Source organism: Pinus tabuliformis, chromosome 1_2 (assembly GCF_031772625.1).
Source record: "Pinus tabuliformis cultivar Carrire ecotype Pingquan chromosome 1_2, CPIR1, whole genome shotgun sequence".
NCBI classification, from domain to species: Eukaryota; Viridiplantae; Streptophyta; class Pinopsida; order Pinales; family Pinaceae; genus Pinus; species Pinus tabuliformis.
In genome coordinates, this window is record NC_142298.1 from 141,583,260 (window position 1) to 141,727,438 (window position 144,179).

Genomic DNA, 144,179 nt, shown 5'->3' on the forward strand with positions numbered 1-144,179 from the left:
CATGAACCAAATGAACACTGCATATTCCAAATTCCGAGAGCCTCCATTCATAAACCGAGTTATCATATTGTACTGGGTGGGCAGGTGTCGTCCCGCCTCGCGCCACCCCTGTCCCATCCGAATTGAAACCTGTTTAAACACCCGCATCCGAGGTATATGTTTTTATTGGTTATTTAATGATATAATGTCAATTAAGCATTTGAAAATATTCTTTGTAATGAGGGGAGATGATAACATAATTATAGTTTTGTCTTGTTAATCTTATATCTATTGAATAACAAATTGTTGTGTCAATGTTGAAAAGGCTGTTGAGGGAAATGAAATGCTTTGGTTGCGATACTATGGTGGATAATGAACAACACATTAAATAGTTTGTGTGTAATTTCCCTTCCTAAATTATTTTGGAACAATATTTATTTCTACATTTTGGGGGCCAATTTTGGTGAAGACAGGGCCCATTTAATTTTTGATAGAAGACTTAGGAGTTAGAGGCAATTTAATTTAATTTTATTTACAGAGGTAAAGAAGTAAATGTAGTGGTGAAGAAATGATAGCAGATATTTTCAGCAATCTTGACTAGGAAGTTAACTGGCGTGGGATAGTTGGAGAAGAAGTTGTTAGAGAATATCTAAATTGTTTTCCAATGTGGAGGATAACTGGAAGGGAGGAGAAGTAGGCCGAGGAGGAATGAGAAGCTATGAAGGACCAATAAGAGGACTTGTCGAAAACAATTTGAGGGTTTGCTAGAGAAGAAGGAAGAGAAGTCGAGACTGTGCCTTTTATTATAGTAGTAAGCATTTTAGATGTTAGGTGTGTGTGTCTGTAGCTATTGTGCAACCTGTGTGTAGAGAAAATAATCTATAGTAGAGTCGATGATATGTTTGCTTGTATTAGTTATTGTATTATGTTATGAGAAAGTCCTATAAGGCTGATGAGTTTGATGTTAGTGATTCCTATTGCAGAGCCAACTTGCATAATTTTGTTTGATGTTGAAGTAATGAGTAGAATAGTGGATTTCCCCCTATATTCTTGGTGTATAGATTCAATTTTTTGTTATTACTGTATGTTTTTATTGGCTATTTAATGATATAATTTCAATTAATCATTTCATAATATTCTTTGTAATGAGGGGAGTTGATAACATAATTATAGTTTTATCTTGCTAATCTTATACCTATTGAATAACAAATTGTTATGTCAATGCCAAAAAGGCCGTTGAGGGAAATAAAATGCTTTGGTTGTGATATTATGGTTGATAATGAACAACACGTGAAACAGTTTGTGTGTAATTTCCCTTCCTAAATTATTTTGGAATAAGATTTATTTCGACATTTTGGGGACCAATTTTGGTGAAGACAAGGCCCATTTGATTTTTTATAGAAGACTTAGGAGTTATAGGCAACTTAATTTAATTTTGTTTTGTTTTGTTAATGTTATGTGGGGACCAAACACATAATAAATACGCACTCCCTAAGCCAATGATTCAAAATGCATCAGAGGGAAGAAAATGCGGGAAGAAAGGGTCCATAAAAGTTATAAAAGGAAGGCAACACACTTCATTTGGCATTCTTGGATTATCGGATTTGATTATGTTGCTCGAGTTGTTTAGCTGGGTCACTTTATATTTAGAAAGAGTTTTCCCAACGAAGAACTCACCCTTTCTTAGGGGGACTTCGAGTGCCACCCTACAGAGGTTCATCCATTATCATCCAGAGGATATTTGTAGAGAGATTTCTAGCATTTGTATTCAGTTCACCCCAGTAGTGCATATTTTTGGAGGACGTAGTAGTGGATCTAGTGTGGCCATTGCAACATTCTTCTGGAGGGTTATTACCTGGAGAAATTAGGAGAAGAAGGCTCAATAGATTTTTTGGATATTGGGTGAGTTTAAGGTCTGGAAGTGGCAACAATATTCATGAGTCATTTTGCAGACTCTGTGGTTAGTGCAGAAGAGAGAAACTGGGCATACATGGGAGATAGAGTTTCAGACATTGGGGCTATTGATTTCCAGGAGAAATAAGGGAAGTATTGGTGGTGTTGATTTCTCTATTTCAAGAGTGTTTGGGGAGGATTTTTCTAGTGGTTTGACAGACAACGTGCTTCAACAACTATTGGAAAGCGTAGGGCTTTTGGGGGTCAATTTTGGAAGGTCAAAACCAGGCCAAACCATTTCTAGGTTTTTTTGGGTTTTTGAGAAGGACCTCATAAATAATTTTGCATAATTTTCTAAGCACCAGGGGTGGGGTTTTCAGCCATATATTTGCAGCAGACAATGTATAATTGCTAGGGACTGTGCAGTGCCTTTGGGGGTTGGTTTTTGGAGGTCAAAATCAAGCCAAACCAATTTTGGGTTTTTGTGAGTTTTGGTTGAGGAGCCTAGATATAAATTTGTAGAATTTTCTGAGTACCAGAGGTGGGGTTTCCAACCATATATGTGTAGAAGACAGTGCATAATTGTTGGGGACTGCACAGTGCAGCAGTTGGTCAGTTGATTGTAGCTCCGGGTTGTCATTGGTTCACCCGGGCTTTGCTCCGCTTGCCTTTGAGGCAAGCCGAGGTGCATTCCTTCCATATTTTGTACTTTTGCACCAGTTTATAATGAAATGGCTCAGCTACTTCCATATTTCTGATTGTTCTGGGTGTTTACTAAATTGTTTTGAAAATTCTGTGGTGAAAATTGTTATTTTCTTGCATATCATTGTTTTTCCTATTTTGGAACATTAAATTGTGTAAGAAACCGTGAAGTGTCACATAACACATAGTCTCAAAATGACTATTAGGTGTCTAGACCCTCACATGGTAATATGTGGTCCTAGTGTCACTTAGACACATTAATATCATCTAACTGTGGAAATCTAGATCTAGAAGTCCCGAATAGCACCTCGAGTGAGACTTCATCCAATTTGTGGGTGATGTGGAATGCGTTGATGTTGAGCAGGCTTGTTGGCTGAACTACAAAACAAATTTTGGGTCTGTTAGAATCCCATGTGTCAACAATGAATTCCTATTGTTTTGAAGTTCAAGTATTTTTCTACCTTATGCATCTAATCATGTCTTAATGTGGGATTCTTAGGGAAAAGGTATTCAAAGGATAGTTGACAATTTTCTATGATTACCCTCTCTAATATCTTTATCTATGCTAAAAGTCATAGTTCTCTAAGTGCCTCCCCAACAACAACACAAAAAATGAGAATATGTTTATATGGTTTCCTACATATAGGATTGAATGATAGAAACATGATCATTTTTTCAACACAACGTTTGATAGGGAATTGTGAGGCTCTAGGTGCAGTAAAATAGAGATAAGAAATTTATTGCATGCTCTAAATTATTCTAAACATCATATTGAAAAGGATAATTTCAAACTGTATTGCATTAAAATGTAAACTTGTAAGAAAATAATTAATATCATTCCAAATCTATAACTTTCTTAGTGGCATCTAATATGTCATAGTCCATGAAAATTCTATTCATAACTTAACATGTAACTTTGTATATTGAGCATCGATTAAGAATAATTGAATTCATTAACACACCAGTACTTCAACATATTAAATCTATGAAAACCAATTCTACAATTCATTTTATAGCATATCAACAAAGAAAAATAAAACCTTAAAGCCAATGTACAAGAGAGTATATAAAATGTACAAAACAGTGAAGTAAAACCAAAATAATTAACTAAGCAAAAATAACTATTATATATAGTGTCGTGGGAGAATCTACCAGTAAAACCCATGATTGACCTTCTTAGGTGAACAAATTTACCAGAGAAAGTTGGTAACAAGATGTAATTGTAAATTTAATGGAGTAACAATATGTCACTATCAAGGTCAAAATAGTGAGAAAGATAGGAATAAATGATGCAAATAGAGTGAAATTTTCATGTCCCAACATCTCCCCCCAGCTGAAGCAAATTCATGTCCTCATGCAGACCTCTTCAGTCAGACTCTAATATGTATTGTGAATGCAGTTTAGAAAAATTATAAGCCATTGCTATATTATCTGTGGGAGTTATATGTCTGCGGGAGGTGATCAAGTATAGCCACCACATTTTTTTGTTTGTTAACCTTAATTGATATGAATGTTGAAAATTGAATACAAGGATCCAAACCAATGGGAATTTGAATTTGAGCCTGAGCTAGTTGGGTCCACATCTCCTGATATAGTCTAAATACTTAGGGACCCTATAAAGTTCATGCATAATGTTTTGAAAGAAATAGGGGTCCTTGTTTCTTATCCTTTCATCACATGCTTCCCACCTTAGTATAATCCTATATAATGCATCCTATTTCATCAATTAAATACTTCTAGAACAATTTTCAAGGAACTTATTCCTAATCTCCATCACCCGATCACTTGCCTCTGAAAATTGCAAAAATATGTTATATACTCTTAATACCTCATTAGCAAATCTTGGATCATTTCAAACATATAATGTCATGGATTTTAAGGTTGTTTCCGTATCATGAGCTTCTTTCTAGCTAATTTATTCTTCACAAAATAGGTGAAATCCATTAACTAAGTTTCTCCTTCATAAGATGAAAAGTTAAAACTTTTCTCTCCAATAAAAACATGCTCATGTAGGTACAACTCACACAATGAGTGTTGTTCCATGAAATTGTCTTGTTGAAATGTCTTTAGGAATGTTTTGAAATAAGTCATGTTATATGGTCTTTGTTCCTTTGCTATTGTTAATGTCAATATTAAGAGGTTTTCTTGTAAGAACAAAGGATATGAAGGAGAGGTCTCCTACAACTAAATGCACTATGTGTTAGGTCATACATTTATTCTTTATCTTCCTGTAACAAATGAACTTTCACCTATAACTCCTTAATTTTCATTTCTTCCTTCTTCCTCTCCTCTTCGATCTTATCCCACTCTAATCTTTGAAGCATTATCTCTTCAGCCAAATCCCTTTTAATATTGTGGACAATTTTCTCGTGCTCACTCAAAGGGATCACTTCTTCTTACAACGAGACCGCCAATTGTTTCCATTTACTTATTTCATCAAATACAAATATTGAATTCACATGCTCTTATGACCTAGGTTATGCTACCTCCATTGCTATTACTATTTCTACTACTCTTATAGTAGTGATTTCAACACATTCCTTCAATTCTTCTCCTTTTTCCTCTAGCAGAACTACCTCAACTACTAGTTCTTGCGTAGTAGCAGTATCATTAGTAGGTTCTTATGTATCAACACTATTATTCTCCTAAGGATACAATGCTTTGACTGCTGGTTATTTTGTAATAATAAATTCATTAGTAGGTTTGTGTGGTGTAGCCCAAAAATCTTTAGGGCGCTCTATTTCAATTAATGGTTCTTGTGTGACAACAATATCGTCAACAAATTCTTGTGGTGCAACCCAAAATTTTACACTTTCCACTTCAACTTCTACTCGTACTCCCACTGAAATAGTTACCAGTTTCTGAATATTTTTCTTTACATAACCAACTTATATAAGAAGCTCCCCAACACTTTTCCTAATGGATTCCTAGTTTTATTGATCTCAAAGGGTGTACGTATAATTTTCACTGCATCAACTAAGGTTTCTAACCCTAATTGTTTCTTAAATTAGACTTCATCCTTAAGCATATCAAGTTGATTTCTTCAATTTTCATTTTCTTTTCTTAAATACTTAATTTGATGAGATAGAGCATCAAACTTAGACTTAACATGTGGGGGGTCATCACCTTGGTTTTGCTTTAATTCCTCTTCTGTATCTTTGTTGGCCCACTCCTCTAACATTTTCATTTCTTTAGTAACAACGAGGTCCCAGATGATGAAGCATATGGCGATGTAATAATAAATTCAACCCTTTTTCTTGGGAATCTATCTCCCATAAGCTTCTTTATTGGTATTTTATTACCCTATTTTGTGAGGGATGTTCTACCTTATTAGGGCATGCTCCATATTTAGAACCTTTAGACTTTCCACTGGAAACATCTATTAGTATTGTTTTACATGCATTCCTTTTTTAGTTTAAGAGTCTTTGGCAAGTGTATCAATAGGAGAAGTTTCTAAAGAGACTTCCTCCTGAGGGCTTCAAAAATGCGTCTCAAAAGAAGAAACAACCCTTCTACTAGGTTTTTCATTCTCTATTTCAATGCCTTCATCTTGCTCTTCTGGCTAATTTTCTTCTTGCTCTTCTTGAGTCGGTACTCTTTCATTGTCCAAGGAACTTGCCCATGTACTCCCTTGCTAATCCGCTTATTCAACTCAAGATTGGTCACACATGTTTCTGGTTGTTTGGGATGTCGAACATAATCAACCATGTGTTTTAATGATTTCAAAATATAATAGGGAGTGTTTATTAATTTCCTATTATGCAAGTGTGCCAATAACTGGAAATAGTAATTTAAAAAAACCCCAAAGCACCCTTCACATGTTATAAAATTTCGAGTGAAGTAAGATACATCTTCTCAGGGATGCAGAAGGGAATTTATATCCAATCCTATCCCTTTCTACCTTATCTTCTCACCTCCTGGTAAAAACTTAGCTTTGTCCATTGGAACTACAGTTTTCCTGCTAAAACAATGCAATCGTGTCTAAGGTAGGTTTGTTACTCTGAAAATAACATCCTTTGTCACAACAATTTGTACTCACCTTATGACTGAACCCTGTGCATTCAAATTTTGTGTAAATCCTAAAGAAAATTGCTCATTAAACACTTGGAAATTGTTAAAATATGCCAAATATCCTTTGACCCAGAATATAGCATGAGCTCTTGGATAATATGTTAAGGCATCAGTAGAGTTTGGTTCATGTTGGACTGCTACTCCATCCATGGTTTTTAACTTTCAAGGAGAATGTTATAGGTGTAACACTTGTTCATGCAAATTCATGTTGAAAGGAGAATGTTGAGTTCATTAGAATTTTCAAGTTTTAGTTATGGCAGGGTATAAGTTGATTTTTTATGTCACAATTGGAAAGTGTTATGAATGATTCAAAGGGATTTAAAAATAGTCATAACAAATTTCATTTGAGTAACGGTGATAGGATGATAAATGACATTATGAGTACAAGATTTGATTATCACATGAAAAAATAGGGAAGTGTTGGTGCATCGTAAAATAGTGCGATACAAATCCACTATCCCCCCCTCCTCAGTCCTGCAATGCTTTCCCTCCAGTTTTGCTTGTTCAGCCTGCCCGTCGATTTGCCTATTCAGTCTTCTCGCTAGTCCGTCAACCCAAAGAAACCCCAAATACTTCGTTGGGTCTAACTTCATCCCTCGCCCAATGCTCTTTCGCCTGCTTCTTGCGCCTTGTTCGTTCAACTCCTTGCTTGTTTGCTTGATTTCTTGCTTGGTTGCCACAGAATGATCCACACACTCCTTATACTTATACCCATGCTAAATTGTCATCTTGGCCAAGAGTCATGTCTCTTCACCCACATGTGGGTTGGCCTCAACATAAACTTAAGTCAGCCCAACCACTCCAACATGTCGGCGTGTCCAATTTTATCAAAGTCATCCTCCTCATTGTCGCACGCCCTGCCAGTCGTATAAACTCAGCCTCTTGTCGCACTTTCTCCTTCTGCGGGTCGCACAAGTCACTTGTGTCACCCTCCATTGTTAGACGTCCTCACCGGGCACTCGCTGGTCTCGCCTGCTGCAATGGGTGTGCACCTTCCGTCGCCTTTAACTGACCTGCTCTCGTCTCACGTCCACCCAAGTCAAGTAGCATGGGCACCAGTCGCACATAGGTGCGCCCGACTTAAATCGGTCGCGTTTAACCGAAGTTGTCCCATCGTCGCATATAACCGAGTTCGAGCACTTGTCACACATGTGGGCACACCCAACTCATCTCGTGGGCCTGATATCCTCCACCACTCTAAAAATGTTTTTTTCCTCGACAACACCATCCTAGCAACATCCATCACCAAGACATATCCATAAGTATGGCCACCTAGATATCTCCACCTATTACTTGCTCCATGTTACCAATCTGCCAAACTCTGCAATAAAATTAAGTGTTGGATTCCCCTATGATGGTTATTAGTTGGGTAACTAATCCAGTCGTAACAATGCCTCCACAAGAACGCGTGATCCGTACGTCATCATGACCAATCTTCGCATCTTATTGTCAATCGTGTCCATCTCACCCCAAGTTTGTGCTGATAAGTATAGAGGAATCACTGCCATGAGAAGCTAAAAATGAGCCTCATATTCATGTCAGTCTAAGAAGAGAGGGAGGAAGGGGAGGCCAAAAGATCTCCCTCATCCTTAGCTAATATCTCAATCCACCTGTCTAGATCTTCCTTCTCCAATACCTACATGTATGCTTTCTTACTCTTCTCTTGACTCTGGGGTCTAGCATCTCCATTCCCTTCCACTGCCTCTAGCCTACCTATCAAGTCCAAGATACTATCGGACAATGCTCTAATAACCTGTATCTACTCTGTAATTTTTGACTCTGCAGAAGACAACCTCTTATAAAGTTCTTCATCCCGCTTGATGTCCTCCACATTCATTTTTGTCAACCTACACCTAACTTTCATAGCTTCCATGGTTGATACCCCTATAGGATCATCATCTCATCCATCGTAAATGTGCAAATTCATGTGGCATCATCATAGACTCATACTGCTTCATAAATTCCATACCCAATACTACTTCATAATCATCCAGTTGCATAATCGTGAAGTTGATCTTCCTAGACCACTCACTAGTGTTCACATCCACATTCTCTACCACATCAATAACTGAATTTGGCGGGGAATTCAACACTTTAAGTCGAGCTTGAGTTGGTGAAAACTTCATCCCAATATTCCTTGTATCTTCCTCTCTAATGAAGTTATGAGTCGCACCACTGTCCACCATTGTGAGTAAAGTTCCTTGCCCAATATTCATATCCACATACTCCAATTTGTTCCTCTGAAGGTCCCGTCATGGGACAACTTTCGTAGCTACTGTAGCTCCCAGAATCTGCATCACCCCAATGGATGGTTCTTCTTTCTTCTTCTTCACATCAGCTTGTGTTGATGTAGCAACCATCTGTCTTGAAGGACAATTCTTCACCGTGTGGTTCTCTCCACACAACCAAAATTTCAGAGGCTTCTTCGTCTTCGACTTGTCATTCGATTTCAAATGCTCCTCATTGTAGACTTCTCCTTTGGTTGATTAGACTTCTTCTTTCTCTCTTTTTTCCCTTCATCATAATGTTCTACCAAGAGATCAACTGCAGCAAATGCTTCTTCTAGTGTCTTGATCTTCTTCCTCTTCACCTCATTGCGTGCCCAAGGTTTTAATCCTATGATGAAATTGAACACTTTGTCCTTTTCCGCCATATCAGGTAGCTCCAAGATCACACTCGAGAATTCTTGTTGATATGCGTGTAGACTTCCTATTTTCTTAATGTACTTAATATTTGTCCTTGGATCCCAAGTCTCATCTTGTGGGCTAAAATGAGCCTGCAAATCCTTCTTCATATCATCCCAAGTAGAGATGTCATCAACATCACCATTGGAAATCTGATCCAACTTCTGTCTCCACCACATCTTAACATCCTTTGTGAGGAATTGAGAAGCTACTTTAACCTTGGCTTCATCATTAGGTAAGCCCAAGTGCTCCAAGTATTGCTCCATATCCCATAATAAATTTTGAAGTTATTTGGCACTCCTCATCGCATCATAAGAATCAGGTTCCTTCACTTTCACATGATCAACTCCTCCAATTGGTCCCTACCCAACTGCTTTCTTCAAAACAACTATCTCATTCCGAGCATCGTCAAGATATTTCTGCAACTTCAAGATTTCCTCCCAACCTTGGTCTCTTGAAACACCAATGTTCTTGACTTCCTTTTCTATTTGTGTATACATCCATTATGTATACTCATACGAAATTTGAGGTTCTCATGCTCCTCTTTCATCTTCATGAACTCATCTTGAATTTCAACATTCTCAGTCTCCAACGAAGCCACCTTTGAAGAAAACTCCTCCATCTTGTCCAATACTTTTTCCATGAAAACTGTCCCGTCATCCTTGTTGGAGTCATCCATCACCTGAGGTTCTTCCACCTAGTCAGCCCTCAGTTTTTCTTGTGATCTTGTAAAGACCATACACTACTTCGTTCAACTTCGACCTTGTAACCTGTCCATGTCGAACTTCTTCAACAAATACCAATTGTCACGAAGTGGTAGTTGTAGCTCTGCTTCACTTCAATCAGTTTGAATCGCCTTGAATCAAGGGAATTTATACCCAGTCTTGTCTCTTTATACCTTATCTTCTCACCTTCATGTAAAAACTTAGCTTTGTGCATTGGAACTACACTTTTCCTGCTAAACCAACACAATCATGTATGAGGTAGGTTTGTTACTCTAGAAATAACATCCTTTGTAACAAAAATTTGTGCTCACCTTACTACTGAACCCTATGCATTCACATTTTGTGCAAATCCTAAAGCAAATTTCTCATTAAACAATTGGAAATTGTTAAAATATACTAGATATCCCGTGACCGGGAATATAGCATGAGGTATTTTATAATACATTAAGGCATCAATAGACTTTGGTTCATGTTGGACTACTACTCCATCCATGGATTTTAACTTTCAAGGATAATGTTACATGTGCAACACTTGTTCATGCAAATTCATGTTGAAAGGAGTGTTGGGATGGGGTCCTTGGGGTCAATTTTTGTCAGTTAAGTCAATTTTTGTAATAGTTTTTGTTAAAGAATGTAAAGTCTCCATGAAATGTGGAAGCAGAGCGCAAACCTAAGTAAGAGTCAAAGGGGCTTTAGTCCCTTAGGTGGGTAGGTTATAGAGTTGTTTTGAGTCATGCCCATGGTCTGCAGACCATGGTATTGTAAAACAAATGCTATAAGTAGTTGAGTCATATCGAGTCTTAAAAAATAATTTTTTTGTGAAGAATCATTGTAAGGGAAAGGTGCTAAGGAAGGAAAAGTATGTTTCACGTACTTAGGTGAAAGGGGAAGGCTCCTGCAGCTGAGTGCGTGAAGACCTTGGTATGTCCGCAAGCTAAGTGCGTGGGCCCCTACAACTGAGTGCATGGGGAGGAGAAGTCTCTAATTGAATGCTTATTCATAATAAAGATTGTTTGGGAAGAAATTATGTACATCTCTACCTTGTTTATTGTTTTAGTTAAGTTTGTATATCTCTACAATCTGTTATGACTTATGTGAATTAATGTTTGTTTATTACACGAAAGTAGTGGATATGTATCTTTCATGCATGTTAATAACAATTTAAGACTTCGCAAAGATCAGGAAGTCGTTAGATATATTTGATGTAGTTATATGTTTGAAAAGGGTAGATCTACGCAGAAGTAGGTCTAGGCCAGAAGGGCTATAGAATACACATTTATTGCATGAAACTGGTAGATCTGTAATCTTTCTGTGTGATAAGTACAATTAAGTACCTTCGCGAAGATCTGAAGTTCATTTTGATAGAGTTGCAGTAGTTGACATTCGAAAGGAATAGATCTACCCGAAGGTAGATCTAAGCTATCAAAACCTTAGGAAACCATCACATAGGCCTCTGGATGTAGAAACTTGGTTCTAACATGCCCCAATACTGCTTTGGGTGAGACTGCACCGTGCACTACCCAGCAGTTAGGTTTTTGTTGGTTGGTGCGAATAACTCTGAACCTAGGTCAGGCCCCCTTAAGCCAACAAATGGTTCCATTGCCGGGACCCGAACTTGGGTCTCTCGGGTGCGAGCCGAGTATCCTAACTAGCTAGACTACAATGGAACCTGTTAGGGCCTAAATCTACCTCAGGCTGAGAAAGGCAGGTCTAGGGTAACATCAAACCACGCTTAACCTGGTAGCTAGCCCTACCAGGTCGGGAGAGGGCTCTCTCCTTGTCAATTTCAGGAAAATATAGCAAATGAGGATTGAGATGACTGATGTAAAGACTAATTTTAGGCTAGATATATGCTCAAAGGAGTTTGATTGAGTTTTATGGTTGATTGCTGGATCAAATGTGAAAGGCAGTTTTGGGTTCGGGGAATGGACTCCGTCTTGCAGAGGTTTCTGTGGGGCGAGGTAGGAAAATGCTTTAGTACTTTGAATTAAGTGAAATGGAGAGTCTTAAGAATGGTGAGGAGTTGGAGAGGGCATGGAAGTGTCATGAGTCCTCTTCAAACAATAGAAAACATGTAAAACTAAACAAACCCTAGGTAGAGCACTGCAACATCAATGATTTCTACCTTTATCCTTGATTCATTTAGTTTAGCAGAAAAGAGAGAGATGATGGCACACATAAAAATGTGTAAACTTGAATCATGGAAGGAAAAACAATACTAAATCACCTTGCCACAAGAATCCCACAAAATGTTGCAAACCCTGGTCTATTTCCTTGCCAAACTGCATAGATGAATGTACAATAATGCTCAAAGCATTCAAAAGAGTCCAACCTTCTGGAAAAGTCCAACCCCTACACTATGAAATTCATAAAATATATACATTTTCTTATCCTTGTACTAAGAGAATTGAACTCAACCATTTTCTTCAAAATAGAATCAGTTACATTAAACTTGGACCGAATTTATGAAAATAGGTGTTGAAGATGAGCTCATATCTTCTAAACCATAGCACCTGTTACAAAAATGAAAGAGGTTTTTGTAGATAAGGTTATGTTGGAGAATAAACTCTCTCAAATGTTTGAAATTCGTTTCCAGTTCCTCGTAATCTGTGCCACAAAATCATCTCTAAAACAAAAAATCATTAACAATTTAAATCTGTGAAAATGAGTTGTAAATATCTAGTCACATATCCCAATTCATGAAACCTGTGAATAAAATGAAAGATATTTTTGTTATATGGCTCGTTATTAACAAAAACCTCCTTGGGTTTTGCAAAATTACTTTCCATCTGTTGTAAAATGGCACCGCACTAAAATGACTAAAACAGTAAAAAATATGAAAAATTTGCTTTGTTTTAATGTAGGTTCCAAATATCACTATATATCTCCCACATAGTAGCACCTGTGCATAAACTGAAGGAGGTTTTTTTTATTTGGTATGTGATGAACAAAAACCTCTTTCACTTTTGAAAAATTCCTTACCATTATTTCAGAAACTGATTTTTTACTAAACTTGTCATTGTGTGCAGCAACTGACCTCAAAACATACATAACCAAGAATCACTCATTCATTTCAATCATATCTTCTAATCCAGGAGCCAGTTACGGGAGTGTGATATACCGTTGGAAATATTTTTCCGATATTATTCTGATGGACACACTTGTGACATGTTTTGTGCTGAACATCATGTGCAAAACATCTAACAAAACTAGACATAGCAATAGCTCATGTTGATCCCTGGTGACAGGCTGCAAAGACTGGAACTAACAGAACCATTTGTTGGCATGCGACATAAAACTGTCATTTACTACATAAATTTATAAACACACCCTAGCAATTGTTTTGAAATTTTTGCAAATCTATCGTTCATGATGAGCGCCATTGTTGAAGTTATGAATTAATGATGGATATAGCCTATACCTATTGAATGAAGAAAGAAACTCGGCCTTAGGATTAGGGCGTGGGTGTAGTGCGTAGAGGATTCCAAGGCCATGGAAGAGGAGGAGGAAGGAGGTGGTGGCGAGGAGCAGAGAACCCCCTTCAAATTGTAGAAGTAGACTAAGGAGATGACTTATGGACCCAGGAAGAAGCAAAAATCGGACAAACAGGCACATGCGGATCCAATGGTACTCACTGAGGGGGACTTGGATGAGATCAGGGGTAATGTCCAAGACACAATGACAAAGTTGTGGACTCAATTTGAGCAGCAGTACATGCAGACGTTGGGGAGCATGTAGAAGGATTTGCGCGAGTTGCAGATTCAAACAAGAAGAATTCAGGTGAGCATGGGACAAGCGAACAGGGTTCAAATGAGCCTGCAGCAAGCGAGCGAGAGCTTAATGGAAACATAACAGAATCTGGACCTCAGAGTCATTCCCTTGGTGGAAGGAACATTACGCATAGAGTCAAAGGAAGATAACGCCCAGCTCGGAAAGAGCAAAGGCACGGGTGTGAGTTTAACCGCGCTGCCACTTCAAACCCTCCACGCGCTTCATCAGGGGGTCTCAAATGAGCTTTGGATTAGAGAGAAGCACATGCTATCAGTAATTAGTGAAGTCAAAATGAACAATGAGCAGATCTTTGTTGAAAAGGCTTAGGCTCTTAAGGAAAACTAAGAGCTAACAATGTGAAGCTAGAGCCTCAAAGCAACAATTACACAAGTGTGTAATTTAGTACCCGAACTACACATTCCAGAGGATGCGGAAACTTCAAAAAATATTCAAAAATTGGATGTTGTAGTGCGACATTCTAAGGATGAGTTAGGCTGAGTTACTTTTGACTTTCAGATGAAGATGTCAGAACTTCAATTGAAACTGCAGTTGACTACTCCGCCAGAGGACAAGGAGCAGTGCGGCGCAATCATCAGAGAACACATGTCTACTTTGGATAATGCAGTATCAAGCTACAATGATCTTTTTGAAAACACAATGGAGTTGTGGACCACTTTGCATGAGAACTTAAACCTTCTGTTAGAGTCGGTCTAGTAGCCCTCCATCAGAAATCAAAGCTCTTTGCATTTGCATAAGTAGGTGTCTCATCAGTATCATCTTATTGCATTCCATTAGGCATGCCATAACCCTGATGGAGGAGCTTGTGTCATTTATTCCCCTCTTGGCATTGCTGGATCAAGTTTGTTTCAGTCAATAAATTCCTTACAGGGTCATTGGTCTTGTCTTGAAATCAAGGTCCCAGGTCTAGGGTTTAGTCCAATTTTGTCTTTTGAGGTCATGTCCTTTGAGGTCAATAAATGCCCAGCAGGCCAGAGGGATGTTCATCAAAGCATCATTTCAAAGGATTTCATATTGTATAGCTAATTTCTACCTTGAGTTCAAAAACCCTGTTTTTGAAGGCAAGGTCATTTTCTCATTTTTGTAAAAATTTGTAAAAAATTCAAATTCATCAGAAGTCGGCATGCGGCCTTGGTCTCCTTTGCCAAGACTCCTCAGAAGCTATTCCTGCAAAAATTTTCAAGAAAAAGCATCATTTCAACCAATTTCATGACAAAAGGAAACCACAAGTCAGCAACAATTAGTTTTAAAAAGTGTCATTGCATAAACATTATAAAGTGGGTTTGAGGGGAAATAAATTTAAATCAAGCTTATAAAAGCCCCTCTCTCCTCATTTTGTAATTCTTTTGCCTCCAAGACTCCAAGAGCAAGTGTGAAAGGCGATTTAGTGTGAAACTGGGCGAATTTGGTGACTGCACCTGCACGCTACGCATCAGGGCCTGCGCGCTATGCGTTGGGCGCGCGCTACGCGTCAGGGCAGTCTCTGCAATGCAAAAATTGGTCGGGCGCTACGCGTTGGGTGCGCGCTACGCTCCAGAGCCCGCACGCTACGCGTTGGGTTTCCACCTTCAGAAATTTGCCAGTGAGCCACAGTTCGACTTCTTCCTCCTCAGTTTCTTCAGGTAGGCCTCAAATCATTGAAGTTCTTGCTTTGTAAAGATAACATGAGCGTGAAAATGTGTCAAATGCCATCAAGTTGAAATGGAAAATTCATATGTATTATGTTTTAAAAAAAATTCGAATGCATGTGAGCTAGGGTTTTACATTTGCTGCCCAAGGTCATCCTTTTTCACTCCCTCATTTCCCCACATTCCCATTATCCCCTCCCTTGTCATTTTCACCTAATCTCCCTAACAAAAAAAAAATATCAAAAGCCCTAATACCCTACCTCTATCCCTAAAATTCAATAAAATCTCCCTAAATCCTACCTCCTATCAAACCCCTACAAATTATGATTATGTGATGATGTATGTGTCGTAATTCCTTCCCTAAATTCCCTTTTTTATATATTTTCCCTAAATCCCCTCAAAAGTCCCCCTCCCTAACATCTCCCTTGTGTTTTTTGTCCCCTTGGAGCAGCATTCAAACAGTCAAAACAACAGGTCATTTGTGCAGAAGTAGCAGTACATTTCAGCCATTTTGCTCTTGAAACCATGTCAGAAACCGAAACAGATTATGAGCAAAGTGATGACCGTGAGTCAACACCGGAGGTTGAGGTGCCAAGGAGGCCTCACAGGGGTGGTAAGGGTGGTCAGCATGTGAGAGAGGAGCCCACCTCTTTGGCCTATTTGCAAGCTTGTCCACTTGCAGTCACATGTTTCCATCATCAATCATGCTATGGATATTGCGAGAGGATTTCCCAAATTCAACACCACAGGGAATTGGTCCGCTTGTTTGTTTTTCATTTGCACAACGGGCATGTGAATCTTGCAGGGGTGGATTTTACATTGTCACCTGAGTTTGTTGCTCAAGCAACAGGGATACCTAATGTTGGAGAAGAGTGGAACAAGCGCCAACTGTTGGACAAATTCCAGTATGAGCCCTACATTAAACCTGTATATATAAGGCACCTAACTGGTGTGTTTCCTTTCAGATTCTTGAGGGATGAGTATGCGCCCTTGATGAGGCTCATCATTCGCTATTTCACCTGTGAGGGCAGATTTTCACGTTTGTATTCGTATCATATCCGCTTGTTGATGCATTTCACACGGGTACGGATAATGAACATTCCTTTCTTCATGTGCCGGAATATTGAGAGGATGGTGCCCTTGGTGCAGAGAAAGAGCCCAGCACAGCAACACAAGAGCATCTACCATTATGCTTTGATCAAGATTGTGGTCATGCATCAGTTGGCCCAACAAGGTATTCCATGGGAGGATTTCATCTCTCGAGATTTCTTCACAGCGCCACCACCACCCCCTGAGGTTGTTCATGAGGAGGGAGGACCTTCACAGCAGTATGACATCCCTGAGCCCAGACATGTCAGCTCCCCTTCATTGATCACATATCAGAGAGGCCATAGGGCCTTATTTGCATCAGCTCGACGAGTATTTTCTCCACACCAGGTGGAAGGGGTCTCGCCTTCTTCATCAGCACCGCGAGTGTTATCTCCACACCAGGTGGAAGGGGCCTCGTTTCCAACAGTAGCATAGGTATCAGAGAGGGGCAAGCAGCCCATGATTGAGGAGGGATTGTCAGGTGATCCAGATATTGACATCATTGATCTTGACACCCATTCTCCTAGCTCGGAGCTTAAGAAGATCATTCAGCAACGGGAGGCTGAAAATGACTTGTTGCAGCAAAAATTGGAGATGGCAAATTGGACAATCACATATTTAGAGTAGCGCAACAAGCAATTAGAGGATGAGCACACTCTCGATGAGTTGCGGAGGATCCATGAAGACCGCAACTTGGCTCGCAAGAGACCCGGTGATTTGGTACCCATTGAGCGAGAGGCTATGCTTCTCCGGGTCAATGCTCATTTGGAGAGGTTGTTGTCCAAGGCTAACAAAGATAAGGACATGCTCCGGAACATGAAGAATCATTATTGGGCTCGGATGCACGTATGTAAAGCAAAAATGAAGGTGCTCAAAGGACGGTTGGCCAAGGCACTAAAACGAAGAAAAAGGCCCGATCCCCTCAAAATCTTGGCTGAGGCTTCCTTGAAGGAGCATGGTGCTAAATGAATTACCTCCAGCACAAATTTCAAAAAAATTTGAGCATTTTTTGTCATTTGTGATTTTTTTTTTGGGCAAAAAACAGGTTTTCCTCCCCAACGCGTAGAGCGCCGCGCACTACCCTGAAGATGGGCAACTCCATTTCATGAAAACTCAGCATTTTTGGATTTTTCATGCAAAAATACACTTGCTCAGCAATTTCCAAGAGATTCCATCAAGTTTTGAGCCTCCAGAAGATCAAAAAACAAGCAAAAAATGATTTTCTGCCACCTTTTTGACACACAGGAAGCAGTCTTGGGAGATTGAAATTTTGGAGGGGCACATGGTTACCAAATTCAGAAATTCCACTTGGGTTGGAAAGTAGACATCTAGACCTTTCCAAGAAGCCCACTTGTGCCTCATTTGGACTCTGGGAAGTGCCTCAAAATCAGGCCCAAAGGCGCGTAACGCGTTGAGATTTAGAGCGCTACGCATCAGGCTATTTTCACAGAAATGCACCTACAGCTTAGCAAAACGCAGTTTTGACTAGGTTTGAATTTTTGGAGTGGATTTTGATCCTCCTTGATGTAAATGATGTAATTTTATGATAATTTGACACTTATTTATCTCTTCTAGAAGATTCATTCATGAAATAGGCAAAAGTTTAATGAATGAATTGGTTTCCTAGCTTATAGAGGCAAGTTGTTTTGACTGCCTAGATTTTAGTGCTCAGTTTGGAATTGGTTGAAACAGCTCCTAGGATAGTGAGCTCGACCCCTAGAGGCAAGGAAAGATGTTAGATTTCCTATATTATGTACTTTCTTGGTCATTTTCATGGTTGGACTCTTGAGGGAGAAAGCTTTCTATTGTATTACTCATTGTATCTCTGCAATTTTGGCAAAGGAAGAAAGACCAGGGTTTTGCAGTCCTTTTTTGGGATTCCTGTGGTTACATGTATTGATGGTGTGTTTCTCTTTGTACTTGTAAGTTTGTTATGTGAATCATCTTCTTACTTTTCCTTCTGAAAATTAGGCAAATGAAGTGTTAAAGTAGAATTCATGATTACCATGCTCTGCTTTTAAGTTTTCTTAATATCAATGTTTTCATCTGTTTAAGGGGAATTCAAGGTGATTGCTTGCTCTCCTTAGCTCCTCACCAGTCATTCTCATCCATCCAACTCTTTCAAAGGCATCAACACAGTCTCCTATCTTGCCCCAAAGAGCTCCCTGCGAAATCTGTGTCCAATCCCCGCACCCAAAATTGCCTTTCCCCGATTTTCCACCAAAATCCTAAAAATCTCAAAACAAACCTTTTATCATTTTACTAGCCTAAAATCAGTGTTCTTTATTGGTTATCTCCGCCCTTTGAAGATCTTTGCCGAGATATACCGGAGAGAGCCCTCTCCTGCCCCGTAGGGCTAGCTACGAGGCTAAGTGGTTTGATGTTGCCTTGGAGTTTGCCTTTCTCAGCCTGAGGTGAAATTTCATGCGCTAACATACTGGCGACCATACTGGGGAGAAAAAATTGTTTGCTGATTGATGTGTTTATTTCATAAGGCTTAGACGGAGTCTGAAGATACGCCAGGTAGCCTTCGAAAACGCTCTTGCTTTGCATCAGCGCAAGTAGATAAACGCTGCTTCAGTCGACCTCCGTGAGCTTGTGAATGTAACACTTCATTTGCATTTCACCCCAGTATATTTTCAAACTCTGAACTTTTGGATGATTAGTTAAAAGTTTTCACAGGCTGATTGGCTATTTGTTCCTTGATATCCAAACTGGCTTCAGATTCAGGTCATATATTCAAATCTCATTCATGTCCAGCTATTTTTGAGTATCTTGAAGACATTGATTTTGACGAGAGTTTTGAGTTGTCCTTGTTCAAAACCAAATCTGAAAGTGCACTTGATTCTCTAGTTACCAACCCTGATTTTGCTGCTGCCCTTGAAATTGAGAGACACAATAAATTGGTTGACAATTTCATCCTAAGATCTCTTCAGTCAGATATTCACGCTACCAATCTTGCTGAGTTCGTTGAAACTATATCTGTTCATATTGGATCCACTATCACGGCGCATGAGCAGACCAATCCTCCTTTTATTTCTGTTTCTCCTATAATCACTTATCCAGAATCTACAGTTGGTTCGCCCTCTACATCCCATACCACTTCTCCTCCTCATACTCCTCATACTACAGCTACACCTACTCCACCTGCTACTCCTAGACCCAATCTACCTAAAGCAATGGCTGCCCGGTTTGCTCCACTTGCTCTTCCTCAAAATCTGCATGATATGCCAGCTGATTATTAGAATAAAATTTCCATGTTTGATGGCACTCCTCAGGGTGTTTCTGCTCAGCGGCATATAGACAAGATGACAACTTTCTTTGATCTATATGAGATAGATGAAGAGGATGTAACTATGCGTTTGTTTGTACAAACATTTGATGGAGAAGTAAGAAAATGGTTCAGAGGTTTGACAGCTAGAAGCATACCCACACTGGAAGAACTTCAAAAGCAGTTTCTAGATCGATGGGAAATCAGAAAGGATCCACTTTAGATCAATGCTGAGTACAAAAATCTCAAACGTAATCATGGTGAGTCGGTCCAAGATTACATTATTAGATTTAACACAGTTTACAATGCTATTCCAGATTATTTAAGGCCATCTAGAAAATCAGCACTTCTCAAATTCCCGGATGGTTTTGATTCGGAGATGGCTTATTCATTGCGAGATAGAGATCCGCCTACCTTGGAGGATATGCAGAAAATCACTGTTAGTGTTGAAGCGAATTTGAATGATAAGAGAGCAAGGATGAAAGCCGAAAAGCGAGTGACAATCAAAGAAGAAGCTTCTACATCAGATCAACTCCTTCGCAAGGTAGTTACGTTGCTTGAAAATACTCATCTCAGCAAGCCGGAACCGCAGATCCGTAATCCTAATTTCCGAGGTCCACAGCAGCCACAATACAGAATCAAGCAGCGTGAAACAAGGGCACAAGAAACAACAGTTCAGCAGCAAGTAAAACCTCCGCTTCAGCAGAATTTTGTTAGCCAAGAATCCGAGGATGAAGGTGATACTATAGGAGAGGAAAATCACTTTTTCACTCCTGATGATCTGCCTACCTATATTACAGAAGAAGAAGAAATTGTGAGAAATTCCGTCATACATCAGGATGAGAACTATATCTTATCAAATGAGGCAGTACTTGAGGAAGAATCAGAGGAATACCAAAGAGGATATCTCAATGCTTTGTCCGCTCAGCAGAGACAATTAAGAAACCGAGCTGTTCCCATAAATCCCATTCAGAAAAGGAAAGATACTTCGGAAAAAAATGATTCAGCTTCCCCACAGACAAAAGGAAAAGACATAATTGATCCCTTAGCAGGTTAATCATCATCAGCAAGCAAGATAGATCAGCCATCAAGTACACCGAGAAATAAAGTTGAAAAAAGAGAAGTTCCAGCCAAAGAAGGTGAGAAGGTTTCAGCTTTCAGTTTGGAGAATGAAATTTCAAAGTTGAAAGTGTCCATTCCTTTGACGGAAATCATGAAGAACAGCACTTACCGAGGCCAAATCTCCAAGATGCTGAATTTTGATCCAATGCTAGACACGGTGAATGTAGAAGATGATCAGCCGGAATTGATTTTTGGTCCCGCTTTAAATGTTGAGTCTCCCGAAAGTGATGTTCCTCCATTCTATATCAGTTTGCGATTGCATGAGTATGTTTTACATAATGCTATGTTTGACTCGGGAGCTTCGCATAATTTGATGCCGAAAGCAATCATGGAAAGGCTGGGATTGGATATCACAAGAAAATATCATGATCTGTATTCATTTGATTCCAGCCGGGTAAAATGTATCGGTTTGATCAAGGACTTGGTGGTAAACCTAGATCAAATTCCAGCTAAGAATGTTTTGATGGATGTGGTGGTGGCGGATATTCCTCCGCGATTCGGAATGTTTCTTTCGAGATCTTGGGGAGCTAAGCTCAAAGGTACACTTCAGCTCGATTTTTCTTATGCTACAATCCCGGTTTTCGGTCAGATGAGGAAATTATATCGGGAACAAAAAATGAAATACATGATCACTAGTAAGGAAAAGCCAGTTAATCATCCTGTAAATTATGTACATACAGATTTAGAGTCATTTGTTTTGTTTGCGGATAATTTTAATGAGATAGATAGTCAGTTAGTTCAAGCAGAAGATATATCAGACATTACAGAAAATTTTAGAGAAATTTTGAGAAAGGAAAGTGAAGAAAGGTCCGCTGTCATAGAGTCAACAGCTGAAACCAATAGGCAGCAAACAGAAAATGCAGAGACAATACCTTTTCAGCACTTAGAGGACGATGAGGATGGTCTTTGGACCATGGATTTTGATGGCGCTGTGGGCAGCGATGGTGCTGGTATAGGTGTGTGGATTCAAAGTCCGTTTTCTTTCCAAAACAAATTCCCAAGCAAGGTACGAGTATGTTCTTACAAATTGGCATTCGATTCTTCAAACAATGAGGCGGAATATGAGGCTCTCATTGCTGGCCTGAAAATCCTTCGGAAGCTGAAGGCAAAGAAGATAACAGTATATGGCGACTCCGAGTTGGTTATAAAGCAAGTGAAAGGTGAGTTCCAGGCCAAGCATCCTCGTATGCGAGCATATCGAAATGCTGTCCTAGATATCTTGAAGCTGTTTTCTAAACATACTTTGACATGTGTGCCCCGTATCCAAAATGGTGTTGCGGATGCATTGTCTAAGGCAGCAAGCAATCTAAAAATCCCCATGAATTCGAGCAATAAGTTTAAGATTTATGTGAAACACCGTCCTACAGTTCCAGAAAATCAAAGATGTTGGAAAGTTTTCCAAGATGATGAAGCAATCAAGGATTTTCTGCAAGTTGAAGGTGAGTTCAAAGACATCTCCATAGACATAGAACCTGAGGAAGTAAATCAAATGGATGTATTGCAACTTAAAGATAATTTCATTCCTAAAGGATTAATTCCTTTGGAGGAGCTGTTCGATCAAGATGACGTGGCCCGCAAACCAACTTTGAGGCCAACGGAAGAAGGTGTTGAAGAAGTAAATGTCAGAACAGCTGAAAATCCAAAGATGGTGAAACTATCGAAGGCATTGTCGCCAAAGGTAAAGAAAGAATATATCAGATTGTTGTCTTCGTTTTCTAATGTTTTTGCATGGGATTATTCAGATTTGAAAACTTATGACACAAGTATCATTCAACATACCATTCCCATAAAGCCAAATCAAAAGCCTTTTCGACAAAAGTTGAGAAGAATTAATCCTAAGTTGTTGCCTTTGATTGAGAAAGAAGTTAACATGTTGTACAAGTCTGGAATTATAGTGCCAATCAGATTTTCCGACTGGATTTCCAACTTGGTGCCCGTGAGAAAGAAGACCGGTGAGATCCACTTGTGTATAGACTTCAGAAATCTGAATAAGGTGTCGCTAAAGGACAATTATTCGCTGCCCAAGATGGATCATATATTGCAGCGGGTAGTTGGGGCATCAAGGATGTCGCTACTTGATGGTTATTCCGGGTACAATCAGATTTTGGTGCATGAGGATGACCGCGACAAGACTGCATTCACTACTCCATGGGGGACATTTCATTATGCCAAGATGCCGTTTGGATTGAAAAATGCAGGTGCTACCTTTCAGCGGGCGATGGACATGGCCTTTGCTAATGAGAAGGATGTCTTTTTGGTCGTTTATCTTGATGATTTAACTGTGTTTTCTAAATCTGATGAAGAACATTTGTATCATTTAACAATGGTGTTTCAAAAGTGCAGAAAATATGGTATCTCATTGAATCCAAAGAAGAGCCTTTTCGCCATGAGTGAAGGCAAGATGTTGGGTCACATCATTTCCAAAGATGGCATTCGTATAGATCCTGCACGTGTGGAAGCTATTCAGCAATTAGAGCAGCCCCGAAACAAGAAGGCGATTCAGTCCTTTAATGGCAAGTTGAATTTTCTGCGTCGCTTTATTCCGAATCTTGCTGAACACCTCAGAGAAATCACTAGCATGCTAAAAAAGGACAGCCAGCTCAAATGGACTGAAGAGGCGGTAAAATCTTTCAATTTGGTAAAGTTAATTTTATCTTCAGCCCCAACTCTAATCAGCCCGGATTATACACAAGATTTTATTTTATTTTTATTTGCTTCTGAGCATACATTGGCAGTTGTGCTGATGCAAAAGTGAGATGGAGTTGAGAAGCCCATTGCTTTTTTCAGTCGTATTATAAGGGACGGAGCGCTGAAGTATAATATCATTGAAAAACAAGCATTGGCACGGGTAAAAGCCTTGAAAGATTTCCGTGTGTACATACTGAATTCCCACATTGTGGCATATGTTCCTAACGCGGCTGTTAAAGATGTTTTGGTACAAGCGGAACCAGAAGGAAGGCGGGGTAAGTGGATTGCTGCGCTATTAGAATATGATGTGGAAATTAAGCCTACCAAGCTGATCAAGGGTCAAGGTCTCGCTAAATTGATGGCTGAAACAAATCTCCATGTCCTAGACATTAATTTGATTGCTGCCCTATCCGATGAAGACGAGGAGAATTCAACACTACAGGTATCTGACATCTTTGTTTCTTCTCCTTGGTATGTTGATATTGTATATGTGCTTCAAAATTTGTCTTCACCTCTCGGGATGCCTCGAAACAAAGCTAGGACATTGAAATTAAAGGCTACCAAATTTTGCATCATCAAATCTGCACTATATTGGAAAGACCCCGGTGGCATATTTCTAAATTGTTTGGTCGAGGAGGAAGCTAAGAGAGCTATAGAGGATTTTCACAAAGGTGACTGTGGGGGCCACTTGTTTTGGAAGACCACGGCAAACAAGATCCTAAGAGCAGGTTTTTATTGGCCTTCATTGTTTTCAGATGTATATAAAGCAGTCAAGAGTTGTCATGAATGTCAAATTTTTCAAGGAAAGCAGAAATTACAGCCATTGCCTCTTAAGCCCATTGAAGTCAGCGCACCATTTCAGCAGTGGGGCTTGGATTTCATCGGCGAAATTCATCCAGCATCTTCCGGACAGCATCGATGGATATTGACAGCCACCGATTACTTCACGAAATGGATTGAAGCCATTCCCACCCGGCAGGCCATGGACTTGGTAATTATTTCTTTCCTTGAAAATAACATATTGTCATGTTTCGACTGTCCACATAAGCTGATTACAGATAATGCACCAGCGTTTAAATCAAAGAATATGGTTGATTTTTGCTACAAATATAATATCAGTTTGGGGCATTCGACCGCCTATCATCCGCAAGGAAATGGGCTGGCTGAATCTTCGAATAAATCCTTGGTAAACATCATAAAGAAATCGCTGGAAATCAATAAGAAGAGCTGGAACAAAAAGTTAGTAAATGCATTATGGGCTGATCGTGTAAGTCAGAAAAAGTCAATTGGTATGTCACCTTTTGAACTGGTTTACGGGACAGATGCAGTGTTTCCTACTTCACTTAGTATTCCGGTAGCAAAGTTGCTTCAAGAAGCTGGTGGTGAGAAGGATCCCATGCAAAGGCAGATTGGTCAAATGATTCATTTACAGCAGAAACGGGAGGAGGTTCTTCACAATACTCTCAAGTTGCAAGAGCGTATAAAGAAAATCTATGACAAGAAATCAAAACCGGATGATTTCCAAATAGATGATGTTGTTTTGAGGTGGGATGCCCGAAATGAAGACAAAGGGAAACATGGAAAGTTTGACAACTTATGGAAAGGTCCCTACAAAATTGCAGCATATCGTGGTCCAAATGCCTTTCTTCTCAAAGAAATGAATGGTGATGATTGTCTCGGAGGGTCGGTCAATGGTCGACTGCTTAAAAGGTACCATGTTTGAGAATTTGCTGCTCTAGTCATTATCATTGTAATTACCATTTTACTTTGATTCCACTGCAAGTGTGAACTGATCTTTCATCTTTAGTCTGGGGCCCGCGGTGAAGGCTATAATTCTGAAGATGAAGATTAGTTGGTGTGAGTTTGTCATGTTTTTTGTATCAATTCATTTTCTGTTTAAAGTTGAAGTCAGTTTGAGTCAAAATTGGTCCAATTTTCAGTCAGTTGTCAAGTCAATAAAGTTGTTCCAGTTTGGGTCAAATATGTAAATAATGACTCCATTGCCGAATGATTGAAAGGCACTGGTCTGCTCTCCCAGAGGTCTAAGGTTCTTGGCACCTCCAAGGAGCTACCATCCCCATTGGAGCCAATGTTAGAGTCGGTCTAGTAGCCCTCCATCAGCGATCAAAGCTCTTTGCATTTGCATAAGTAGGTGTCTCATCAGTCTCATCTTATTGCATTCCATTAGGCATGCCATAACTCTGATGGAGGAGCTTGTGTCATTTATTCCCCTCTTGGCATTGCTGGATCAAGTTTGTTTCAGTCAATAAATTCCTTACAGGGTCATTGGTCTTGTCTTGAAATCAAGGTCCTAGGTCTAGGGTTTAGTCCAATTTTTTCTTTTGAGGTCATGTCTTTTGAGGTCAATAAATGCCCAGCAGGCCAGAGGGATGTTCATCAAAGCATCATTTCAAAGGATTTCATATTGTATAGCTAATTTCTACCTTGAGTTCAAAAACCCTGTTTTTGAAGGCAAGGTCATTTTCTCATTTTTGTAAAAATTTGTAAAAAATTCAAATTCTTCAGAAGTCGGCATGCGGCCTTGGTCTCCTTTTCCAAGACTCCTCAGAAGCTGTTCCTGCAAAAATTTTCAAGAAAAAGCATCATTTCAACCAATTTCATGACAAAAGGAAACCACAAGTCAGTAGCAATTAGTTTTAAAAAGTGTCATTGCATAAACATTATAAAGTGGGTTTGAGGGGAAATAAATTTAAATCAAGCTTATAAAAGCCCCTCTCTCCTCATTTTGTAATTATTTTGCCTCCAAGACTCCAAGAGAAAGTGTGAAAGGCGATTTAGTGTGAAACTGGGCGAATTTGGTGACTGCACCTACGCGGTACGCATCAGGGCCTGCGCGCTACGCGTTGGGCGCGCGCTACGCGTCAGGGCAGTCTCTGCAGTGTAAAAATTGGCCGGGTGCTACGCGTTGGGTGCGCGCTACGCTCCAAATCCCGCGCGCTACGCGTTGGGTTTCCACCTTGTTGATGCCTCGAAAATCACTGCAACAACATTAGGGATAACCACCCGGTCCGGACCTTAGTACAACTCCTTTTCTGTTTGGAATAGTGGCTCCGACTGGGGATAATGGGACCAGTTTCCCAAAAGTGGATAAACGGGGTGAATGGATGATTTATTAACTAAGCTAGTGATGGGCGAATAACTAAATCTATTAACAAGAATACAAGAATTATGACCTATCCCTGGAACCTATTGAGCTTTAAAGTGTAGCGCTTGATGGTCTGTGTCTATAGACAGGCATATAGATGACTCCATCTAACAGACATGGATATTATTTCATTCAAGATTACTGTGCCTAAATAGTTAAGCAAAGCGATTAAAGCGATATTACTACACTCATCATTTATATCATCGACACATACATGGTTAAAAGAAAAGCATACCATAAAACATCCAATAGTGGAAGGAATATAGAACTGCTGTTAAAGCACATGCATATAATCAATAATAGCAAGGATAATCAAATAACAATTCACATGAAAGGAATGAATTCAGACATAGATAGAAATACCATATGAGCTGCTTTGACACTCCCAATATCAATCGCTACTTGTAATTCTTTCTTCAACGCAGAAACATTTTCCATACAAAGACAATAGTGCACAATTGCATAAAAAGCTTCCTTATCGAATTAAGAACAACTGGTCCAGTTTCATAAAAGAATATGACTGAAGCACAATAGTGCAACTTCAGCCTTTAAGTCAGGTACAAAACTTTACGACCCTTTCCAAAACAATGAAAGGGTCTATAAATACTTAATTAATCTATCTATCTATAAAACAGAAATCCTACTTAATTGGTATCAATAAATCTTGATCCTATTTTTCTTCAGCGATCTGGTAGTCGGTGACATGATTCATCAAGTAGGTTGCTTGCCTTTCAATTTGAGCTGACTTATCGCAAGCATTGGCTCTACTTCAGGTGGTTTGTTGAGGCGCGAGCTGAGCTGGGCGGCATAGGTGGCATCCTGAATATCAGGAATAATATACCCGATTGCATCTGTTAGGCACTTGAGGGCGGCTCTCTGTGTGTGCGGCTTTACCAGGAAGAACCAATATGTGTCCCAAGTTAAACTGTTAATCCCAGCGATTAACCTCCCCTTTTCTTCTAGATCTGGATAACATGATTGCTCCAACGTTTTCATTGTTGTCAACTTTCCTGGTGTGCATTGGGAAATCATGTTTGATAAGTAGAGAGTGTTATTGACCAATTCAACTAAATTGCTAGAAGTTGATTTACATCTTGAAACTGCTCTCTCTGCTTTCATTAACTGGGACTGCCATTCAGTGAAGAGTATATCTTTGTGTGATTGTAAGATCCTGGGTAAATTGGCCGCTTGTCCTTGGTCAGAATCTTGCCAGTCGAGAAATGCAGCTATCGTTTCTTCAACTTGATCCGATTCAGTCCTGGCCTTGTTTACTTGCTTACTTATAGATGCCGTTAATTCACATAGTGGCTCTGCCTGGGCTATTTGTTGACACAGAAGCTTAATTTGGGATATTAATGCAGTATTTATTTGTAATGCTTCTGCTCTAAATTCAGCCACTTGTGGAACGCCCTTTGTTTTCTCGAGCTGTGATGATAATTGAGCAATTTGCTCATCTTTTGTTTTCATCATTTGTTCGTTCGCTGCCTTCAATTGTGCCAATGCTTCTTATAATTCTCTCTGTTTCTGGATTGCGCTTTGGTCAATCCTTTGTTTTTCTGCCTGCAATTGTTGTGTTAGTTGACTGTTCGCTTGCTGCTATGTCAACAATTGCTGCTCTGCCTGCTCCGCTTTCTGCTTTGCTTCAGTTAACTGTGCCTGTAATGAGAAAATCTCCTGATCCTTTGTTTTCAGTAAAAGGCTTACCTTCGATGCCTTGTCTATTGTCGCTGCCGAATAAGCTCCTGCATACTGTGACAGTTTTGTCAGGTCATCGGAGGGGTCAAATTCCTCCTTCCAAACTACATTGCCCGTGACAGTTTGCTCTGGGAAAAGGGAAGGTTGATCAGTCCTTCTTCTTTTTCTTTGTTGTTTAACCACCGCTTTATGCCTTGGGCTGTAGAAAACATCCAGGGGAGGAATATCTTCTACCTGCAGAATGATTTGGTCAGAGGGGTCCTTTGGTATTCCCTCTACCTCTTTAGAAATGGGTGGGCCGCTGGTTCCACTTAGAACCTGTGGTGAAGTGATATCCTGTGTATCCGTTACCTTTGAAGTGTCTATGTCCTTTGAGCATTCCAAACCACTGATAATGGAATCAAATTGTTTCCATTCCTGGAGAAATTTAGGGTCAATATGAGTATCTATATTGACATCAATGGTGGTTTGTTTTTCCTTTTCAGCTTGGGTCTCCTTCCGCACTTTTTCTTGTTCTTTCTTCTGATTTTCCTCCTGCTCTCTCTTCTGCTTTTCCTCATATTCTTTCTTCTGCTTTTCCTCTTGTTCTTTCTTCTGCTTTTCCTCTTTCTCTCTTCTCTGCTTTTCCTCTTGCTCTTTCTTCCAATTTTCCTCCTGTGGCTTCTCTTGTTCTTTCGTTATAACTGGAGGTTCCTTTGACTGTTGCCGATCAGGCTCGCTTGACGATGTCGCTGGGGTTGTTGCTAATAAATCTAGAGGCAGAGTTTGCAACCTCTGTTCTCTAAGTTTATTAAATTCAGTCAACCCTTCATCATTATATTTCACTTTGGCGAATGCTTTAACCTGATTTATTGTCTCAGCTGAAGAGAACAGGTCGTCAAACATATCTTCTTTATGATCAAATTGGGTCAATTTGGCCTGTTCTAGTGCAGTATAGGCAACTTTGTTTGGATCAAACTGCCTATTTGGGAGAGTCGCCAGAGTTAATGATTTAATATTCGTGGCTTCTTTTTCTGCATGTTTGAGATCATGCAGAGTATAGACACCACATCTCAAGGGAAAAGAGGGCCAGCCCTGCTTCTTATTTTTCTTGAGTGTCTGTGTAACACTCTCAGCCATAATCTGGTAAGAGATTTCTCTTGCCAACAGTTTATCTGGTATGTATAAAGGGAGAACATGAGGTTCGGCTTGGCTACCAAAAACTCTTATATAAGTGAATTTCTCCTCCCCGAACCATCTACCTATTGAGGTTAAATAAATTCCGACTTGATAAGAAATCTTTGGAGCTGGTTTATCAAAAATAGAATAATAAACAGGTAACATAAATCCATTGCAGACTTGGTACAAATGGTGCTTATAAGAGGATTTCCATAACTTCTGATGGTATATGTGAATAGGCATGGGGTCTTGTGGTTTCCACCTCCAGCCGAGCACGGGAAATTCAGGATTGAAACACAATGTATCTAAAATGTATGCACTGTAATAGAATGGGGGGATTATCCTTTCGGAGATGCGAGTCTTACTCCTAAAGTCAAGAAGAGCTGTGGCTAGTTTATCTGAGAGAATAGTGGCCCAATCCATTATTACACTGTTGCATGCTGCTTCCATTAGGGGAACCATTTCTATAGTGAAATTAGCAGAGTCGTGCAATCCCCATAATCTACACATCATTATTCCAGCGTAGCAATAAGGAGAAGCTAGGGAATCAACCGAGTACTTACCGGAAGATTCATGTTTGTTCTTTGCCGAATTTTGTCTCCAATCCCGGATGGGTTCGGATTCAACTTCATTCTCGTTTGAGAATTTTTCCAGGAACGCCTTATTGTATATCTTCTCTGGCTCAGGCAAATGATACATTTGCCTTAGATCATCCGCCCTGAATGACCCGAAAATTCTCCCGTCTCTGGTGCTGAAGGTTCTATCCAGGACTGGGATTTCCTCAATTGCCCACTGCACTACATCAGTATATGGGAGAATTTGTTCCCTAGCTGCTATCCGATGAAGGAAAGAGTCAGCTAAGTCCTTTAGAGTACCCTCTGATTTCCGAGTTAAATCTACAGTGGCTTGTACTATTGTTGCTGCTGGTTCTTTGGCTTCAATCAGGTTGTAGGTACCTTGCCAAGTAGTTCTGATGAGACCCGAACATGTAGTATCAGATATCAATCCCTTCTTTTTGTCAGCGATAGCTTGTCCTGCAGCTGGTGCAGCGGTAGCGCCTGTGGTCTTCTTGGATTTCTTCCCCATTTTGCTTGAGCTTTCTCCTTTGGATGAATTCTGCATAGAGGCGAAAATAAACGTAACACAGAGAAATGGCAATGAAAACTTCAAAGAGATGAGATATATTGACTGATGCGTAATAAGGGATTAGCTTTTAAAATGGGCGCAGATACAATCCATGGGAGGATTTTAGGACTTACGATCACATTAAATGGCCGTTTAAAACCTGCCAATCTTAAATGCCCATTATATCATTAATCGGCCGAATGATTTATTTAAGCGTGCTGTGGATGTTTTGGCGGTTGCGCAGGTGAATTATTGTTGGACGGATCAAGCTTTTAATATGAAATAAATCGTGATATCCCTTTATTCCAACGGTTTTTTTGGAATCTGCGCTTTATCGCAATCGACGATCGGGGCAAACTTAAACCTTTTATATTGCCATCTTTTGGAAACCCCAATAGCCGATAGCGATATCGCATCGCATCAGGAGTATTGGCATCATATGAGATATGTATTGTATATCGCCGATCGCCGATCGCCGATATCGCATCGCATCGGGGGTATTGGCATGGGGGCGCTTTAAAATGTGCATCGAGTATTGCCGATTGTCGATTGTGATATCGCATCGGCGAAAACCAATATGTCACTTATTTGTATTCTCTATGTCATTGTGATATGCGATCTTGCGATCGCTTTATCGCAATGATAAAACATTGTTTTATTTGATCAAAATGGGTTTTTTTTAAAAGGTTTTTATATAATGTTTTCATTTGGTTATCAAACCTTTTTGAACAATACAATATTGATACCAATTAACTTCTAAAGGGACCCATTTCATATGATAATTTTGTAAATAGAGATGATATGAAATTGGGGGGGGGTTGTTGTAGAGCACAACAATTGGCGATTCGCTGGAAGAACCAGTTATCTCTGAAAAGCATAGAAATACTTAAACTTTTTCAAAATAGAGTTCTAATCAAAGGGGAAAATTCTAATATAACTAGGTATATATGCATTCCAAGTAAAATGAATCTATTTTTGCTAATTTCCTCTCTTTTTTTTTAAAGAAAATAGATACATTCTAAGTTTTAAATAGGCCTGTATTGGTTTATAATGATAAAATAGAAAACTTTTCCAAATCAGCTTTATAGTGAACTCTTCTGTCATAGGTAGAGCCTCTGCTGCCAGCAAACGTTTATAGTTTTGACAGGGATACCTTTTAACCATGTTATTGTCCATTGTTCCATCCAATTAAGAGTGTGATTAACAGAATGAATTCAAAACATGTTTTCATATTTTGTATTTCATTTCCTTTTTCTGTTATTGATAAGATAAAAAGCCATTGTCTTGGTTTGGTAGCCAGCTATTGACAATTCCATTCACTGGTAGTAATCTAACCGAACAAGCTGGCTCGTGATGAGACCCCTTGTCTTATAATTCCAAGCCATTACCCTGTTTTGGTATGCAGTATTGGTAATGTCGGTTAAACTATTTCCCTATGAACATGGTAAGCAGGCTTGTAATAAGACCTCTTATCTTTAATATCAGATATTTTAGAATTACACTCTGAGTAATCATAAACTTTAGTGAATGGGATGAACAATCTTCTCCTTAAGAGTAAATGGATGACAGGGTAAGAGTTGAAGATGCTGAAATTGGATTAGCTTCTATCTTGATATTGATAACCTTTTGAGACCAATTTGAAAACAGAAAATGATTTACAATACTTCTAAACTTTGAGAGGTGTTAACAAAACTTGAAATGTGGTTTCAGAATACAATGATACCTAATTTCCTAGAAATTATCTCTTTTGGTTGTGAGCTCTATTATTTAAAAGCAAATATCACACTACTTCTGTGGATCAAGTTTTTAATCACAGCAAAGGTCAATGGAAGATACCTTACAACATTATTTTCTACAAATCCTACAAACTACAAAACTCTATCAAACTGAAAGGAGAAGGGGTTACCTCCTCAATTAAAGAATTTCTTCAAGATAAGGCCATTAACAGGGAGAGAATCTCTCAAACCTGATAAATCTTGCAATATGAAGGTTGAATGGCCTATCTTCTCACAGATCTGAAATGGTCCAAGCCACATCTTTTGGAACTTGGTGTGTTTTCCCTTGTCCTCATGGGCTTTGTCCCATTTCAGAACTAAATCACCGACTTGAAATTGTTTTGAACCGAATGAGACCGAATCAAAAGCTGCCTTGATGACTTGTTGATGTTTGGCATGAATAACTCTGGCTTTTTCTCTTTCCTCTTCTAATTTTAGAATTTGATCATGTCTAAGTTGAATAGAAGAGGACGGACTTTCCTCAATGAACTGAACTAGGGCTAGAGAAGGAAGAACAAGATTTGTGGGCAGTACTGCTTCTTTTCCATACACAAGGTTGAATGGGGAAGATCCTATAGAAGCTTTATGTGTTATCCTATCAGCCCATAATGCAAACATTAAGGATTTGTGCCAGTTTTTATGATTCTGTTCGATAGTTCGCTTAATGATCTTGATCAGATTCTTATTAGTAGACTCTGCTAAACCATTACCCTGGGGATAGTAATTAGCAGAATATTTCAATTTAAATCCTCTTTTAATAGCGAAATCAAACATAGCATTGCCTGAGAAATAAGATGCATTATAAAAAACAAGAGCATTTGGAACACCAAACCTGGTAATGATGAATTGATCTATGAACTCAATGATTGCTTCAGAATTTGTTGTCCTTAAAGGAATTGCCTCAACCCACTTAGTAAAATAATCGGTAGCAGTAAGGATATACTTATGCTGTTTGGAAGATGGTGGAGTAATTTCCCCAATGATGTCCAATCCCCATTGCTCAAATGGTTGTTCAATGTTGACCGGTTGCAGAGGGAAAGCTGGTTTTCGTTGTCTTCCACTAGAAGTTTGACAATTAAGGCATTTCCTTACATACTCGTGGGCATCTCTAAACAGAGTGGGCCAATAGTATCCAGCATGAATAATTTTGTGAGCTGTTGCGTCAGCTCCAAAATGTCCTCCTGCTGGTCCATCATGTAACTCCTGCAAAACCTTTTGTGCTTCAGGTTTCTCAAGGCATCTTAATAAGATGAAATCATAATTCTGCTTAAAAAGCACATCATCAATAATTGTAAAATTCTTTGCTTTTAACCTAATGGCCCTTTTGTTTTTGTAAGACAGGTTAGGAGGTGCATAACCATTTTTCAAATAAAAGATTAAATCTACATATTGAGACTCAGAATCAGTAACACTTATCTGGTTGATTTCTTCAGTTTGATCTGTATCACCTGATTCTGGGATGTTGGATGCTCCTACCAATAACCTGCAAAAACCTTGGCCCCTAACAATCTTTGCTGGCCTAATTTCTAAGTCATATTCTTGAAGCGCTGTGACCCAATTTGCCCTTTTTTCACCCAGTTCTTTTTGGATTAATAGTTGCCTAACTGCAGGGAAAGGAACTATAACTTTTGTGTGGGTTTTCAAAAGGAAGGGTCTATAATGTTTGACTGCTTTAAATACAACAAAGGCTTGTTTTTCTACCTCGGAGTAATTCAATTCAGCACCCTGAAGATTTGAACTAAAAAATGAAATGGGTGCTTCCAGATTGTGATCATTTAGTTGCGTGAGTACTGCAACATAAGAGAAGTTGGATGCGATGGTATACAATGTAAAATGATTAGAAAAATTTGGAGTATTTAAGGCTGGGGCATTGATTATTGATTGCTTGATTAGATCAAAAGCTTCTTTTTCAGCTGATCCCCACTTAAAGACTGAATTTTTCTTAATCATTGTTTGAAGTGGCAAAATAATTTGAGAAAAATCTGGAACAAATCTTTTAACAAAATTGATCTGGCCATAAAATGACTGCATCGATTTTTTATTGTGTGGGAAAGGGATTTCAAAGATTTCTTTGATCCGATCAGGATCAATACAAATGCCATCTTTGGACACAATAAAACCCAAGAGCTTCCCTTGATCAAGAGCAAAGAAAGACTTTTTAGGGTTAAGAGAAATACCATATCTTTTGCAACGTTGAAAAATTTGATTTAGGTCATGCAAATGATTAGACCTCTCTTTAGAGAATACAGTAATATCGTCTAGATAGACGACCACTGTTCTATTAATCAACCCTTTAAAAGCTATATCCATAGCTCTTTGGAATGTCGCTCCTGCATTTATAAGTCCGAAAGGCATTTTCTGATATGCATATGTTCCCCATTTTGTTCTGAATGTGGTTTTAAGCTGGTCATCAGGATGAACCAGGACTTGGTTATATCCTGAGAAACCATCTAGAAAGGACATCAATTCAAACCCTGCTACTGATTGAAGTATTTGCTCCATAGTAGGTAATGGGAAATTATCTTTCAAGCTTGCTTTGTTCAAATTTCTGAAATGAATACAAATCCGAATGTCACCATTTTTCTTTCTGACTGGCACCATATTAGAGACCCAGTTTGAGTGTCGGACAGGAAAGATAATCTTGGCTTTCAAGAGTTTGTTAAGTTCCGATTTTATCTGGCTCTCTAAGTTTGGATGTATTTTTCTTAACTTTTGCTGAATCGGTTTCTGATCGGGAAGCATTGGAATGGTATGCTGGATAATGGATGTATCATATGTCTTCAAATCATCGTATTTCCAAGCAAAGACCTGTTTATTTTTCCTTAACAGTCTAATGAATGCCTCCTTCTCTTCCAAGGAAAGTCCTAGTCCTAAGTTAATGTTTTGAGGAGTTTGCTCGGTGCCAAGATTTATCAATTCAAACCTAAGGGTAGAACTTTGGAGCTTTGCATTAGTTACAGGTTTAAACCTGTCTTTGATATCATAAAGATCCTCGAGCTTTACCACTGGCTTAGGGATTGAATTTTCCTGAGGTGTTTCTTTCATTTGTAGGTCATGGTCATTTTCCTCAATAATTTGATCGTCATAGGACTTTTCAGAAGTTAGAAATTGTAAAATATCCTCGTCATGGTTGAATACTCTCCAATTAGTGACATTGTCAGGAATTGAGGGCCTAAAAAGCAATTCTACGGAAAATCTATCTGGGCTGTAGTCTTCAGAAGGTAGGAGCTTGGAAGCTACATTGGCTAGGAGATCGGCTGCCGAGTTTTGAGACCTAGGGATGGAGGAAATGTTGAATGCGGAAAAGTGCGAGGTAAGTTCTTGTACTAGCGATTGATAATGCTTGAGGTGATTTGAAAGACAATGGATTGCATTCCTCACCTGTTTAACAATAATTTCAGAATCGCCGAATACTTTTAGATATTGCACTTTAAGGCCGATTGCTTTATATAGTCCCTGGACTAAGGCTTCATATTCAACTGTATTGTTAGTGCATTCAAATTCTAGCCTACAGGACAGCATTGTCTTTTCTCCTTGTGGACTAACCAAAATACATCCTGCTCCTGAGCCCTCACTAGACTTGGACCCATCGAAATATAAAGACCAAAATAAAGAGGTATTAACAAATGTATTTACAGTTTTCTCAGCATCATTGAAACATCTAGACCTATCAGTTTGTGAAAAATTCTCAATCTGAGACGAAAAATGATTGACTGAGAAAGGGGATGACTGGGCAGTAAAGTTACCAAAGAATGACTCAGATGAATAATTCCCCAAAATATTGTTGTTGAATGCTACCGGCTGGTTTTCTTGTTCGAATTCTGTAACTGTATGGGTCATATGTTTTTCCCGATCGATCCTTATTTGATTTGGCTTACCCCTGTAGGGAAGCCACATATGTGACCAATCAGTGGAAATATACCCATGCAATTTCTCAGACCAATCCCTACTCAAAATTAAACCGTAAAATTCAGGTATATCGGCTATTAGGATGTCAATCCTTTGTACTACTCTGGGATCAGCAGACAACCTGATAGTTACGGAATTAATTTCTCCCACAACCTGCACTTTGGTCCTGTCCAACTGTACAATATGGATAGCAGACTTTTGGGGTTCAATGTTCAGTTTAGAACAAACTGAAGCTGGCATTATGTTAGAAGATGCCCCAGAGTCAATCAAACAGTTGTGTAGGTTTCTGTTATAGATCTCATAGGTTAGAAGGAAGGGTGGAGTATGAGAATTTGATCTATCTCCAATCAGAACTGAATCGGTAGCTTCAACCATACCGGGGGGAGGTTGGCCTAAATCATTAGCAGCTTTAGCACTGGGAAGAGGTGTAGAAGGAACAACATTCAATTCTTTAAGAAGTAATTTCTGCTGATGCTTCAATTTACTAAGTTCAAACATAGTAATGTTTGCTTTAGTTTTCTTCATGTCATCAACAATGTTATACTCCATTGAATCGGATACCACTAATGTTTTAGATGTTGAAGGAGTATTAGAAGTTGAAGGCTGGTTTTGGGGAACTACTACAGGTGATTTCTTTGCAGGTATTTTTTCTTTGGTTGTAGCAGCACCTGCACTCCTTTTCTTTGACGTTACCTGAACAGGTTCAGAAGTACTTTTGCTCCTAGTAGTGACCGGGAATGCTTCTTCTTCATTATCGGTATCGGAGTTGGGGAGTATAAAATCCCACATTCCATGACATTCTACTACTTCTTCTTCATCATCAGTTGGTGAGATTGTTTCCTCTTCCTCTTCTTCTTCTTGCTCTGAATCTGCATTAGATATGACATTTGGTGGTTTTGATTCATTTCTCTTATAAGTCCTAAAGGGTCTTTTGGTTGAGGATTCGGCTACCTGTTTTTTTATTTCAACCATTTCATTTGATAAAGTTTTTAGGACCTTTTGCAAACCTTCCATGTCATATGGGTCTTTTTGGGTTTTCTTTCTTGAGTCATCTTTGAAAGAGACTTTTTTGGATTTTCTGTCTTCCAGAGCAGCCTTCTTCTCTAGAGCATTAATGCGCTTTTCCACAGCAAGTGCTTCTCTCATGTTTTCAGCTAAGGTAGGTTTCCCAGCCCTATCTACAAAAATGGATATATTGGCAGGTAGGGCGGTTATATACCATTCGCTTCGAATCTGTTCACTTGGTTTGGAGGTCGTCGGGATTTTGTTTAGGAGTTTATTGAATCTAACATTAAATTCCTTAATTGGTTCCCGATGCTCTATCCTAAGATTGGAGAGATCATTTATTAGGGTAGCCAAAGACCTATCATCTCCATATTTACTAAGAAACTGCTCTTGGCAAGTGTTCCAACTGGTAATGGAACCAGAGGGTAAAGAAAAATACCAGGATCCTGCTGATCCTTGCAAGGTGTAAGGGAAGATTCTAACAACAACATCTTGTTCTGTTACTCCTTTCAAGTTGACTGCCAACATGAAATTATTAATGTGTTCCTCGGCCTGGGTCCCATCATCTGGATTAAATTTGGGTAGCCATTTCTCAGGAGCATCTGGTAATGGATGCAATGGTGCAGGCATATTGACTGCACCAGGTCTGGTCCATGGATCTGCCATTATAATAGCAGTAGTGTTTGATACTACCGCTGGAATTCCAGATGTCTGGGAAGGAAATAATATTGAGGAGTGAGTAGGTTGGGATGTTGAAGCTCCTAATCCCTGGTGAACAACGATATGTAATGGGGGAGTGGACGATTGACTTTGCAGGGGGGAAGATGTAATGGAGGATGTGGATGAAAGCCCTTCACTGTCAGATCCTTCAGTATATTTCTTCGCCTTTTTCCTTTTGGGTAAAGGGAACTCAATGGGTTCAATACCGAGCTTTTCGCTCTGAAGTCTGGTGAGAGGATGAGATAAATTGAACTGCGAAGTCGCACTGCTTTGTGATACCTCAGATTTCTGTGGTGAAATCGAGAAGCTCTGAAGTTTGTGGATAAGAGACTGGACTTCAGGCGATTCAAGACTTAATTGTTCTGGAGTATGATGGGTTTGAGCAGTGGTAGTTGATTCCTCTTCTTCTTGTTTGGATACTGGAGAACCAGTATGCAAATAGGAAGATCGAGGGGATACGGAGGGAGAATTACTCTTAGAATGGCTTATAGATTTTGGTTTATGTGCCATTCACAGTTGGGCCCTCCTTCTAGCGCCAAAAATGTTGATGCCTCGAAAATCGCTGCAACAACATTGGGGATAACCACCCGGTCCGGACCTTAGTACAGCTCCTTTTCCGTTTGGAATAGTGGCTCCGACTAGGGATAATGGGACCAGTTTCCCAAAAGTGGATAAACGGGGTGAATGGATGATTTATTAACTAAGCTAGTGATGGGCGAATAACTAAATCTATTAACAAGAATACAAGAATTATGACCTATCCCGGGAACCTATTGAGCTTTAAAGTGTAGCGCTTGATGGTCTGTGTCTATAGACAGGCATATAGATGACTCCATCTAACAGACATGGATATTATTTCATTCAAGATTACTGTGCCTAAATAGTTAAGCAAAGCGATTAAAGCGATATTACTACACTCATCATTTATATCATCGACACATACATGGTTAAAAGAAAAGCATACCATAAAACATCCAATAGTGGAAGGAATATAGAACTGCTGTTAAAGCACATGCATATAATCAATAATAGCAAGGATAATCAAATAACAATTCACATGAAAGGAATGAATTCAGTCATAGATAGAAATACCATATGAGCTGCTTTGACACTCCCAATATCAATCGCTACTTGTAATTCTTTCTTCAACGCAGAAACATTTCCCATACAAAGACAATAGTGCACAATTGCATAAAAAGCTTCGTTATCGAATTAAGAACAACTGGTCCAGTTTCATAAAAGAATATGACTGAAGCACAATAGTGCAACTTCAGCCTTTAAGTTAGGTAAAAAACTTTACGACCCTTTCCAAAACAATGAAAGGGTCTATAAATACTTAATTAATCTATCTATCTATAAAACAGAAATCCTACTTAATTGGTATCAATAAATCTTGATCCTATTTTTCTTCAGCGATCTGGCAGTCGATGACATGATTCATCAAGTAGGCTGCTTGCCTTTAAATCTGAGCTGACTTATCGCAAGCATTGGCTCTACTTCAGGTGGTTTGTTGAGGCACGAGCTGCGCTGGGCGACATAGGTGGCATCGTGAATATCGGGAATAATATACCCGATTGCATCTGTTAGGCACTTGAGGGCGGCTCTCTGTGTGTGCGGCTTTACCAGGAAGAACCAATATGTGTCCCAAGTTAAACTGTTAATCCCAGCGATTAACCTCCCCTTTTCTTCTAGATTTGGATAACATGATTGCTCCAACGTTTTCATTGTTGTCAACTTTCCTGGTGTGCATTGGGAAATCATGTTTGATAAGTAGAGAGTGTTATTGACCAATTCAACTAAATTGCTAGAAGTTGATTTACATCTTGAAACCGCCCTCTCTACTTTCATTAACTGGGACTGCCATTCAGTGAAGAGTATATCTTTGTGTGATTCTAAGATCCTTGGTAAATTGGCCGCTTGTCCTTGGTCAGAATCTTGCCAGTCGAGAAATGCAACTATCGTTTCTTCAGCTTGATCCAATTCAGTCCTGGCCTTGTCTACTTGCTTACTTATAGATGCCGTTAATTCACATAGTGGCTCTGCCTTGGCTATTTGTTGACACAGAAGCTTAATTTGGGATATTAATGCAGTATTTATTTGTAATGCTTCTGCTCTAAATTCAGCCACTTGTGGAACGCCCTTTGTTTTCTCGAGCTGTGATGATAATTGAGCAATTTGCTCATCTTTTGTTTTCATCATTTGTTCGTTCGCTGCCTTCAATTGTGCCAATGCTTCTGATAATTCTCTCTGTTTCTGGATTGCGCTTTGGTCAATCCTTTGTTTTTCTGCCTGTAATTGTTGTGTTAGTTGACTGTTCACTTGCTGCTGTGTCAACAATTGCTGCTCTGCCTGCTCCGCTTTCTGCTTTGCTTCAGTTAACTGTGCCTGTAATGAGAAAATCTCCTGATCCTTTGTTTTCAGTAAAAGGCTTACCTTCGATGCCTTGTCTATTGTCGCTACCGAATAAGCTCCTGCATACTATGACAGTTTTGTCAGGTCATCGGAGGGGTCAAATTCCTCCTTCCAAACTACATTGCCCGTGACAGTTTGCTCTAGGAAAAGGGAAGGTTGATCAGTCCTTCTTCTTTTCCTTTGTCGTTTAACCACCGCTTTATGCCTTGGGCTGTAGAAAACATCCAGGGGAGGAATATCTTCTACCTGCAGAATGATTTGGTCGGAGGGGTCCTTTGGTATTACCTCTACCTCTTTAGAAATGGGTGGGCCGCTGGTTCCACTTAGAACCTGTGGTGAAGTGATATCCTGTGTATCCGTTACCTTTGAAGTGTCTGTGTCCTTTGAGCATTCCAAACCACTGATAATGGAATCAAATTGTTTCCATTCCTGGAGCAATTTAGGGTCAATATGAGTATCTATATTGAAATCAATGGTGGTTTGTTTTTCCTTTTCAGCTTGGGTCTCCTTCCGCACTTTTTCTTGCTCTTTCTTCTAATTTTCCTCCTGCTCTCTCTTCTGCTTTTCCTCATATTCTTTCTTCTGCTTTTCCTCTTGTTCTTTCTTCTACTTTTCCTCTTTCTCTCTTCTCTACTTTTCCTCTTGCTCTTTCTTCCGATTTTCCTCCTGTGGCTTCTCTTGCATTTTCATTATAACTGGAGGTTCCTTTGACTGTTGCCGATCAGGCTCGCTTGACGATGTCGCTGGGGTTGTTGCTAATAAATCTAGAGGCAGAGTTTGCAACCTCTGTTCTGTAAGTTTATTAAATTCAATCAACCCTTCATCATTATTATTCACTTTGGCGAATGCTTTAACCTGATTTATTGTCTCAGCTGAAGAGAAAAGGTCGTCAAACATATCTTCTTTATGATCAAATTTTGTCAATTTGGCCTGTTCTAGTGCAGTATAGGCAACTTTGTTTGGATCAAACTGCCTATTTGGGAGAGTCGCCAGAGTTAATGATTTAATCTTCATGGCTTCCTTTTCTGCATGTTTGAGATCATGCAGAGTATAGACACCACATCTCAAGGGAAAAGAGGGCCAGCCCTGCTTCTTATTTTTCTTGAGAGTCTGTGTAACACTCTCAGCCATAATCTGGTAAGAGATTTCTCTTGCCAACAGTTTATCTGGTATGTATAAAGGGAGAACATGAGGTTCGGCTTGGCTACCGAAAACTCTTATATAAGTGAATTTCTCCTCCCCGAACCATCTACCTATTGAGGTTAAATCAATTCCGGCTTGATAAGAAATCTTTGGAGCGGGTTTATCAAAAATAGAATAATAAACAGGTAACATAAAGCCATTGCAGACTTGGTACAAATGGTGCTTATAAGAGGATTTCCATAACTTCTGATGGTATATGTGAATAGGCATGGGGTCTTGTGGTTTCCACCTCCAGCCGAGCACGGGAAATTCAGAATTGAAACACAATGTATCTAAAATATATGCACTGTAATAGAATGGGGGGATTATCCTTTCGGAGATGCGAGTCTTACTCCTAAAGTCAAGAAGAGTTGTGGCTAGTTTATCTGAGAGAATAGTGGCCCAATCCATTATTACACTGTTGCATGCTGCTTCCATTAGGGGAACCATTTCTATAGTGAAATTAGCAGAGTCGTGCAATCCCCATAATCTACACATCATTATTCCAGCGTAGCAATAAGGAGAAGCTAGGGAATCAACCGAGTACTTACCGGAAGATTCATGTTTGTGCTTTGCCGGATTTTGTCTCCAATCCCGGATGGGTTCGGATTCAACTTCGTTCTCGTTTGAGAATTTTTCCAGGAACGCCTTATTGTATATCTTCTCTGGCTCAGGCAAATGATACATTTGCCTTAGATCATCCGCCCTGAATGACTCGAAAATTCTCCCGTCTCTGGTGCTGAAGGTTCTATCCAGGACTGGGATTTCCTCAATTTCCCACCGCACTACATCAGTATATGGGAGAATTTGTTCCCTAGCTGCTATCCGATGAAGGAAAGAGTCAGCTAAGTCCTTTAGAGTACCCTCCGATTTCCGAGTTAAATCTACAGTGGCTTGTACTATTGTTGCTGCTGGTTCTTCGGCTTCAATCAGGTTGTAGGTACCTTGCCAAGTAGTTCTGACGAGACCCGAACATGTAGTATCAGATATCAATCCCTTCTTTTTGTCAGCGACAGCTTGTCCTGCAGCTGGCGCAGTGGTAGCACCTGTGGTCTTCTTGGATTTCTTCCCCATTTTGCTTGAGCTTTCTCCTTTGGATGAATTCTGCATAGAGGCGAAAATAAACGTAACACAGAGAAATGGCAATGAAAACTTCAAAGTGATGAGATATATTGACTGATGCGTAATAAGGGATTAGCTTTTAAAATGGGCGCAGATACAATCCATGGGAGGATTTTAGGACTTACGATCACATTAAATGGCCGTTTAAAACCTGCCAATCTTAAATGCCCATTATATCATTAATCGGCCGAATGATTCATTTAAGCGTGCTGTGGATGTTTTGGCAGTTACGCAGGTGAATCATTGTTGGACGGATCAAGCCTTTAATATGAAATAAATCGTGATATCCCTTTATTCCAACGGTTTTTTTGGAATCTGCGCTTTATCGCAATCGACGATCGGGGCAAACTTAAACCTTTTATATTGCCATCTTTTGGAAACCCCGATAGCTGATAGCGATATCGCATCGCATCGGGAGTATTGGCATCATATGAGATATGTATTGTATATCGCCGATCGCCGATCGCCGATATCGCATCGCATCGGGGGTATTGGCATGGGGGCGCTTTAAAATGTGCATCGAGTATTGCCGATTGCCGATTGCGATATCGCATCGGCGGAAACCAATATGTCACTTATTTGTGTTCTCTATGTCATTGCGATATGCGATCTTGCGATCGCTTTATCGCAATGATAAAAGATTGTTTTATTTGATCAAAATGGGTTTTTTAAAAGGTTTTTATATAATGTTTTCATTTGGTTATCGGACCTTTTTGAACAATACAATATTGATACCAATTAACTTCTAAAGGGACCCATTTCATATGATAATTTTGTAAATAGAGATGATATGAAATGGGGGGGGTTGTTGTAGAGCACAACACACCTTCAGAAATTTGCCAGTGAGCCACAAATCGACTTCTTCCTCCTTAGTTTCTTCAGGTAGGCCTCAAATCATTGAAGTTCTTGCTTTGTAAAGATAAAATGAGCGTGAAAATGTGTCAAATGCCATCAAGTTGAAATGGAAAATTCATATGTATTATGTTTTAAAAAAAATTCGAATGCATGTGAGCTAGGGTTTTACATTTGCTGCCCAAGGTCATCCTTTTTCACTCCCTCATTTCCCCACATTCCCATTATCCCCTCCCTTGTCATTTTCACCGAATCTCCCTAACAAAAAAAATAAATATCAAAAGCCCTAAAACCCTACCCCTATCCCTAAAATTCAATAAAATCTCCCTAAATCCTACCTCCTATCAAACCCCTACAAATTATGATTATGTCATGATGTATGTGTCGTAATTCCTTCCCTAAATTCCCTTTTTTATATATTTTCCCTAAATCCCCTCAAAAGTCCCGCTCCCTAACATCTCCCTTGTGTTTTTTGTCCCCTTGGAGCAGCATTCAAACAGTCAAAATAGCAGGTCATTTGTGCAGAAGCAGCAGTACATTTCAGCCATTTTGCTCTTGAAACCATGTCATAAACCGAAACAAATTGAGCAAAGTGATGACCGTGAGTCAACACCGGAGGTTGAGGTGCCAAGGAGGCCTCACATGGGTGGTAAGGGTGGTCAGCATGTGAGAGAGGAGCCCACCTCTTTGGCCTATTTGCAAGCTTGTCCACTTGTAGTCACATGTTTCCGTCATCAATCATGCTATGGATATTGCGAGAGAATTTCCCAAATTCAACACCACAGGGAATTGGTTCGCTTGTTTGTTTTGCATTTGCACAACGGGAATGTGAATCTTGCAGGGGTGGATTTTACATTGTCACCTGAGGTTGTTGCTCAAGCAACAGGGATACCCAATGTTGGAGAAGAGTGGAACAAGCGCCAACTGTTGGACAAATTCCAGTATGAGCCCTACATTAAACCTGTATATATAAGGCACCTAACTGGTGTGTTTCCTTTCAGATTCTTGAGGGATGAGTATGCACCCTTGATGAGGCTCATCATTCGCTATTTCACCTGTGAGGGCAGATTTTCACGTTTGTATTCGTATCATATCCGCTTGTTGATGCATTTCACACGGTTACGGATGATGAACATTCCTTTCTTCATGTTCCGAAATATTGAGAGGATGGTGCCCTTGGTGCAGAGAAATAGCCCAACACAGCAACACAAGAGCATCTACCATTATGCTTTGATCAAGATTGTGGTCATGCATCAGTTGGCCCAGCAAGGTATTCCATGGGAGGATTTCATCTCTCGAGATTTCTTCACAGCGCCACCACCACCCCCTGAGTTTGTTCATGAGGAGGGAGGACCTTCACAACAGTATGACATCCTTGAGCCCAGACATGTCAGCTACCCTTCATTGATCACATATCAGAGAGGCCACGGGGCCTTATTTGCATCAGCTCGGCGAGTATTTTCTCCACACCAGGTGGAAGCGGTCTCGCCTTCTTCATCAGCACCGCGAGTGTTATCTCCACACCAGGTGGAAGGGGCCTCATTTCCAACAACAGCACAGGTATCAGAGAGGGGCAAGCAACCCATGATTGAGGAGGGATTGTCAGGTGATCCAGATATTGACATCATTGATCTTGACACCCATTCTCCTAGCTCGGAGCTTAAGAAGATCATTCAGCAACGAGAGGCTGAAAATGACTTGTTGCAGCAAAAATTGGAGATGGAAAATTGGACAATCACATATTTAGAGCAGCGCAACAAGCAATTAGAGGATGAGCACACTCTCGATGAGTTGCGGAGGATCCATGAAGATCGCAACTTGGCTCGCAAGGGACCCGGTGATTTGGTACCCATTGAGCGAGAGGCTATGCTTCTCCGAGTCAATGCTCATTTGGAGAGGTTGTTGGCCAAGGCTAACAAAGATAAGGGCATGCTCCGGAACATGAAGAATCATTATTGGGCTCGGATGCACGTATGTAAAGCAAAAATGAAGGTGCTCAAAGGATGGTTGGCCAAGGCACTAAAACGAAGAAAAAGGCCCGATCCCCTCCACATCTTGGCTGAGGCTTCCTTGAAGGAGCATGGTGCTAAATGACTTACCTCCAGCACAAATTTCAAAAAAAATTGAGCATTTTTGGTCATTTGTGATTTTTTTTTGGGCAAAAAACAGGTTTTCCTCCCCAACGCGTAGCGCGCCGCGCGCTACCCTGAAGATGGGCAACTCCATTTCATGAAAACTCAACATTTTTGGATTTTTCATGCAAAAATGCACTTTATCAACAATTTCCAAGAGATTCCATCAAGTTTTGAGCCTCCAGAAGGTCAAAAAAAAGCAAAAAATGACTTTCTGCCACCTTTTCGAAACACAGGAAGCAGTATTGGGAGATTGCAATTTTGGAGGGGCAAATGGTTACCAAATTCAGAAATTCCACTTGGGTTGGAAAGTAGACATCCAAACCTTTCCAACAAGCCCACTTTTGCCTCATTTGGACTCCGGGAAGTGCCTAAAAATCAGGCCCAAAGGAGCGCTACGTGTTGAGATTCAGGGCGCTACGCATCAGGCTATTTTCACAGAAATGCACCTACAGCTCAGCAAAACGCAGTTTTGACTAGGTTTGACTTTTTGGAGTGGATTTTGATCCTCCTTGATGTAAATGATGTAATTTTATGATACTTTGACACTTATTTATCTCTTCTAGAAGATTCATTCATGAAATAGGCAAAAATTTAATGAATGAATTGGTTTCCTAGCTTATAGAGGCAAGTTGTTTTGACTGCCTAGATTTTAGTGCTCAGTTTGGAATTGGTTGAAACAGCTCCTAGGATAGTGAGCTCGACCCCTAGAGGCAAGGAAAGATGTTAGATTTCCTATATTATGTACTTTCTTGGTCATTTTCATGGTTGGACTCTTGAGGGAGAAAGCTTTCTATTGTATTACTCATTGTATCTCTGCAATTTTGGCAAAGGAAGAAAGACCAGGGTTTTGCAGTCCTTTTTTGGGATTCCTGTGGTTACATGTATTGATGGTGTGTTTCTCTTTGTACTTGTAAGTTTGTTATGTGAATCATCTTCTTAATTTTCCTTCTGCAAATTAGGCAAATGAAGTGTTAAAGTAGAATTCATGATTACCATGCTCTGCTTTTAAGTTTGCTTAATATCAATGTTTTCATCTGTTTAAGGGGAATTCAAGGTGATTGCTTGCTCTCCTTAGCTCCTCACCAATCATTCTCATCCATACAACTCTTTCAAAGGCATCAATACAGTCTCCTATCTTGCCCCAAAGAGCCCCCTGCGAAAACTGTGTCCAATCCCCGCACCCAAAATTGCCTTTCCCCGATTTTCCACCAAAATCCTAAAAATCTCAAAACAAACCTTTTATCAGTTTACTATCCTAAAATCAGTGTTATTTATTGGTTATCTCCGCCCTTTGAATATCTTTGCCGAGATATACCGGAGAGAGCCCTCTCCTGCCCCGTAGGGCTAGCTACGAGGCTAAGTGGTTTGATGTTGCCTTGGAGTTTGCCTTTCTCAGCCTGAGGTGAAATTTCAAGCGCTAACACCTTCAATGACTAGGTACAAATATTAGAGAGGCATGGCAGAAAGTTGATGATATTAGGGCGACTGTGCGCACTTTGGCTCTAGTCCAGCGCTTTGCGTGCTTACAAGAAGGGAAGCTTCTGTAGGGACAGGTTGACGAGTTGTAGCGCAAAGAAGCACTTTTGCAGGCTCAAATTCAACCATGGATAGAGGAAGCAAGCCATATTACTCTGGAAATCCAGGAAAAGTTGAAGACTTTCTAGCAGATAGAAAGGACCATGTGCCTCGCGATGGAGGGGCCAACTACAAAGAAGTTGGTCGAAGAAGTGCAGCAAGATGCAGTACAGAGCATAGTGGACCTTAAAGTATTGAAGCTGGAGTTTAGTGACCTCTGTAATAAAGTGGAGAAGCCAACTGAGTGACTTGAGGGAGAGTCACCATATTTTTGTTGGGGTCCTTGGGGTCAAGTTTTGTCAGTTAAATCAATTTTTGTAATAATTTTTGTTAAAGAATGTAAAGTCTCCGTAAAATGTGGAATTGGAGTGCGAAGCTAAGTAAGAGTCAAAGGGGCTTTAGTCCCTTAGGTGGGTAGGTGATAGAGTTGTTTTGAGACCCACACATGGTCCACGGACCATGGTATTATAAAGCAAATGCTATAAGTAGTTGAGTCATACCGAGTCTTAATAAAAGAAACTTTTTGTGAAGAACCATTGTACGGGCAAGGTACTAAGGCAGGAGAATTCTGTTTCCTGTACTTAGGAAAAATGGGAAGGCTCCTGCAACTGAGTGTGTGGGCCCCTACAGCTGAGTGTGCAGGGAGGAGAAATATGTAATAGAACACTTATTCATAATAAAGATTGTTTGGGAAGAAATTTTGTGCATATGTACCTTATTTATTGTTTCAGTTAAGTTTGTATATCTCCACGATCTGTTATGAATTATGTGAATTAATTCTTTTTTATTACACGAAAGTAGTGGATCTATATCTTTTATGCATGATAATAACAATTTAAGACCTTCACGAAGATCGAAAAGTCATTAGATAGATCTGTTGTAGTTAGTTGTTCAAAAAGGGTAGATCTGCTGATAGCACATCTTGGCAAGAAGGACTTCAAAATACATATTTACTGTGTGAAACTTGTATATCTGTAATCTTTCTGCGTGATAAGTACAATTAAGTACCTTCGCAAAGATTTGAAGGTCATTTTGATAGAGTTGCAGTGGCTGACAATTGAAAGGAATAGATCTGCATAAAGGCATATCTAAGCTATCAGAACCTTAGGAAACCATCACATATGCCTCTGGATGCAGAAACCTGGTTCTAGCATCCCCTAATACTACTTCGGGTGAGACTACATCCTGCACTACTTAGGTAGTTGCCAAAAGGGCCAAAAGTTAGGGTTTTGTTGGTTGGCGTGAATAACTCTGAACCTAGGTCAGGCCCCCTCAAGCCAACAAGGAGAATGTTGAGTTCATTGGAATTGGAAATTTTTAGTTATGGCAGGGTATAAGATGAATTTTTATGTCATAATTGGAATGTGGTATGAATGATTCAAAGGCATTTAAAAATATTCATATCAAATTTCATTTGAGTAATGGTGATAGGATGTAAATGACATTATGAATATAGGATTTGATTGTCACATGAAAAATCAAGGAAGTGGTAGTGTATCGTACAATAGTGCGATACAAATCCACCATCCCCCCCTCCACCCACAACCCCCCGCACCCCCACGGGGGCTTCACTCAATGAACCTCTAACATAGCAACATCGGTTAAAGGCCACGGGCAGGCATACACCCATAACAGTGGGTGAGACTAGCGAGCGCCCGATGAGGACGTGCAACGATGGAGGGAAACATGGGTGACTCGCGGAAGAGTGTGCAACAGTGTAGTGAAGTGCAGGGTGCAGGTGAACTGTTACGATGGGAAGAGGCACGAAAGTGCCGGGTAGACCAAAGTTGGGTGAACCGTGCACAACATATTTGGTAAACTGCAAACTCTTGTAAATTGAAGTATACTAACTGTGTTGGCGACACAATTGTTGTAAACATATTGTAAACTGAACTTGTATATTAATTGGGAAGACTTCAGTATTTGGAGTTTCCCATCCCATTGAGAATTGTGTATTTTATCCGTTGTGCATATATAATGATGAAATGGTGAAGTATGAATGAATGTTTTATTTCTGTTGTGATATAACACTTGAATAATTGGAAAATTAACTAAGTGTTGAAGAGTTAGGTTGAAAGACTACCACCAGGATAGGGGCGTGTCAGTTTCACATGAGCAGGTCCTCCAATCGGTCATTTCCCAACTGCTTTCTTCAAAAAACTATCTCATTCTGAGCATCGTCAAGAGATTTTTGCAACTCCAAGATTTCCTCCAAACCTTGGTCCCTTGCAGCACCAATGTTCTTGATTTTCTTCTCTATTTGTGTATACAACCATTTTGTATAATCGTATCGACATTTGAGGTTGTCATGCTCCTCTTTCATCTTTGTGAACTCGTCTCGAATTTCAACATTCTTGGTCTCCAACGAAGCCACCATCGAAGCAAACTCCTCCATCTTGTCCAATACTTTGTCCATGAAAACTGTCCCTCCCAAACTTCTTCAACAAATAACACTGTCACAAAGTGCATTAGTATCTCTACTTCTCAGGGAAGTGTCAAAAGAGCATGCAACCGTGTAGTGAAGTGCGAGAGCGGTTGAACTGTTACAACGGGAAGATGAACGACAATGCTAGGTAGACCGAAGTTGGGTGAGTCATGCACGACATATTTGGTAAACTGAAAACACTTGTAAATTGAAGTGTGCTGACCATGTTGGCAAAACGATTGTTGTAAACATATTGTAAACTGAACTTGTATATTATTTGGGCAGACTTCAGTATTGGGAGTTTCCCCTCCCATTGAATGTTGTGTATTTTATCTGCTGTGCATATATAATGATGAAGTATGAATGAATTTTTTATTTCTCTTGCGATATAACACTTGAATAATTGGAAAATTAACTAAGTGTTAAAGAGTTAGGCATATCCCGTACATTCAAGTATTGGTGAAAATAAAGAGTGTAGCCGTGCTGCACCCGACTATGTGTGGTTGAAAGACTACCACCGGGATAGGGGCGTGACAGATGGTATCAGAGCAAAAAACTAGCCCCTATCCCTGTGGTAGTATTTCAACCACACATAGGTGGGTGCGGCTCCGCTACACTCTTTCTTTTCACCAATACTTGAATGTACGGTCTACCCCTAACTCTTCAACACTTAGTTAATTTTCCATTTATTCAAGTGTTATATCACAACAGAAATAAAACATTCATTCGTACTTCATCATTATATATGCACAATGGATAAAATACACAACATTCAATGGGAGGGAAAATTCTCAATATTGAAGTCTGCCCAAATAATATACAAGTTCAATTTACAATATGTTTACAACAATCGTGCTGCCAACACGTTGACACACTTCAATTTACAAGTGTCTGTAGTTTACCAAATATGTCGTGAATGGTTCACCTAACTTTGGTCTATCTGGCACTGTCGTGCCTCTGCCCGTCATAACAGTTCACCTACGTCGTGCACTTCCTTTCATTGTTTCATGCTCTTCCGGCACTTCCACGTGCCCAAATTTTCAATTAGGGTCCTTATCCACATGTTGCAATTCATCCCACACCATTCAGCACTCGGGCCACCCTTCGTTCAACACTTTGGGTCGCCTTGCCACGCCCTCGAGTCAGGTTTCCTTGCCACACCCTCAGGTCATGTACCCCTACGGGGTGGGGTCACCCTGCCGCGCCCTTAGGTCAGTTCGCCTTGCCAGGTTAGGCCTGAACAATGCAGTTCACCCACAGTTCCGCGCCCGGTGATACTGCAACACTTTCCCATCGGTTATGCTCGTTCAGTCTACCCATCGGTTCACCTATTCAGTCTGCTCACCAGTCCGTCCACCCAAAGAAACCCCAAATCCTTCGCTGCGGCTAATTTCAGCCCTCGCCCAATGCTCTTACAGCTGCTGCATGCGCCTCGTTCATTCAACTCCTTTCTTGTTTGCTTGATTTATTGCTTGCTTTCCACCAAATACTCCACACTAACTTTCCATCGCATCGGTGCATTAGGGATATTAAAGGACCAATGCTATTATTTTAATAATGCACTAGGGTTGGAAATGATATTTTGTAGGACCGGGGTGTTAGTTGTATGAAATCAATGGCGTGTTAAGAATTACAATGCACTAGGGTGTTAATTGTAAATAATACCGGTGTTTGAAAAACTATACGCCCTAGTGCTGTCGTTTTCCAAAAAGGCACTGGTCATGCAAAAAAGATGTCATCATGGTTCTTTTATATAACATAACAAACCAGTGCGGTTTTATGTTATTGACGCACCGATTTTTGTATGAGATTTTCTCTTTTTTTAAAACATTGACATGTGATACTGCAATTATTGTAATTTTTTAAACATGTTATTCATCAAATCATCGACATATATCTTATAACAATATTCATATAAATTAAAATTTTAATAGTGCATTTGTATATGATGTTTGGATTAATTTGTTATACTATCAAATTTCATATCTCTTCATTATAATATTTAATCATCCATATATTTAATCAATGGTGTAACATTTCAAAACAACATTGGATAACATAATAGAATAAATTAAAATGTATTTTATTATATATCTTCTTTTTTTTTGTAAGTAAGCATTTGTATTAAAAGGAAAATATAGTACAAAACTTCTGCAGCTGCAGAAAACGGGCCGCTAAACAGCAGGCCTAGCTTCAGTAGACTAAAAAGAATAGACAACCCACCTCGCAGGGCGGCATAGAACCACTAGACTGAAAGGGCAGCCGGAAAGGATAAAATATCCACCTCGGCTCCCAAGAGAGGAAAAGACTAGAGCAGAGCTAAACAAACAGAAACCAGAAGAAGAAAGAAGACCGGCCAAAACCAAAGATTCTACACAACGAGGGTGGAATCATTTGGTCGTCCTTTTTTCCCTTTCTTTTTACCTACTTTGACCCAACCACTTGGACTCTGTTGGTTTGGTATGATCTGTAGACTGTGTTGGGCTGAGGGTGAAAGCTCCTTGTCTGAATCCGAAGGAGAAGCCTCATGAGTACGTTTCTGAGAAATAGGAGGGACTGTGGCTTCCTCATGACAAACCGATGATGAAACCTGTGCTGGCGTTTCGTCCATGATTTCCTCATCTATCTCCTCGTCCTCTTCATCTGAGCTGGAAAAGACATCCATTGGGGGAGGATCATGAGGTTTCCAGCTTTTGGATTTTGGCTTAGAGTTGGCCTTCTTTTTTTGGGGGGGCATTGAAGGACACGAATTTTGAAGGTGCCCTGTGAGATGGCAATTTCGGCAGCGAAAGGCTGTATTCTCGAAATCCAGGGATTGAGTCCAATGGAAGTCTCCTATTTTTAGAATGATTTGATCGGGTAGTCCTTTGCTTATGTCTATTTCTGCGCAGATTCTGGCGTAGGTGTAAATTCCTTTTTGCCCTCTTGAGGCGTCTGTGTTGAGGAAACGTCCTAAGGAATTACCGATTCCTTCAAAAACAGCAAAGTGCCATAGATGCGCTGGAAGGTTGGGAAGTCTAACCCAGATTGGCAGTTTGGTAATGACTGCTGTGGATGGATCGAAGTCTTGGAACCATGGAGTGAGGAATAATCCCGCAGAATTCCAAAACCATGGGCCTTCTGTTAGGACTCTTTGGTAGTCCTCACTGTCAACAAACAGGGTGATGAAAAATCCTTTTGAACAAAGAATGACCTTGCAATTCTTGGTCCAATTTGAGTGAATCCATTGATACAGATCTGTTGTGCGAGGCCAGAGACCATTGAACCTGCATATGATGCCTGACTCTGCAAACACCTGGTGACTCCTTTCCAGCGAAGGATCATTTATTTCAATGGATGGGGCTTCCTCCAGCTTGTCTACTAAGAATGGCTTAGGAGCTTGAGCTGGTGAGACTTTTTCCTTGGGCTTCTGAGCATGGACGGCATCCTTATAGGAAAATGTTGCAGCAGAGGAAGACTGTCCAACAGCTCCCCCTCTCAGTCGAAGGGATAATGTGATGGAAGCATTTCTCTGAATGTTATAACAGGAAAGGGGGCATGAGTCCTCCAATTGTTTTCCTTCGAGAAGGAGACGCTGAAGGGCAGTAGGAATCCCCTCTTTATCTTCCAATTTCTGCTTAAGGTCCTGCACTAGATCTGAAGGTTTCACCCACTGCAGCAAAGTTTTGCCGGAGAGGAGCACAATCAGAATCTGATAAGATGCTGAGTCATCTATTTTCTGCTTGCTGCTGTGCTTTCCAGCGCATTCCGTTTGAGCTGAAACAGAGAACAGGCCTCTGTTTGGGAGAAAATCTCGAAGGGGTGTTTTGTCAAACATATGCCCCGCATCCTCCTTGGTTCCGACAATACAGGGTGGCCGAAGCTGGTACTGGACGACCAAGCTCCTTAAAACCCTTAATCTCCATCTCCTTTCCCTTTGGACTCTGCTGGCTGCTGCAATAGGGACGCCAACAGTCAAATCTGAGCAGTCTCGTAGATTCAAACTTACCCTTCTGCTTGGGGTGATCCTTCCCACAGAGCCGCCTGCTTCTTCTTTTTCCAGACCCCACGAAGCTGAATCCATCAATGGCTTCCAGCTATGTTCAGTGGTGTCTATCTCTATGAGCCCCTTCGAACCTCCGTGATCCTCCGGGCCAAGAGCGTCGGCAGATATTAAAGAAACCTCCTGATACTTCCCAGCAGCACCTCTGAGCCTGCAGCGAGGGCCATTCGAACTGACAGCAGAACTGCGATGGCGGGGGGAGGGGCCATCAGGCTTTAGGGCGACGGAAGCTGGAACCATGGCCATAATCTCTGCACCTGGAAATTCCCACGCTCGGCTTCGCTCCGCTCCTCCTCCGTGACAACTAGACTTGGTGTGTATTTTATTATATATCAATAAGAGGCTCTTTGTCATAAAAAATGAGATTGTTATTGGTAACCCCTTGTCTTTCAATTGGGACACTATGTCCATTAAATTAAACAAAATGTTTGATTTTCATAGAAAAATATTTCAAAAAATACAAAATGTTGCGTTGATATCCAAATAGATAATCATTCTTCATTGGAATTTTTGTTAGTGCTTAAGCTACTTCCATGACTTGGGTTATTTGGAAGAATCCTTTGTTCATTGCATTGATTGTTTTCGTCATCTTGATCTGTTTCGATCTGTAAATATGAAAATAACGTGTAATGAGTGTATTTACATTGGTGAGAGTAATGAAAATTGAAATAAATAATATACATCAATGTAAATTTAATAGAAATGCACCATAGCAAGAAGCGACTCATAAACTGTGCACATGGTTTCAAAACCAAGTCTCATGCCTTGTTGCAACAACTTAGTCTTATGCTGGTGTAGTTCCATACTTTATTTCATGCATGTTTTAAACCCCATTATAAATCATAGATTTAATATAAAGGGTTTTTGTTTTGTTTTGTTTTGTTTTGTTTGTTTTTTTGTTTTTTTTTTGTAAATTATAAACCTAGAGAAGTAAAACAACATAGATAATTACAAATTCCATAATTAATTTTTGATATGCCAACATATACTTACAACCCATATTTAATCCAATGTCAATCAATTCTTCCAATGACTCTTCTTTGTATGTTAACACTTATTTGAAGACATTCAAGTATCATTGTTCTAAAACAATTTAAAATATACAAAAATGAAACCTTGAGTTGTTATAATGAAATATTAACAATTACTCACAAATTTTCATATCAACCATTTTCTTCCTTGTCGTCTTGTTTTATGTGCTGAATGAGTTCCATTTTGTTTTCTTTTTTGCAAGAAAATAATTGAAAAATAATATTTAATGATAAGTTATTTTTTTATATGTAAAAATTCAATCATGATTACATATATTTGAAGCACGTTGTTGTTGATATGGCTCCTCCTGTGATGTAATTATGTCCATTTCTTTGACCATCTCCTTGTACACTTTTTTGGGCATTCCTACTAGCATGTTTCGCATATCAACTCATTGATCATTTGGGATTTTCATAATATTCCCGATAAAATTAAGAAAATGAATGGTTTGTATTAATATATACATATAATTCTAGAAAAGCATTTTAATTAGGAATATTACCTTTTGAATGATTCTTTTTTGTTGTTGTATGTTTTTGCTATCGCAAGTATAACATGTCTCATTGACCATTGCTCTGGAAACACTTCTTGTAGTTTAGATATAATTTGGTTTTTAGAATCATTGGATTGATTTTTGTATTGTAAGTGGAAAGTACTTTTATACGTTCGTTCCACTAGATCCCTATAGTTTTGTAAAAAAATTCCCCCCTTTCAGTAATCTCCAGCACCACTCTAGATGAGCTAAGGACGAATTCATCATTATTTACATGTTCTATAAATTTTCTTTTCTTAGAACGATATTGATCTTTTCCTTCATTGTTGCTCCCTTTAGAACATTAAACATACATGAATTAATAGATTGTTTGAAACATGTTATCTATAATTCTTTAGTATATTTTAAAAAAAAAAAAAACTCATATTGAATAGTACTTTTTCATTCACTTGATTCATCTTTTTGCAATTTTTCTATTAGGATTTTACTCTCTTCTACACCTAGATTAGAAATAATCCTATCGACCTTCTTCATTTTGTGGCTCTGCATGACACACACTTACCAATACATATTATTTAAACTTACATATAGTTCAAACATATTAATTTTGTAAAGAATTTACAAAGAATTTGCCTTCTCTGCTTTTTTTGATGTGCTATCATTGTATCGATTAATATTTTTGTTACTTGACACCTTCTCAAACATTGTTTTATCAATATACAACTTGTACCATTCAATATAGAAGCCACCAAATATATTTTATACATAAATAAATAAATAAATCAAGAAAAAAGAGCTCTACTAACCGATGCATTTATTCCATCAAACATACCAGGCGTTTAATTATTTAGCAACGTTAGCAAAAACTAATTTTTTAAAATAATTTTAAATTATGACGGTGCGATTTGTAACGATAAATGCACTACAATGACTTAATAGTACTATTTGGCAGAGGCGCATCATTGAATTATATTACACCTGGAGAAACGATGAACATACTAGACAAACCGATAGTGTCATAATATACTAGTGCATTGTATTACACAGGGCACAATGGTGTGTTATATTACACAGGGTGCACCGTGGAACATATATTCGTTTTTTTTTTAAAGTGGGCAAGGTCAACAGGGTTTGAATCTAATTCAATAAGTGACCCCCCTACTTTACATGTCAAACACCTTATATATAGTAAATACACAAACCCATTAAATGTAAAATTTCTAAAATGAAAAACCCCAATTATGAAGTGGTAGAGGGAGTTAAACCATAAGGTGAAATTTTGCAAGTTTAAGGTAAGTATTGATTTTATTTTTTTCCCTGAATTTTAATTAAATTTAGGTAGGAACAGAGATCGTAAAATTTTTTACTAGTAAAATCAATTTAAATTTTTTATTAAACAATTTTTTTATTTTTATTTTTTTCATTATGAATAAATTTAACAGAAATTGTAAAAAAAATTAACAATAAAATTTAAAATTTTTTCTATCTAGGGTTTTGAGTGAATCATCATACCTTTCAAATTCTGATCTTTCTGCAGTTCCAAAATATTTTGTTGCTTCATAGTGCTCCCAGTATGTCTCTCTTGCAAATGATCTATCTTTTAATTAAACCCTAATAGATATTGTAAAAAAAATATTAGTAAAATAAACAATAAAATTTAAACTTTTATTGTGCAGGGTTTTGAGTGAATCACCATACCTTTCAACTTCTAATATTTTAAATAGTTCTACTGCTCCAAAGTATTATGTTTTTGCACAATGCTCCTGGTATGTCTCTCTTCCAAATCACTCCCTTGAAATTTTGGGGAAAATAGTGAAATAGTGAATAACTTTTTACTATTCAAAAGACTATGAAATTAGATTTCGAAAAATCAATTGCAACTCGTTTTTTAATTTAAAAAAAGAAAAGAAAAGAAAATATGCATTTTTTTTTTCACTTTATCTGAACATTGGTGCATTTGATAGAAAATAACATCAATGTGTATATAAGAAAAGTGCACCGACATTTTTGAGGCACCAAATTTTCTCAACACACCAACATGATACAAATTTTTTTTTTTTTTGAAGTCCTAAAACGGTGTGATTAATTTTTTAAACGAAACAATGTGGTTTGTATTTAAATGCATCAATGTTGTAATTGTTATAAGAGAACCAAGATGGTTGAATTCATTTTTATTTTCTAAATTCCAAAAATAGGTATGTACCAATGTTGTTTTTATTTAAACGCATCAGTGTGTTTTTGTACAAGAGCACCAATATGATAACATATTTTATATTTTCCAGAATGTCGGAAACTGATGCGGGTATTATTTGAATGCCCGAGTGCTATTATGATTTAAACGCATCAACACGATTTGTTCTAATAAGTGTACCCATATGGTTTAAAAGCTATTTGAAATTTCATTTTCACATAAAATGGCATATTAATCGCAAATTATCCTTTAGGACACATCCACATGAATTGCAATAGTTCATAGTATACAATTTTCGCTTAAAGTTTCCTTATTATTGAAAAATGGTTTGAAAACTATATCAAAATTTAGATTGTGGTTATATGGTTCTCGAAATTAATTTTAGATATGCACACAAAATTTTATTTCTGGTTTTTTCAAATGCAGGGACAAAATCTCAATAATATCAAATGGCCAATTCTTCAAATTCCAGCTCATTCCATATTGCTGATAAAAGTCCTTCATGGTGTTCTCCATTTCCATCTTCAGTAAGTTCATATTTTATTTATATTTTGATTATCTAATTTTTTTTTTTAAATCCATGTCAATTTGAATAAAAATGTATCCAAATTCAGAATCGATTTCAGATGCAAAAAAAATCCTCCATTTCAAAAACAGAGGAAGCTATTATCAGGAGCAGCATATCACAAGCAGCTGGTAGATAAAAATGGATAGCCTCTTCACCCTACCAATTGGAACATGGCATCTTCCAGCTGCAATCCTGGATCAACGATGGTAACAATTGTTTGATATAAAGTAATTTCAACAAACCAATTACATTGGCGTGCTTACTGATATTATTGATATTGTACTAATGATGTTCAATATTTTTTGAAATTAGGATTCTAGTGATGATGAGTGACCCATGTACCATCTTCTGATGCACCCCACTACAATGACAACTCGAGAGAAGGTTGCATTAAGAGAAAGAGTTCAAGAGAAAGTATACAAAGAATGATTGAATCAACCATCTATTCAATTCCCACTATGTGTAGATTCACCAATTAGGAATGATTATAGAAATAGTAGTTCTTCATCACAAGTTGGAAATGGAGGCAATCAAATAGAGGTTGATATGGATGATTACTTACAGGATACGACTGCTGTGGAGGCAATGTTGTTAGATGCATTCTAGAACGATGAGCTAAGGGATAATGTTCATATCACTGATACCTTATTTGAAAGCTTGAAATATGCTTCTACTACATGACCCTAAATCAAAACATCTAGATCCTAGATCAAGACACAACCCTAGCTCAAAACAAATTTTTGAGAACAACAATGTTATCATGCCAAGCAATGAAGAATATTAGGGTGATGACAATGAAGTGTGATATGTACGTGTGTTATTTCATCATTTATACTATTGTTGTATGCTTTTTTTTTCTTTATTTCACAAATTATATTGTTTTTTTATTCATCTTGTTGGCATTTTATATAATTGGTAAGGTTCACAGACATTTCTACACTTTTTTTTGTAGGGAACCATTTTTACACTTAAAACTAAGTATTTCCAATTGTGTACAATATCTATGATAATAAGGGTTCAAGGTCACAATCCTTCTCAAATAGGAAAATGAGAAGAATAAAACCAAAATGAGAAAAATTATAGTGAATTTAGAAACAAAAGTGAAGATTTAGTGTCGATTTATATACTTATTGGTTTATTAATCAGTTCACATGTTTTTTTCTTCTTATTTAGTTCAAAATCAATATAGATCATGTAGTGACACTACAAGGAAAATACCTTCTAGCGGTGGTTATAACAAAGGTTTTAGTGTTATAAAATTGGCAAAAATTGTCAAAAAAACATCTACTAAAACATTTGTTTGTGGGAACAAATGTTTTAGCGGAGCTTATAATGCAACTTCATCACACCTAAAAAAATCTAGGCGACTGAAGGTTTTAGCGGATTTTGATTTTTTTTTTTTTTTCCAGTACGTTTTATGGAACAAGCAGCCCCGATGCTCTACTTATAGAAACACATCGGGCTTCATACATGTTTAAAATCACTAAGGAGTTTAATTAAAAGAGCACAGGAACTTGAAATGTATACCACCCTAGTTCTAACAACAACAAAAATCCCTAGTGTGTTCAACTCAAAGAACACCGGTACTTGAAAAGTATACCGTGTCGTGCTTATATGAAAAATGCCCAGGTCATTGTTTGATGAAGGAACGGTTACAGGACATGCAAAACATAATTGTAGTTCTAGTGCTTTCTCTTAAACACACAACATTGACACGTCTTGTTTACATAAACACATCGATGTTTCTTATATAGAGGGTTTGGTGTTGTAATTTTAATAATGCACCAGGAATGGAAATAATATTTTGTAGAATGGGGGGGTGTTAGTTCTATGAAAGCACTGATGCGTTAAAAAGTTACAATGCATTGAGGTATTAGTTAAAAACAATACAGTGCTTGAATACCTGAAAGCCTTGGTGCTGTTGTTTTCTGAATAGCCATCGGTTATGCTAAAAGATGACGTCATTGTGCTTTTATTTAAAGTAAAGCACCAGTGCATTGTTATATTATGGATGCACCAGTGTTTTTGTATGAGATTTTCTCTTTCTTGGAGACATTGACTTGTGACAGTGCAATTATTGTAATTTTTAAAATCTTTTATTCAATGAGAAATTGACATATATCTTATAACAATATTTATATAAATTAATATTTGATTAGTGCATTTATATAGATGTTTGGATTAATTCGTTATATTATCAGATTTCACATCTCTTCATTATAATATTTAATCAACGGTGTAACATTTCACAGTGACATTGGATAACATAATAGAATAAATTAAAATGTATTTTATTATATATCAATAAGAGACTTCTTTTCATACACTATGTCCATGATTACATTAAACAAAATGTTTGATTTTCACAGACAATTATTTCAAAAAAATACAACAAGTTGCATTAATATCTAAATAGATCATCATTCTTCACTGGAATTACTATTAGTGCTCGAGCTACTTCCATGATTTGGGTTATTTGAAGAATGTTTTATTGATTGCATCGATGGTTTTCCTCTTCTTGATCTTGTTCCATCTGCAAACATAAAAATAAAGTGTACATTGGTGAGAATAATGAATGAAATAAATAATATATATCAATGTAAATAAATAAAAATCTACCATAGCAAGAAGTGACTCGTGAATTATAAACATTCTTTCAAAACCAAATCTCATGTCTTCTTTCAATAACTCTTCTGTTGGCGTAGTTCCATAGTTTGTTTCCTGCAATTTTTATACCCCATAATAAATCATATATTTAATATAAAGGATTTTTTTGTGTTATTAATTATAAACTTAGAGAAGTAAAACAACATAGATGCTTAAAAATTCCACAATTAATTTTTGATATGCCAACGTATACTGTTATTTAACCCAATGTCAATCAATTCTTCTGACAGTTCTTCTTTGTATGTTAGCACCTATTTGAGGTCATTCAAGGATGATAGTTGTAAAAAAACTTAAAATATACAAAAATGAAACCTTGAGTTGTTATAAGGAAATATTAATAATTACTCACACTCTTTGAAAGCAACCATTTTATTCCTTGTCATCTCGTTTTATGTGTTGAATGAGTTCCATCTTGTTTTCTTTTTTGCAAGAAAATACTTGAAAATTAATATTTAATGCTAAATTATTTTTTTATATGTACAAATTCAATCATGATTACATACATTTGAAGCACGTTGTTGTTGAGATGGATCCTCTTGTAAAGAAATTGTGTCCATTTCTTTGACCATCTCCTTATACACTTTTTTGGACATTCCTATTGGCATGTTTCATATATCAGCGCGTTGATCATTTGGGATTTTCATAACCTTCATGAAAAATGTAATAAACTATTTTTATAATGATATATCAAAACTAAATATAACAAAATTGATATTAATAAATTAATGGTTTGTAGTAATATATACATATAATTCTAGAAAATCATTTTATATAATTAGGAATATTACCTTTTGAATGATTATTTTTTGTTGTTGTGTCTTTTTTCTATTGCAAGTATGACACGTCTCATTGACCATTTCTCTAGAAATGCTTCCTATAGTTTAGATATAATTTCATTCTTAGAATCATTGCATTTATTTTTGTATTGTAATTGGAAAGAACATCTATACATTCGTTCCACTAGATCCCTCATAGTTCTGTAAAAAATTCCCCCCCTTTCATTAACCTCCAACACCACTCCAGATGAGCTAAGGACCAATTCATCGTCATTTACATGTTCCATAAATTTTATTTTCTTAGAACGACATTGATATTTTCCTTTGTTGTTGCTCCCTATAGAAAATTAAACATATATGAATTAATAGATTGTTTGATGTAGAAATTCCTTGTAGATTCAAACTGTAGATTGTAATATGATGAAACAATTGACTTGAATCTACTCTACTATTCAGTGGAAACAATAAATGATCAATGAAATCACGAAGCATAAAAGAGAAAGAATTCAATAAAAAATAACCAATAATTTTATGGGGAAATCCACAACTAAAAACCCCTGCTATCTATATATTTAATTAATTAAAAAAATGAGAAGATTACAATGCTTTTCTCAAACTCGAGCAACCTTTTCATTATCTCTATCTATCTCAATGCTTCCCAGACAAGCTTAAGCCAATACTTAGACGAATTCTTGCTTGCCCAAGTCCATATTTCCTTGTGCAGTTTCCTAGGGAATTAGCCTATATTTAATTGGGAAATTCCACAAATATGAATTGTGCAATCCTCATAGGACTTCCTCTGATTTCATGCACCACATATACAATTCAGATGATTATTCAACTGATAGTACATTGTACCTAAACTCCAATCTTAACTGGGTCTTTCTATGATCAGACATGCATGAGTTAATTATGAGTGAATATTCAGTTTACTGGTTGATCAGTGTTGGTTACACCCCACTAATAGATCTCCCACTAATCCCTCCAACATTTGGAACTAGTTTAACTAAATTTAACTCAGTTAAATTGAATGAAATAATTACAACTCAAAATAAACACAACCAAAGCTCCTGAAAAAGTAGGAGACACTCTACATGACTCTAGTTAGACCCTCAAATCGAATCAACTGAGCCAACTAAGTCAAATTCACTTAGTTAACTATTACAAGTTGTCATGAGATGTGGAATTACAATTTAATTCCTAATTTAATTCAAGGACAAAATTAAATAAGGATTTTCTTGTTGCATTTTCAACACTCCCTCTCAACAAGAAAGGGATTATTTTCTACGATGATCTTGCCTCTGTGAAACTCGAATTTACATCTTGAAAATGCCTTTATCAAAATATATGCATCCTTCTCCTTTGTAGGAATGTATTCCAACAACATGATTCTCCTCTGCAAACAATCTCATAGATGGTGATACCAAATGCCGATATCCTTGGACTGATCATGAAAAATTGGATTCTTAGAGAGTTTAATACAACTCTGATTGTCACAGTAAATCACTGCAGGATCCATCTATTGACCAAATAACCCAACAAGGATTTTCCTCATCCAGATAGCCTCACAAGTTGCTTGACTAGCAGCCATGTACTTTGCTTCTTCTGAACTGAGTGCAACTAATCTATGGTTCATGTTGTACCAAGAGACTATTGTTGACCCAATACTAAAGATTCCCCTTGATGTGCTCTTCTTGTTGGATGGACTCCCTACCCAATCTACATTTGTGAAGCCTTGAAGCTTCACTTCCTCTATCCATCAATACCAAAGACCAAACTAAGTGGTACCTCTGAGGCATCTCAACACATGTTTGGTTGCCTTCCAATAGAGTTTGGTTGGATTAACCATGGCTTGACTAAGTTGGTTAGCTACAAAACACATGTTTATTTGCGTGTTCACCAAACATATAAGTGAACCCACAAGTTGTCTATAAATAGTAGCCTCCATTACTTCACTTGAAGTAGCATCCTCCTTCCTCCTGTTACTAGCTAGACGAGTCTCCGTGGGTTTGCTTCTATTCATGTGGAACTTCTTCAGTATATCGTTAGCATACTTTCCCTGAGAGACAAACAGTTCCTCATCTCCTTACCATACTTCCATACCAAGAAAGTAATGCATGAGCCCGAAGTTCATCTCGAATTATCCCGCAAGATCCTCTTTGCAATATTTTATCAATTTCTCATCACATGTTAGAAAAAAATCATCAACATATAATACTATAATCAACAATTTACCTTCAACCACAATATGGTAAAGTTTTTCATTTGCTTCAATTTTGGTGAAGCCCAACCCGGTGAAATAGTTGTCAAATATGGTGTACCAAGCATGGGGTTCTTGTTTTAGTCCATACATCACTTGCTTGAGTATGAACACATGTGACTCTTTGTTGAAGGTCTCAAAACCTTCTGGATTCTCAATATATACCTCTTACTCAATCATACCGCTGAGGAATGCTTTCTTCACATCCATATGATGTATCCTCCATCCCATCTGCGCTAACAATGATAGAATAGATTCGATTGAAGAGTACCTTGCCACTGAGAAAAGGTATCCTCATAATCAATTCCCTCCACATGAGAGAACCCTCTAGAAAAAAATATGTCCTTTTGTTTCTCCACACTCCCATCTGTTGCTTTCTTTACCTTGTAAAGCCATACAAAACTCACCACTGGCTTGTCTTTTGGGAATGGTATAACTTCCCAAACATTTTTTCTGATAATGGAGTCATACTCCTCAACCATGACATCAACCCATACTGGTTGCTACATTTCTTCCTCAAATGAGGATGGCTCAACCTCTACACTCTCGCTCATTAGAGCCATGTAGCTAGTGTACCGATATGGTGACCTCCTTTGCTTGCACTGTGTTGTGGGTTCTCCCACATTCTCTCTAGAATCATGCATCAATCCATCGACCTCTCTGGTGCACTTCCTTCCATCTTTGGAAGTCTCTACAAGAGTGGGTACTTCCACTCTCTTATCCTCTACATGTGGCTTGTACACATCATCCTGAGGTTCCTCCTTTGGAGATAAAAGCACCTCATATTCATGTAACTAAAGCTCTGTTGGGAAAATTATAGACTTATAATTTGAAAGACATAAATTATCAACCATGGTTAGGTAAGCTTGTGAGATGTTACGCAAAATATATGCAGGCTAATACTCTAAGTGTTTGTTTAGATAAAATCACACACACACGCAACTTCAAGAACTCTTTTCCTCATCAACACTTAGCAGCAAAGGCTATGGAGTAGATAATTCATCTCTATACAACACCTATAATTGCTGATGTAGATCAAGAAAAGATACAAACCCAAAAAACAACAATTAACTCAATTCGCACTTTGCATAACAGAAATGAAATCCTATTCAACCATTCCAAATCATTCATCAAATAAGCTCACATTAAACCATCATTCACAAGTTGTTACGATTTAGAAAAGAGAAATGTAGACTGTGTGCTAATTCTATTAATGCATAAATAAAAAAATAAATAAAAAACAAATCTGTAGCTATAGGAGTTGTGAGTAAAGGGGGCCCTCCCTTACTCAAAACTCCTTTTAAATACAAAAGGAGTTACTCAATGAAATTTAGTAGAACATCAAGTATTATATTAATCTGGAAAATATATAGTAATACATGTCTGATATATTCAATTTGTCCTTCCTCTCTCCAGATCCTCTCTCCCCCCCTTTACAATAAACATAAAGGTCTTTTATACAAATACCTGGGCATAACTTATCTCGAATTAGAAAATCTAACACCCTACAACTGTTGACTAACAATAGTTGATAAAGATACCAAAAATAGGAATGATGAGTTCGATCCATGATTGAAAGCATGGATCGAACAGATTTCGTGAAGCAGTTGAAACTGCCGCTTAATACGGCCATCTGAAAAAGGTATGAAGGTCTGGGCAGTTTCAATGTCATTTTTGAGGCGACTAATAGGACAACATCCATATTAGTTACTTTCTCAACAAAACCCATGTCTTTGTTCTCCTCGAGGCTAACTGGAACATGCTCAACCATGGATATCTCTGAAAGAAATCGAGGAGGTTATAGGAAATCTCCACGTCTACAGGAAATCAGTGAACTTTGCAAGAAATTGTGGAGTAGATGCAGGAAATTGGGGTTGTTACAGGAAATCTCCACATCTACAAGAATTCGGTGAATTTGCAAGAAATTGCGGAGTAGCTGCAGGAATCTCAGAAACTCTTTAGAAAATGGTTGATATGCGCAAGATATGGTAAGCTCCTTTGATATTGTAGGTGATTCAATTAGATAATGTTTTAACTTTTTAAATACTTAGGAATTAAAGTAAAATGATACATTTTAAAATAATTTTCATTCTTTCAAGTTCACAACACCCTCTTGGTCAAAACACACAAAATATAGTAAAAGAGGGTTTTTAAGGATAAGAAGGGTTCAAAATAAGGGGGTTAAGGCCTCAAAAATATTATCAAAAATGAGAAAAATTGGGACTCAACAAGCTCCTTGTCAAGGGAACATCTCATGGCCTTCTCTTCATCGAACTTCACATCTCTACGAACCATTTTCATCCTGTTGGATGACAGGTACACCTGATACTTGTGAGGTGTATTTGTGTACCCTACAAATATGTCCAACTTAGTTGTTGGCTCTAGCTTTTTCTATGCATCCTTGGTAACATGACAGTAGACTGATGAACCAAAGATCTTGAAGTGTGCCACATATGGTTTCTTACCTAAAAAACTTCTTCTGGTGTAGTCATCCAGAGAATTCGATGAGGGCTTCTTTTCTGCAAATAAACAATTGTGTTGCACGCTTCATCCAACAAGTGCAACGATACGCCCTAATCATGTAACATTGCCCATGCATCTCCCATAATACTTTTGTTCATCCTTTTAGCCAACCCATTCGGTTGTGGGTTATGAGGTTTTATTAACTCCCATTGAATGCCTTCTGATGCACAAAAGTTCTTGAATTCATTCGACACATATTCTCCATTGTTATTGCTTCTGAGAGATTTAATATTCCTTCCAGTATATTTCTTGACAAGTGCTTTAAATCACAAAATTTAGTGAACGCTTGATCTTTCTTCTACATGAAGAAAGTACAATACTTATGAGAAAAATTGTCAAAAAATATTACATAATACTTGTGCTTGGTCATGGATGTTTTTGAGAACGGTCCACACACATCTGAGTGAACTCGATCAAGGATTTCTTGCGCTTGAATTTCTTTATCATGAAATGAATCTTTGGTGTACTTTCCTAATGTATACCCTTTGCATGTGTAACTATACTCTAATGTACCCTTGGGAACTCCTGTAGAAATTTCTTGCATGATCTTCAAATCTCGGTGGTGCAAGTGACCCAATATTTTATGCCACAACTCACTGATGTCTTGGCTCTACACCTTCTCTGCTTTAGTTCTCAAAGAAACATAGTCTTCTACGTTCAATTTGTAGATGTTCTTCACCTGAACCCTGATCCGTTTCACATGTCCTGAGGCTATGTGATGAAGGAAAGCCTTTCCCTTGCTAAATATCACATCATATCCACGGTCCTACAACATGGAAAATGAAACCAAATTCTTCTTCAAACCTAGAACATACATGAGATATTTTAATGTGAGGGGAGTACCAAACTCCCTCTGAAAGGCAACGGTGCCGATGTCGGTCGCACTATACATCCCATCATCTCCCATCTCGATGTGCATATGGAGATCCTTCTCCTCCAAGTCACTGAAGAACTCTTTGTTTCTGGTCATATGGAATGCGACTCCACTATCCAGGTACCACACACTACCCATCATTGATGTCACCATGCAGGAGATGAGGGTGAAATCTAGTTCGAATTGTGAAGCAAGAGATTCACCTATCGCTCCTCCTGAGGGCTTCTTACCGACCTTTTTGTGCAGACACTTTGTGGCATAGTGTTTGTTACCACTCCATGATTTCATTTTAGGCTGAAGGGAAAAGGATCAAAGAGGTAACCAAAAACCTATTTTGGTTGATAAACTGGTCTTCTTCAACCTGAGGGGGCTCCCTCACTAAGAAAACTCAGAGATAAAAATTTTGAAAAACAAACTTCAATAGAGATTTGATATTGAAAGTATTCAATTTTTTGGTTTGGGGGTGGTAGAGGATTCTAAGGAAACTAATGCAATGTGATCATGACCTTCCTTGTTGGTCGTGCCTATGCATTTCCCAACTAGCTTTATGTACAGAGACTTGACTAGTACAGTTTCGAAATAAGAAGGAAATTTGTAGTATAGTAGAATAAGAACATCAAGACACTCATCTATAATGGTAGAACAAATTACATTCATTACTGCAACTTGGATGAATGAATATCAAGAGGAAAAATACAAAGCATTCAAAGGTATAAACATTTCATTTTCAACTAAAACATTTCAGAGCAACCAGACAAGAGCATGTGAAATGAATTGAGGAATAGTTGTTCCATACACATTTAAAGCAAATTGAGAAGACAACATAAATGAGATTACACATAAACTAAAGGATAACAATTTTGAAACATTCATACCAAAATAATCTTTTCAATATAATTGGAATCTCTTTAGCATAAAAGCATACTCATTAATACAGATCACAACATAATACTACCATAGCTCCCAACAATATTCAAACCAACAACAGCATTTTCCATATGTATTAACTATTTTAAATACACCAAAAACATAATATGATAAATGGTTAGATTTGTTGCATGACTGATCCAATAGTGGATCGAAACAAAACTTAAAAAGAGGAAAGATTTTTTTTGTTCCAAGTCCTTTTCCTCTTTTGATGAAAAATAAAAAAAAGAAATCATGATGACTTCATCTAAATATAAAAAACTAAATTTCTAATTAAAACAAGTTTATCTTCGAAGACCATATCTTCATGAACCAAATCAAATAGAAAAAGCAGGGATAAATGGATGCTGACTGAGAAGTGACTGCCCAACGACTGGGCAACAACTCTGTGGGGGCTTTTTCCTTTCAAAATTGACGCGTGGCTAGCTGTTGAGGATCTGAGTTGGTTGCCACATCTACTCCACCTTAATAACTTCAAACTTTGACAAGTGGCTTCCTCCCAATATGCGTGTAAGTTTATAGACAGGGTTTGCAAGGCGACTGCATAGCAGCTACGTAGCACATTTTTCAAAATTGTCCTTTAAATGCCTCCATTTTTTTACAAAACACCATCATACTTGTATAAGTTGCTCCAAACATCATAACCACATCATTACACTAACCAAACAACATCTGCACCTTGAATTTTGAAACAAAAATTTCAGGGTTCAGTCAAGGACCCTTTACCTCCTCTTCCTTTTGCTAGAGGTCTTGCAGGTGGAAAATTTGGTCTTTGAAGCTTGGGGTGTGAGGTCAATTTTCATAGTAGGTAGTGATAGGGTAGGTTTTTCTTCAATCATGGCCTTAGCCTTCAACTTTTGCACTCTTCTAGGCGAAGATGCTTTATTTGCCTCCTTATACTTCTTAACCAATCACCATGCCTTGTCCAAACTCTTTTTCATGCTCCTCAACTTTGCGTTCAGTACTAGGTTCCTGATATAGAGGTTTTTACATTGTATCCTCACTAGAATGGACCATTTAACAAAATGTTTACCTTTGTCAAGGGCCTTGTATGCCTTACGAGCCTCTTTGTAATAGTTCTCAAGAATATGCTGCACAGATCTCTTGTAACTTTGATTCGCTTTCCTAAATCTCTTGACCTATTCCTAACTTTCCTCCATATCTTCTAGACATCTTTGATATTATGTCCACTAATCAAAATGTGGCTTGTTAGGTGCTTGAGCCACCTTTTTCATTTGTTGTACATAGTTGAGTTTTGATTTGGATGATCTAGTTGAGGGTCCACCAGATTCCATTGCAATCTCCTTGGCCTGTTCAACAAATGAGACATGTTTACCTTTCCTCTCAACAAAAATTTTAGGAGGTGACTCTGCCTTTTAATTTGTTGGTTGAGCTTCTTCTTTCATATCTCTACTTTTTTTCTTGAGGAATGTTATCTTCATATGATATTTGGAAATGGCTTCTTTCATCTTGACCACCTTAGGGTCTTCTTCCTCATATTGTATGGTGTCTTGTTCATAATGAATTTTGTCTTCTTCTTGCTCAAACTTGATTGGTTCATCCTGCTTGACTTCCTCTTCTTTGTTGTCTTCTTGTTTTCCTTCCTTTCTATCCTTGAAAATTTCAACAACTACTTGAGGGTTTGACCCCTGCACATTCTTCTTTGTACTTGACCTAGTCCTAGGTCTCATCACGAACTCTTCATTCTTAACTATATCTTTTACCTTGACCTGAAACTTGGTTGTCTGAGATGATGGCACCTGAACCTTGGTTTCTAAATGTTTCTCTGTCTTTCAAAACCCGCTTCTTACCCTATTATCCAAGTTTACCTTTGAACCTTTTTCTAGGTTTCTCATATTTTTCTTCAACTATCTTGGCCTATTTCACTGAATGAGTGACCTTCTTCTCTTGTATTTCATGAACCTCTTCCTCCTCACAAATATTTATTGATGAAGATTCTGTTTGTGGCAGTAAACCAATGCTAGATAAGAAATCAGACCAGTAAATCTTCCTTCTATCAACTGCAAACTTGACTAAAATTTTTATGAGGGAGAAATGAAAAAGATTGGACATATGATTATTTTTTTGCATCTGAACTTTGGTTGCCATCCTTTCCAAACTTTTAAATAAGAAAAAGAGCAGGTTCATAGGTTTCATGTTTGTGAAGTTCCATAGGAGTCTTAGATGATACTGGTATACGCTGTTGAATCTACCCTCACACGTGAAATACATCTCGATAACTTTTAACAGTTCATTGTAATTATCTTGTGGGTAGATGGTAGGAAAATTTGTAGCAAAATTTTCACTAAACTCAGGCTTGACAAATTGCTTAAAGGCTGAGATGTCAAGTTCATCTTGTTTGAACCATTTTTCACCTGCTATGGGGAGACTTGTAGCATCTGCAATAAATTTTTCTGTAATAATAATGTCCACATTCCCAAACTTGACCTTGATATCATGGATGTTCAAAGTGAAAAGGCTAGTCAATCCGGTATTCTGATCCACCTTCTGGATTTTCTGACAGAATGGAATTCAACCAACATTCTAAAAGAAACTCTAATGGCTGGGGAGGAACTTATGAGGTTTAAGGTGTTGGGTTCAATGCATATTATGTCCCCTACCTTTTTGTTGGTAGTGGGATCCATTAACCCTAATACCTAGTAGGATCGACTCAAACTTTATGGAAGGTCACATGTAAAAATCAGAGAGTAAAAGACTGTGTAATTGTGACAACGAAAAATTAACAAAACAGATGTATGAAACAATGATGATAGGGTAGGCTTACGCTTTATTTTTCTTTGCAATTTACCATAACCACCCAAGATTTCATGATGGTCACATTTCTTCATCAACAAGAGATGACTTTAAATTGGAAATTGATTGTGTGCGTGGTTGACAGGCAGGGTATGCGTAGCAAATTTTTTCAAAGAGAGAACAACAAGACATTTACTGTGCTTAATCAGGTTTTTGAGAAACAAATTCACAAACAGGGAAACCAACTCCTACCTCTCACAATGTTGACACTGATTTGCGCGAGCTCTAGTAGTTCCAGGGACACTTTGCATAGTGGTTGCGTAGCACCCTACATAGTGAAGACGCAACACAATTTTTGAAACTCTTTGCTATCTGCCTTCAATGTGTAACCAATTCTTCAGACCTCCTACACGACAAACCAATTCATTCGCTTGTGATCAGAAACAATCAAAATGGCGGCCTCTTGGAGAGATTTGAAAATGATTCAAAATCTGTGATGACATAATTAAACCTATTGTTTAACTAGCGCTCCACCTGAAAAGCAATCATTTTTAAACTTTGGGGGCGTGATAGGATTTGGGATAATGATGTGGGTATGATGATCGAATGAATGTATGATGTATTTGGGTGAGTTTCAATCATCATACAAAATGATGTTTTGGTAGGGGAATTTAGGCCTAGGATTAAAAGGGACTTAGGATTAGGATAAAGGGGATTTAGGCCTAAATAGGAATAAGGGATGGCATGGATGTTTTGGAATAGGGAATAATTCGAAAGAATAAGGGGATAAGGGGATAGAATATGTAGGACTAAGGGAACAAATAGAGAATGGGGACAAATAGGTAATAGAGCATGAGGGGAATAAATGATATAAGAAGAGGGAAAAAACTGTAATATTTGTAAAAATGTTGCTTTGACATCATTCCTTTTGACTGTAGACACATTGTTCAGTTGAACGAATCTAAGAAATCCCCAAACCCTGACTCAAAAATCATAATGACAACTCTCAAACTCAAACACCCCTTCCCATTAAATATTAAGACTTTGATGACCAAATGAAAGCCACTTTCATAATGACTTCCTCGATAGTGGTTAGTCAAACTCATAACAGTGAAAAAGTTGTGAGATTTGACCCTTTGTATGATAGAAAAACTATGAATTTTCGAAGACCTTCAATTAATAATAAACTAACTAACTCTAACATTGGCTCCATTGGGGATGGAAGCCTCCCTATGAGGTGCCAAGAAAGACACCACAGACTAGAAGCATGTCCATTGGGCAACGAAAAAAATGAGAAAAACTGAGAGAAAGACTAACAAATATGAAAAATTTAGTGACCGAACTGACTGAAAAGACAACATAACTGACAAAATCCAATATGAAAAATTGATTTATTTATGGAAGAAAAAAGCCAGGACCTCATGGTCTTCACCTCGAGCTTCAAATCCCAACTCCTACTACCCACACTTGCATTATTCAAAAGTAAAATGGTATATACAATGACATGATATTGCAGCTGTGACATTATGTGAGAAAATGCTTCAACAACCTGCCATTTACAGGCCTTGCTCCAACTAGTTGATTAGATAAATCCTCAAGCAAATAAGCATTATTTCCTTTGAATGCAACAATCTTAAAAGGTCCCTTCCACATATTTTCAAACTTTCCATGTTTGCCCTTATATTCATTTTGGGCATCCCACTTTAATACCAAATCTCCAATTTGAAAAGCAACTGCCTTTGTTCTTCTATCATAAATTCTTTTTATTTTTTCTTGTATCAGCTATGTATTTTTAAACACCTCTTCTCTGGATTGCTGAAGTTGAATCATTTGGCCAATCCTTCTTTGCATATCATTTGACTCTACATTAGCCTCCTACAACAGCTTCATAACTGGGACTCCCAATGATGAAGGAAAGAGTGCATATGTTCCATAGACCAATTGAAATTGAGACATGTCTATCGATTTCTTACTACTCACACGATCTGCCCACAATGCATGTACCAACTTTTTTTGCCAACTCTTATTATTTTCTTACAATTTTTTTTTGATAATATTTACCAAACTTTTATTTGAGGATTTTCCAAGCCATTACCCTAAGGGTAATAGGTTGTAGAGTGTCCTAGAACAATGTTGTATTTGTGACAGAACTCTATCATCTTTTTAGATCTGAAAGCAGTGACATTATCTGTGATAATTTTTTGTGGACAACCAAAATGAGACAAAATGTTACCTTCCAAAAACTGTATGATTACCATGTCCGTAGCTTGTCTGGTTGGGATTGCCTCAATCCACTTGGTAAAATGGTCAGTTGCTGTCAATATCCACTTGTGCTGTCTAGAAGAAGTGGGATGAATTTCACCAATAAAATTGAGTCCCCATTGTTGAAATGGTGACTCAACTGCTATAGGCTTCAGGGGCAGTGGGAGAAACTTCTTTCTTCCTTAAAACATCTAGCATTCTTGACATCAAGCCACCTTTTTATAAACATCAGCAAACAAACTAGGCCAATAAAGGCCAACTCTTAAGATCTTGTTCGCTGTGTTTTTCCAATGCAAGTGTCTGCCACAATCTCCTTTGTGAAACTACTCCATTGCTTCTTGAGCCTCATCTTCTAATAGACATTTGAGAAGCATTCCACTAGGATCCTTCCAGTACAAGAATTGATCAATAATGCAGAATTTTATTACCTTCAACTTTAGAAAGCAAGCTTTGGTTTTAGGCCAATCTGGAGGTGCTTGTGAATGCTACAACACATATAAAATATTAGCATACCAAGGCGAGGCAACAAAATTTTCCAGAACTTGTTGGATAATACTTGAGATATCCTCTTCTGCTAGGACAACTAAGAAATTGATTTGGAGTCACTGCAGATTGGATTCAGCCATCATTCGAGCTAAGCCTTTCCATTTGACTAGTTTTGTTGGCTTGATATCGATGTCATATTCAAGTATAGAAGCGATCCACTTGCCCCTTCTTCCACCCGGATCACTCTGAGTCAACATGTATTTTACTACAGCACTAGGCACATAAGCTACAACATGAGAATGCGAAATATATACCCAAAAATCCTTTAAAGCTTTAACAAGAGAATATTTATATTTCTCTATTATGTCATATTTGAGCGCAACATCTCTGAGCACTCTGCTAAAGAATGAAATGGGTCGTTCTACTCCCTGCTGATTTTCTGCAATAGGACAACAACAATATTGTGCTCAGAAGCAAAAGAAAAAACTATGAATCATCGTGTATAATCTGGGTTGGGAAATGTGGGAGCACGAGACAATGCTACCTTAATGTCATTGAAATATTTCTTGTTGTATTCACCCCATTTCATCTCGTCCTCCCTCTTTAACATGTCTTTGATTTTTCTCAAAATTTTGGCCAGCTTCGGAATGAACCTCCTCAAGAAATTAATTCTGCCCAAAAAGGACTGGATCTCCTTTTTACTCCTAGGATTGTCCATTTTCTGAATGGTTGCAACTCAGTTCATATCTATTTTGATACCATATTTCAAAATAATATGTCCCAAAAGATTGCCTTCCTCCAGCGCAAACAATTATTTCTTGGGATTTAAGGATATGCCATATTTCATACACTTCTCAAAGACTGCTCTTAAGTGTTGTAAATGATCATCATTAGACTGTGACTAAACAACAATATCATCAAGGTATATGAAAAGAAACTTGTCTTTTTCCTCTGCAAAAGCTATATCCATAGCTCGCTAAAATGTTTCCCATGCATTCATCAGACTGAATGACATCTTGGCATATTTGAAAGTTCCCCAAGGTGTGGTGAAGGCAGTATTATCTTGGTCTTTTGGGTGAACCAAGATCTGGTTATTTTCGTAAAAACCATCCAGCAATGACATTCTTTTTGCACCAACTACCTTCTGAAGTATATGGTCGATTTTTGGCAGTGGATAGTTGTCCTTGAGTGACACCCTGTTCAAGTTTCTGAAATCCACAAATAATCTGATCTCTCCTAGCTTCTTTATGACTGGTACCAAGTTAGATAACCAATCGGAAAATAGAAGAGGTCTTATTATGCCAACATCAAACAGGAAATCTCCACATCTACAAGAATTCGATGAATTTGCAAGAAATTGCGGAGTAGCTGCAGGAATCTCAGAAACTCTTTAGAAAATGGTTGATATGCGCAAGATATGGTAAGCTCCTTTGATATTGTAGGTGATTCAATTAGATAATGTTTTAACTTTTTAAATACTTAGGAATTAAAGTAAAATGATACATTTTAAAATAATTTTCATTCTTTCAAGTTCACAGCACCCTCTTGGTAAAAACACACAAAATATAGTAAAAGAGGGTTTTTAAGAATAAGAAGGGTTCAAAATAAGGGGGTTAAGGCCTCAAAGATATTATCAAAAATGAGAAAAATTGGGACTCAACAAGCTCCTTGTCAAGGGAACATCTCATGGCCTTCTCTTCATCGAACTTCACATCTCTACGAACCATTTTCATCCTGTTGGATGACAGGTACACCTGATACTTGTGAGGTGTATTTGTGTACCCTACAAATATGTCCAACTTAGTTGTTGGCTCTAGATTTTTCTATGCATCCTTGGTAACATGACAGTAGACTGATGAACCAAAGATCTTGAAGTGTGCCACATATGGTTTCTTACCTAAAAAGCTTCTTCTGGTGTAGTCATCCAGAGAATTCGATGAGGATTTCTTTTCTGCAAATAAACAATTGTGTTGCACGCTTCATCCAACAAGTGCAACGATACGCCCTTATCATGTAACATTGCCCATGCATCTCCCATAATACTTTTGTTCATCCTTTTAGCCAACCCATTCGGTTGTGGGTTATGAGGTTTTATTAACTCCCGTTGAATGCCTTCTGATGCACAAAAGTTCTTGAATTCATTCGACACATATTCTCCATTGTTATTGCTTCTGAGAGATTTAATATTCCTTCCATTATATTTCTTGACAAGTGCTTTAAATCACAAAATTTAGTGAACGCTTGATCTTTCTTCTACATGAAGAAAGTACAATACTTATGAGAAAAATTGTCAAAAAATATTACATAATACTTGTGCTTGGTCATGGATGTTTTTTAGAACGGTCCACACACATCTGAGTGAACTCGATCAAGGATTTCTTGCGCTCGACTTTCTTTATCATGAAATGAATCTTTGGTGTACTTTCCTAATGTACACCCTTTGCATGTGTAACTATACTCTAATGTACCCTTGGGAACTCCTGTAGAAATTTCTTGCATGATCTTCAAATCTCGGTGGTGCAAGTGACCCAATATTTTATGCCACAACTCACTGATGTCTTGGCTCTACACCTTCTCTGCTTTAGTTCTCAAAGAAACATAGTCTTCTACATCCAATTTGTAGATGTTCTTCACCTGAACCCCGATCCGTTTCACATGTCCTGAGGCTATGTGATGAAGGAAAGCCTTTCCCTTGCTAAATATCACATCATATCCACGGTCCTACAACATGGAAAATGAAACCAAATTCTTCTTCAAACCTAGAACATACATGAGATATTTTAATGTGAGGGGAGTACCAAACTCCCTCTGAAAGGCAACAGTACCGATGTCGGTCGCACTATACATCCCATCATCTCCCATCTCGATGTGCATATGGAGATCCTTCTCCTCCAAGTCACTGAAGAACTCTTTGTTTCTGGTCATATGGAATGCGGCTCTACTATCCAGGTACCACACACTACCCATCATTGATGTCACCATGCAGGAGATGAGGGTGAAATCTAGTTCGAATTGTGAAGCAAGAGATTCACCTATCGCTCCTCCTGAGGGCTTCTTGCCGACCTTTTTGTGCAGACACTTTGTGGCATAGTGTTTGTTACCACTCCATGATTTCATTTTAGGCTGAAGGGAAAAGGATCAAAGAGGTAACCAAAAACCTATTTTGGTTGATAAACTGGTCTTCTTCAACCTGAGGGGGCTCCCTCACTAAGAAAACTCAAAGATAAAAATTTTGAAAAACAAACTTCAATAGAGATTTGATCTTGAAAGTATTCAATTTTTTGGTTTGGGGGTGGTAGAGGATTCTAAGGAAACTAATGCAATGTGATCATGACCTTCCTTGTTGGTCGTGCCTATGCATTTCCCAACTAGCTTTATGTACAGAGACTTGACTAGTACAGTTTCGAAATAAGAAGGAAATTTGTAGTATAGTGGAATAAGAACATCAAGACACTCATCTATAATGGTAGAACAAATTACATTCATTACTGCAACTTGGATGAATGAATATCAAGAGGAAAAAGACAAAGCATTCAAAGGTATAAACATTTCATTTGCAACTAAAACATTTCAGAGCAACCAGACAAGAGCATGTGAAATGAATTGAGGAATAGTTGTTCCATACACATTTAAAGCAAATTGAGAAGACAACATAAATAAGATTACACATAAACTAAAGGATAACAATTTTGAAACATTCATACCAAAATAATATTTTCAATATAATTGGAATCTCTTCAGCATAAAAGCATACTCATTAATACAGATCACAACATAATACTACCATATCTCCCAACAATATTCAAACCAACAACAACATTTTCCATATGTATTAACTATTTTAAATACACCAAAAACATAATATGATAAATGGTTAGATTTGTTTCATGACTGATCCAATAGTGGATCGAAACAAAACTTAAAAAGAGGAAAGATTTTTTTTGTTCCAAGTCCTTTTCCTCTTTTGATGAAAAATAAAAAAAATAAATCATGATGACTTCATCTAAATATAAAAAACTAAATTTCTAATTAAAACAAGTTTATCTTCGAAGACCATATCTTCATGAACCAAATCAAATAGAAAAAGCAGGGATAAATGGATGCTGACTGAGAAGTGACTGCCCAACGACTGGGCAACAACTCTGTGGGGGATTTTTCATTTCAAAATTGATGCGTGGCTAGCTGTTGAGGATCTGAGTTTGCTGCCACATCTACTCCACCTTAATAACTTCAAACTTTGACAAGTGGCTTCCTCCCAATATGCGTGTAAGTTTATAGACAGGGTTTGCACGGCGACTGCATAGCAGCTACGTAGCACATTTTTCAAAATTGTCCTTTAAATGCCTCCATTTTTTTACAAAACACCATCATACTAGTATAAGTTGCTCCAAACATCATAACCACATCATTACACTAACCAAACAACATCTGCACCTTGAATTTTGAAACAAAAATTTCAGGTTTCAGTCAAGGACCCTTTACCTCCTCTTCCTTTTGCTAGAGGTCTTGCTGGTGGAAAATTTGGTCTTTGAAGCTTGGGGTGTGAGGTCAATTTTCATAGTAGGTAGTGATAGGGTAGGTTTTTCTTCAATCATGGCCTTAGCCTTCAACTTTTGCACTCTTCTAGGCGAAGATGCTTTATTTGCCTCCTTATACTTCTTAACCAATCACCATGCCTTGTCCAAACTCTTTTTCATGCTCCTCAACTTTGCGTTCAGTACTAGGTTCCTGATATAGAGGTTTTTAAATTGTATCCTCACTAGAATGGACCATTTAACAAAATGTTTACCTTTGTCAAGGGCCTTGGATGCCTTACGAGCCTCTTTGTAATAGTTCTCAAGAATATGCTGCACAGATCTCTCGTAACTTTGATTCGCTTTCCTAAATCTCTTGACCTATTCCTAACTTTCCTCCATATCTTCTAGACATCTTTGATATTATGTCCACTAATCAAAATGTGGCTTGTTAGGTGCTTGAGCCACCTTTTTCATTTGTTGTACATAGTTGAGTTTTGATTTGGATGATCTAGTTGAGGGTCCACCAGATTCCATTGTAATCTCCTTGGCCTGTTCAACAAATGAGACATGTTTACCTTTCCTCTCAACAAAAATTTTAGGAGTTGACTCTGCGTTTTAATTTGTTGGTTGAGCTGCTTCTTTCATATCTCTACTTTTTTTCTTGAGGAATGTTATCTTCATATGATATTTGGAAATGGCTTCTTTCATCTTGACCACCTTAGGGTCTTCTTCCTCATATTGTATGGTGTCTTGTTCATAATGCATTGTGTCTTCTCCTTGCTCAAACTTGATTGGTTCATCCTGCTTGACTTCCTCTTCTTTGTTGTCTTCTTGTTTTCCTTCCTTTCTATCCTTGAAAATTTCAACAACTACTTGAGGGTTTGACCCCTGCACATTCTTCTTTGTACTTGACCTAGTCCTAGGTCTCATCACGAACTCTTCATTCTTAACTATATCTTTTACCTTGACCTGAAACTTGGTTGTCTGAGATGATGGCACCTGAACCTTGGTTTCTAAATTTTTCTCTTTGTCTTTCAAAACCCGCTTCTTACCCTATTATCCAAGTTTACCTTTGAACCTTTTGCTAGGTTTCTCGTATTTTTCTTCAACTATCTTGGCCTCTTTCACTGAATGAGTGACCTTCTTCTCTTGTATTTCATGAACCTCTTCCTCCTCACAAATATTTATTGATGAAGATTCTGTTTGTGGCAGTAAACCAATGCTAGATAAGAAATCAGACCAGTAAATCTTCCTTCTATCAACTGCAAACTTGACTAAAATTTTTATGAGGGAGAAATGAAAAAGATTGGACATATGATTATTTTTTTGCATCTGAACTTTGGTTGCCATCCTTTCCAAACTTTTAAATAAGAAAAAGAGCAGGTTCATAGGTTTCATGTTTGTGAAGTTCCATAGGAGTCTTAGATGATACTGGTATACACTGTTGAATCTACCCTCACACCTGAAATACCTCTCGATAACTTTTAACAGTTCATTGTAATTATCTTGTGGGTAGATGGTAGGAAAATTTGTAGCAAAATTTTCACTAAACTCAGGCTTGACAAATTGCTTAAAGGCTGAGATGTCAAGTTCATCTTGTTTGAACCATTTTTCACCTGCTATGGGGAGACTTGTAGCATCTGCAATAAATTTTTCTGTAATAATAATGTCCACATTCCCAAACTTGACCTTGATATCATGGATGTTCAAAGTGAAAAGGCTAGTCAATCCGGTATTCTGATCCACCTTCTGGATTTTCTGACAAAATGGAATTCAACCAACATTCTAAAAGAAACTCTAATGGCTGGGGAGGAACTTATGAGGTTTAAGGTGTTGGGTTCAATGCATATTATGTCCCCTACCTTTCTGTTGGTAGTGGGATCCATTAACCCTAATACATAGTAGGATCGACTCAAACTTTATGGAAGGTCACATGTAAAAATCAGAGAGTAAAAGACTATGTAATTGTGACAACGAAAAATTAACAAAATAGATGTATGAAACAATGATGATAGGGTAGGCTTACGCTTTATTTTTCTTTGCAATTTACCATAACCACCCAAGATTTCATGATGGTCACATTTCTTCATCAACAAGACATGACTTTAAATTGGAAATTGACTGTGTGCGTGGTTGACAGGCAGGGTATGCGTAGCAAATTTTTTCAAAGAGAGAACAACAAGACATTTACTGTGCTTAATCAAGTTTTTGAGAAACAAATTCACAAACAAGGAAACCAACTCCTACCTCTCACAATGTTGACACTGATTTGCGCGAGCTCTAGTAGTTCCAGGGACACTTTGCATAGTGGTTGCGTAGCACCCTACATAGCGAAGACGCAACACAATTTTTGAAACTCTTTGCTATCTGCCTTCAATGTGTAACCAATTCTTCAGACCTCCTACACGAAAAACCAATTCATTCGCTTGTGATCAGAAACAATCAAAATGGCGGCCGGGAGAGATTTGAAAATGATTCAAAATCTGTGATGACATAATTAAACCTATTGTTTAACTAGCGCTCCACCTGAAAAGCAATCATTTTTAAACTTTGGGGGTGTGATAGGATTTGGGATAATGATATGGGTATGATGGTAGAATGAATGTATGATGTATTTGGGTGAGTTTCAATCATCATACAAAATGATGTTTTGGTAGGGGATTTTAGGCCTATGATTAAAAGGAACTTAGGATTAGGATAAAGGGTATTTAGGCCTAAATAGGAATAAAGGATGGCATGGATGTTTTGAAATAGGGAATAATTGGAAAGAATAAGGGGATAAGGGGATAGGATATGTAGGACTAAGGGAACAAATAGAGAATGGGGACAACTAGGTAATAGAGCATGAGGGGAATAAATGATATAAGAAGAGGGAGAAAACTGTAATATTTGTAAAAATGTTGCTTTGACATCATTCCTTTTGACTGTAGACACATTTTCCACTTGAACGAATATAAGAAATCCCCAAACCCTGACTCAAAAATCATAATGACAACTCTCAAACTCAAACACCCCTTCCCATTAAATATTAAGACTTTGATGACCAAATGAAAGCCACTTACATAATGACTTCCTCGATAGTGGTTAGTCAAACTCATAACAGTGAAAAAGTTGTGAGATTTGACCCTTTGTATGATAGAAAAACTATGAATTTTCGAAGACCTTCGATTAATAATAAACTAACTAACTCTAACATTGGCTCCATTGGGGATGGAAGCCTCCCTGTGAGGTGCCAAGAATGACACCACAGACTAGAAGCCTATCCATTGGGCAACAAAAAAAATGAGAAAAACTGAGAGAAAGACTAACAAATATGAAAAATTTAGTGACCGAACTGACTGAAAAGACAGCATAACTGACACAATCCAATATGAAAAATTGATTTATTTATGGAAGAAAAAATCCAGGACCTCATGGTCTTCACCTCGAGCTTCAAATCCCAACTCCTACTACCCACACTTGCATTATTCAAAAGTAAAATGGTATATACAATGACATGATATTGCAGCTGTGACATTATGTGAAAAAATGCTTCAACAACCTGCCATTTACAGGCCTTGCTCCAACTAGTTGATTAGATAAATCCTCAAGAAAATAAGCATTATTTCCTTTGAATGCAACAATCTTAAAAGGTCCCTTCCACATATTTTCAAACTTTCCATGTTTGCCCTTATATTCATTTTGGGCATCCCACTTTAATACCAAATCTCCAATTTGAAAAGCAACTGCCTTTGTTCTTCTATCATAAATTCTTTTTATTTTTTCTTGTATCAGCTATGTATTTTTAAACACCTTTTCTCTGGATTGCTGAAGTTGAATAATTTGGCCAATCCTTCTTTGCATATCATTTGACTCTACATTATCCTCCTACAACAGCTTCATAACTGGGACTCCCAATGATGAAGGAAAGAGTGCATATGTTCCATAGACCAATTGAAATTGAGACATGTCTATCGATTTCTTACTACTCACACGATCTGCCCACAATGCATGTACCAACTTCTTTTGCCAACTCTTATTATTTTCTTACAATTTTTTTTTGATAATATTTACCAAACTTTTATTTGAGGATTTTCCAAGCCATTACCCTAAGGGTAATAGGTTGTAGAGTGTCCTAGAACAATGTTGTATTTGTGACAGAACTCTATCATCTTTTTAGATCTGAAAGCAGTGACATTATCTGTGATAATTTTTTGTGGACAACCAAAATGAGAAAAAATGTTACCTTCCAAAAACTGTATGATCACCCTGTCCGTAGCTTGTCTGGTTGGGATTGCCTCAATCCACTTGGTAAAATGGTCAGTTGCTGTCAATATCCACTTGTGCTGTCTAGAAGAAGTGGGATGAATTTCACCAATAAAATTGAGTCCCCATTGTTGAAATGGTGACTCAACTGCTATAGGCTTCAGGGGCAGTGGGAGAAACTTCTTTCTTCCTTAAAACATCTAGCATTCTTGACATCAAGCCACCTTTTTATAAACATCAGCAAACAAACTAGGCCAATAAAGGCCAACTCTTAAGATCTTGTTCGCAGTGTTTTTCCAATGCAAGTGTCTGCCACAATCTCCTTTGTGAAACTACTCCATTGCTTCTTGAGCCTCATCTTCTAATAGACATTTGAGAAGCATTCCACTAGGATCCTTCCAGTACAAGAATTGATCAATAATGCAGAATTTTACTACCTTCAACTTTAGAAAGCAAGCTTTGGTTTTAGGCCAATCTGGAGGTGCTTGTGAATGCTACAACACATATAAAATATTAGCATACCAAGGCGAGGCAACAAAATTTTCCAGAACTTGTTGGATAATACTTGAGATATCCTCTTCTGCTAGGACAACTAAGAAATTGATTTGGAGTCACTGCAGATTGGATTCGGCCATCATTCGAGCTAAGCCTTTCCATTTGACTAGTTTTGTTGGCTTGATATCGATGTCATATTCAAGTATAGAAGCGATCCACTTGCCCCTTCTTCCACCCGGATCACTCTGAGTCAACGTGTATTTTACTACAGCACTAGGCACATAAGCTACAACATGAGAATGCGAAATATATACCCGAAAATCCTTTAAAGCTTTAACAAGAGAATATTTATATTTCTCTATTATGTCATATTTGAGCGCAACATCTCTGAGCACTCTGCTAAAGAATGAAATGGGTCGTTCTACTCCCTGTTGATTTTCTGCAATAGGACAACAACAATATTGTGCTCAGAAGCAAAAGAAAAAACTATGAATCATCGTGTATAATCTGGGTTGGGAAATGTGGGAGCACGAGACAATGCTACCTTAATGTCATTGAAATATTTCTTGTTGTCTTCACCCCATTTCATCTCGTCCTCCCTCTTTAACATGTCTTTGATTTTTCTCAAAATTTTGGCCAGCTTCGGAATGAACCTCCTCAAGAAATTAATTCTTCCCAAAAAGGACTGGATCTCCTTTTTACTCCTAGGAGTGTCCATTTTCTGAATGGTTGCAACTCAGTTCATATCTATTTTGATACCATATTTCAAAATAATATGTCCCAAAAGATTGCCTTCCTCCAGCCCAAACAATTATTTCTTGGGATTTAAGGATATGCCATATTTCATACACTTCTCAAAGACTGCTCTTAAGTGTTGTAAATGATCATCATTAGACTGTGACTAAACAACAATATCATCAAGGTATATGAAAAGAAACTTGTCTTTTTCCTCTACAAAAGCTATATCCATAGCTCGCTGAAATGTTTCCCATGCATTCATCAGACTGAATGACATCTTGGCATATTTGAAAGTTCCCCAAGGTGTGGTGAAGGCAGTATTATCTTGGTCTTTTGGCTGAACCAAGATCTGGTTATTTTCGTAAAAGCCATCCAGCAATGACATTCTTTTTGCACCAACTACATTCTGAAGTATATGGTCGATTTTTGGCAGTGGATAGTTGTCCTTGAGTGACACCCTGTTCAAGTTTATGAAATCTACAAATAATCTGATCTCTCCTATCTTCTTTATGACTGGTACCAAGTTAGATAACCAATCGGAAAATAGAAGAGGTATTATTATGCCAACATCAAACAACTTCCTTACCTCTTTCTCGATCAAGGGCAACAACACCAAATTTGTCCTTCGCAGCTTCTGCTTGAATGGTTTCTGATCTGCTTTGACTGGTATTGTATGTTGAATAATGTCTTTATTATACACCTTCAAGTCTTCATACCCCTAGGAAAACACATCAGAAAATTTAGTCAACAATTCCAAGTATTTTTTCTTCATTTATGGACTCAAGTTTTTGAACAGTTTTACCATTTTTGGGTTTTATGTTGTACCTATATTGCATTCTTCAACTCCTTCTCCTACAGGTGCTAGTTTTGGCCTTTTGGCCACATCATTCTGGTCAAACAGTTCCTCCAAAGGTACAATCCCTCTTGGAAGGACATTTTCTTTGAGATGCAATATATTTAACTCAGTACCCTACTTATCTAACTCTTCTTTTAGTTGATTAATAAAACTCTCTTTATCTACATCTTCCCATCCACCATCCATTCCCACTTTCATTTTTTCAAATTCCACCTTCATTAGCAAAAAATTCTCCAATTGTTTGTCATTTTAGAATACTTGCTAGTGCTTCATGTTATCCCGGACAATAGGCCTATGTCTGACTTCTACCTAGTATTTCCCTTTAACACTGATTGGAATTTAAAAATAAGATGTCTAATTGGCCAATGCATCTGCAACAAAATTATCCTTTCTTGGGACAACTGAAAATCTATACTCGACAAAATTCTGCAAATAATATAAGACAACATTACGATAAGAACGTGTCTGGGGATGCTTTGTTTGATATTCACATTTGACTTGTCTAACAACCAGCTCAGAATCACCATAAACAACTATTCTTCTAGCTTCGATTTCTTCAAATTTCGTAGACCCAAAATAAGAGCTTCATATTTTGCTACATAATTAGTAGAATAAAAAACTAACTTGTATGAGCATAGCTTTGACTTACCAACATCTGGGCCGATTATCCATATCCCCGCACGGACACCTTCTCTGCTTGCTACCCCATCGAAATGCATGGTCTAAACACTCTTTTTTTCTACTCTTTATTACCTGTTTTAGCCTTCAAACTTTTAGACTTCTCATGGACACTTAGGCCTCTCTGTTTCTCACCTTTGCTATTGTCTCGTCCCTCTATTCCATTATTGTTTTCTTCATAATTTTTCTTTTTGTTTGCTTCTTCTGAAATTTCTAGAACAACTGATTTTATCCCATTGTCTTGTTCAGAATATTTGCCAGAAATTTTTAAATTCTGAGCTCTATCCCTTTCCTTTTCCACATATAACATAGTCTCTTCATCATTGGGACAACCCGAATTGAAAAACACAAATGAGTCCATATCAGAATGACAAGCATACACCGGATGATTCACGGGTTTATCTTTACTATTGATCATGTATTGCATGAGCGGTTCCCTGTATAACCTCCTTGACTGCCCTTCAAAAGCTAAAACTGTGATATAGGACATGTCTATTTGCAATGCTCAATGCAATTTCACCATCCAAGATCTTGACAAAAGCATACCATACCTAGAAGGTATATCTGCCACCACAATATCCATAACCATACATTTTGAAGGAATTTGAGTTAAAGACACTACTAAATATTTAATTAATCCCAAACACTTCACCTTACTGGAATCAAATGAGTAGAGATCTTTGTATGGTCTTGTAATATCTAAGCCTAATCTCTCCATAATCACTTTCGACATTAGATTGTGTGAGGCTCAAAAATATAGCATTGTATTATGTAGTATTTTCTCATGCACATTCAAACTAACATAGAAAGGAGGAACATCCCTATCTTGCCCTTTGTCATCAATATTTGGTCCAAAAATAATAGTTGGATGATCATCTGCTATATTGACTGTATCAGAGGATTTGTCTACTCTAAGTGCCTTTAAAATTTGAGACTTATATTGATTGTTCTTTACCAATTCACCAAGAGGAATGGAGATCTTTAATTTAGCAATTTTAGCTTCAAGGTTAAAGGGATTTGATACCTTTTCAACCTCTTTATGGGCAACTTCCTTCTTTTCTGCAACATCTTTGGATGTATCTTTTTTCCTCTGTAAGATGGTGATAGGTGGCTCCTTCCTTTGGGAACTTGTACTAGGAACATCCTTCTTTTGAATACTTGTACTAGGGACATCCTTCTTTACATTAATAGTTGCCATTTCTTTCTTTGTTTCACTGTTGATTGGTATTTTGTTTTTTGTTGCATTGTTGCCCATGGCTCTATTCCTCAAATTATATTGTCGTTGCACTTGCATGATGGAATTTTGATATCCCTTCCTATACTCCTTGGATTGAATCATTAACACATCACTTTGAGACTGAGCAAACAACAATTCTTCATCCTCTGCTTCAAAATTTTCAAGCAGCTCCTACTCTTCATCCTCTTTAGTCAAATACACATCTTGTTGCCCATCACCAAAAAATAGAATTTGATCTTCCGGTAATTTCTCATCCTCCTCATCTTGATCTTGAGCATAATTCTGCTGAAATGGTGGTCTTACTTGTTGTTGTGACTGCTCTAGACCCTTCTACTCTCTGGGTTTGTTTGGCAACTGTGGCTACCTTCGAAAATTTGTGTTTCTAATTTGTGTACCAATATGAGGATCTCTAGCTACTTCCTGATTAGTTAGAGATATTGTCCCCATCATCTTCTCCATGGTTTTGACCAATGTATCAAACTTAGCATCAACAAAAGTAATGGGCTCTTCTTTTATTATCACTTTTTTCTCTGCTTTCATTTTGGATTTATTTGCTAACATATTAGCCTCCACACTAACTACATTGTTTTGCATGTCCTCCAGTGTTGCTGAATTCCTCTCCCTAAGCTGGTAGGTCACCTCAGGGTTGAAAGCATTAGGATAATGGAGTAAATCCAACCCAGGAGGGGGCTTTATCTCTGCAAGAATAGAATTGTACACTTTGTTGAACCTTACTGAAAAGTCTTGGATAGTTTCTCCAAGTTGTCTTTTTAGATTATTATACTTAGCCAAAATTTGCAAGGATTCTTCTTGTCACCCCACCTTGCAAGGAAAGCATCCTCCAACTCTTGATAATTGGCAAAAGCTCCCGGGTGAGAGATACTGAACCATTTCTTGACATCACTAGAAAAGATTTGTGCGAACAATCTGATTTTAACATCATCATGGTCTACTTCCTCCAAATCTACAAAATCATTGACCTTATCAACATGCTTCTTAGCAGTTACTTCACCTGTACCATCATATTGGGGAAGCCTTTGAGCATAATTAAGAGGAAACTCATGAAGCTGAGTTGGTAAAACCAAAGGGGTGTATCTCGTTGCCATAACTACTACCTGAGTAGTTGGGTGACTAGCAGATGGTGTGATAGAAATGGAAGGTGATGGAAAAAAAGGATGGGTAGAAGTTGAAACAGATGATGAAGGAACCAAAAATGGTGAGAACACAGAACCAGAACTCAAACTAACTTGTAAAGGGATTGTTTTTTGGGATAAAACTGTCTTTTCAGCAGTTTTTTGAACTTTATTAACCAAACCTTTAAGTTTACCAAACTTTTAAAGAATATTCTGATTGAACTCCCTTTCCGAAAGTGTAATATAATCAATAGATGAGTTCACTAGAATCTTGGGAATACAGGAGCAAGATCTGGTTTTGGACAGAGGAACTTGAGAAGCAATTTCTGGTAAAGAGACAAATCTTATAAGAGGTATATTACTTGCTTGAATTTCAACCACAATCCTCTCTTTCCTAAGTAATTTTTTGGGATCACAAACAACCACAGGGGGATTTGGTTCAAGATTTTGTCTGGTATACCTCCTAGAAGCCATATCTTCTAATATAAATTTGCATGCAACTAATTTCACTAACAATCAAAACAACTATGAAAATTTTCAACCTATGGTGTAACTCTGAAAATAAAACAACTCCTTGAGAAAATTAGACCTTTTGATCCCCAACAATGGCACAAATATGTTATCACTCCATGATCTCCTTTTAGAATAAATGGAAAAGGATCACAGAGGTAACCACATAGCTCTTTTGGTTGATACAATTCTTCAACCTGAGGGGGCTCCCTCACTAAGAAAACTCAGAGATAAAAACTTTGAAAAAAAAACTTCAACAGAGACAAGATATGGAAAGTATTCATTTTTTTGGTTTGGGGGTGGTAGAGGATTTGGTATAATGATGTGGGTGTTATAGACATTTTTGTGCCTTACAGCATGAAGCATGAAATGTCAATAATCTAAGGGATCCAAAGTCCCTAAACATGTTGTTCCTACCCCTAGAGGAACAAGGTCAGCAAACCACAGCACTAAATATCAGTTCTCCACCTGAAAACACTCAAAAACAGACTAATTCTGGATCATGTCAACTGCTCCACTGAGCATCTGCGCTGAATGTCAACTGCTCCACTGTGTACCTGTGCTGAATGTCAACTGCAAATAAGGCTACCTGCGCTGGGCGAGTTGGGACAAGTGGCACAGTCATTCTTCAAGGTGTCAATGCCCAGGAAGCTTCCAAAATGACACTTGGATCAAGGAATTCGACTGGTGATGAGTAAGAGGGTCTAGATCTCCAAGTGGAAGCAAGAACCTCCAAGTGGACTCAAGAACTGAAGAATAACTGAAGTGGGAGAGGACACTAGTCAGCTTCATGCCAACTACAAGCTGACTCATCGTTTCTCCAAAACTCCTATATATAGAGCTCTCTCATGAGGTCTATGGAGGCTGGAATCTTGTGAATGTAAGGAAGTGTTGTTGGTTTGAGTATAGAACTATTGGGTGATTTGCTTGAAGGAGGTGAAGAGGATATTTCTTTCTGCTGGGAGGTGATGCTGGATTGGGCCTTTTATGGTTGTATTACTTCCTGAACTTTACTTCTTCCATTAATAAAGAATTTGAGGTTCTTCTATATGCATGTGTCTCAATGGTGTATTGCTATACTTGTGTATTTGATTTATTCTAATCCTTGAATCAATTATGAATGTATGCTTCTTGTAGTTTCCCTCTCTTGCCATTTTGCAGGATCTTGGTGTAGCTGGGTCAGTGAAAGAGCAAGGAGCTGGGAGCAAGCAGCAAAGAGAGAAGATTGGATCAATCATTAGCGGAAGACAACAGTTAGTGGATCTCTTTCTCCCCTCTCTTACATTTCATAAAGAAGTAATCTCGAATAGCTTTGCTTTGATTGTTGCTGAGGTACTATCACCCTTAGAGTGGGATAGGGTCATTCCGTATTGGATACTTTTCCCAACAACAAATTGGCGACTCCACTGGGGATCGTATCTTGTTGGTTGTTTGTGTTTTTTCTATTCATTTCATAAACATAGGGAGTACCGAATCGAACTGCATTTGGATCTTTCAAATGCAAAGTAGAGGGCAGCTACTCTAGCTCAGTTTCTGGGCAAGTTTATGATTTGAAGAGCTGATCCACAAGGACTCTAAATAGCTCTTAGTGATAGCTTATCATCCTCCTTTTAATCCCTTAGTGTGTACTTGACTGATAGCTTCTGATTTGGCCAAAAACTATGAATTTTTGAGCAATCTGTGACCCGGAAACTGAGAAAAACGAAAGTTTATCTCTTCAGTGCAGGCACTGTGAAGGCAGTCTGCATTTCAGCGCAGTTCCCGAAGGGGATACCTGCGCTGAAGGTCAAACTGCCAGTGTACTACCTGCGCTGAACCAGTTTTTCCTAGTGCTACTGGGGTTCCCTCCTGTTTATTGCCCTGTTTTCATCCTTGTTTTTACAGCCAGTTACCAGTCAATGTACCTATCTGAAACCAACTTTCCTTGCCACTATTCCACCTCGGTTGTATAAAGAAACTGTGTTTGTTCTTTGTTTATTTCTTATATCATTTTCAGTTTCCCATAGCGAAAAGTGAACTAGTCTTGTTGTGGCCTCTTAGATCTAGACTTGTGATAAGTGTCGTTTTGATCTTAAGAGTTAGTTTGTTTGCTGTTCATAGCTGATTGAGCTTTTTCTTTCGTCATATGGTTTGAATTTGTATATTTCTAGTGTCGAAACAAGTAAATCTTAAGGTGTCTTTTGATTTTGGACAAGCTTGTTTGCTTTCACTTGAAATTGAATTCAAAGTTATACAACAACTTTCTTTTTGTATTACACCAACATTAAGAAAGAGAAAAGAAATACCTGCATTGTGCATGTGCATTTTGACAGTTTGCATGTTGATTTAAGGAAAAGTGCATTAGTGTGTGCTCTATGATCTGTGTGAAAAGATGATGTCTTTCTTTTCCCTCAGTAGTTAAAATTTTCAAAGTTGAAAGATTGAAAAGCTTGCTTATCATCTTAGACTGCATTTAGGAATTTGTATCAAACATCTCGTGGTGAACATTGAAAGGAAAACTTTAAAAAGATCAACTTAAAATATATTTAATGAACCTAACAACGCTTTGAAACATAACGCAAACACATAGAGGTCTAAGCTAGAGATGTGTTCCGGCGTCGTTAAACGTAGTGACTGTCGATCTCGAAGAAGGTGGGTGATTCCTCCTGAGAGTCGGTGGCACTAATACGGACTTGTGCTCCCACGTACCGTCGCGTATATATTGGGAGACCCCTATAGGAATATATCTTTTATCCTTAGGAAGCCGTGTCGGCCGCCCTACTGATCGCAATGCAGTGAACACAGCATTCACGAAGATTGACCACCCGTACCGTAAAACGTATTATGTGGTTTTGCGAAAGGTTTGGCACACCCTCTGCCTAGATCTCCAGAGCAGTTTCTTTTGGCCTTTTTCAAACTCTATAACTGAAAAATTCCATCCGAGCATTTGTCACTTCGGGCTCGTTAAAACATCGAAGGAGACTAGTGTCATCTTTAACTTTTTCTCGACTCTTAAAAATTGAAAAAGCAAGTTATGTCCAAGCGTCGTTAAAATTTATTTTAAGCGGAATAATCATCACCTTTCCCTCGTTGATCTTCGAAGTTAGTCTATCACCAGTGAAGTTCCTGTAGAATCGCTAGGCAATCTATTGGATAGACTCAATATGTCTGAACAACCGTCGACATCTAGGACTGTGTCGTCCGACACAACAGCGGCAGAGCCTCCTGCCGCTACTCCAACGATGTTCGCTGGTATACCATCTGTCCCGGCAAATTGTCCTCAACAACAAGCCGGAGTCCCATCAGGGATGACGACATGGTTAGTTCCTATTTCTTCATCCGGATTATCATCTGGTATTTCTTATGTTGAAACTCAACAAATTGATCCAATGTGTCTTCAAAGGCCAATTTACCCTTTAAGTACTGGATTTCCACCGTATGGAGGGCAGTATGCTCTTTCATTGTTCCCTCCTAGAGAACAACCATATGGGAGTTTACAACAAAGTTCAGGTCAAACTGGAATTACATCCAGCGGTTGGGTACCAATACTGCCTCGACAACCAGGGGTTGTATATTCAATGCAACCAGTACACCCTGTGTCGGATATTCCCACCACACCTGCTATGGTGAATGCGTCGCTAGTACAAGCGCTACCTGTTGTATGTCAACCCCAAGTTTCTCAGGTTGCAATACAACAGCCTCTTGTCTCAACGACTCAATCATAATCTCAGGGTAGTGCCTCCTTATCTGGAGCGACTCAGGCTCAAACAAGTACTGTGACTCCTCATCTTGGTCAATCATCCAGTATTGGTCAACAGCAAATGGTCCAACAACCAGAGCTGGTTCAATCTCAACAACCGCCATTCCAACAATTATATCAAGGATCTGAGCAACAAGTCTTTGTAAGTAATGGGCAACCATGCTATAATGGTTATGCCCATCAACCTTGTCAAAGTTGCCAGCATTATGCTGGTCTGCAAAGACCCATTGCTCAGGCGATACCATCTTATACTGGATATGCTTCGCCTAACCTGAACCAACAGTTGCCCTTTGTAGCAACTCTAGAATTACCAGATCTAAACCGGTTGACGAATGATCCAATTGCTTATGCCCCTTGGTGGCCAGCGATTCCGCATAAACTTCCGTCAGATATTCCTAAATTTAATGGAAATCCGGGTGAAGATCCGTCGAATCATGTGATGACATTCCACCTATGGTGTTCATCGAACACCCTGAATGATGATTCGATAAGACTTCGCCTCTTTCAGAGGACGTTAATGGGTCCAGCGGCAAAATGGTACATTGAATTGCCTAGAGCTTCGTTCGACAACTTCAGTACCTTAGCCACAACCTTTTTAACCCATTTTCAATTACCGATAAGGTATGAAACGGGAACAGAACTCCTTACCAACTTCAAACAGACGACTGCCACCCACATATCTGATCATATACATGAGTGGCGACGTCGTTGTAGGATGGTAAAAATGTACGTTCCCGATCAGCTATTAGCTGAATGGTTTATCAAGTCATTACTTCCTGCCATCACGGAAGATGTGGCAAAGGGGGGGGTCGTAACGGAAGAGCAGGTTATCGCTCGTGCACAATATCTGGACTTGGTCTATACTCAGTCTGGCACGCTCTACGACAAAATACCTGACGCCCCTAGACCGGAATTCTCAATTCCTCCTCCTCCTAAATCAAACAATGACTCTCACGCCGGTGATGGCGTGATTGGCAAGCACAAAATTTATAGTCAAAATGCAAATGAAGAACTTCTTGCCTCAGAAGTAAATGCCATGTCGACCGACAAGAGCAAACAACTGAAGCAACTAGGGGGCAAGAAGAATAAGAAAGGGAGAAAAAGGAAACCCCCAGCAGGGTGTCATATATGCGATGAGGATCATTGGACGAAAGATTGTCCACATATAGCTGAAGTTAAGAAACTCTTTAAGAGTTCAAAAACCCCAGCAGTATTGACTGATCCGTTTCCTAATCCAGGTCAAAATCTGGTTGTTAATCAAAATACTTCCCGATCCCAAGTGCTTATGTTGTCTACCTCAAAGCAACAGAATGATGCTTTGACAAGGAATAAAGATTACTGGAATCCAAAGCTGTCGAACAACAAGGTTAATGAACGACCTAGTATTTCAACAACAACTTTGACCGAAGTTGTGCCACCCATCGTTCCTGAGCCAATGATAAAGTCGCCAAAGGGAGTAGTACACAAATCGACATTTAATCCTCGTGCCAAAGGAGTACAGAATTATAATATAGTAGAGGACCTGGCCCAATCGCCATCCACTATGTCGACACTTGAGGTACCACAAAATTCCCCCTCCCAAGAGCAAGCTTTATTATCAGCAATAGGTGGGATTGGCCCAATGGATTCCAATCTTGTGGCCTTTGATCATAAAGGATATGACCCTCAGTTACCAGCTCAACTAGCTTTCCTTATTCAAGTGAAAGCCCTCAACAAAACTGTTCATCGAACAATTATTGATGAGGGGGCATCTACATGTCTTATGTCGATGAGTTGCTGGAAAAATTTAGGCTCACCACCCTTGTCGAAATCATCAACTACGTTAAAAGCATTTGATGGACGATCATACACTCCATACGGGATTTTAAGTAACTTGCAAGTTGAACTGGGGGGCAAAACAGTAGGAATTGATGTTGAAGTAATTGATGGAAACCTCGATTACAACATCCTACTGGGAAGGCCCTGGATATATGCCATGGCCGCAGTTGTGTCGACCTACTTCAGGAAGATTGCATTTCCCTTTCAAGGAAGAATTACAGTCGTCGACCAACAAACTTTCCTCCCCGATAGTTCACAAGTTACGGGAAGCATTCCAATGATCCATGGAAGCGATCATTCGCTTCAAAATATTGGGGTAGGCCTCCTAAAAGACCCTGCCTTAATGGGTACTTTCGCCCTACCGCCTCCAAGTAATCTGGCAGGAGTGGCCACGGTGGAAACCTACAAAATGAAATCTTCAGTATCTAATGGATTCGGGAGATTCCTAAATATTTTGTCGGCATGGATCATCGCCCTAATAGAAATACTGTAAATACAGTGGGCTCCGAGGACGGTTCTTATCTCGTGTCAACCTCGTTAAAAAATGAAACAAGGAGTCATGAGGATAGTTCATTTACTATGTCAACCTCATTAAAAAATGAAAACAATCCCCTTTCCAAATCTCAAAGGTAAACCTTCATTCCAACCACCAAGTTGAATGCAATGAAGCTTGGGGGGCATGCACCTCGATTTGCGTTGTTATGCTGGGGGCATGCAAACTTATGATCGAGCAGTTTTAGCACATAGTTCATGCTCGTTAAAAAATAAACATAAGATTGAGCAGTGTTTTGGCGCTTTCAAGCTCGTTAAAAAATGAACCTACCCCGGTAAATAACCACTGTGATCGTAAATTTATTAGCCATAAAAAGCCTTGGTCGTGTTTTGCACCTGCCACCTCCATATGATTGTTTACCTATTTTGAGGAACAACTGCGAAGAGTGATTTCACCTAGCCATCCTTGTGACACTGTCGTGATTGGAAAATTCCAACCTGTACCTGGAATCTGCTGCTATCCCTGTTTATCACTCGTTCCTCAAAAGACGAGTCTTCTTTGAGCTCTTTTCATCTGACTCGTAAAATATGAAAAGTTTGCCGAGTTTTGGCCTTCCAGCTCGTTAAAAGGACCGGAAGAGCTATCCCTCCTCTAGATTTTAATCTTTTTGGACCTGAGGGATTATTACACAAAAAGGTCGAGCGCTTGTTTTATTCGGCTCGTTAAAGTTACCGAAAACTCATCCCTTCTGTATTGTTTTATACCTTTTCGGACTTAAGGGATTAGATGACGAAAAAGGAATTTTGGAGTTAACTTTCTGTACCTTTTCAGACTCTCTAAAATTGAAAAGGACCGAGTTTTCCTTGTCGTTAGACTCGTTAAAATGATTAAATAGCGACAAACTTGTCTTTAGACGAGAACGAGTTTCCCTATCGCTAGGCTCGTTAAAACATAGCGATGGGCTTGCCCGAAGGGCAGGTTATAGAACAAGCATATGTTATCCTCCTCAAGCTTGACAAAAATAAAGAGGTACTGGTCAGAAATGACTAGGGAAAAATTGGGAGAACCTCGAAGCTTTAATGGTAGCAAGTCGCTCTTGAACATGACACTTTTCCTCCGTACCACATCGGGTTGGGTTGTTTCATTCACCAGTCTCATCACCATGGTCTCACCAAACCATCCACATTTGGGGTAATGCTACCGATCCATCGCATCAGTGTCGTTATATGTTCAAGAGATGTTGTTCAGAAAGAGTCAACCGTGTCCCATCCACTGCCATACATTATCCTTCATCCACCCATGATCGCCACCCTGAATCATATTTCACAGATTGTTTTCACCTCCACTAAAATCATTAGCTCCGTTCCGTGTCACTGATGTGGGATTCATTAAGGCCCTCCTTTGACGGATCACTTCTTGTCGACTTCAGCTCATTATCCAAGAAGTTGATCTAGGAACAACCCCTTCAGTACTTTGAAGCTTGCATGCCTCAATGGCAAGTTTCTCACTTCCGGCGACAGGTATACATCAATGACCTTCGACCAGAAGATTTTGCGTGGTGTTCGACGCCAAGTCCTTTATTCACACCACGTGAATTGTACTGCAGTACCTTGAGGGTCATTATCATTATCGGTGATTCCTCATGCGCTTGTTAACGGTTTACATTATTGACCGGTAATCAAGCGATGTCTTTCCATGTTCGACTTCAGCGCAATTCTCACATGGATCGACTTGTACTTAGAGTGAAGATCGAACGAGTTTGAAGACCCCGGATCTAGTTTCATCCATCCAGGCTGCGATATATATTCAGGAAATATAAAGACATTTGACATGTACATCATTGCAGCAGATGATCATCCTACTCAAAGGATGATAATTTCAGCAGAGAATTATCAGTCTACCATCAGACGATCGTCTGTTCTATGTACCAAAATGAATTTATAAAGCTGAGCATGGGAATGCCCGACTCAGCTAGATCATGAAAGCAGAATGAAAAATAATGTATTGTATTGTATTTTATTACAGGTCACCTCTCAGCGATTGAATGAACTTCGGATCCTCCTGATAAAGCATTTCACCCGATAAACGACCTCATACTTTAGGGGGCAACTGTTATAGACATTTTTGTGCCTTACAGCATGAAGCATGAAATGTCAATAATCTAAGGGATCCAAAGTCCCTAAACATGTTGTTCCTACCCCTAGAGGAACAAGGTCAGCAAACCACAGCACTAAATATCAGTTCTCCACCTGAAAACACTCAAAAACAGGCTAATTCTGGATCATGTCAACTGCTCCACTGAGCATCTGCGCTGAATGTCAACTGCTCCACTGTGTACCTGCGCTGAATGTCAACTGCAAAGAAGGCTACCTGCGCTGGGCGAGTTGGGACAAGTGGCACAGTCATTCTTCAAGGTGTCAATGCCCAGGAAGCTTCCAAAATGACACTTGGATCAAGGAATTCGACTGGTGATGAGTAAGAGGGTCTAGATCTCCAAGTGGAAGCAAGAACCTCCAAGTGGACTCAAGAACTGAAGAATAACTGAAGTGGGAGAGGACACTAGTCAGCTTCATGCCAGCTACAAGCTGACTCATCCTTTCTCCAAAACTCCTATATATAGAGCTCTCTCATGAGGTCTATGGAGGCTGGAATCTTGTGAATGTAAGGAAGTGTTGTTGGTTTGAGTATAGAACTATTGGGTGATTTGCTTGAAGGAGGTGAAGAGGAGATTTCTTTCTGCTGGGAGGTGATGCTGGATTGGGCCTTTTATGGTTGTATTACTTCCTGAACTTTACTTCTTCCATTAATAAAGCATTTGAGGTTCTTCTATATGCATGTGTCTCAATGGTGTATTGCTATATTTGTGTATTTGATTTATTCTAATCCTTGAATCAATTATGAATGTATGCTTCTTGTAGTTTCCCTCTCTTGCCATTTTGCAGGATCTTGGTGTAGCTGGGTCAGTGAAAGAGCAAGGAGCTAGGAGCAAGCAGCAAAGAGAGAAGATTGGATCAATCATTAGCGGAAGACAACGGTTAGTGGATCTCTTTCTCCCCTCTCTTACATTTCATAAAGAAGTAATCTCGAATAGCTTTGCTTTGATTGTTGCTGAGGTACTATCACCCTTAGAGTGGGATAGGGTCATTCCGTATTGGATACTTTTCCCAACAACAGTGGGTATGATGACCGAATGAATGTATGATGTATTCGGGTGAGTTTCAATCATCATTTGAAATGATTTTTTAGTAGGGGAATTTAGGCCTAGGATTAAAAGGGAATTAAGATTAGGATAAAGAGGGTTTAGGCCTAAATTGGAATAAGGGATGGAATGGATGTTTTGGAATAGGGAATAATTGGAAAGAATAAGGGGATAAGGGAATAGGATATGTAGGACTAAGGGAATAAATAGAGAATGGGGACAAATAGGGAATAGAGCATAAGGGGAATACATGATATAAGAAGAGGGAGAAAATTATAATATTTGTAACCATGTTGCTTTGACATCATTCCTTTTGACTGTAAACAAATTTTTTCAGTTGAACGAATCTAACAAATCCCCAAACCCTGACTCAAAAATCATAATGATAGCTCTCAAACTAAAACATCCCTTCCCATTAAAGATTAAGAATTTGATGACCAAATGAAAACTACTTTCATAATGACTTCCTCGACAGTGTTTATTCAAACTCATAACAGTGAAAAAGTTGTGAGTTTTGACCCTTTGTATGATAAACAAACTATGAATCTTTGAAGACCTTTGATTAATAATAAATTAACGGACTCTAACTGTGTCTCATCTCCTGACAATGAAAGCATTTAATATTTGACATGTCCTTCTTCTTGTCACCCTAACTAGAATTTGATTTGGAATGGGATGAATTTCCCCTCCCTTTCTTCGCCTTTCTAGCTAAGGCACAATTCTCCTCATCATCATGCTTAGATGAGTATCCATATTTGGTGTTCCATCGAATCTCTTGTTTTACTAAGTCAGACCACAATCACTCCCACTGTGGTAGCATCTCCCTCCCATTAACTGAGTCTTGGTAGTTTTGCTAACTCTTGGGAAGGCCTAGAAGTGCTAGGCTCACCAGATCATCTTCAATAACTATAACACCGACATTGGGTGAACTTGGTCAAGTACTTTGGTATCGTGTTTCCCTTCTCCATCTTATTTTTTCTAATCTTTTCCTTCAGTGACAACTTCTTGTGGTCAATGCTATTTTGAAATAGGTCTGTCAAGGCCTTCAACATTGCAAATGTAGTTTCCTTATCACGGAGGTTCGAGACAATATGATCTCAAACTCCTTCTAGGATAATCCTTATCTCCTTTTCCACACACTTTATCCACTTTGCAAGATCCCGAGCATCATCTAGCTTAGGAATATCTTTGTCTATGGATTCCTGAAGCCCATTGTCTTCCAACACTGCCTCCATCATGTCCTTCCAAGCAATATATTTCGAAGTACCCTCAAAGGAATATTCAAGTCTCAATTTGTAGAATGACATCCTGCTAGCTCTGAAGTACGATACTGCAAATTGGATTTTTCCTGCAAAAGATAAACTTGTATTCTCCTCTTCTATAGTGATTTCAGCTCTAATACCATGTAGAAATTCCTTTTAGATTCAAATTGTAGATTGTAATATGCTGAAATAATTTATTTGAATCTACTTTACTCATCAGCAGAAACAATAAATAATCGATGAAATCACGAAGCATAAAAGAGAAAGAATACAATCACACATAAAACAATAATTTTATGGGGAAAGCCATAGCTAAAAACCCTTGCTATGTGTATATTGCATTAATCAGAAAATATGAGAAGATTACAATGCTTTGTTCAAATCCGAGCAACCTTTGCACTATCTCTCTCTATCTCACTGCTTCCCAGACAAGCTCAAGTCAATACTTAGCCAAATTCTTGCTTGCCCAAGTCCCTATTTCCTTGTGTAGTTTCCTGGGGAATTAGCCCATGGTTAATTGGGAAATTACACAAATATGAATTGTGTAATCCACATATGACTTCCTTTGATTGCATGCATCACCCGTATAATTTAAATGATTATACAACTGATAGTACATTGTCCCTAAATTCTAGTCTCACTTGGGTCTTTCTCTGGTCTGACATGCATGAGTCAATTATGAGTGAATCTTTAGTTTACTGGTTGATTAGCCTTGGTTACACCCCATTACTGGATCTCCCACTAATTCCTTAATCAGTTGGAACTATTTTAACTGAATTTAACTCAGTTAAACTGAATTAAATAATTACAACTCAAAATAAACTAAACCAGATCTCGTAAAAAAGTAGGAGACACTCTACGTGACTTTAGTTAGACCCTCAACTCGAATTAACTAAGCCAACTAATTCAAATTAACTTAGTTAACTATTACAAGTTGTCATGAGATGTGGAATTTCAATTTAATTCCTAATTTAATTCAAGGACAAAATTAAATTAGGATTTTCTTGTTGCATTTTCAACACTCCCTCTCAACAATAAAGGGATCATTTGCTACCCCGATTCTACCTTTGTGAAACTCAAATTTCATCTTGACAATTCCGTTATCAAAATATCTACATCCTTCTCCTCTATAGGAATGTACTCCAACAACATGATTCTCCTCTACACACAATCTCGTAGATGGTGATACTGGATTCGATATGCTTGAACCAATCTTGGATTTTAGAGAGTTTAATACAACTAAGATTGTCATAGTAAATCAATGTAGGATCCATATGCTGACCAAATAACTAACAAGGATCTTCCTTATCCATATAACCTCACAAGTTGTTTGACTAGTAGCCATGTACTTTTCTTCTTCTGAATTGAGTGCAACTGATCTCTGCTTCCTTCTGTACCAATAAATTGTTGTTGACCCAATATTGAAGATTCCCACTGATGTGCTCTTCCTGTCGGATAGACTCCCTGCCCAATCTGCATCTGTGAAGCCTTGAAGATTCACTCCCTCTGTCCATTTGTACCAAATACCAAATTGAGTGGTTCCTTTGAGGTATCTCAACACATGTTTAGCTACCTTCCAATAGAGTTTGGTTGGCTTAACCATGGCTTGACTAAGATGGTTAACTACTAAACACATGTTCAATCATGTGTTCAACAAATACATAAGTGAACCAACAAGTTGTCTATAAATAGTAGCCTCCACTACTTCACCTGAAGTAGCATCCTCCTTCCTCCAATTACCAACTAGAGGAGTCTCCATGGGTTTTTTGCTCTTCATGTGGAACTTCTTCAGTATCTTGTTGGCACACTTGCGCTGAGAGACAAACAGTTCCTCATCTCCTTGCCATACTTCCATACCAAGAAGGTAATGCATGAGCCCCAAGTCCTTCATCTCGAATTCTCTTGTAAGATCCTCTTTGCAACATTTTATCAACTTCTCATCACCTGTTAGAATCAAATCATCAAAATATAGCATTATAATCAATAATTTACCTTCAGCTACATTATGGAAAAGGTTCGCATCTGCTTCACATTTGGTGAAGCCCAACCTAGTGAAATTGCTGTCAATTCTGGTGTACCAAGAATGGGGTGCTTGTTTTATTCCATACAATGCTCGCTTTAGTCCACACACATGAGACTCTCTGTTAAAGGTCGCAAAACCTTCCAGTTTCTCAATATACACCTCTTCTTCAATCATACTATTGAGGAATGTTGTCTTCATGTCCATCTGATGTATCTTCCATCCCATATACACTAACAATGCTAGAATATATCCGATTGAAGAGTAGCTTTCCACTGGAGAAAAGATCTCGTAATCAATTCCCTCCACCAAAGACAACCATTTGGCCACAAATTTGATCTTGTGTTTCTCCATACTCCCGTATGTTTCTTTCTTTGCCTTATAAATCCATATGGAACTCACCACTGACTTATCTACTGGTCTTCAAATAACTTCCCAAACATTGTTTCTGATAATGGAGTCATACTCTTCAACCATGGCATCAACCCATACTGGTTGTTTCACTTCTTCCTCAAATGAGGATGGCTAAACCTCTACACTCTCGCTCATTAGAGCCATGTAGCCAGTGTACCAATCTGGTGACCTCCTCTACCTGTGTTGTGATGTGGGTGCTCCCACATTCTCTCTAGCATCATGAATCAATCTGTCAGCCTCTCTGGTGTGTTTCCTTCCATTTCTGGAGGTCTCTACAAGAGTGGGTGCTTCCACTCTCTACTTCTATGCATGTCGTTGCTCCACATCATCCTGAGGTTCCTCCTTTGGAGCTAAAAGGTCCTCATCTACATGTAACTAAAGCTCCCTCTAAAGGGAATATATCATGGCCTTATTTTCATCAAACTTCACATCTCTACGAACCAATGTCATCCTGTTGGATGATAGGTACACCCGATAGTTGTGAGGTGTATCAATGTACCCCACAAATATACCCAACTCTGTTGTTGGCTCTAGCTTTTTCTGTGCATCCTTGGTAACATGATAGTAAATAGATGAACCAAAGATCTTGAAGTGTTCCACATATGGTTTCTTACTTGAAAAATATTCTTCTAGTGTATTCAATCTTGAGAATTCAATGAGGGATTTTTTATGCAAATAAATAACTATGTGCATGCTTCATCCCACAAGCGCAACAATAGGCCCTGATCATGTAACATTACCCCTGCATCCCCCACAATAATTTTGTTCTTCCTTTCAGCCACCCCATTCTGTTGTGGGTTATGAGGTGCTATTAACTCTTGTTGACTTCCTTTTGATGCATAGAATTTCTTAAATTCATTCGACACATATTCTCCATCTTTATCGCTTCTGAGAGCTTTAGCATTCCTACCAGTATATTTCTCGACAAGTGCTTTAAATTCACAAAATTTAGTGAACATTTGATCTTTCTTCTACATGAATAAAATATAACACTTATGAGAAAAATCATCAAAAAAATTACATAATACATGTGCTTGGCCATGGATGTTATCGAGAATGGTCCACACACATTTGAGTGAACTAGATCAAGGATCACTTGTGTTCGACTTTATTTATCATGAATGGAAGCTTTGGTGTACTTCCCAAATGTACACCCTTTGCACGTGTCTCTCTTCTCTAGTGTACCCTTTGGAAGTCTTGTAAAATTTGTTGAATGATCTTCAAAGCTCGGTGGTGCAAGTTACCCAATCTTCTATGCCACAACTCACCGATGTCTCGGCTTTGCACCTTCTCTGCTTTAGTTCTCTAAGCAACGCAGAATTCTACATCCAATTTGTAGAGGTTCCTCACCCGAACCCTGATCCACTTCACCTATCTTGAGGCTATGTGATGAAGGAAATCCTTTCCCTTGCTAAATATGACATCATAGCCACGGTCCTCCAACATGGCAACTAAAACCAAATTCTTCTTCAAACATGGAACATACATGATATCTTTTAATGTGGGAGGAGTACTAGATTCCCTCTAAAAGGTAATAGTACCAATGTCAATCGCGTTTTACCTCCCATCATCTCCTGTCTCAATGTGCATCTGGAGGTCCTTCTCCTCCAAGTCACTGAAGAACTCCTTTTTTCCAGTCATATGGAATGAGGCTCCACTATCCAGGTACCACACACTACCCATCCCCGATATCACCATGTAGGCGACGAGGGTGAAATCAAGTTTGAATTGTGAAGTAAGAGCTTAACCTATTTCTCCTCCTAAGGGATTCTTACCGACCTTCTTGTGCAGACACTTTGTGGCATAGTGTCCAAGGTCGTGATAGTGAAAACATTTAATCTTCGGCATGTCCTTCTTTTTTCTGCTCTCACTAGAATCTAATTTGGAATGGGATGACTTCCCCTTCCCTTTCTTCACATTTCTAGCTAAGGCACAATTCTCCTCATCATCATGCTTGGATGAGGATCCATCTCTGGTGTTCCACCAAATCTCTTCTTGTACCAAGTCAGACCATAATCGCTCCCACTCTGGTAGCTTCGTCCTCCCACTAACTGAGTCCTGGTAGTTGTGCCAGCTCTTCGGAAGGCCTAGAAGTGTTACACTCACTAGATCATCTTCAAAAACTATAACAATGACACTTCCAAGCTCATCCCAACATTGGGTGAACTTGGTCAAGTACTTTGGTATCGTGTTTCCCTTCTCCATCTTGATTTTTCTGAGCTTTTCCTTCAGTGCCAGCTTCCCTTGGTCACTGCTACTTTGAAACAGGTCTATCAAGGCCTTCCACATTGCAAATGGAGTTTCCTTATTGTGGAGGTTCGAGACAATATGATCTCGAACTCCTTCTAAGATAATCCTTCTCTACTTTGCTGCACACTTTCTCCACTCTACCAGATCCTGAGCATCAGCTAGCTTAGGAATATCTTTGCCTATGAATTCCTTAATCTCGTTGTCTTCCAACACAGCCTCCATCCTATCCTTCCAAGTAATATAGTTTTAACTACCCTCAAGGGCATATGTGAGTCTCAATCCGCAGATAACATCCTACTAGCTCTGAAGTATGATACTGAAATTCGATTTCTCCTGCAAAAGACAAACTTGTATTCTCCTCTCTATAGTGATTTCAACTCTGATACCATGTAGAAATTCCTTTTAGATTCAAACTACAGATTCTAATATGATAAAACAATTGAATTGAATCTACTTTACTCATTAGGAGAAATAATAAATGATCGATGAAATCAAGGAGCATAAAATAGAAATAATTCAATCACACATAAGACAATAATTTTTTGGGGAAAGCCACAACTAAAAACCCCTGCTATATGTATATTGCATTAATCAGAAAATATGAGAAGATTACAATGCTTTGCTAAAACCTGAGGAACCTTTACACTATCTCTATCTATCTCACTGCCTCCCAGACAAGCTCAAGCCAATACTTAGCCAAATTCTTGCTTGCCCAAGTCCCTATTTCCTTGCGCATTTTCCTAGGTAATTAGCCCATATTTAATTGGGAAATTCCACAAATATGAATTGTGCAATCCTCATATGCCTTCCTCTAATTGCATGTACCACATGTACAATTAAGATGATTACACAACTGATAATACATTGTCCCTAAACTCCAATCTCACCCAGATCTTTCTCCAATCTGACATGCATGAGTTAATTATGGGTGAATCTTTAGTTTACTGGTTGATTAATGTTGGTTACACCCCACTACTACAGGTTACACCCAACTACTAGATTTCCCACTAATTCCTTCATCGGTTGCAACTAGTTTAATTGAATTTAACTCATTTAAATTGAATTGAATAATTACAACTCAAAATAAACTCATCCAGAGCTCCTAAAAAAGTAGGAGACAATTTACATGACTCTAGTTAGACCCTTAGCTCGAATTAACTAAGCCAACTAAGTCAAAGTAACTTAGTTAACTATTACAAGTTGTCATGAGATGTGGAATTACAATTTAATTCAAGGAAAAACTTAAATTAGGATTTTCTTGTTGCATTTTCAACATTTTAAACATGCTATCTAATATTCTTAAGCTTATTATTAAAAAAAAACTCACATTGAATAGTATTTTTTCATTCACCTGATTCATCATTCTGCAATTTTTCTATCAGGATTTTACGCTCTTCTGCACCTAGATTAGAAATAATCTTATCGACCTTGTTCATTTTGTGGCACTGCATGACACACAACAACTAATACATATTAGTTAAACTTACGTATAATTCAAACATATTAATTTTGTAAAGAATTTAAAAAGAACTTGTCTTCTCTGATTTTTTTGATGTGCTGTCATTGTGTCGATCAATATTTTTGTTACTTGAGACCTTTTGAGACATTTTTTAATCAATATACAACTTGTACCATTCAATACAGAAGCCGTTAGATATATTTTTATAAATAAATCAAATTATTTTCAGCCAAAAAAAACTCTGGTAACCAGTGTGTTTATCTGAATAAACGCGTTGGTGCATTTATAATATTAAATAAACTGGGATTTTAATTTTTGATCACTGTCATGGAAAATTATTAATATCAAATTATCCTTTAGAGCGCATCCACATGAATTACAGTAGTTCATAGTATACATTTTCCGCTTAAAGTCACCTTGTTCTTGAAAAATGGTTTCAAGACTATATTGAAATTTAGATTGTGGTTATATGGTTCTCAAGATTAATTTTATATATTCACACAAAATTTTATTTCTGATTTTTCTCAAATACAAAGACAAAATATCAATAATATCAAATAACCAATTCTTCAAATTCCAACTCATTCCATATTGTTGATCAAATTCCTTCGCGGAGTTCTCCCTTTCCATCTTGAGTAAGTTCAGATTTGATTGATGTTTTGATTATCTATTTTTTTATTTTTTTTCTAAATCCATGTCAATTTGAATAAAAATTTATGCAAATTAATTGCAGATTCCAGATTCAGAATCGATTTCAGATGCACAAAACATTACTCCACATTATTTTCAAAAACTTCGGAAGCTCTTATCAGGAGCAACATATATCAAGCAGTGGGTAGATGAAAATGGACAACCTCTTCACCCGGCCAATTAGAACATGGCATTTTCTAGCCACAATCCTGGACCAACGATGGTAATAATTGTTTGGTATACTGAAATTTTAACAAACCAATTGCATTGTCATGCTTACTAATATCATTGATATTATTCTAATGATGTTCAATATTTTTTGAAATTAGGATTCTAGTGATGATGAGCGACCCACCTACCATATTTTGGTGCACCCCACTACAACATCAAAATAAGAGAAGGTTGCATTAAGAGTGAGACTCGAAGAGGAAGCATACAAAATATGGTTGAATCAACCACTTATTCAATTCGCACTATGTCCATATTCACCAATTAGGAATGACTACAACAATAATAGTTCTTCATCATAAGTTGGAAATGGAGGCAATCAAATGGAGGTTGGTATGGATGATTACTTATGGGATATGACTGCCATGGAGGAAATGTTGTTAGATGCATTCAAGAATGATGAGCTAAGGGATGATGCTCATATCATTGATACCTTATTCGAAAGCCTAAAATCTACTTCCACAACCCCTCTCTTTGGACTTGGTGGCAAGCCAAAGTCTACTTAGTTTGGGACAATGATGTTGTTATATAACGTGAAAGAAAATTTTGACATGTTGAATGCATAATTCTTAGCAATGTTGAGGTAATTGACTTGCATGATTGATCAAGTTCCTTATATTTTGTCACACAATCAAATTTAAAAATGGTCAATCTTATGAATGTTAAATATTGACATTGTACAATTATATTCCCCACCAACTGCAAGATATTCAAATATAAGGTTCTTTCGAGTGATAATATCTTGTTGGGTAGTTGTGAAGAGGTAAAGCAATTTTTGAAAATGTTGGGTGTTGAGTATATATCATATCATTCATGTCTGAATGATTGTATTATATATAGAGGAGAATATGCAAACAAATATATATGTCTGAAATGCTGGCATGACAGGTACCGTAATTAAAAAAAGGGTAAGTCACATGGTCTTCCTCATAAGATATTGAGGCACATGCCTATAATCCCAAGCATTCGAGGACTCTTTCATTGTAAAGAATTAGTTATGTTGTAGGGATGGCATGCCTCACATAGAGGTGATTTAGAAGTTATGTGAATCCCAATAGATTCAATATCCATGAAGTATAAAGAGGATATATGGCTTGAAAAATTCAATGATGAAGTACGAAGTCTACGACTCAGCATAGCCATGGATGGCGTTAACCCATATTTCCTCCAAAACACCAACTATTCTATTTGGCATGTAATAATAATCAATAACAATATCCCCCCATGGTTTTGCATGAAGAATGAATATATTATGTTGGATCTCATAGTCCGTAGTAGAAGACAAGTGAAGAATATGGATGTCTACTTACAACCATTGGTAGATGAATTTAAGGAATTATGGGAAGGGATACATGTGTACAATGTATCAAGACTCATCACAACAGAGAGGAGTTTTACGTTGTATGGCATATGTGCTTACACCATACATGATTATCCAGGCTTAGGATTTTTCTTTGGTAAATTACATTCTTATTGATTTTTTTAGTAACAATATTGTTTCGCATATTAATTTAATTCATTGCAATTGTTCAGATCTTCATGGTTGCTAACGTGTCGGCTTATATACAATAATTTCACAAGTCTTGTAACAAAAAGGTATCATATATGTAAATGTTGTGGACCTTCTCTAAAGGCTAGGTGATGCGACCACTTACGAAAGTTAGTGTATGAGTGCTCCTGGGTATTCCTCCCAGTAGAACACCCTTAAAGAAGACCAACATCCGCTTTCAATGGTAAACCTGAGAGAACCAAAGGCCTGCAATAATGACATCGACTGGATGACTTAGAGAATATGAGTTAGAGAAGGAGAAGGAGTTTGCATAAATGTCTTATTCAAATGGGGAGCCTATGTTCGATGATCCAGATTTCTTCGACACCTATATTGAGAAATTTCCCATTGGGATGAAAAGGAAATATGTCTTTTATGAGCTCCCATATTGGGAGCATCTTAAGATTGCCCACTTACTAGATCCCATGCATATATTTAAAAATAAAATAATATTGAATTAGTTAAATTGTATTTTTGAATCATTTATTATTAATAATATTTTATATTAAAAATTGAATGAGTTACACATTTTCGTCTTTTTAAGAACTAACTAAATTATTTTACCTTTAATTATTTTATCGTTATGAGTATTGAGATATTTTACTAATTAAGTTAGATTGAATATCAATGAACTATTTAAACAATAGAAAAATATTTGTTGTAATTTTACAATCATAGTTTCAACCATACTAAACTTTGTAATTTATAAAAGTATCTTTGCATTTTTTTAAAGTAAGTCATTTTACATGCAATTTCATATAAAAAAGTTTGATATAAATTCACCAACACATAATCTATAATAAATATTATTTCGTAAAAATAAACATCATGGTGATAATCATCTAAAAAACATAAACATCATCTATGATACATATTCGAATTCACTACCATCATCTAATTATATATACTTCTAGTAGCACATATAAATATCATTAGCTAGCACAAAAATCTAATAATCTAATAAGGCATCATTATCATGATCACATCTAACAAACCACAAAGGTTGTAATCTAACATCATCACCACACACATCCTCAAATTAATATATATCTCATGTTAAATAAATAATATTACGTACATATCTATCTGCAAGCACATTAAATGAACATATTTAACATGACCTAGCGATATACACATCAACACCAACATATAAATTAAGTACATAAACATAAACAAAAAAAATGCACTATATATATGTGTGTGTGTGTGTGTGTGTGTGTACAAATAAGTCAAATAACTACATCATGAATTCAAAAAAGTGCAATCAAATATCTAGTACAACATACAGAGTAGTGCTTGCATCTTGGTTTCCAGTAGAAGACAGTATGATCAACTACTTCCTGATCAAGTACGTTTGTCGAACTCAGTTGAGGTGGAGGACTAAGAGGTGTTTAGTTTGTAGTAGAAGGTGGTTGGTTTGTAGGAGAAGGTGGCTAGTCTACTCTGTCAGAAGAAACATACGACACATCCTCTAGCTTTGACATCTGATCATCATCAGGCGACTGACGAGCAGGTGTACTACCAGAAGGATCACTAACACCCTGATGACCATGATTTGATGGGGTGGCACCACTAGAAGCATCATCACCACCATCCTCATCATCATGATCCTGATCAACGCCCTCATCATTATGATAATCATCATCACCCTCATCATCGTCATGACCACCATCATCTGATGGATGTGCTACTGCATGATGCCTTGCAACCCTCATCCCTGCCAATAAAGTACTAGCTCCAATGACATGTCACATAAGAGACATCAAATCCTGTGGAAAGTTCATGTAGAGATCCATGAACATCAGATCTATGTTGATATCTCAAGGCTCCACAGGGCGGATTCTCTACCGAACTAAAACTCTAGCCAATCTATCATAGTGGTCCATCTGAAATCGCATAGCAATCCTCTGCCCCTAGATTCCCATGCCCCCCTAAGGATGTGCCTCATCCTCTTGGGCCTCGCCCATCTCCTCATCTCCTCCATCCAGCAGTGGGGGAAGAGGCATGTCCCCATCATATGAGCTGATGTCTACAAAATATAAAGTACAAAAAAATAATTAGACAATTTCATTAAAGAATTTAATAAAACAAGTTAAAGAACGTGCTAGAATAAATTTTATTCTAATTCATTAAAACAAGAAAATGAAAGTAGATTAAATTAAAGAAGACATTAATATTACCTCTATCATCTGGAGCCTCAAACACTATGAAGAAGATGTTGGGACACCTTCTCCAATCAATCCCCACGTACGGATACCCTAACATGACAAACACATGGTCATCCACACTAGACAGTAGTGCCAATGCCTCGTCCAAAATCCTGGTCGGAAACTTCGACATGTCCCTGTTGGGCATCATCTACCCCCACATGCACATCCAGGCCTCAGTTGTCGACATAGGAGGGAAACGATCAAATGTAGGCCTCATCTCTGGAAATCTCTCAAAAAATAAACAAAAAATATTGGAAGAAAAAGGGAAGGTCTCCCTCCCCTGTTTCGACAATGCACGACATCTATGTAAAGTTGTGCAAAATTACCTAAATCAAATGGCACACCATCTGATGCAACATGGCACCTCAATCAACGAATCAACATATAACAAAATAGGGCAACTAATGCACTTTCCATCACCACAAGAATGTGCAATGGTGCTGACTAATAAGGAGAGGCACCTAGCCTCCTATGTTAGTAACAAAAGAAGAAATATGTAGCTATCCACCATGGACCTGACAATTTGATGGATTGACCACATGAGGCCCAATATATCTCTAAGTATATGCAAGTTGACTCTCAGGTGAAACACCATGGAGGACATCAGGAAACTAGGGAAGATACTCCCCTCTTCCAGATAGGTCAGTGATAAAGTATATGTCCTCCTTAGTGGGCCTATACAACAACTCAGGACCAACATAGAAATCTTGATGCTGGACATTCCATCGACGGATCTGATGCACTAATAAGACAGAGTGCACCTTCAGGGATGTACCCTCCTCATATTACTTGAGGAGGCCTACATTCCTCAAGAGCACTACGGTGACTAGAGAAATATGGCAAGGGTATAAATCCCTCTCCCTCTCTCTCGTCTGCCATGGTCGGACCATATTGTATGGGTTTTCTTGTTGTTTCTCCCTCTACTGACATCTCTACTACATGATTGACATATAAAATACATCAGCCTCATACATAAAATAATATTTTTTTATTAAATGAAACATGTATTTATAACTATGGAAACATAACTTTCAAATTAAAAAAAAATAAAAATTACCAGTGCGCTCAAAACATAGTCAAGCACCAGTGTCGGTGTGCTTTCAACTGTAACTACATCGGTAACGATGCGCACATAAGTATGACACACTACGGGTGTTTCAAAAATTTAACTTTTCATAGTGGTGTGGCATACTTGTTGTTAGGAAACTAGCTCACAAAAAGATAGAAAAGATAGATCAATGCTTTAGAATTCAGCCTCTTCGAGGGGGCAACCTCCTTTACATTACACAAATGAACAATTCTTGGATGATACAAATGAATAAATCTTCCTTATATATATAGGAGTCTAATGGGTCACAATATAGTCAAGCTGACCTAACAGTAATAATGTAAGGGCACAACAATAACAATAGTGGGTTTCTATGGGGCACACTAATAACAATATGGGGACAATAGGAGCACAATAATAACAATAAGGGATACAATGACAATAGTAATGGGGGAACCACTAGTATTATAGGGACCTAACATGCCCCTCTCCTTCTAAAAAGCGTTGTCCTAAATGATTGAGTAGTTCTGGATGCTTTTGTATAAATTTCTCATCCTCCCATGTGGAATCTTCAGCGGATAAGTTCTTCCACTTGATGAGATACTCCGAAATTGATTGATTTCATAGTTGTGGAGTTCTTGTTTATGTGACTACTTCTGGTTCCAATATGATTTTTCATTCCTCGTCAAGTTCTGGCAATATTGTTTGAACTGGGAGCTTGTCACCTATAACCTTCTTTAAACATGAAACATGGAAAATTGGGTGCACTCGGGAAGCTACAGGAAGCTCCAATTTGTATGCCATAGTACCAATCTTTTGCAACACCTTGTACGGACCATAATACTTTGGTGATAATTTATTATCCTTCTTAGCTTGCTTGAGGGACATTTGTTTATATGGTTGTAGTCATAGGAATACCTAGTCACCTACATCAAAACTTCTTTCGTTGCGATGTTGATTTGCCTGTTGTTTCATTCTATTCTGCGCCAATGTGAGGTTATCCTTTAAGAGTTGGAGAACTTGTTGTTGATGCTCGATGTGATGTTTTACTGCTTGAACCTTAGAATTTTCTCTTAAATATGATGTGATGGATGGTGGATGATATCCATAAAGTGCCATAAATGGGGTCATTTTTGGTGCAGTATGGAATGAAGTGTTATACCACCATTCAGCCAGAGGCAACCATTTGACCCATTGTGTCTGTTTATCAGATACAAAGCAACGAAGATATCCTTCCAAACATTTTTTTACTATCTCAGTTTTCCCATCAGATTGAGGATGATAATATGAGCTATGAGGTAACTGAGTACCAAGACAAGAAAATAATTTTGTCCAAAAATTTCCAGTAAAAATGGGATCTCTGTCGCTTACAATAATCTTTGGGTTTCCATGTAGCTTTTGAATTGTTTCCATAAATGAAATAGAAATTGTACCGGCTTTAAATGGATGCGATAATGCACAAAAGTGTGAATACTTGGTAAGTCTATCAACTACCACCATGATGACACTCTTTCCTTCGGGATTGGGTAAACCTGTGATAAAATCCATTGAAACCTCCTCCCAACGTTGGCTTGGAATGGATAAAGGTTGTAATAGACCTAGGGTCTTAATTGTTTCAACTTTATTTTGTTGGCAAACCAAACATTCTGCCACAAGCTTTTGAATATCCGATTTAAGGCCATCCCAAAAAAATTCCTTCTTAACCTTGTGGTAAGTTTTTAAAAATCCTGAGTGCCCTCCTAAGGGAGAAGTGTGCAATTCCATAAGAATATTTTGTTTGAGTTGGGAATTCTTACATAGGTATAAGCGATCTTTGTACCATAACGAATCATTTTTCCAGCTAAATGTATCGTAATTTTTGAATCAGTGCCCACACTTCTTCGTCATTCTTCCATTCATCCCTTGCTTTGTTTATCCAATCTGGTTGGATAATAAAAATGGTGCACAACAATGCTTCCACCTCCTCATCCTTTCTTGAGAGTGCATCTGCCACAACATTTTGCCTTCCTTTTTTTATAGATAATTTCAAAGTCATAACCCAACATCTTTGAGACCCATTTTTGTTTCTCTTAAGAGGATAATCTTTGTTCTAAAAAGTATTTAAGACTATCATGATCCATTTTTACCTTGAAGTGTCTTCCCATTAGGTAGGGTCGCCATTTCTTAAGTGCATGTAGTATTGCCAACATTTCCTTCTCATAAATAGCTTTGTGTAAATACTTTCCTTTGATTGGATGAATTTTGAAAGAAATGGGTCTTTCATATTCCATTAAAATAGCACCAATTCCATTTCCTGAAGCATCATATTCCAAAATAAAGGTTTTGTGAAGTCCGACGTAACCAAGACTGGTGCTTGGAACATTGCCTCTTTAAGATGTTCGAGGGCCTTTGTTGCTTTTGGAGTCCATGAAAATGCATCTTTCTTCAATAATGTTGTTAGCGGTGTTGATATTCTCCCATAGTTATTAACAAACTTGTGATAATACCCTGTCAACTCGAGAAATCCTCACATATGCTTTATGGATGTGGGGGTTTTCCATTCCTTAATGGCTTTAATTTTGCTAGGGTCTACCTTAACACCTTCATGAGATACAATATGACCCAGATATTCCACCTCTTGTACTCCAAAGAAACATTTGAAGCTTTTTGCATATAATTGTTTCTCCTTCAATAGTTTGAGCACCCTGTCAACATGTTCAACATGATCCTTCCAAGACTTGTTGTAGATTAGTATATCATCAAAAAATACTAACACAAATTTTCTAAGGAAGGCTTTGAAAATGGAATTGATCAAACCTTGAAATGTAGATAAGGTGTATTGGTAAGGCCGAAAGGCATGACCAAAAATTCATAATGACCCTCATGAGTTCTGAATGCTTTTTTCGGAATGTCTTCAGTCTTCATTATGATTTGATGATATCCTGAACGAAGATCCAATTTGGTGAAGTAAATTGATCCATGCAATTCATCTAATAATTCATCAACGACAGGAATGGGAAATTTATCTTTACTAGTGAGTTTGTTGAGATCCCTATAATCCGGACACATGCGCCATGATCCATCCTTCTTATGCACCAATACTACTGGAGAAAAAAAAGAACTTTGACTAGGTTGAATTATACCAGCCTCTAGCATTTCTGCAACCATATGTTCAATTTCACTCTTTTGGGCTAGGGATATCTATACAGCCTGATGTTTGGAGGAACACTTCCTGGAATCAAATGAATAGCATGATCATGATCACGAATAGGTGGGAGGCCTTTGGGAGTCTCAAATACCTTGGAATGATTGTCCAAGATTTTTTGGAGATCTAGAGAAATAGATGATTTCGATGTGGGAACCTCTAGCAAACATAATTGTGTAATTATGCCTTGTTGTTCCCTCTTTAGAAGATATGTCATATTGTTAGAGCTAATTATATTTCTCAGTTTTCCTGCAATACCCCTTAATTCAACTTCCTTTCCTTCCACACAAAATTTCATGAAAAATTCTTGAAAACTAAAAGCTATTGTACCCAAGGATTGTAGCCATTGGACTCCTAGTACAACATCAGCACCACCCATTGGAATGGAAAGCATTGGGCTATTCAATACGTATTCTCCCATGGATAGCTTGATATTATGGCACTTTCCATAGAAATTTATGGTTCCTCCACTTGCAACCATCACTTGACACTCTGGTGTTGGATATAGGAAGCAATTCAATTCATTGGCTATCTTACAATGAATAAAATTATGGGCACTTCCCGAATCAATCAACACTATTACCTTTTTCTTCTTGATATGTCCTTCTATATTGATAGTTTGAGGAGTGGTAATTCCAGCCAATGCATTACAAGATATGGTCGGATTCATTTCTTCTTTATCTAGGGTTTTTTCCTGGAGTATATCCTCTTCTTTTGACATTTCTTGTTCCTTTTCTTCCTCCTCTTCACAATCTATGTAGAATAATTTCTTCTCAGCACACTTATGACCTTTAGTGTATTTTATATCACAACTGTAACAAAGCCCTTTTGCTCTTTTTTCTTCCAATTGTTGTGGTGTCAACCTTGTAGGTTGTGGAAGGCTAGGGGCAACGACACTTCCATCTTTATAGTTGTCAGTGGTAAGCTTCCTGGTTGCCATAATTTTGCTTTCCATTTTCTTGCTAACCTAAATGCCTTCTCCAATGAATTAGGTTCCCAAAGGCGAACCTCATGTTGGATATTATCCTTTAAAGTCCCTATGAACACATCAATCCTATGCTCCTCTGGAATATCTTTTACCCTTATGTTCAATTTTTGGAAGTCCTCAATGTGCTCCATCATTGAACCCTTTTGTTTGAGATTTATCAATTGGCTAAAAAAGGTGTTTCTTTTTGTATCCTCATAATGCGCTATCATTTCTTCCATAAAAATTGCCCAAGTGACAATTTGTTTACAAGAGCAAAGCCATCGATACCATACAAACTGATTTCGTTCCAAATATAAGGTTGTAATACGTACCTTTTGTGTGTTTTGCACATTATGGAGATCAAAAAATTGCTCCATGTGCAGTATCCATGTTCCTGGATCCTTGCCATCAAACTTCCTCATATCGATTTTTGGAACATGGTGGGTCTTCAATCCAACATTAGAGTCTATGAAATCATGATTAACATTTCTTTTGTTCTCATCATGAGTTTCTGTTACTACCCTTTCACCATTAGTAACCATTTCTTGTAGCAACTTATTCAAATTTATCTTCAATTCTTCCATCTTAGCGTCCATGGCATCCATCTTAACTTACATGCCATTCATATTAGCTTCCATGCCATTCATCTTGGCTTCAGTTACCTTTTGTGAGAGTGAAATTTGTTGTACTTGGTCTTGTAATTTTGATATATCATGTTGCATTTCTTCCTCTTCTTCATGAGTCATGCTAGAGATTTCAGGTTTCTTACTAGGTGTTTCCATTTTCTTTCTTCGGGGCATCAATTAATGCTAATAATTCTTCACTATTCCCTTTGAATTCCTTCAAACTAATTTTTCAAACCAATCTTATGCAAAATTTAAAAAAACTACACACCTTTTTTTCACTTTGTAAGAGCTCGATATTGAATATGTTGTATCTCTGTAATTGCGGATCTCGAATATCTAAAATCACATCCTGTAGTAGCCCTTTGAGTCCTCTTTCTAACCCCGCAAGTCTAATCAAGATTGGATTCTCCAAGGAAGAGTTATGCCAAATCTCCCACGGTGACTTGATTATAGACTAGTTCAATAGAACAAACTTGTACGAAGTGTCACGTGTCATTGTTTCGACCTTAGTACCTGAAACTAATATACATAAAACTACAGGTCAACTTATTTCTAAAACTTCTTTCGAAATTTCAATCTGATGCTCAAAACAAAAGTTATGATTATTTTCCCCAGGTCACTTGTTTGGAATGTAATTCGGGAGTCTGCAAAAACCCTGACTTCCTAAGAGCATATCTCCGAAAATATAGTGAGACAAGCTTTGAAATTCGGACCCGAATTTCAGAACGATTTCGTCTCAAATGGGTTTTTTGTTTAGCTTCTGAAACGTCGCATAAAAAAAGTTATAGCAACAATTCCACGATGACCTGTTTGGAGCAGCAAAACCCTAGAATCCAAAGCTCTGATACCAAATGTTAGGAAACCAGCTCACAAAAAGATAGAATAGATAGATCAACGCCTTATAATTTAGCCTCTTCGAGGGGGAAACCTCCTTTACATTACACAAATGAACAATTCTTAGATGATACAAATTACTAAACCTCCCTTCTATATATAGGAGTCTAAGGGGTCACAATATAATCAAGCCGACCTAACAATAATAATATAAGGGCACAACAATAACAATAGTGAGTTTCTATGGGGCACACTAATAACAATACGGGGAAAATAAGGGCACAATAATAACAATAATGGATAAAATGACAATAGTAATGGGGGAATCACTAGTATTATAGGGACCTAACACTTGTGCATCGATGCGCACGTATAACCTGTTAGCACCAGTATGGTATGTTTAGATTATCTAACGCATTGAACTATAGCAATATTTTTAAATATTTATTTATGGTGTGTTTGGTAAATATAAAAGCACCAAGAGTGACACACCAACACACAATTTGTCGCATCTTTCCTAGTGTGTTTATAATTACAAAATGCACCACCCCAACAGAGGTGTGTTATTTTCACACACCGAAATGCATTACAACCTATAAATTTACAGGGTGCACCACTCTTGGTGTGGGCTAAACATATGGAGTGCACTGTGCATTGAATTTTTCCTTTTGCAAAAACAATGAGAAATTCATTCTAATTTGCAATTTTGATATGTTAAAAACTTAAATTAGAAGAAACATAGATATTACTTGGACATTTGATTGTCAGGGAGGAATTGTGGACACGTAATGGAGAAAAACAATTTTTCACCGTTGGAAAAAATTGGAAACTTAAACAGTGAGCATGATACTGAAAGGTGGTGAGAAAAAGAAGCATTAATGTCAGGGCGTTTGCATGTGGCAAGAGTGGCATTGATGCTTCAAATCTCTCGTGTTGTAGATGGTAAAAATGAAATTACAACTGGGAGGGTTCTATTTTATTTAACCCTCCTCCAATGTGTTTCGCGAAGCACACCAAGGTGAGCTATATCAAAAATCATTGTCTTTTTATTATTATTTACAATTATCACGGTGCTTTATCGAGACGTCGCGAGGATTCACGCTATTGGTAATGCACTTGTGTTGTGGTTTTACAATAGCACCAATCTTTTTTTAGAAATTAGAAACCATCTATCGGTACACTTTATAAGATTCCTTGGGGCGTTGTTATACGTTTACTGCACTGGGACATCATTATCGAATAACACCGGTATGTTTTACTATCTGAAGGAGTTTGGTGCTAATGAATATTCAAGCACCAATGCATTTGGGTATTAAGCAGACCATGGTTTTTTATTTTTCAAAAAAAAAAAAAAAAATCTACGATGGACCATGTTATATGCGGCTCTGGTGCATGTATAAATAATAAAACACTGGTGCGCTTGAATAATTTAGATGCACCGTCAAATAAACATTCACTAAAACATCTTCTTGCCCACCTTCGCTAGTGACCTCTACTACAAACGGATTTTTGGGCTATTTTTATAGGGGTCTATGCAAAAACCTCTGCTAGAAGGTATTTTCCTTATAGTCGGATAACTCTATGAGGACTTTAACAATGAAAAAAATGTGTATTAGTATGTAAGATTAAATTCTTGACATGAGAGATAAAGTCATGTATACTATATTTAAATTACATTTATTGCAACATTATCTAAACTAAAATGTTTTATGCATGTATAAAATCTTGATTACATCTTTTTATGGACCATAAGAGAAACAAATGGGCTTACATGGATGCATGAGAGGTTTTAATTTTTTCTTCATGGATAATGGAACAATTTTGACTTTTCTTTTCAATGGTAATTATAAATAAAAGTTGAATTAATAAATATTTTATGGCTAAGAATTAAATGATAAATAATGTGATGGTGATTAAGAGGCATTTGTTTGACTTTCAAATAGACTTGGTGATGCATTTTTCTTTCCTATTTAGATTATGTAAAATAAATATATATTTTTATGTATTTATAAGTAAATTATTTAAAGTAGACATGTCTTTATCATTGTGAACATGATATAGTATTAACTAGGAGAAATATGAATACATGAATTTTAGTGGCTATCTCATGATTAGTATGTGGAAAAAATAATATTTCTTGAGTTTTTCATTAAGAAATAATAAAATGTATTATTTGTTAAAAGTTTAAATCTAATATAGTATGATTATTGTATTATTTAGCTCATATTTATTATTAAAAAGAGTTAAATTTAAACCAGTACAATAGCAAATAAAGAACCAAAATAACACCAAAATGTTATATCTTTATTATTAGAAAAAAGTTCACCTGCCTCTTTAAGGGGGAACTTCCAATAGAACAAATCCCCAACTACAACTTCACAAGCCTTATTATATATTTCTTGATCCTCATCTTCAAAGAGAGAAATTTCTAATTAAAATTGGTAAGAATTGCTATAAATATTAAATTTAAATTGTTTGAAAATCTTATAACTTTATTAATATATTAAATTTTATAAAAATATTTTTTAAGTTATATTAAATCTAAATTAATTATAAAAAAAATCCGACTTACGTTTTTTAAATTTAACAATAGATTGAATTTTATGAACCATTATTGAATTGGTTAAATTTTATTTTTGAATAATTTATTATTATTATTATTATTATTATTATTTCATGTTAAAAAGTGAATGCGTTACACATTTTCGTTTTATTAAAAACTAACTAAATTGTTTTATATTTAATTATTTTTTCCTTGTGAGTATTGAAATATTTTATTAATTAAGTTAGAATGAATATGAATGAACTATCTAAGCAATAGAAAAATATTTATCGTAATTTTATAATCATAGTTTCAACCATACTAAACTTTGTAATTTATAAAAATATCTTTGCATTTTTTTTAAAGTAAGTCATTTTGCATGCAATTTCATATATAAAAGTTTGATATAAGTTCACCAATACATAATCTATAATAAATATTATTTCATAAAAATAAACATCATGATGATAACCATATAACAAACATAAACATCATCTAAGGTACACATTCAAATTCACTACCATAATCTAATTATATACACCTCTAGCACATATAAGTGTCATTAGCTAGCACACAAATCTAATAATCTAATAGAGCATCATCATCATGATCACATCTAATAAAACATAAACATTGTAATCTAACATCATCATCACACACATCCTCAAATTAATATATATCTCATGTCAAATAAATGTTATAACATATACATCTATAATCTGCAAGCACATTAAATGAACATATCTAACACGACCTCACAATATACACATCAACGCCAACATATAAATTAAGTACACAAACATGAACACAAAATGCACCATATATGTATACAAACAAGTCAAATAACTACAATCAAATATATGATACAACATACGTAGTAGTGCCAACCTGGTTTACAACAGAAGACGATGGGTGGTCAACTACTACCTCAATGTTTGTCAAACTCTAAGGTGGAGGAGGAGGTGGCTCAGTTATATCAAAAGACGATGGATGGTCAAGTACTGCCTCAACAGCTGTCGAACTCTGAGGTGGAGGAGGAGGTGGTTGGTCTGCTCTATTAAGAGAAACATAAGGCACATCCTCTAGCTCTGGCATCTCATCATCAGACGACTAAGGAGTAGGTGTAATACGAAAAGGATCACCGACACCCTAACCATGATCCGATGGGGTAGTACTACCAGAAGCATCATGATCATGATCACCACCCTCATCTAATGTATATGTCGTTGCATGCCTTGCATCCCTCATCGTTACCAGTACCCTACTAACTAAAACGACATGACGAATAAGAGGCATAATCTTGCACATACAGTCCCTGTAGAGATCCATAAACCTAGGATTTGCACTGATGTCTCGAGCCATCACAGGGAAGACTCCCTCAACCAAAACTCTGGCCGATCTTTCGCAATAGTCCTTTTAAAATATCAGACCATCCCTACAGGCCCAGACGCCCACACCCCCCTAAGGATTTGCCTCGCCCTCTTGGGCCTTCCCCATCTCCTCATCTCCTCCATCCATTGGGGGAGGATGCATGTCCCCATGGAATGTGACGATTTCTACAAAATATATAATACATAACAATAATTAGACAATTTCATTAAACAATTTAATAAAACAAGTTAAAGAGCGTGCTAAAATAATTTTTATTCTAATTAATTAAAACAATAAAATGAAACTAAATTAATTTAAATAAAACACTAATATTACCTCTATCATATGGTGACTCAGTTGATGTGAAGAGGATGTTGGGACACTGTCTCCAATCAATCCTTGCATACAAAAACGACAACAAGATGAACACATGGTCAAACTCACTGGCCAGTAGCGCCATTCTCTGGGTGAAAATCCTGGCTGGATACTTCAGCATGCCCCTCTTGGGCATCATCACGCCCCACATGTTCATCTGGACCTCAATCATCGGCCTAGGAGAGCGATGGTCAAATGTAGGCCTTGTCTTTAGAAACCTCTCAAAAAATAAACAAAAAATATTTGAAGTAAAAGGGAAGCTCGCCCTCCCATGTATCATCGCACAACATCTATTTAAAGCCATACAAAATTGCCTCAAAAAAATTGCAGACCATCTAATACATTGTGGCACTTGAATCAAAGAATCAACATAATACAAAAGAGGGAAACTAAAGCATTTCCCATTACTACTAAAGTGCGAAATGGTGGTGACTAATAACGAGAGGCATCTAACCTCCTGTGTATCAAAAGAATAAATATGTAGCTATCCACCACGCACCTGAAAATCTATGGGACAGATTATGTGAGGCCCAGCATATCTCTAAGAGTAGGCAAGCTGACTCTCTGTTGCAACCCCATGGGGGAAATCAGGGAACTAAGGGAAATTCTCCCCTCTCTTGGATAGGCTAGTGATAAAGCATATGTCCTCCGCAGAGGGCATATACCATGCCTCAGGACTGGCATGGAAACGCTGCTCCTGGAAACTCCATCGGTGAATCAAATGTGCCAACAAGATAGAGTGCACCTTCAGGGATGTAGCCTTCGCATAGTACTTGAGGAGGCCTATATTCCTTAAGAGCGCTCGGGTCATTGTTTTATTAGGGACATGTATAAATCCCTCTCTCTCTCTGGATTCCCATGGTCGAACCATATTGTATTGGCTCTCCATTTATTCCTGCTCCTGTTGTTTCTTTGATCTAGTTGGATATTGGTGGCCACCTACCAAATCCACTTGGACCCCCACCATTGTTTCTCTCAGCATTTTCAGTTTCCTTAATTGTAGCACAACTTACTATTTTTAGCAGTTTTTCGGGTCCTGAACTTCCAGAGCCATTTTGAGGCCCTAAACGACGTTTTTTGGGAAAACTGGGAGCAACATGGGTCCATGGGTCAATTTTGCTCTTCCCAAAGTTGTAGTTCTCGGATATATCTTTCTAATGAGATATTGTGGGCGTCAAACGGAGATCATATGCCAAATTTACGACCTCGGGAAGTTGATGTAGCAATTTACCCAAACGGGGCCCACAGTTTGGCGTTTCATCTTCTAGGGTTAGGTTTTTGGATGTTTAGGGTTTTCCATTGTTTCTCAACTATAAATAGGCCTTCGAGCCTCATTGTAAGATAGTTCAGAGGCATGTAGCCGCCACATTTCTTCTCAGAGATAAGCTACCATCGCCCTAGATGGTTTATTTCCATTACTATTTGTAAGCATATTTCAGTATTTTACATTAATGAAATGAAGTATTATTTCCGCTGCATATCTGTGTTTATGGTTATCTCTGTAATTTTTTGTGTTCTTGTTTAAATCCAGATTAGTGGTATCAAAGCGGTTTGCTTTGTCTCTGTTTTTCTTTGCATGTCCCTAACGAGGTCAGGATATAAGGAGTTAGGGCTTGAACTAGTCGAACCTTTGCAAGACTAGCCTCGCAAATCCCGACGACCTCCCATGGCGGATGAGAAGAAAGATAAGGGGGTAGGAGATCCTATCAAAATCTTGCTTGAAGAAGCCCTCAAGCGACAAAGGAACGTGATGATGGACAACTTTTCCCAGATCCTTCAGCGGCTACCCAGAAGCGACACACCGGCTTCCAGCAGCTACTCTGGAAATGCCACTCCCTTTAAGGTATAAGTTAATTTTGAAATCCCCATATTCGAGGGTCAGATAGACGCAGATGCCATAGATAAATGGTTAAATCTACTAGAGAGTTATTTTTCTATTCATGAATTTTCGAGTCGGGAAAATATTGTTTTCGCTCTTCTCAAAGTAGCCCCCCACATCAAGGACTGGTGGGAAACCTACTGCGAGCAGAAGGATGAAAATACCATCTCACTATTTTTAGCCGCACCCACCTGGAATTCATTCCGGGATGCCATCAAGGAGCAGTACTACCCTGTTGGAAGCTATGAGGATCAATACATAAAGTGGACCACGCTGCGGCAGGGAAGGGACCAAGACGTGCTGGAGTTTACCAATCTTTTCCATACGCTTCGCACAAAGTTGGGTATCAAGGATTCAGAGTAGCATTTGATACTCAAATACCACGGCTGCCTGGACAAGTACATCCAGGAAGAAATAGAATTCCTGAACATCTCCTCACTCGGCACAGAATACCGATATGCCGTCAAGGTCGAGCAGAAGTTTAAACAGAAGAAGCGAGACTTTGGATCTGCGAATCCAAAGCAAGGGAAAGGTGCCCCTAAACCACAGAACAAAGGACAAAGCCAAGGCGGGGCAGCCCAAGACAACCTGCCAAAGCTACAAGCAAAGAAAAATGCCACGAAGCTGAAAAAGGACACGGGAAAATGGTGCGAGTTCCATAAGAGCTCCACTCACAACACAAGTAAGTTTCGGGCCAAGCAGTCACTAGTGGCTGAGCTAGAGGTTTCAGAATCAGATGCATGTTCTGACTCTGAGTCAGAACTCGACAAGGGGAATGACAAAGGGAAGCAGATTATCGATGCGGACCTCAACGCCACCGTTGCCACCACGAAGATATAGAAGGAGGAACCCAAAGATCTAGAGGAGGAGGAGTGTCTCTTCCACTCCCAGATGTGGGTAAAGGGCTTCGCGCTACAGTTCATTGTCAATAGCGGGAGCCAAAAGAACCTCATTTCGGCAGAGGTCATGAAGCGGTTGGGCTTACCGACCACAGCACATCCACAACCGTACACCATCGGGTGGCTTCACCAAGGACGGGATCTTTGTGTGAGCCAGCAGTGTTGCCTTCCATACAACATCAAGCCCTTCACGGATGAGGTATTGTGTGGCATTGCTCCCCTTGAAGTTTGTGATGTATTATTAGGACAACCCTACTTGTGGAAGCAACATGTTTTGTATGAATCAAGGCCCCGTGCTGTTATTGTTACATTGGGAAATAAGTTGTATAGGATACTGGAGGTAGCACCGCCTACCGCCATCTTTTTGGTTACTGCAAAACAATGCAATAAGCTCATTTCCAAAACTGGGAAATTTGTTTTCCTGATGATACAACCTCAAGGAAAGAAGAAGACAGTGGTGATGACCTCCAAACAGGGCCCCTCCACACGACAATTACAGATGGACAAGGTCGGGGAGGAGTACGAGGACATCTTCACCTCCCCCGCAGGGGTTCCTCTGCACTGTTAGGTCAAGCACTCCATCGATCTTACCCTAGGTGCACCGCTACCCAATGGACCAATCTGTCGGTGCTCCGTTCTGGAGAACAATGAAATCAAGAGGCAGATTCAGGAGCTGCTGCAGAAAGGTCACATCCGTCCAAGTTCATCACCTTGTGGGAGCCCGATCGTGTTGGTACAGAGGAAGGATGGGACTTGGAGACTCTGTATTGACTATCGGGCGTTGAACAAGATCACGGTCCATAATAGGTACCCGATCCCGCGAATTGATGACCTCCTGGACCAACTAAAGGGGGAAAAATATTTCAACAAGATCATTCTGAAGTCAGGATATCACCAGGTACCAATCAAACCATCTGATGTGTGGAAGATTGCCTTCAAAGCCAAGGAGGGCCTTTTCGAATGGTTGGTTATGCCTTTCGGATTGACGAATGCTCCTACAACCTTCATGAGGCTAATGGATGACATCTTGCAGCCATTCACCAACTCATTTGTAGTGGTATACTTGGATGACATCCTAATCTTCAGCCAGAGTTGGGAAGAGCACCTCCACCACATCCGACAGGTTCTCCAAACACTGCGGCAACACAAGCTATGTGCCAATTTGGAGAAATGCACTTTTGGCATGACCCAGGTTCAGTATCTGGGATACATTATTGATGAACAAGGGGTGCATGTGGATCCAGCCAAGATCCAAGTCATTCAGGATTGGCCATCTCTAACCACTCTAATAGAGCTCCGCAGCTTTCTAGGTCTTGCCAACTTCTACCGCAGGTTCGTGTTGGGGTTTTCTCATATCACTTGGCCCTTGAGTCAAGTCACCAAGGGAGGAGAAAAAGCAAAATTCTTTTGGTCTGAATCTCAACAGAAGGCATTGACAGAGTTGAAAGATCGTCTCTGCACGGCACCAGTGCTCGCATTACCAGATTTGCAACAACCATTTGAGGTCGAGACAGATGCCTCTGACTATGCTATTGGGGCAGTCCTTACTCAACACAGGCATCCAGTGGCATATCACAGTGAGACACTTTCAAACACAGTCCGGAAGTATCCCACTTATGACAAAGAGATGTATTCCATTATGCAGGCCTGCCGACAATGGAAACATTACATTTTGGGGAAGGAAACAGTCATCCACATAGACCACCGACCCCTGCATTTCATACAGACCCAAGGGAAATTGTAGAATGATCACCATAAGAAGTGGTCTACATACCTACAACAGTTCCATTTGAATATCAAGTATAAGAATGGTAACACCAATAATGTTGCAGATTTCCTTAGTCGGCCATCGATCATGGCATTAACCATCGTGCTCAACTCTTGTGGGCACGAGACTTACAAAAGCGACCCGGAATTCGGCCACACATACCAGACACTCTTGGAGGGTCGGCATGTTCCATATTTTCACCTCCAGGATGCCCTGTTATGCCACCTGGGTCACCTTTGTGTTCCTTCAAGCAAGTGTGCCAAGATGATTTGGGAAGCACACTACAGTCGGGTTGCTAGGCATTTCGGGGTCGAGAAAACGGTGGCAATACTACAAAAGTATTTCTATTGGCCAAATCTTCGATAGGATGTCAGGAAGTACATCAGATCATGTACTACCTACGCCATTGCCAAACTAACCATCAAGAAGCAAGGCCTCTATACCCTGTTGCCTACCCCTAGTCGACCTTGGGAATCCATCTCCATGGATTACATGTCAGGCCTTCCTTCCACTAAGCATGGAAATGACTGTGCTTTTGTGGTCGTCGACAGGTTCTTGAAGATGGCCATTATGGCGGCCTGTAAGAAGAATATCACAACAGAATCCACTGCTAAACTCTTCTTTGAACGAGTGTGGGTGCACTTTGGGATCCCACAGTCTATCATCTCAGATCGGGATAGTCAGTTCCTCAGTACATTTTGGTCCAGTCTCTGGTCAATATTGGACACCAAACTCACTAAGTCCACAGCCTTCCATCCTCAAACTCATGGCCAAACAGAGGTTGTCAACAGGATGATTGTACACATTCTTCGCATGTACAACTCAAAGCATCAATGCACATGGGATGAGAGCCTCCCCTATGTTCAACACAACTACAACCGAGCTCTTCACAGCTTGATTGGCCACAACCCTTTTCAAGTGGGCTTGGGATTCTAGTCACTATGCCCCATTGATGTGGCCATGCTTTTTACAACTACTCATACAGATTCGGCTCATGTCCAGTCCAAAATAGATAAGGCAACCAACTTCATTGGGCACATCCAATATATTCGCCAGTAGGTCCATGACATTCTGGAGAAATCAAATGCCAAGTACAAGCAGCGACATGATCAACATCGGGTGCCACACAAGTTTCAGGTGGGCGACAAAGTCTGGTTGCATTTGCAAAAGGAACACCTTACTGGAGCCTATCGGAAACTGAGACCACTCCGATATGGTCCTTACACCATTAATAAGGCTATGGGGGACAATGCATTTGATCTCAACATTCCCCCATTCCTTGGCCTGCACCCAGTGTTGAATGTGGACTGCCTTCGGCCATACTTTCCACCATTACTAGACACATCCGACATTGCAGAACAACTCACACCCACAGAATTAAATCCAGATTGCATGGAACAAGCTACAATTGATCGGATCATGGACACACAGATCAAGCACACTCGCCAACAGAATATCCAATTGTATCGAGTTGTTAAAGCAGGCCAACTCCTTCACCAGGGCAAGTGGCTCACCAGGGACCAAGTTCAGCAGAAGTTTCCTCATCTCATGGAGGAACTCAACGCAATGGGGACCATTGATTCGTAAGGGGGGAGGAATGATCCAGTTGGATATTGGTGGCCACCTGCCAAGTCCACTTGGACCCCCACCATTGTTTCTCTTAGCATTTTCAGTTTCCTTAATTGTAGCACAACGTACTATTTTTAGCAGTTTTTCGGGTACTGAACTTCCAGAGCTGTTTTGAGGCCCTAAACGACGTTTTTTGGGAAAACTGGGAGCAACATGGGTCCGTGGATTGATGTTGCTCTTCCCAAAGTTGTAGTTCTCGAATAGATATTTCTAACGAGATATTGTGCGTGTCAAACGGAGATCATATGCCAAAGTTACGACCCTGGGAAGTTGATGTACCAATTTACCCAAACAGGGCCCACGGTTTGGCATTTCATCTTCTAGGGTTAGGTTTTTGGATGTTTAGGGTTTTCCATTGTTTATCAAAAATAAATAGGCCTTCGAGCCTCATTGTAAGACAGTTCAGAGGCATGTAGCCACCACATCTCTTCTCAGAGATAAGCTACCATCGCCCTAGCTGGTTTATTTCCATTACTGTTTGTAAGCATATTTAAGTATTTTACATTAATGAAATGAAGTATTATTTCCGCTGCATATCTGTGTTTATGGTTATCTCTGTAATTTTTTGCATTCCTGTTTAAATCCAGATCATTCTCCCTCTATTGACATTTCTACTACATGATTGACATATAAAATACATCAGCCTCATACATAAAATACAATTTTTTTATTATTAAATTTTAAAATCTATATCGGTTTTTTTTTAAGATGCCCTGGGGTGTTCTAATATAGGTATCGTGCCAGTGCTTTGTTGGAATATAGCACCGCATTAAAAAAAAGAAAAAGAAAAAAGAAAAAAGGAAAAAAAGCCACATAGTGGTGCTATTTACAAGATGCCTCGGGGTGTTTTAATATGTTAACACACTCGTGCTTCGTTGGAATATAGCAACACATTTTGTTTGAAATTTAAAAATTATAGTGGTGCTCCTTCTAGGTATGCACCGAGTCATTTTACTACAAAAGGGCATCGATGTTGCGGGTGTATATAGCACTGGATATTTTTAAAAGTTAACCTTTTTCCTCCGTTATTGATTATTCAAGCATTGGTGCATTTTGTTATTTAGCACATTGTGTTTTTATTTTATTTTATAAAATAAATCTTTCGTGGTGCACCATGTTCTATTCATAACTAGTGGTTGTATGGATAGTAAAGCACTCATGCATTTTTATATTGTAGACACATCGTCAAAAAAACATCCACTAAAACATTTTCCCACCCACCTCTGCTAGTGACCTCTACTACAAACAGATTTTTGGGCTCTTTTTATAGTGGCTTCCACAAAAACCTCTGCTAGAAGGTATTTTCCTTGTAGTGTATACTAATCTACAACAAGACTTGGAAAGATCATGTTTACCATCTTGACATGGTTCTCAAACTATTGGAGGAGAAATAATTGTATTCATAACCCTCCAAATGTTTCTTTGGGCTACAAGAAGTGGAATATTTGGGTCATATTTTATCTCATGAGGGTGTTAAGGTAGACCCTAACAAAATAAAAGTCATAAAGGAATGGAAAATCCCCATAACCTTAAGGAATCTTCAAGAATTTCTCAGGTTCATAGGGTATTATCACAAATTTGTTAGGAATTATGGGAAAATAACAACACCACTAACAACATTACTAAAGAAATATGCATTTTTTGGACTTTAGAAGCAACTAAGGCCTTTGAATATCTTAAAGAGGCAATGTGCCAAGCCCCAATATTAGCTACACCATACTTCACAAAAACCTATATTGTGGAATGTGATGCCTCATGAAATGGAATTGGTGTTGTTTTAATGCAAGAAGGAAGACCCATTTCTTTTGAAAGTCATCCAATGAAGGGAAAATATTTACACAAACCTAATTATGAGAAGGGAATGTTGGCAATATTAAATGCTTTGAAGAAATGGTGGCCTTACCTAATGGGAAGAAATTTCAAGGTAAAAACAGATCATGATAGTCTTAAATAATTCTTTGAACAAAGATTGTCTTCAGAAGAGCAACAAAAATGGGTTACAAAGATGTTGGGTTATGACTTTGAAATCATTTACAAAAAAGGGAAGCAAAATGTTGTTGCAAATGCACTCTCAAGAAGGGATGAGGTTGTGGAAGCATTATTCTATGCGATTTCTATTATCCAACCAGATTAGATAACCGAAGCAAGGGATGAATAGAAGAATGATGAAGAGGTGTGCATACATATTCAAAAGTTGCAGCAAGACCCAGTGCATCTATTACATTTATATGGAAAAATGATTCCCTATGGCACACAGATCACTTATATCTATGTAAGAACTCCCAACTCAAACAAAATGTTCTTTTGAAATTGCACACCTCTCCTATAGGAGGATACTCGGGATTTTAAAAAACTTACCACAGGGTAAAGAAGATTTTTTTTTGGGTTGTTCTTAAATTTGATATTCAAAAGTTTGTGGTAGAATGTTTAGTTTTCCAACAAAATAAAATTGAGACAATTAGGACCCCGATCTTTTATAACCATTGGAAATTCCAAGTCAGTGTTGGGAGGAGGTCTCAATGGATTTTATCATAGGTTTACTCAAGTTTGAAGGAAAGAGTGTCATCATGGTGGTAGTTGATAGACTTACCAAGTATGAACACTTTTGTGCACTATGTCATCCTTTCAAAGTTAGTACCATTGCTACTGCATTTATGGAAATAGTTCAAAAGCGACACGAAAACCCAAAGATTATTGTACGTGACAAAGATCCCATTTTCACTAGAAATGTTTGGATAGAATTATTTTCTTCTCTTGGTACTCAATTAGTTCATAGCTCATCTTATCATCCTCAACCTAATGGGAAAACTGAGGTAGTGAAAAAATGTTTGGAAGGATATCTTCATTGATTTGTATTTGATAAACAAACACAATGGGTCAAGTGGTTACCTCTAGCAGAATGGTGGTATAACACTTCCTTCCATACCACAACAAAAATGACCCCATTTATTGTGCTTTATGGATATCGTCCACCCTCCATCACATCATTTTTAAGAGACAATTCTAAGGTTCAACTAGTGTAAGATCACACCAAGCATCAACAACAAGTTCTCTAAGTCTTAAAGGATAACCTCTTTGGAACTGAATCAAATAAAACAACAAGCAGATCAACATCATAGTGAAATAAGTTTTCATGTGGGCGATTGGATATTTTTAAGGCTATAACCAGAGAAACAAATGTCCCTCAAGCAAGATAAGAAGGATAATAAATTATCACCTAAGTACTATGGCCCTTACAAGGTGTTGCAAAACATTGGTACTGTGGCATACAAATTGGAGTTTCCTGCATCTTCACAAGTACACCCAGTTTTCCATGTTTCATGCTTAAAGAAGGTTATAGGTGAGAAGATCCTAGTTCAAATTATATTGTGGAAACTTGATGAGGAAGGAAAAATAATTTTGGAGCATGAAGTACTCATGGTAAAAAGAATCTAACATTTACGAAATCAATCATTTTTAGAGTATCTCATTAAGTGGAAGAACTTACGTGCTAAAGATTCCACATGGAAGGATGAGTATTTCATACATAAGCATCCAAAACTACTTAAGCATTGAGAATACCACTTTTTTGAAGGAGAGGGGCATGTAACATCCATATAATACTAGTGTATCCCCCATATTTTTATAGTTGTGCCCCATAGAAACCAACTATAATTATTGTTGAGCCCTTACATTAATATTGTTATGTAAGCCCTAATTATATTTTGACCCTTTAGACTCCTGTATATTCCAAGGAGATATTGTCATTTGAATCATCCAATAATTGTTCATTTATGTGATGTAAAGGGAGGTTGCCCCTTCGAAGTGGCTTATTATCTAGTCGTTGGTCTATTTTTTCTTATGTTTATGTGCTATTTTGATATATTTACATAACAATACCCTTGGTCACACATCTGAATCACACTTAAAAAACTGTGTTTGAGTCCATCCACAAAAAGAACATTATTAGCCTTGCCTCTTTCGTTGACCAAGCTAACTATGCCTTTTCCTTTGATTTTTCCTAAAGCATGATTACCCAAGTTAACGCTACCTACCTTATCTTCTATTTGTGACATGAATTTACTCCTATCACCAGTTATATGTTTGGAGCATCCACTATCCACATATGAATGGTTGCCTTGTTACTGAGCATATAAGATAATGCCATATTCTTCTTTATTTTCAAATCTTTTTATTTTTCCATGCTATGTGTTCTTGCACTTGCTTTGGCTGAGGGACTTATCTGATTGTTGTACATTCAGCTTCCTTATGCCCAAAATTGTTACAATTATAACATTCAGTATAATCTAATAAGGGGGCAAAAAGGATTGTTGCTTCTTGGATCATTATAATGAGGATTTACAAATATGTTGTCTTTATTATTTAAGGACTAATAAACTTCATTTCTAATATAATGATCTTTAATATATGCTCTATACTAGATAGCCTTATGACCCAAATTCATGCATGAATAACAGTAACCATAAAATAAATTGTGATACCTAGAAGTAGATGGTGTTTAAGGGAAATATCTTTTAATTCTTAGTTTTTTGTCTCGATGAGGCCTCTATTGATTTTTTAAACATATTTATGGCTATTCATTTTTTTAGTGTGCCCTTATTTGTTGCTACTAATTTTTCCCAATGTTTTCCTTAGTTTCCTTGTTATTATTAGCTCTTTTTGTTATTGTTGTTGTGGATGATTTCTTTCATTTCCATGGATGTTACTTCCTTTGAGTGCTTCAACATAGCCAATGGGTTCTTTGTCTTAAATTTTCTTCAATGCTTGTCTCTCCTCCATAACCTAGACCAATCTTAATGGAAGGATAACTTTGAACACTAGGGATTTCATTTAATTTCTCGAAAATTTTAGCAAATCTCAGGTTATGGTTGAGTTGAGCTTAGGTATTTTCAGATTCTTTCCTAATAGAGATAACTACTTCCTGTAGCTTCTCACATTCCTTCTTTTTCTCTTTTAGTTGTTCTAAAAGAGCATATTTAATATTCTTGGCTTCCTCTAGCTCCACCTCCAGAAGAAGAAACTATGAGTATTTAGTTTCGTCCCTTTCTGTTTCATATTTCATTAATATATCTTTCTTGATCTAGGTGGATATCAGTGACCACACACCTATTCCACCTAGCTCACAACACAATTTCCTATTTTGTAGCACAATTCCCCATTTTGGTGGTTTTTAGGTCCTGAACTTCTAAAGCCATTTTGAGGCACTAAACAAATTTTTTTAGGGAAACAAGCCAATGACAATTATAGATTGTCTTTGATAATAAAAGATTTTACTCTTCATATAGACCTTTTGATGGGCTATTGTGCACATTAAATGGATATCATATGCCAAAGTTACGACCCTGGGAAGTTGACATTCCAACTTACCCCATTGGGGTCCATAAGCCTTTGGTGTTTAATCTCCTCGGGTTAGCTTTTTGGATTTTTAGGTTTTTCCTATTTATTATTCATGATAAAAAAGTCCCGAGAGCCTCATTGTAATACAATTTAGGAAGGCTTGTAGCCGTCACATCTCTTCTCAGAGATAAACTAACAATGTTCGAGCTAGTGTGGAAATACTCTATTTATTGAATAATATGTCATGTGTCTCAAATCTCCACTATCCACATACTAAGAAACACTAGAAATAATGTTAGAATATGAACAAGAAGTCATGAAAAATGTAGTCTCAAACTAGGAGTTCATCTCCTCTACTCATGTGATAGTCCTAGCTACAAAAATGTCTTGACCCTTTCCCTTCTTTTTCATTCGACACTAGCCCACATAATGCCCCATATCATGACATCGAAAGCACATCACCTTACTCAAGTCTTTCTTTCATGTATATTTCCCATCCTTCTTCTTGAAGATTTTATTGCTATTATTCTTTGTCTTTTTGATGAGACTAATAACATTTACTTACCTTTTTCTTTTGAACTAGACGATAATCTTATTTATTCTTACACAAGATTAAATCAAAGAAATGGAGCACAAACACACTGAATAAAATATGTCCAAGAAGGAACAAGCACTTTTAAGGATCAATCCTTTTTAGGGAAATAGACACTAACTTTGATCTTCTGCGTTAGTTCCATTAGTTTCCAACTAGTCCTTCAATTCATTGATCCTAGTCAATTAGCTCACCATAGTATCTATATTTCTCATGTGAACAACTAAGAGTTAGTTTCATAAAAGCATTTGTTGAGACGCACACGAGTTCTAAGCTAATTGAACCAAAGAATCAAACATCTTCCTATATGTTGCCTTATCTAAAATATGTGAGATGAAGTGATCTATCACAAAATCAAGTGGTTCTTTTTAATTTGGATTTCTTCTTTTGATAAGGAACCAAAAGTGTTGGGCTGGTAGGTTTTGGAATCTCTTTTTGACATGCTCCTAAAGATCAATTTGATCCATAAGGATTTGAAGCTTGAGCTTCCATGGAATAAAGTTAAAAGCCCCTTCCAACTTGTCACACTTTCTTAGACCAAAGGGCATCTTTGCACATCTAGAACAAGTCCTAATAGCACATAATCAATAGTTGATTAAGTAGACAAAACCCTTTCCAAGGTACACTTATTTTTCCAAGAAACCTATATATGAATCCCCACAACATCAATAATGTCAAGCACCTCTCCTAGTAATCTTCACCTAAAATATAGGGTCTCCCTTACCCCATAATGTTATTATCCACAACAAAATCTGATACCATGTGGAAATTTCTCAAAATTCAAAATTCAATGAAAACATAAATTTCATCTTAAATCAAGAATGTTTTTTGCAACTTAGCCGTATCACTAGGAAATTTTGAGATAAAAAATGGGCTTCAAAACAAAAACTATTCTATCAATATTAACTTTAGAAAAACCAACACAATTCAAGACGACAATGTCAACAATAAGGGTAAATAGTTTTTGGAAGGAAAGAAACAATTTTTTTTTTTAAATATGATTTAAAATAACATAAAAAATCCCCCCATTGGGGTCCATAAGCCTTTGGTGTTTAATCTCCTCGGGTTAGCTTTTTGGATTTTTAGGTTTTTCCTATTTATTATTCATGATAAAAAAGTCCCGAGAGCCTCATTGTAATACAATTTAGGAAGGATTGTAGCCGTCACATCTCTTCTCAGAGATAAACTAACAATGTTCGAGCTAGTGTGGAAATACTCTATTTATTGAATAATATGTCATGTGTCTCAAATCTCCACTATCCACATACTAAGAAACACTATAAATAATGTTAGAATATGAACAAGAAGTCGTGAAAAATGTAGTCTCAAACTAGGAGTTCATCTCCTCTACTCATGTGATAGTCCTAGCTACAAAAATCTCTTGACCCTTTCCCTTCTTTTTCATTCGACACTAGCCCACATAATGCCCCATATCATGACATCGAAAGCACATCACCTTACTCAAGTCTTTCTTTCATGTATATTTCCCATCCTTCTTCTTGAAGATTTTATTGCTATTATTCTTTGTCTTTTTGATGAGACTAATAACATTTACTTACCTTTTTCTTTTGAACTAGACGATAATCTTATTTATTCTTACACAAGATTAAATCAAAGAAATGGAGCACAAACACACTGAATAAAATATGTCCAAGAAGGAACAAGCACTTTTAAGGATCAATCCTTTTTAGGGAAATAGACACTAACTTTGATCTTCTGCGTTAGTTCCATTAGTTTCCAACTAGTCCTTCAATTCATTGATCCTAGTCAATTAGCTCACCATAGTATCTATATTTCTCATGTGAACAACTATGAGTTAGTTTCATAAAAGCATTTGTTGAGATGCACATGAGTTCTAAGCTAATTGAACCAAAGAATCAAACATCTTCCTATATGTTGCCTTATCTAAAATATGTAAGATGAAGTGATCTATCACAAAATCAAGTGGTTCTTTTTAATTTGGATTTCTTCTTTTGATAAGGAACCAAAATTGTTGGGCTGGTAGGTTTTGGAATCTCTTTTTGACATGCTCCTAAAGATCAATTTGATCCATAAGGATTTGAAGCTTGAGCTTCCATGGAATAAAGTTAAAAGCCCCTTCCAACTTGTCACACTTTCTTAGACCAAAGGGCATCTTTGCACATCTAGAACAAGTCCTAATAGCACATAATCAATAGTTGATTAAGTAGACAAAACCCTTTCCAAGGTACACTTATTTTTCCAAGAAACCTATATATGAATCCCCACAACATCAATAATGTCAAGCACCTCTCCTAGTAATCTTCACCTAAAATATAGGGTCTCCCTTACCCCATAATGTTATTATCCACAACAAAATCTGATACCATGTGGAAATTTCTCAAAATTCAAAATTCAATGAAAACATAAATTTCATCTTAAATCAAGAATGTTTTTTGCAACTTAGCCGTATCACTAGGAAATTTTGAGATAAAAAATGGGCTTCAAAACAAAAAATATTCTATCAATATTAACTTTAGAAAAACCAACACAATTCAAGACGACAATGTCAACAATAAGGGTAAATAGTTTTTGGAAGGAAAGAAACAAATTTTTTTTTTAAATATGATTTAAAATAACATAAAAAATCCCCCCATTGGGGTCCATAAGCCTTTGGTGTTTAATCTCCTCGGGTTAGCTTTTTGGATTTTTAGGTTTTTCCTATTTATTATTCATGATAAAAAAGTCCCGAGAGCCTCATTGTAATACAATTTAGGAAGGCTTGTAGTCGTCACATCTCTTCTCAGAGATAAACTAACAATGTTCGAGCTAGTGTGGAAATACTCTATTTATTGAATAATATGTCATGTGTCTCAAATCTCCACTATCCACATACTAAGAAACACTAGAAATAATGTTAGAATATGAACAAGAAGACATGAAAAATGTAGTCTCAAACTAGGAGTTCATCTCCTCTACTCATGTGATAGTCCTAGCTACAAAAATGTCTTGACCCTTTCCCTTCTTTTTCATTCGACACTAGCCCACATAATGCCCCATATCATGACATCGAAAGCACATCACCTTACTCAAGTCTTTCTTTCATGTATATTTCCCATCCTTCTTCTTGAAGATTTTATTGCTATTATTCTTTGTCTTTTTTATGAGACTAATAACATTTACTTACCTTTTTCTTTTGAACTAGACGATAATCTTATTTATTCTCACACAAGATTAAATCAAAGAAATGGAGCACAAACACACTGAATAAAATATGTCCAAGAAGGAACAAGCACTTTTAAGGATCAATCCTTTTTAGGGAAATAGACACTAACTTTGATCTTCTGCGTTAGTTCCATTAGTTTCCAACTAGTCCTTCAATTCATTGATCCTAGTCAATTAGCTCACCATAGTATCTATATTTCTCATGTGAACAACTAAGAGTTAGTTTCATAAAAGCATTTGTTGAGACGCACATGAGTTCTAAGCTAATTGAACCAAAGAATCAAACATCTTCCTATATGTTGCCTTATCTAAAATATGTGAGATGAAGTGATCTATCACAAAATCAAGTGGTTCTTTTTAATTTGGATTTCTTCTTTTGATAAGGAACCAAAAGTGTTGGGCTGGTAGGTTTTGGAATCTCTTTTTGACATGCTCCTAAAGATCAATTTGATCCATAAGGATTTGAAGCTTGAGCTTCCATGGAATAAAGTTAAAAGCCCCTTCCAACTTGTCACACTTTCTTAGACCAAAGGGCATCTTTGCACATCTAGAACAAGTCCTAATAGCACATAATCAATAGTTGATTAAGTAGACAAAACCCTTTCCAAGGTACACTTATTTTTCCAAGAAACCTATATATGAATCCCCACAACATCAATAATGTCAAGCACCTCTCCTAGTAATCTTCACCTAAAATATAGGGTCTCCCTTACCCCATAATGTTATTATCCACAACAAAATCTGATACCATGTGGAAATTTCTCAAAATTCAAAATTCAATGAAAACATAAATTTCATCTTAAATCAAGAATGTTTTTTGCAACTTAGCCGTATCACTAGGAAATTTTGAGATAAAAATGGGCTTCAAAACAAAAAATATTCTATCAATATTAACTTTAGAAAAACCAACACAATTCAAGACGACAATGTCAACAATAAGGGTAAATAGTTTTTGGAAGGAAAGAAACATTTTTTTTTTTTAAATATGATTTAAAATAACATAAAAAATCCCCCCTGCCGACCCCCGCCCCCCCCCAAACCCTTTAAAAATGCATATGTTATTTTATTATTCTCCATAGAAGGCCCATTTCGTATCTCAAAATTTCTCTAACAACATCCTTAGGGCTATGTAAAATTACTTACAAAACAAAAACTGAACAATACAATGTTACACTTCCAAACATCCTAGATTTTTTTGGCAATTAAGGAGCAAAAATACCAAACCAAATGGATAAGTTTAATCCATTTTAGTGCAACTTATTATGTAGTAGCTAGATTTGAAAATACTCATTTACAATAGTGATAACAATAATAAACACTAGTATGGCAATAATGAAATCAATTGTTTATATTCTTTACTTAAATATTAAATCACTCAACAATTGTCTTTTTACTTATGTTAGTGACTCATATATGGCTATAAATAATAATGCATAAAGAACATATAAAGTAATCTCAAAATTTCACAAGCTTTGGATAGTTGAAAACTTCATTCATACTCTCAAAGATGAAGTACATGTACATATCATAGTCTTCTCTTAAAGCTAGTACAAATTTTCCTCTCCCAAATCTTATTCAAAGAATATCATCACAACGCTAACAACCAAGAAAATCCAATATGCAAGAATGACTCCAACACATCCTCCACAACAAGATGTCTCTTTCTCCTCTTCCTCATCTTCTTCTTCACAATTAGATCTTAGGGTTTTATCACAAACCCTAATCTCTAATTTCAATTAAATAACCGCCAACTTCAATGAAATAAACTCTAACACAGAAACTTCAAAATTAGAAAAAAGAAAGAAATGTGCCCTATTTTTTCTCATATTTTAAAATTTTGTAACCAAAAATTTATTGATATTAATACTTTTAAACTAATTTTTTAAACTTATTTCAAAAATATTTTTATTAAATTATTTTTTTAATTTAGGACACAAATGTTACAAAGCCTCTTACATGGTAAATGCACTTTTGATCTTCATAACTATGTACAAATACTGATTAATATTTTTATAAAAATTTAAGATACAAGAATTAAATATTATCTAAAAATGTAAAATATATTTTAACTTAATAAAGATAAATTAAATGATAATCAAGTAAATTAATATTGGTGACCCCATTTATTAAGCCACTTTTAGAAGATAAATTGAGGTCACTCCATAGGGAAAATTGAAACTAGTTTTGCGTTGGCAAAAGTGATAGTATGGACCAGTGCACACAACAGAAGAAAATGAATAGTAAAAAGTAGCAGAGTATGTTATTTATAATATGGGTGGATTTATTGCAAATTGATTTTAAATATCAAAATTCTAGAGGTGAGAGTTGGTAATAGAACTTATTTTCATATTGCTTGTATCTTTCTTCACTATCAACATATTTCATATTGCTTGTATCCTCCTACACTACCAATATATAAGTAATAAGTAACGCCACTACACTACCAATATATAAGTAATAAGTAACGCCACCGAAAATATTACACTTCAAAAAATGCCCATGCTTACTCTGTTGCCAAAAATATTACACTTGAAAAAAATGCGAATGCTTACTCTGTTGTCAAAAAAATTGACCAATTGTGCTTAATGTTCAACTCCCACATACCATTTAGACGGACTTGTTTACTCTTCGGTTGGATTGACAAAGCCTTTACATCACATGCAAATACAAATGCCAATATCCAGCCTTTTGCTGGACTGGGCGACTACATTGCCATGAAATCATTAACATTGGCAGAGTCTAAGCGCGTTCATGCCCACATTATCATAACTAGGTTCGAGCCTGGTAGCTTTATGTGGAACCGCATCATTGACATGTATGCCAAGAGCTCATCACTGACGGATGCACGTCAAATGTTTGACAAAATGCCTGAGCGAGAACGAGATGGAGGGTCCTGGAATGCTATAATAGCAGGCTATGCTCGCCATGGCTGTGGCAAGGAAGCTTTAAAACTGTTTCTACAAATGCAAAGCCGAGGAGTTAAACCAAATGATTCCACCCTTTTCAATGCAATCAATGTCTGTGCAGGTATGTCAGCTCTGGAACAAGCTAAGCAACTCCATGGCCACATTATCACAGGTGGTTATGCATCAAATGCCCTTTTGGCCTGTACTTTGATTGATATTTATGCCAGATGCGCAACTGTGAAGGATGCACGGCAAGTCTTTGAACAAATGCCTGAGAGAAATGCCGATACATGGGATACCATGATTGCAAGATATGCCCGGCTGCGCCACTGCGAGGAGGCTTTGAATCTATTCATGCAAATGCAACAGGCTAGCGTGAAACCCAGTAAGTTTACATATGCGAATGCACTATCTGCATGTGCTCACCTTACAGCTCTGGAATGGGGTATGCAAATCCATGCTCATATCATTCAAACTGGGTTCCAGTCTAATGTAATTGTTGGGAGTGGCCTTGTTGACATGTATTCTAAGTGTGGGAGTATAGAGGAAGGTTTCCAAGTGTTTGATGGAATGCCAGAGAGAGATGTAGTTGCCTGGACTGCAATGGTTGCGGGATATGTGAAATGTGGAAGACTAGATGATGCTCGTCATGTGTTTGACAAAATGCCTGAACGGAATATTGTGTCCTGGAATGCAATGGTTGCAGGTTATGCTCAGAGTTCTCGAGGTAGGGAGGCCATAGAAATATTTCGCCAAATGCTGCCGGTGTACAATAACTTGGACCACATCACCTTTGGTAGCATTCTCAGTGCATGTGCCAGTGTAATGGACCTGGAACTGGGCAGACAGATCCATGCTTATGTCTTCAGAACTGGATTTGAATCAAATGTTTTCATAGGAAATGCCATCCTTGATATGTATTGTAAGTGTGGGAGCTTAGAGAAGGCACGCCAGTGGTTTTTTAAAATGGTCAAACGAGATAAGGTGTCATGGAATGCAATGATTTCAGGTTATAGCCAGCATGGGCAAGATATGAAAGCTCTCGAGATGTTTTCTCAAATGCAATTGGAAGGCATGAAGCCAACACATTTCACCTACAGTAGCATTCTTAGTGCTTGTGCTAGCTTAGAAGCTCTTGAATATGGAAAGCAGGTACATGCTTGCATCATGAATGTTGGCCTAGAATCAAATGTCTTTATAGGGAGTGCCCTTGTTGACATGTATTCCAAATGCGACAATGTAAATTTTGCACGCCGAGTGTTTGACGAAATGGTTGAACAAGATGTGGTTTTGTGGAATGCTATAATAGCTGGATATGCCCTAAATGGGAGTAGCGAAGAAGCCCTCGAACTGTTTGAACACATGCTACAAGCTGGAAAGAGGCCAGACTACATTACATTCATTGCTGTCCTTAATGGCTGCATCAAAGAAGGCCTCGTTCATGCAGGCTGCCGCTATTTTGAGTCAATGGATAGAGATCATTATATCACCCCAAGAGTGGAACATTATGCCTGTATGATTAACCTCCTTGGTAGTACCGGGCACATGGATGAGGTAGAGAAATTCATCGACAACATGCCATTTGAACCCAATGCTATTATGTGGAAGTCACTGCTTAATGCCTGCAGAATTCATGGTAATATAGAGTTAGCAAAACGTGCAGCTGGATGCCTGCTTGAGTTGGAACCAGAAAACCATGATACTTATGTCATGCTGGCAAATGTGTATACTTTTGTTGGCAGGTTGAATGAAGCGGCTGAGGTGATCAAAATGATGAATCAGAGGACGTAAAAAGGTACAAAGAATGCAGCTTGGTTAAAGTTTAAGGAAAGGGAGCTTGCATTTGAAGTGAAAAGATCACACTTACAGCCAACCGAGGTCCATGTAGTGCCTGAAATGCGTGCCACAGGTCCTAATGATGGTCAGAGCACGATATGCAGATGTTGAACTAAATGTATACAATTACGCTAAATGATAAGTTTCATTACTTCAAATGGGAATCCAGGAAGGTGATTGACTGAGTTTCAGAACAAGGGGTATAGAATTCAGGTAAGCAACGAATTTGACTGCAGAGCGAGGGGACAGATACGGTGGTTGAGACGGACAGGTATGATGTTGCACAAACATGAGGATTGCCATCTGCATGACACAGGGATGCTTGGTGTTGATTTGAGACTTCCTAAAGGTTTCAAAGATTTTGTGGATTTTGTTTTTGTGATGGGGAAGCTCAGGGTTCAAAGGTAACTCCGTGCTTATCAGACACCTGTGCTTGCCGTTGAATAAGTTACAAGTTACATTGAACGATATACAAATATCTACAATCGTCTTTTAAACGTGGGCAAATTATCTTTTCAAGAGGCTTTTCTTGTAAAATTAGAAGTTATTATCTTTTCAAGAGGCTTTTCTTGTACATTTTGTGTTGTGAAGTAAATTCTTTCACTTCGCTATTCTAGCTTATACATGGCATTGGCCTTTTTGATAAGACTGCTGCCAATACATTCTTATTTGAGGAGGATTACACTGACAGAACTTGTCAAATGTCCAACATTGAGTCAACAGCATGTATTCTCTATAAAGAACACACTTCGTGTGAATCGATCTGCCCTCTACAAGGGTTTCAGATTTAATACCCTGCGCATATAGTTATACTTTCTTCAATAGTTCCCAGGCATATAACATTTATTAGAGAGAAATCCAAACTATGTTTTGTTATTTGTATAGTTAAGAATTAGTGCTAATTGAATGGCATGTGTGAAGTCTACATTGCAATTTGAGGTTTTCTGAAGCACCGAGAACCGAACCCATGATTAATTACATGGTCAGTAGGTGATATTCCACATGCAACCCATGATTAGTTACATGGTCAGTAGGTGATATTCCACATGCATATATACAATTGACAATTTGCATGTAAGAAGTGCACTAAGAATTTGCCCAGTACTTTTAAGATCCAGTTCGCTATAGATACTCTCTTTTCTGAAATTATAAGCATCTTGGAGAGTTGTTGCGAAAACAGAGCTAAGTTGTTTTATGACATTTTGTCCACTGGCAATCTGATGATGAAAAAATGAGATTTTATCAATGTGATCTTCAATCCAATGATCACCTACATATAACAACAATACTTGCAAGAGAAAATCTCTATGCATAAAATACGGTTAATCTGTCAATTCAGGCGAAGGTCTAATCCCTTGGCCATGGAAACAAGGAGATGCAAAATATAATTGAGCAGAGTGTCTATACTTGCTTTGCAAGCAAGTGGAAGTGAGGATGAGGTGCATGTGATGCTGCAACGTCCTGTTTACAATCAAGGAAGAAGTACTCAATCAAGCACAAAGGTGTGAATAGATTACATCATGGTTATAAGGATTGACAGATTGGAAGCTTTTTTTGGCTATGGAACAGTCCTCCAAACCAGTGGACCCATGCTGCTAATGTCAAACAAAAATCACAAACAAATAAGCAAAAGTAGAGAGTTCCTAAATTTTGATGCTGTTTTATCTATAGACACCCACCCTTCTATGTTTTTTTCCAAGGAACACCTCACGAGGAAACTCTCAGGCCCCTCCTCATATTCACAGATGGTACCCAGTACAAACTCATTGACATTGATTCTGGTGCCTAATGCAATATGGACATCAATTGAAGAATGCAACAGAGGCAGCCAGCTTGGGGAATCTTGCCCTCCCCCTAAACAAATTTCCTTCACACTCTTCTCATCGAGAATTTGTTATCATTTGAACATTTCAGAGTTGTACTAAACAGTAGATTCAGAGTGAGATTGGAGTTGATCTGGAGTTGTTTATGCACTGATTTCAATGAAGAAAGACTTTATATCTGTGGTTTACATATTATCGACAACCTGGGAGGAAATTTGAGACTAGATTTCTGTACCCATTTGAAGGCATGTAAAATATTTCAAACCCTGGTTCTCTTTCTCTATAAAGTTGTAACCCCTTTTAGGAATGAAGTATGGATGGTTTATTGTTTGCAAACTTATTTTCATTGTTAGAGATATTCTCATGGATCCCAAGAAAGATAGAGACTCTGCATGCCACCTTTGTTGATGGGAAGATTGTATGCATGCTTTTGTAAGAAGGGAATCAAGGAGTTGGGTTCGTCATACTAATGTTAGACTCTGCATGCAACCTTTGTTGATGGGAAGATTGTATGCATGCTTTTGTAAGAAGGGAATCAAGGAGTTGGGTTCGTCATACTAATGTTATCAGAACCGGTGGAACCAGCCAGTTCGACTGGTTTGACCCCCAAACTAGTCTGGTTAGAGGCTCGGAACTGACCAAGTCGGTATTGAACCAGCTTTATTCACCGAACCGGTCGGTTCCATACAAAGTGACCAAGGATGTTTCAAACATAAATTAAAAAATAAAAAAAATAAAAAAAGTAGTAATAATATTTTTTTGTGGGGCACCCTAATATTCAAGCAAATGCCCTACTATTACTATGCAACTTAAATTTTTAACTTTACCATTAATTGTTTCAGAATGTTTGAAAGTGGTTCCAACCGCATTGGAAATTCATATGGAGAAAGTAAAATTTTAGATCCCACTCAAAATCTAGTAGATTTAATAGTTTTTAGGATTTCAAAACTGGAGGTATTGCAATATTTCCATTGGATTGTCATGTACGAGGATATGGAAGTAGCATTTAATCAAGAACACCAAGCCCTCTATGTACCTTGATGTTAGTGGCATTGATTGTTGAACTCGTCTATCATGATCCTAGCAAAAATGTACTCATCACTCAATCAAAATCTTGAATTCACATGTTATGTTTTTTTTAATCTTAATTTAATGCTTAGAGGGTGATTTTAGAGGCCTGTTATTTGATGTACTTTTGGTTCCAAGATGGGTTGCACTCGGTGCTGTTTTAGTTTTATGCACCTTTACATGCTAAAGAAATGAGAAATTTTGCATATTTGTGTATAAATGGTTTGTTTGTGTGTTTTTAAATTTTGAATATTTTATGTATTTTAGTCAATCGGTTTTTTGGTCCAAGTTTTTGTCAATTTCGATCTAGTTCTAATTGGTTCCCTGTTCGGGTGGGGGTATCTACTAGTTCAGTGAATGGTTTGGTTCTAATAACATTACATCGTACAAACTAAAATTCCACTAGGGAGACATACATTGCAAGTTAAATCATGTTAAGGTGTTTAGGGTACTATAACATGCTAAAGCCCAAAGGCAAGTTATTGAAGTTTTTCATGGAAACAAAACCAAGGCAAAAGAGATGAAGGATGATATAGAGAGAATTGGGGAGATTCTTGGACATGATAATCAGAGTGGAAACCATAGTTATGAAGATTCCTTCAATTTCCCTTCTATAAATCTCTTTAGAAGTCTCCTCCATTTTCCCTTCTGGAGATCTCTTTAGTTTTATCCTTTTGCTTGATTATAGACTTAAGTCAAAGAGAAAGAAGTTCGGTTCATATGTGGCATATGTGCCACCCTTGGTTCATAGCCCACCATTGATAGCCAATAGAGGAAACAATACAAGGGTGCAACTTTTTGCATAAGCGTGTCATGCACA

The 144,179-nt window shown here is 37.9% G+C and overlaps 1 pseudogene; it reads left to right on the forward strand.

The window, feature by feature from the left end:
* The first annotated feature begins 138,208 nt into the window (after window positions 1-138,208).
* Window positions 138,209-141,259, forward strand: LOC149204920 (pentatricopeptide repeat-containing protein At3g26540 pseudogene; annotated as a pseudogene).
* Window positions 141,260-144,179: the final 2,920 nt, after the last annotated feature.